The sequence below is a fragment of the Heptranchias perlo genome, chromosome 22, assembly GCF_035084215.1.
Source record: "Heptranchias perlo isolate sHepPer1 chromosome 22, sHepPer1.hap1, whole genome shotgun sequence".
Taxonomy (NCBI): domain Eukaryota; kingdom Metazoa; phylum Chordata; class Chondrichthyes; order Hexanchiformes; family Hexanchidae; genus Heptranchias; species Heptranchias perlo.
The window spans coordinates 18,340,038-18,448,254 of NC_090346.1; the positions used below are offsets into that span (position 1 = coordinate 18,340,038).

The 108,217-nt window shown below is 46.4% G+C and overlaps 2 protein-coding genes across 2 annotated transcripts; one reads left to right on the forward strand and one right to left on the reverse strand.

Moving 5' to 3' along the window:
* The first annotated feature begins 486 nt into the window (after window positions 1-486).
* gnptg (N-acetylglucosamine-1-phosphate transferase subunit gamma) lies at window positions 487-38,698 on the forward strand. Its single transcript, XM_068003087.1, has 11 exons — window positions 487-628; window positions 1,179-1,233; window positions 3,089-3,156; window positions 7,088-7,142; window positions 7,795-7,878; window positions 19,180-19,273; window positions 19,719-19,833; window positions 20,121-20,203; window positions 21,468-21,599; window positions 38,077-38,158; window positions 38,355-38,698. Exons 1-11 carry the CDS (start codon window positions 577-579, stop codon window positions 38,444-38,446), a joined length of 912 nt encoding a protein of 303 aa, XP_067859188.1. The 5' UTR covers window positions 487-576; the 3' UTR covers window positions 38,447-38,698.
* A 1,999-nt stretch (window positions 38,699-40,697) lies between these two features.
* unkl (unk like zinc finger) lies at window positions 40,698-83,882 on the reverse strand. Its single transcript, XM_068003086.1, has 14 exons — window positions 83,755-83,882; window positions 79,515-79,650; window positions 76,391-76,508; window positions 73,943-74,027; window positions 71,313-71,494; window positions 68,137-68,176; window positions 67,988-68,061; window positions 66,168-66,233; window positions 65,270-65,435; window positions 56,870-56,962; window positions 54,384-54,602; window positions 50,374-50,576; window positions 49,362-49,619; window positions 40,698-48,403 (listed from the first exon to the last, which is right to left on the reverse strand). Exons 1-14 carry the CDS (start codon window positions 83,792-83,794, stop codon window positions 48,248-48,250), a joined length of 1,836 nt encoding a protein of 611 aa, XP_067859187.1. The 5' UTR covers window positions 83,795-83,882; the 3' UTR covers window positions 40,698-48,247.
* Between the last annotated feature and the right edge of the window lie 24,335 nt (window positions 83,883-108,217).

Sequence of the window (108,217 nt, forward strand, 5' to 3'; positions counted from 1 at the left end):
ACAGGAGTGGGGGTACAGGTCGATGGGGGTACAGGAATGGGGTGTACAGGGGATGAGGGTACAGGCGTGGAGGGTACAGGGGATGGGGGTACAGGCGTGGAGGGTACAGGGGACGGGGGTACAGGGGTGGGGTGTACAGGGGATGGGGGTACAGGGGTGGGGGGTACAGGTCGAAGGGGATACGTGTTAACCTGGCGCCCGCAGCAGTGCTCTCCAACCAGCTGTTTGCCCGAGAAAGGGACACTATCCTCTGATTATCCCTTCCTGTTCCTGGCCTCTACTCAATGCCTGAATACATCCGGCCCAGGCTGGGGGCAGAATCATGGTCCTGACCCCACATCTCGCAGCCTGGAGCCTTCAGCCATTTGCCCCAAGCTACAAATGACACTTTGTTTAAATGTTAACCCCCCTGTTCACAAGATTGTGTGGAAATCCTTCTGTGAAACTAAAGGTTTATTTCATCATTTACCCAGCAACCCGCGGTGCTCCTCCACTTCCTGGTGGAGTTGCCCAGGGCTGTTTTGGAGCTGCAGATGTTGAGTGCAGCGGTGAACATCTGTGGCGGTAACTATCGCAATGTGTGGCAGCTCTGGGATTCCTTTGCTCTCCGCAGTCCTTTGTCTACAGTGTAAGTAGCCGGTGCTATTCGTGCAGTGAGTGTGTTAAAGTGGTGCCTCTGGGTGGGTTCGGTCCTCACATTCCCCGATATTCTGGGCCATAGCAGCACGAACACTTTAAATCAGGGCTCATGTTCTTCTCCTCTCCAGAAGGGGCCGGATCTTGCTGGGGTTCGGATGCCCCCTGCCCTCCAGTACCTCGCCCCAGATGCCGTTCTTCACGTGTGATCCTAGTCAGTGAGTCAACAGGCTATTTGACCAAGGGAGTATCGCAGCTGAGCCTGGTCCTGCCCTCACTCGACACTGACCCAGGGGAGACTGGACAGTGACCAGCAGCAGGACACCTTGCCTGATTTCCCCCCTCTCCCTCGGGGAGATCGGATCGAGGCTAAGATCAACTAACTCGGTACAGACCCTGGGTCTGCCTGGTTCAGTACCACACCTGGCAGAGCATTTACTCAGCGAGCACTTGGCGGCGCTGTTTTGAGTTCTTTCAGTGAATATTGCAGTTCCGGCCTTTCTTTCAGATGCTAACATATTTTATTTTTGCTTCCTTTGCAGTTCTCAGCATCTCCGCTGGTAAAATGAAAATTGTAGAAGAGCCCAACACCTACGGGTAAATAAATATAAGCACTGCTAAACTTAGAGGGACAACGGTGATGGAGTGGCTCAGGGCAGCAGCACAGAGCACTGGAACACTTCATTTGTCCCATTAATTTTCATTCCCTGACACTGTGCCCTGGTGCTCTGTCCCTGACACTGTGCCCTGGTGCTCTGCCCCTGACACTGTGCCCTGGTGCTCTGCCCATGACACTGTGCCCAGGTGCTCTGCCCCTGACACTGTGCCCCTGACACTGTGCCCCGGTGCTCTGTCCCTGACACTGTGCCCCGGTGCTCTGTCCCTGACACTGTGCCCCGGTGCTGTGCCCCAGTGCTGTGCCCCGGTGCTCTGCCCCTGACACTGTGCCCCGGTGCTCTGCCCCTGACACTGTGCCCCGGTGCTCTGTCTCTGACACTGTGCCCCTGACACTGTGCCCCGGTGCTCTGCCCCTGACACTGTGCCCCGGTGCTGTGCCCCTGACGCTGTGCCCCGGTGCTGTGCCCCTGACACTGTGCCCCGGTGCTCTGTCCCTGACACTGTGCCCCTGACACTGTGCCCCGGTGCTCTGCCCCTGACGCTGTGCCCCGGTGCTCTGCCCCTGACACTGTGCCCCGGTGCTCTGCCCCTGACACTGTGCCCCGGTGCTCTGCCCCTGACGCTGTGCCCCTGACGCTGTGCCCCGGTGCTGTGCCCCTGACACTGTGCCCCGGTGCTCTGTCCCTGACACTGTGCCCCTGACACTGTGCCCCGGTGCTGTGCCCCTGACACTGTGCCCCGGTGCTCTGCCCCTGACACTGTGCCCCTGACACTGTGCCCTGGTGCTCCGTCCCTGACACTGTGCCCTGTCCCTCTGTCCCTGTGCCCTGTCCCTCTGTCCCTGACGCTGTCCCCCGGTGCTGTGCCCCGATGCTCTGCCCCTGACGCTGTGCCCCGGTGCGCTGCCCCTGACGCTGTGCCCCTGACGCTGTGCCCCTGACACTGTGCCCTGGTGCTCCATCCCTGACACTGTGCCCTGGTGCTCTGCCCCTGACACTGTGCCCTGGTGCTCTGCCCCTGACACTGTGCCCTGGTGCTCTGCCCCTGACACTGTGCCCTGGTGCTCTGCCCCTGACACTGTGCCCTGGTGCTCTGCCCCTGACACTGTGCCCTGGTGCTCTGCCCCTGACACTGTGCCCTGGTGCTCTGCCCCTGACACTGTGCTCTATACCTGACGCGCTGACACATTTCTTGACTGAGCCACTTTTCAATATCTCTGCTTCTATTTCTTTCCTCTAAAAGGGATTATGAAACAAAACAGGTTATTTCAGCCCATATTTGGAGTGTTCACAGGACCTAGTTTTGTTTTGTTGTCTTCCTCCTCCTTCCCCCTCCCCCCATCTCACTGCGCTACCTTTTCACCCTCTCTGATAGCTCACCCAAGTGGCCATTCTTGATCTGTGAGTGTCAGTGATGATCTGACCGGTGTGGACCTCCACCGACCTCTGCACGCCTGTATTTTGGAATGATCAGTGGTGGGAACCCTGCCTTCCCCAAGCTCAGTAGCACTGAGGCCAATCGTGGGCTTGTCTGGGATTGGCTAATTGAGCACTGACCAGGGATTAGGCCGAGGACCTTTCTCGTTTGTCTCTGAGGAATGGAAACAACCTCTGATCTGATCTATGACCATGGGGAGATGGTGGGCACCAGTGGGGTGGGGAGGGAGCACTCCCCTGCCCCTAGTACTGGGTACCTGACAGGGCACCATTGGTAGAAGCCTGGGACAAGGGACCGTCGCTGCCAGGGTATATCTGGGAAATGTGAAGAGAAAAAATAGAAAGGACTGATTCTCCTCCCAAAAAACGTCAATAAATTTCAACTATTTCTGTTTCAGGCTAAATAATCCTTTCCTGTCCCAAGTAAACAGACTCCAGCCGAAAATCAGCCCCGCTGCAATTTCAGGTAAAAGAGACTAATGGGAGGCCTCTGCACATCCATGACCCCGTCCCTGTCCCGACCCCGTCCTCACCTCGTCCCCCACACTCTCCACTACCCACGGTCGGACTCGGGTTGTTGGTCATGGTTTGGCCACGCAGCAAGTTCCTGATCTCGGCTGGGCAGTCGGGTGCGGGAGGGGAGCTTGAGCATTGAGCGATTTGTTGAGGTTGGCAGGCCGGTGGATTAGGGTGTCCAGCTGGTGGTCTGGGGCGGCTAGTCAATGGTGTGGGCTCCAGGTGTGGCCCAACCGATAGTCCAATCTTCCATGTTCGGTGCTTAAAGGTATACACCTCAATGCAAGGAGTATAGTGAATAAGGCGGATGAGCTGAGGGCACAGATAGACACGTGGCAGTACAATATCTTAGTTATTACAGAAACATGGCTTAAAGAGGGGCAGGACTGACAGCTCATCGTCCTGGATACAGGATTTTCAGATGAGATAGAGAGGGGGATAAGAAAGGAGGAGGAGTGGCAATTTTGGTTAAAGAAACAATTACGGCTGTGAGGAGGGATGATATGTTATAAGGATCATCAACTGATGCCATATGGGTTGAGCTAAAGAACAAAAAAAGGGGGCAGTCACACTGCTGGGAGTGTACTATAGACCCCCATACAGTCAGAGGGAGATAGAAGAGCAAATATGTAGGCAAATTTCTGAAGTGCAAAAACAATAGGGCAGTAATAGTAGGGGATTTCAAATATCCTAATATTAACTGGGATACAATCAGTGTAAAAGGTATAGAGGACGCAGAATTCTTAAATTGCATTCAGGAGAACTTTTTTAACCAGTACGTAGCAAGCCCAACGAGAGGGGGGGACGGACAGTTCTGGATTTAGTTTTAGGGAATGAAGCTGGGCAGGTGGAAGCAGTATCAGTGGGAGAGCATTTTGGTGGTAGTGATCATAATTCAGTTAGTTTTAGCATAGTTATGGAAAAGGACAAAGATAGAACAGGAGTTACAGTTCTCAACTGGGGAAAGGCCAATTTCACTAAGCTGAGAAGTGATTTAGCAAAAGTGGACTGGAAACAGCTACTTGAAGGTAAATCAGTGTCAGAGCAGTGGGAGATTCGAGGGGTTCAGAGTAAACATGTTCCCACAAAGAAAAAGGGTGGGACTGCCTAATCTAGAGCCCCCTGGATGTCAAGAAGCATACAAGGTAAGATAAGGCAGAAAAGGAAAGCTTATGTCAGACACTGAGAGCTCAATACTACAGAAAGCTTAGAGGAGTATAAAAAGTGCAGGGGTGAAATTAAAAAGGAAATTAGGAAAGCAAAGAGAGGGTATGAAAAAATACTGACAAGTAAAATTAAGGAAAACCCAAAAATGTTTTATAAATACATTAAGAGCAAGAGGATAATTAATGAAAGAGTAGGGCCTATTAGAGACCAAAAAGGTAAACTATGTGTGGAGGTGGAAGATGTTGATATAATTCTTAATGAATACTTTGCATCTGTCTTCACAAAAGAGGGGGGCGATGCAGAGATTGAAGTTCAGGAGGAGGAGTGTGAAATATTGAGTGGGATAAACATAGTGAGAGAGGAAGTATTATGGGGTTTAGCATCTTTGAAAGTAGATAAATCACCAGGCCCAGATGAAATGTATTCCAGGCTGTTAAGAGAAGCAAGGGAGGAAATAGCGGAGGCTCTGACCAATCCTCCCCGGCTACAGGTGTGGTGCCAGAGGATTGGAGGACTGCTAACATTGTACCGTTGTTTAAAAAGGGAGAAAGAGCTAGGCAGAGTAATTACAGGCCAGTCAATCTAATGTCGGTGGTGGGCAAATTATTGGAATCAATTCTGAGAGATTGCATATACCGTCATATAGAAAGGCACTGAGTAATCAAGGACAGTCAGCACGGATTTGTGAAGGGAAGGTCGTGTCTGACTAACTTGGTTGAATTTTTTGAGCAGGTATCAAGGAGGGTTGATGAGGGTAATGCATTTGATGTAGTTTACATGGATTTTAGCAAGGCTTTTGACAAGGTCCCACATGGCAGACTGGTCAAAAAAGTAAAAGCCCATGGGATCCAAGGGAAAGTGGCAAATTGGATCCAAAATTGGCTCAGGAAGCGAAGGGTAATGGTCGACGGGTGTTTTTGCGACTGGAAGGCTGTTTCCAGTGGGGTTTGGCAAGGCTCAGTTATAGATCCCTTGATTTTTGTGGTATATATCAATGATTTGGACTTAAATGTGGGGGGGCTTGATCAAGACGTTTGCAGATGATACAAAAATTGGCCGTGTGGTTGATGGTGAGGAGGAAAGCTGTCGACTGCAGGAAGATATCAATGGACTGGTCTGGTGGGCAGAAAAGTGGCAAATGGAATTCAATCCGGAGAAGTGTGAGGTAATGCATCTGGGGAGGGCAAACAAGGCAAAGGAGTTCACAATAAATGGGAGGATTCTGAGAGGTGTAGAGAAACAGAGGATCCTTGGAGTGTATAGCCACAGATCCCTGAAGGTAGCAGGACAGGTAGATAAGGTGGTTAAAAAGGCAGACGGGATACTTTCCTTTATTAGCCAAGGCATAGAATATAAGAGCTGGGAGGTTATGCTGGAACTGTATAAAACACTAGTTAAGCCACATCTAGAGTACTGCATACAGTTCTGGTCACCACATTACAGGAAAGATGTGATTGCACCAGAGAGGGTACAGAGGTGATTTACGAGGATGTTGCCAGGGCTGGAGAATTTTAGCTATGAGGAAGGATTGGATAGGCTGGGGTTATTTTCCTTGGACCAGAGGAGGCTGTGGGGAGATTTAATTGAGGTATATAAAATATTGATGGGCCTGGATAGAGTGGATAGGGAGGACCTATTCCCTTATCAGAGGGGTCAGTGACCAGGGGGGCATAGATTTAAAGTGATAGGTAGAAGGATTAGAGGGGAGCTGAGGGTGGTGGGGGTCTGGAACTCACTGCCTGAAAGGGTGGTAGAGGCAGAAACCCTCATTGCATTCAAAAAGTACTTGGATGTGCACTTGAAGTGCCGTAACCTACAGGGCTACAGACCAAGAGCTGGAAGGTGGGAAGGTGGGATTAAGCTGCTTTGTCAGCCGGCACGGACACGATGGGTCGAATGGCCTCCTTCTGCGCCGTAACTTTCTATGATTCTATGATAAGCTTAGCCCTATTTACGTTTGTATATTTTGTTTGCTGGATTGTCCTATTTGAATTTGCTGGTAGGTTTGGAAAGGGCTGTTCCTCGTTGATGGATTAATCCTGATCAGAAACCCGAGATCTGTTAGTATCAGCAACTCAGGTTCTCTGGGAATTACTGGGAACAGTGATTGAACGTTTGTGCCCCTGAGGCCCAGAGTATTGGAGAAAAAAATCATCAGACACAAAAGGCTGAAGGGCAAACGCAAATGTTGAAGCCACAAGATCAATAATACAATTCCTTGACACAGTGCCTGACTCCGCCCAGGGGAGGGGCCGGTGAGTGCCTGACTCCGCCCAGGGGAGGGGCCGGTGAGTGCCTGACTCCGCCCAGGGGAGGGGCCAGTGAGTGCCTGACTCCGCCCAGGGGAGGGGCCGGTGAGTGCCTGACTCCGCCCAGGGGAGGGGCCGGTGAGTGCCTGACTCCGCCCAGGGGAGGGGCCGGTGAGTGCCTGACTCCGCCCAGGGGAGGGGCCGGTGAGTGCCTGACTCCGCCCAGGGGAGGGGCCGGTGAGTGCCTGACTCCGCCCAGGGGAGGGGCCGGTGAGTGCCTGACTCCGCCCAGGGGAGGGGCCGGTGAGTGCCTGACTCCGCCCAGGGGAGGGGCCGGTGAGTGCCTGACTCTGCCCAGGGGAGGGGCCGGTGAGTGCCTGACTCCGCCCAGGGGAGGGGCCGGTGAGTGATGGTGTGATGTGGTCTGCAACACAAAGACAGGATTTGCTGTGATTTTTATTTCAGGTCCTTCTCATCTGCACAGACTTGCTGGGAAATGCTTCAGTATGATCGAGTCTGCGTGAGTAGGGATTTTATTGAATTGCAGTAAATATAATTAATATAAATATAATATAATTCCATGTCGTGTGTCCGGTCCGTTTTACTGACGTTTTGTATAAAAGAATTTTAATAATCATGGAATCCATAATTTCTAGGGGAAATCCTGCATGTAAACAGTTGCTGTGACAATGTAGTTGAAGGTTCTGGGCAGTAGGCGGTGCTGTGGAGCAGAGTTCTGAAATCTCTCACCCAACTCTGTCACAATCTGAACGTAAAGAAACATCTTTAACTGAGATTGTTTCTTAGAGCAGAGAAGGTTAAGGGGAGATTTAATAGAGGTTCAAAATTAAGAGGGGTTTTGATAGAGTAAATAAGGTGAAATTGGCAGGAGAGTCGCTAACCAGAGAACACAGAATTAAGATGATATTTTTACGCAGCGAGTTGTAATGATCTGAAATGCCTTGCCTGAAAGGGCGGTGGAAGTAGATTCAATAGTAACTTTCAAAAGGGAATTGGATAAATATTTCAAAGGAAATATTTGCAGGGTTATGGAGAAAGGGCAGGGGAGTGGGACTAATTGGAAAGCTCCTTCGGCACAGCCATGATGGGCCTAATGGCCTCCTTCTGTGCTATATGATTCTATGATTTTTATATGCTGTCTTTTTTTGCAGGTACAAGTACGAGTTCTGCCCTTTCCACAACATCACACAACACGAGCAGACGTTCCGCTGGAACGCTTACAGCGGAATCCTCGGGTACGTCAATCACTGTGAATTGGGGCAGACCATTCCCCCAGGACTATCCCTTCGGATCCCCCCCAGGACTATCCCGTGGGATACACTATCCTGGGGGAATGGTCTGCCCCAATTCACAGTACTTCCCTCAGGCGACATTTGCCTGTCAATTGATGGAGGTCGAGTTTTATTCCAGCTTCAGGTTGTTCAAAAGAAAAGCAGCTCAGCAGTCTGTGAGTATCCATGCGTGTGTAGCTCTCCGTTGCCGTGGTCACCCTGTGTAGCTCTCTGTTGCCGTGGTCACCCTGTGTAAGATTGGAAAGATTGACGACCCTGGGCCTTTTCTCTCTTGAAAAGAGAAGACTGAGATGAGATATGATAGAAGCGTTTAAAATTATGAAAGGTTTGGACACATTGGATCCAATTAAGCTTTTCTGCCGTGTACAGAATTTAAGAACAAGAGGTTATACTTACAAATTAAGGACAACATAAAAAAATAGGAAAAGCAGGAGGAACTATTTTTTTTAAATAAAAGGGTGGTCAGTATGTGGAACAGATTACTGGCACGGGGGGTGGAACATAAACCATGATGGGTTTCAAGAAGGAACCAGACAAGTTAGAATCATAGAAAGGTTACAGCACGGAAGGAGGCCATTCAGCCCTTCAAGTCCACGCCGGCTCTATGCAAGAGCAATCAAGCTAGTCCCACTCCCCCGCCCTATCCCCGTAGCCCTGCAAATTTTTTCCTTTCAAGTACTTATCCAGTCCCCTTTTGAAAGCCATGATTGAATCTGCCTCCACCACCCCCATTCCAGATCCTAATCACTCGCTGTGTAAAAATGTTTTTCCTCATGTCACCTTTGGTTCTTTTGCCAATCACCTTAAATCTATGTCCTCTGGTTCTTGACCCTTCTGCCAATGGGAACAGTTTCTCTCTATCTACTCTGTCTAGACCCTTCATGATTTTGAATATCTCTATCAAATCTCCTCGCAATCTTCTCTATTCTAAGGAGAACAACCCCAGCTTCTCCATGCAACTAAAGTTCCTCATCCCTGGAATCAATCTAGCAAATCTCCTCTGCACCCTCTCTAAGGCCTTCACATCTTTCCTAAAGTGTGGTGCCCAGAACAGGACATAATACTCCAGCTGTGGCCGAACCAGTGTTTTATAAAAGTTCATCATGACTTCCTTGCTTTTGTACTCCGTGCCTCTATTTATAAAGTCCAGGATCCTGTATGCTTTTTTAATCACTTTATCAACCTGCCCTGTCACTTTCAACAATTTGTGCACATAAACCCCCAGATCTCTCTGTTCCTGCACCCGCTTTAGAATTGTACCCTTTAGTTTATATTGCCTCTCCTCATTCTTCCTACCGAAATGTATCAATTCGCATTTCTCAGTGTTAAATTTCATCTGCCACGTGTCCGCCCATTCCACCAGCCTGTCTACATAGGAACATAGGAACAGGAGTAGGCCATTCAGCCCCTCGAGCCTGCTCCGCCATTTGATAAGATCATGGCTGATCTGTGATCTAACTCCATATATCTGCCTTTGGCCCATATCCCCTAATACCTTTGGTTGCCAAAAAGCTATCTATCTCAATTTAAATTTAGCAATTGAGCTAGTATCAATTGCCATTTGCGGAAGAGAGTTCCAAACTCCTACCACCCTTTGTATGTAGAAATGTTTTCTAATCTCACTCCTGAAAGGTCTGGCTCTAATTTTTAGACTGTGCCCCCTACTCCTAGAATCCCCAACCAGCGGAAATAGTTTCTCTCTATCCACCCTATCTGTTCCCCTTAATATCTTATAAACTTTGATCAGATCACCCCTTTATCTTCTAAACTCTAGAGAATACAACCCCAATTTGTGTAATCTCTCCTCGTAACTTAACCCTTGAAGTCCGGGTATCATTCTAGTAAACCTACGCTGCACTCCCTCCAAGGCCAATATATCCTTCCGAAGGTGCGGTGCCCAGAAATGCTCACAGTACTCCAGGTGCAGTCTAACCAGGGTTTTGTACAGCTGCAGCATAACTTCTGCCCCCTTGTACTCCAGTCCTCTAGATATAAAGGCCAGCATTCCATTAGCCTTTTTGATTATTTTCTGCACCTGTTCATGACACTTCAATGATCTATGTACCTGAACCCCTAAGTCCCTTTGGACATCCACTGTTTTTAACTTTTTACCATTTAGAAAGTACCCTGTTCTATCCTTTTTTGATCCAAAGTAGATGACCTCACATTTGTCTACATTGAATTCCATTTGCCACAGTTTTGCCCATTCACCTAATCTATCAATATCGCTTTGCAATTTTATGTTTTCATCTACACTGTTTACAATGCCACCAATCTTTGTGTCATCGGCAAACTTAGATATGAGACTTTCTATGCCTTCATCTAAGTCGTTAATAAATATTGTGAATAATTGAGGCCCCAAGAGAGATCCCTGCGGGACTCCACAAGTCACATCCTGCCAATGTGAGTACCTTCCCATTATCCGTACTCTCTGTCGCCTTTCGCTCAGCCAACTTTCTAACCAAGTCCGTACTTTTCCCTCGATTTCATGGGCTTCTATCTTAGCTAACAGTCTCTTATGTGGGACCTTATCAAATGCCTTCTGGAAGTCCATATAAATAACATCAGTTGACATTCTCCTGACCACTACTTTAGTCACCTCTTCAAAAAATTCAATCAGGTTTGTCAGGCATGACCTACCTTTCACAAATCCATGCTGGCTCTCTCTGATTAACTGAAAATTCTCGAGGTGTTCAGTCGCCCTATCCTTAATTATAGACTCCAGCATTTTCCCCACAACAGATGTTAGGCTAACTGGTCTATAATTCCCTGGTTTCCCTCTCCTTTCTTAAAAAGCGGAGTGACATGTGCAATTTTCCAATCTAGAGGAATAGTTCCTGAATCTAGAGAACTTCGAAAGATTATAGTTAGGGCATCTGCAGTGTGCTCACCTACTTCCTTTAAAACCCTGGGATGGAAACCATCTGGACTTGGGGATTTGTCACTCTTTAGTGCTATTATTTTCTTCATTACTGTTGTTATACTAATGTTAATTTTATTGAGTCCCTGCCCCCGATTCAATCCTCTTGAAGTGTATCACTATCCTCCTCACTGTTTACTACACTTCCAAGTTTTGTGTCATCTGCAAACTTGGAAATTGTGCCCTGTACACCCAAGTCCAAGTCAGTAATATATATCAAGAAAAGCAGTGGTCCTAGTACCGACCCCTGGGGAACACCACTGTATACCTCCCTCCAGTCCGAAAAACAGCCGCTCACAACTACTCTGTTTCCTGTTACTTAGCCAATTCTGTATCCATGCTGCTACTGCCCTTTTTATTCCATGGGCCTCAATTTTGATGACAAGCACTTTATCAAACACCTTTTCAAAGTCCATATACACCTCATCAATTGCACTGCCCTCATCGACCCTCTCTGTTACCTCATCAAAAAACTCTATCAAGTTGGTTAAACACAATTTGTCTTTAACAAATCCGTGTTAGCTTTCCTTAATCAATCCACATTTGTCCAAGTGACTGCTATTTCTGTCCCGGATTATCGTTTCTAAAAGTTTCCCCACCACCGAGGTTAAATTGACTGGCCTGTAGTTGCTGGGTTTATCCTTACACCCTTTTTTGAACAAGGGTGTAACATTTGCAATTCTCCAGTCCTCTGGCACTACGCCCGTATCTGAGGATGTTTGGAAGATTATGGCCAATACCTCCGCAATTTCCACCCTTACTTCCCGCAGCAACCTAGGATGCATCCCATCTGGACCGGGTGACTTATCTACTTTAAGTACAGCTAGCCTTTCTAGTACCTCCTCTTTATCAATTTTTAGCCCATCCAGTATCTCAGCTACATCTTCCTTTACTGAGACTCTGGCAGCATCTTCTTTCTTGGTAAAGACAGATGCAAAGTACTCATTTAGTACCTCGGCCATGCCCTCTGCCTCCATGAGTAGATCTCCTTTTTGGTCCCTGATCGGCCCCGCTCCTCCACTGACTACCCATTTACTATTTATATGCCTATAGAAGACTTTTGGATTCCCTTTTATGTTGGCCGCCAGTCTATTCTCATACTCTCTCTTTGCCCCTCTTATCTCCTTTTTTACTTCCTCTCTGAACTTTCTATATTCAGCCTGGTTCTCACTTGTATTATCAACCTGACATTTGTCATGCGCCCCTTTTTATGTTTCATCTTACTCACGATCTCCTTCATCATCCAGAGAGCTCTGGCTTTAGTTGCCTTACCTTTCTGCCTCGTGGGACTGTACCTAGACTGTACCCGAACTATCTCCTCCTTAAAGGCCGCCCACTGTTCAATTACAGTTTTGCCTGCCAATCTTTGATTCCAAAATATCCGGGCCAGATCTGTTCTTATCCCATTGAAATTGGCCCTCCTTCAATTGAGCATTTTTACTTTAGAGTGGTCCGTGTCCTTTTCCATAGCTAATCTAAACCTTATGATACTATGATCGCTGCTCCCTAAATGTTCCCCCACTGACACCTACTCCACTTGGCCCGCCTCATTCCCCAGAACCAAGTCCAGCAATGTCTCCTTCCGCGCTGGGCTGGAAACGTACTGGTAAGAAAGTTCTCCTGAATGCACTTTAGAAATTCTTCCTCCTCTCTGCCCTTTACATTATTATTATCCCAGTCTATATTAGGATAATTGAAGTCCCCCATTATCACTACTCTACGGCTTTTGCACCTCTCTGTAACTTCCCTGCAAATTTGCTCTTCTACATCCTTCTCACTAGTTGGTGGCATATAGAATACACCCAGTAGTGTAATGACATCTCTATTGTTTCTTAACTCTAACCAAATAGATTCTGTCCTTGACCCCTCCAGGACATCCTCTCTCTCCAGCATTGCCATATTCTCCTTAATCAATACTACCATCCCCCCTCCTTTTTTTCCTTCCCTATCTTTCCTGAACACCTTGTATCCAGAAATATTTAGTACCCAATCCTGCCCTTTTTGAGCCAGGTCTCTGTTATCGCCACAACATCATATTCCCATGTGGCTATTTGCACCTGCAGATCACCAACCTTATTTATCACGCTTCGTGCATTTACACATATGCAGTGTAAACCTATCTTAGATTTTCTTGTATTCTCTCTTAGTATGATCCCACCTAATACCGTACTATTTCTTACTCTAGTGCTATCTGCCTCTCCCAATCCTTTGTGCACCTTGTTTCTCCTTTCCAATGTTACATCCTGGTGCCCACCCTCCTGCCAAATTAGTTTAACCCCCCCCCCACCCCCCGACAGGACTAGTAGAATCAGAGAACCATAGAAAAGATACAGCATAGAAGGGGGCCATTCAGCCCATCGTGTCCTCACCAGCTCGAAGAACAACCAGGTGCCCATTCTAATCCCAACTTCCAGCACCTGGTCCGTAGCCCTGCAGCTTACAGCACTTTAGGTGCAGGTCCAGGTACTTTTAAAAAGAGTTGAGGGTCCTTGCCTCTACCACCAATTCGGGCAGCGAATTCCATACACCCACCACCCTCTGGGTAAAAAAGTATTTCCTCATGTCCCCTCTAATCCTTCCGCCAATCAGCTTAAATCTATGTCCTCTAGTTCTTGAACTCTCTGCTAGGGGAAACAGGTACTTCCTGTCTACTCTACCTGGGCCCCTCATAATTTTGTACACCTCAATCAAGTCTCCCCTCAGCCTCCTCTGCTCCAAGGAAAACATCCCCAGCTTATCCAATCTGTCCTCGTAGCTGCAATTTTCAAGCCCTGGCAACATTCTTGTAACTCTTCTCTGCACTCTCTCCAGAGCAATTACTTCCTTCCTGTAATGTGGTGACCAGAACTGCGCACAATACTCCAGCTGTGGCCTTACCAGCGTTTTATACAGTTCCATCATTACATCCCTGCTTTTGTATTCTATATCTCGGCTAATAATGGAGAGCATTCCGTATGCCTTCTTCACAACCATATCTACCTGTACTGCCACCTTCAGGGACCTGTGCTCATGCACTCCAAGGTCTCTCACTTCCTCTACCCCTCTCAATATATTCCCGTTTACTGTGTATTCCCTTTTACTGTTTGCCCTCCCTAAGTGCATTACCTCACACTTCTCCGGGGTGAACTCCATTTGCCACTTTTCCGCCCACTCCACCAACCTATTGATATCTTCTTGGAGTCTACAGCTATCCTCTTCACTATCAACTACACGGCCAATTTTTGTGTCGTCTGCAAATTTGCCAATCATGCCCCCTACATTCAAGTCCATATCATTAATATATACCACAAACAGCAAGGGACCCAACACTGAGTCCAGTGGCACACCACTGGAAACGGATTTCCATTCGCAAAGACATCCATCGACTTTTACCCTTTGTTTCCTGTTACTGAGCCAATTTTGGATCCAATTCGCCACATTTCCCTGTATCCCATGGGCTTTTACCTTTCTGACCAATGTGCCATGTGGGACCTTGTCAAATGCCTTACTAAAATCCATGTAGACAACATCCACTGCACTACCCTCATCAATCCTCCTTGTCACTTCCTCAAAGAATTCAATCAGATTTGTGAGGCATGACCTTCCCTGAACAAATCCATGCTGACTATCCCAGATTAAACCATGCCTTTCTGAGTGACAGTTTATCCTATCTCTCAGTATTGATTCCAATAGTTTGCCCACCACCGAGGTAAGACTGATCGGCCTATAATTGTTCGGCCTTTCCCTTGTACCCTTTTTAAACAATGGTACTACATTTGCAGTTTTCCAGTCCTCCGGTACCTCCCCTGTATCTAGTGAGGATTGGAAAATGATCCTCAGAGCATCCGCTATTTCCTCCCTGGCTTCCTTCAATAGCCTAGGAAACAATCCATCCGGCACTAGTGAACCTCCCCACAGGATCATTGGTCTCAGCTACATTGAGGTGCAACCTGTCCGGCCTGTACAGGTCTCATCTCCCCAGAACTGGTCCCAATGCCCCCGGAATCTAAAGCCCTCCCTCCTATACCATCCCCCCAGCCACGCATTCATCTGCTCTATCCTCCTATTTCTATACTCACTAGCATGTGGCACCGGGAGCACTGTTCTCTCTAAGCTGTGCGTGTGCGCAGCTGCGGAGCAGTTTATTGTGAGCCGCGCACGTAATCACTCCGTCTGCGCGCCAAACCAGTGCTCACCGGTGGAGACTCTGCTGAGGTGACATCAGCTATCAATCACTTTGCAGCAAGGGCAGGAGTTAAAGTTAGGTTGGATGGGAGTGTTGTACTGCAGATGTCTGGTGCAGGTCAATGGTACAGCTGCTCAAAGACTGGTCTCCACAAAGAGTATACTGTCCAATGGATGGATATATATATATATTCATTGGACAAATAGTGTAAATATGTATAAATAAAATATATTAAAGAAAGTGTAACAGTTTATTTATATATATGAAATAGTGTAAAAGTTTATATATTATGTTAAAATATATACTAATTTGACAAATTGTAAAAGCTTATATATGTTTATATATACATATACATTTCCATCCCTTCATGATATAACTGATTTGCGTTTCCAATCAGAAAACTTCAGCACACGAGGATTCAGTAAAGATTCAGTGAGGAGATGCATTCAATTAAATGAAAGCTTTTCACCTCTCGTGCGAATTGTGGAGAACTGTTACTTTAGTCTAAAGGCAAACGTATTTAAGGCATTGGAAGCAAATAACATTCGAGGGAGTCTATGATTCGTTCCATTAACAGTTTTTGTCACCATCCTATTCGACGTTAGCTTCTGAAGTAAACCACAAATTAACCCAAATTACCTGGCATATTGTAATAATTGTTTATCAATTTCCATATTTCATATATACAGGTTAAATTATTCTGACACAGATCATGTGTAATATTGTTATTAAAGATCTTTCTACAATTGTGCTAAAATATACTTTCCAATCACACTGGTACATTGTAATCAAAACAATGAAGGTGATTTAAATTGTTTTATACAACCGCTATCCAAAAGCCCTCAGTTGTCCCAAGGATTGTCTCTTTTTATCTTTGTCCGTTGCCTCCCTCAGTTCAGGTTCTTCATGTCCAAACTGCTCCCTGCCTTCCATAGAGGCGGCCAAAACTAATGAGACCTGCAAGGTGTACAATTGTAATGCAATCATTTTTTAAACCCTGCTGAGGACTGAATGGGCGGGGGGGGAGCTTCAATTAAACTGTTCCTTATCCCCAAATTCACACTGACTGATTTGACAGCTGTTTTGTATTTCTGACTCAATTTAAAAATTCTGATTGCACACAATTTATTTCTGTTTGAATCAGTCATTAAGCTGATTCAACAAAAAGCTGATTTGAATCGTTCCCATTGGATAATTTTTAATAAAATATAATGAGACTGGTCTGCTCAATCCAAGTGCAACTTAAGAAACCCATTTAATAAATTATATAAATTTATCAGCCAATATAACATTAAATTGTTACAATTATCCATTATTTTGTACATTTGTTCTGTTTGTTATTTACCCTGAATAATGTTTTCGAGGAGGATGTTCTATTTAAAGTTGTGATTTTTTTTACGGTAGTGCACACAGCCTTTATATCTGTCCACAAACCCAAATTCATTCCACATATGGCCGAAAAAAATTAGAGGGAATATTGACCGGGAGTAATCTGGAGATTGCTACCTTTGAGGTCCTACTTCTCAATCTCTTTCCTAACTCCCTAAACTCTGCCTGCAGGACCTCATCCCTCTTTCAAACTATGTCGTTGGTACCGACATGGACCGCGGCCTCTGGCCGTTCACTGTCCTCCCCTCCCCCCCAGAATGTTCTGCAGCCGTTCAGTGACATCCTTGACCCTGGCACCGGGGAGGCAACGTACCATCCTGGAATCACGTCTGCGGCCGCAGAAATACCTGTCTGCTCCCCTAACCATTGAATCACCTATCACTATTGCTTTCCTGACCTTTCTCCTCTTCCTCCCCTGTACAGCTGAGGCACCCATGGTGCTGTGGTCTTGGCTCTGGCTGCACTCCCCAGGGGAACCCTCTCCCTCACCAGAACTCAGAACTGAATACTGGTTAGAGAGTGAGATGCCCTCAGGGGTCTCCTGCACTACCTGCTTTGTCCTCCTTGTCTGTCTGGCTGTCACCCAGTCCCTCTCTGCCTGCACTCTCTTAAGCTGCGTGGTGACCACCTCCTGAATCGTGCTATCCACGTAGCTCTCAGGTTCATGGGAAGCGTCCTGGAATTCCCACATGGCAGGAAGTGTGCATTTGACAGGAATGAGGTGGCCTGCCCTGCCTCGATTTATTAGATTACTAACTCAACTTAACAGAAATAAACTAAAGACTTAAAAAAAAATACACTCACCAGTTACTTACCAATCAGCTTCTTCTCTTGTGCTGACGTCACTTTAGGTGTTTTTTCACCGCTCTCCCTGCCTGCGCTCCGCTCTCTCTCTCCTCTCTCACTCCTCCTTTTATCGCCGATCCTGCGCTCCGCTCTCTCTCTCTCCTCTCACTCCTCCTTTTATCACTGATCCTGCGCTCCGCTCTCTCTCCTCTCTCGCTCCTCCTTTTATCGCCGATCCTGCGCTCCGCTCTCTCTCTCCTCTCTCACTCCTCCTTTTATCGCTGATCCTGTGCTCCGCTCTCTCTCTCCTCTCTCACTCCTCCTTTTATCGCTGATCCTGTGCTCCGCTCTCTCTCTCCTCTCTCACTCCTCCTTTTATCGCTGATCCTGTGCTCCGCTCTCTCTCTCCTCTCTCACTCCTCCTTTTATCACTGATCCTGCGCTCCGCTCTCTCTCCTCTCTCGCTCCTCCTTTTATCGCCGATCCTGCGCTCCGCTCTCTCTCTCCTCTCTCACTCCTCCTTTTATCGCTGATCCTGTGCTCCGCTCTCTCTCTCCTCTCTCGCTCCTCCTTTTATCGCCGATCCTGCGCTCCGCTCTCTCTCTCCTCTCTCACTCCTCCTTTTATCGCTGATCCTGCGCTCCGCTCTCTCTCTCCTCCTTTTATCGCCGATCCTGCGCTCCGCTCTCTCTCTCCTCTCTCGCTCCTCCTTTTATCGCTGATCCTGCGCTCCGCTCTCTCTCTCCTCCTTTTATCGCTGATCCTGTGCTCCGCTCTCTCTCCTCTCTCACTCCTCCTTTTATCACTGATCCTGCGCTCCGCTCTCTCTCTCCTCTCTCACTCCTCCTTTTATCACTGATCCTGCGCTCCGCTCTCTCTCTCCTCTCTCACTCCTCCTTTTATCACTGATCCTGCGCTCCGCTCTCTCTCTCCTCTCTCACTCCTTTTATCGCTGATCCTGTGCTCCGCTCTCTCTCTCCTCTCTCACTCCTCCTTTTATCGCTGATCCTGCGCTCCGCTCTCTCTCTCCTCTCTCACTCCTCCTTTTATCACTGATCCCGTGCTCCACTCTCTCGCTCTCCGCTCTCTCTCTCCTCTCTCACTCCTCCTTTTATCACTGATCCCGTGCTCCGCTCTCTCTCTCCTCTCTCACTCCTCCTTTTATCGCTGATCCTGTGCTCCGCTCTCTCTCTCCTCTCTCACTCCTCCTTTTATCGCCGATCCTGCGCTCTGCTCTCTCTCTCCTCTCTCACTCCTCCTTTTATCGCTGATCCTGCGCTCTGCTCTCTCTCTCCTCTCTCACTCCTCCTTTTATCGCTGATCCTGCGCTCCGCTCTCTCTCTCCTCTCTCACTCCTCCTTTTATCGCTGATCCTGCGCTCCGCTCTCTCTCTCCTCTCTCACTCCTCCTTTTATCGCTGATCCTGTGCTCCGCTCTCTCTCCTCTCTCGCTCCTCCTTTTATCACTGATCCCGTGCTCCACTCTCTCGCTCTCCGCTCTCTCTCTCCTCTCTCACTCCTCCTCTTATCACTGATCCCGTGCTCCACTCTCTCGCTCTCCGCTCTCTCTCCTCTCTCACTCTTTTATCGCTGATCCCACACTTCGCGGGATTAGTTCTTGTCAACTAACGGGATTCAGGATTATTAGAAATGGAATAGTAAGGGGACCAAGGGAATACTAGGGATAGGTGGGCTCGATGGGCCGAAGGGAATACTGGGGATAGGTAGGCTCGATGGGCTGAAGGGAATATTTTAGAAAAGACAGATCCCAATTCAAATCCTGTCTGAATGCTACTCACCGTCTGTTGGATTAGATTATCTCCTTCTACAGGCTGATAGAGTATCGATGGGGATGTGGGGTTGGGTTGGCGTAAATCCCCAGGGTGCAGACCGCACTTACTCCCAGGCTGGGGAACAATGGTGGAGTGGATCGGGAGTAAAGGTGGATGGGATGAGAATCTCTGACAGTGTTTGTTGTTGTGCAGAATATGGCAGGAATGGGAGATTGAGAACAGCACGTTTGTGGGAATGTGGATGAGGGAAGGTGATTCCTGTGCCACCAGGAACAGACAGACCAAGGTAAGTGTTTCCTGCTCCCTTTCTCAAGGCACTGACTCTCATTGTTGAACAGCCCCCCAGCCCTGACTGTATCTCCTGTGAAAGTCCGTTCTTCACCTGCAGGCCTAGATGGTGTTGTGGCAGGCGGAGGATCACAGCTGAGCCTAGTCCTGTCCTTGGTCAATGTTTACACGTGACCTTTCCAGCAGGGCTCACTGGGGAGTAATCAAGATCTGAAATCTGGGGTGATTTCCCCAACCCCCAACTAATTCGAGGTCTTCCTGCTGCCTTGCAGGCTCAGATCAGTGAACTCAACACACTCGGGAATCGAATCTGGGCTGTGTGCTGGTGCATTCAGCCACTGAGCCATTAAGAGTAAAGATTTTTCTTGGCCCCGCTCCTCACACTGCGCTCGGTGCTTCCAGTCTGGGTCGGTCTGTGTAAAACTCTGGTCTCTTTTTGACAGGTCCTTCTAACGTGTGGAGCCAGTCACAAACTTGCCCATGTGTCTGAGCCGAACACCTGCATCTACTGGCTGACCTTCGAGACTCCATTCGTCTGCCACTCCCATTCGTTACTAGGTGTGTAAGTAAAGAGCAGCCAATGCCTAAGAGAACTGGGGGGGGGTTTGGGGTGGGGTTGGTGGTTTCAGGTAAAAGAGGTGTCGCCTCTCCCAAAGGAACAGCAGTTTCTGCGCAGCTGGAGGACTCAGTGGTCGTTGCACAGTCCGGCCACACACACCAGCACCATCCTGGGCTCATCCCAACCAGGAGCAGGTGGTCACAACAGGCCTCGACTCAACCAGGGTTTTTTTTTGGGGGGGGCGTGGATGTGTACTGTACCTGCTCAGATTTATTTCTTTGTGCAGTTTACCCAACCCTGAAGAAGGAGCTGCAGAATAGATGGGACCAGGTGGAACAGTCACTCTACGATGGCCTCGTTACCCAGCAAGTAAGTCCTGTGTTTCCTGGGCCTGGGCCTGCAATAGGTGCAGCCTAACAATGAGATGGGAGGGGCAGTATCCATCTGTCTGCCTCAATTCCCTGTTTGAGTGACCATGGGATGTCCAGACACAGGCTTGATATTGAGCGACAGTTTCCTCTCCCAGGTCACATTAATGGAAATTCAGGGCCATCTGGGCCTGGAACAGCCTCAAAGTGGAGCAAAGGGCAGGGAAATCAGCCCCAATTTCTCTGCCATTCATCTACTCAAATCAGCCACCCCTGGTTTTTCCCTGACTCCTCTCCTGGATTACAGGTCCCAAGATGGCGAGTGTCAGCAGGTTATTCTACCATGGAAGGCTTCACACCCAGGCCCGATCCTGTCTTGTCCTCATCCAATGTCTAGACAGGTGCAGCAGACAGCGAGTGAAGGGCAAAGTCTCGGCTCGGTTCCAGTGCCATTCCCTGCTGTACACTCCAGACCTGTATAAACGCAGCAAGCTGGGAGATGGGATCAGGGGTGCAGCCCATCCATCACTGCACTGAAGCTGAAAGGCCTCTTGCGGACCCACTGATAGCTGCCCGGCCGAGGGGTGGCTGACCGGCCGAGGGCTTAACTGGACCAGCCATATAAATACTATGGCTACAAGAGCAGGTCAGAGGCTGGGTATTCTGTGGCAAGTGACTCATCTCCTGACTCCCCAAAGCCTTTCCACCATCTACAAGGCACAAGTCAGGAGTGTGATGGAATACTCTCCACTTGCCTGGATGAGTGCAGCTCCAACAACACTCAAGAAGCTCAACACCATCCAGGACAAAGCAGCCCACTTGATTGGCACCCCATCCACCACCCTAAACATTCACTCCCTTCACCACCGGCGCACTGTGACTGCAGTGTGTACCATCCACAGGATGCACTGCAGCAACTCGCCAAGGCTTCTTCGACAGCACCTCCCAAACCTGCGACCTCTACCACCTAGAAGGACAAGAGCAGCAGACACATGGGAACAACACCACCTGCACATTCCCCTCCAAGTCACACACCATCCTGACATGGAAATATATCGCTGTTCCTTCATCGTCGCTGGGTCAAAATCCTGGAACTCCCTTCCTAACAGCACTGTGGGAGAACCTTCACCACATGGACTGCAGCGGTTCAAGAAGGCGGCTCACCACCACCTTCTCAAGGGCAATTAGGGATGGGCAATAAATGCCGGTCTCACCAGTGACACCCACATCCCATGAATGAATAATAAAAAAATTTTGTATTTCAGGGTTACAGGAAGTGTCTGCGGGCGATATTTGAAGACGCAGGTTACCTGAAAACTGCCGGAGAAAAACAAGCTCAAAGGGAGACTGAGGAACTGAACCGGTCACAGGAGGAGACTCTGGGAAAGTGCAGCGAGGTAAAGGGGTGGAGGGGCTCGGTGTGTGATGGCGGGGGGGGCTCTGTGTACGATGGCGGGAGGGGGCTCGGTGTGTGATAGGGGGTGGCTCAGTGGAGGGGGCTCGGTGTGTGATGGGGGTGTCATAGAAATCAGAATCATAGAAAATTTATGGCACAGAAGGAGGCCATTCGGCCCATCATGTCCGCGTCGACTGAGAAACAAGCCACCCAGCCAAATACCACTTTCCCGCATTTGGTCCGTAGCCCTGCAGGTCACGGCTCTTCAGTTGCATATCCAGGTATTTTTTAAATGAGTTTTTTTTTATTCGTTCACGGGATGTGGGCGTCGCTGGCGAGGCCAGCATTTATTGCCCATCCCTAATTGCCCTCGAGAAGGTGGTGGTGAGCCGCCTTCTTGAACCGCTGCAGTCCGTGTGGTGACGGTTCTCCCACAGTGCTGTTAGGAAGGGAGTTCCAGGATTTTAACCCAGTGACAATGAAAGAACGGTGATATATTTCCAAGTCGGGATGGTGTGTGACTTAGAGGGGAACGTGCAGGTGGTGTTGTTCCCATGTGCCTGCTGCTCTTGTCCTTCTAGATGGTAGAGGTCGCGGGTTTGGGAGGTGCTGTCGAAGAAGCCTTGGCGAGTTGCTGCAGTGCATCCTGTGGATGGTACACACTGCAGCCACAGTGCGCCGGTGGTGAAGGGAGTGAATGTTTAGTGTGGTGGATGGGGTGCCAATCAAGCGGGCTGCTTTATCTTGGATGGTGTCGAGCTTCTTGAGTGTTGTTGGAGCTGCACTCATCCAAGCAAGTGGAGAGTATTCCATCACACTCCTGACTTGTGCCTTGTAGATAGTGGAAAGCCTTTGGGGAGTCAGGAGGTGAGTCACTCGCCGCAGAATACCCAGCCTCTGACCTGCTCTCGTAGCCACAGTATTTATATGGCTGGTCCAGTTAAGTTTCTGGTCAATGGTGACCCCCAGGATGTTGATGGTGGGGGATTCGGCGATGGTAATGCCGTTGAATGTCAAGGGGAGGTGGTTAGACTCTCTCTTGTTGGAGATGGTCATTGCCTGGCACTTATCTGGCGCGAATGTTACTTGCCACTTATGAGCCCAAGCCTGGATGTTGTCCAGGTCTTGCTGCATGCGGGCTCGGACTGCTTCATTATTTGAGGGGTTGCGAATGGAACTGAACACTGTGCAGTCATCAGTGAACATCCCCATTTCTGACTTTATGATGGAGGGAAGGTCATTGATGAAGCAGCTGAAGATGGTTGGGCCTAGGACACTGCCCTGAGGAACTCCTGCAGCAATGTCCTGGGGCTGAGATGATTGACCTCCAACAACCACTACCATCTTCCTTTGTGCTAGGTATGACTCCAGCCACTGGAGAGTTTTCCCGCTGATTCCCATTGACTTCAATTTTATTAGGGCTCCTTGGTGCCACACTCGGTCAAATGCTGCCTTGATGTCAAGGGCAGTCACTCTCACCTCACCTCTGGAATTCAGCTCTTTTGTCCATGTTTGGACCAAGGCTGTAATGAGGTCTGGAGCCGAGTGGTCCTGGCGGAACCCAAACTGAGCATCGGTGAGCAGGTTATTGGTGAGTAAGTGCCGCTTGATAGCACTGTCGACGACACCTTCCATCACTTTGCTGATGATTGAGAGTAGACTGATGGGGCGGTAATTGGCCGGATTGGATTTGTCCTGCTTTTCATGGACAGGACATACCTGGGCAATTTTCCACATTGTCGGGTAGATGCCAGTGTTGTAGCTGTACTGGAACAGCTTGGTTGAGGCGCAGCTAGTTCTGGAGCACAAGTTTTCAGCACTACAGCTGGGATGTTGTCGGGGCCCATAGCCTTTGCTGTATCCAGTGCACTCAGCCGTTTCTTGCTATCACGTGGAGTGAATCGAATTGGCCGAAGACTGGCTTTCGTGATGGTGGGGATATCGGGAGGAGGCCGAGATGGATTATCCACTTGGGTTGAGGGTTTCTGCTCTACCGCTCTCAGGCAGTGAGTTCCAGACCCCTACCGCCCTCTGGGTGCAAAAATTTTTCCTCATCTCCGCTCTAATCCTTCTACCAATCACTTTAAATCTATGTCCCCTGGTTATTGACCCCTCCGCTGAGGGAAATAGGTCCTTCCTATCCACTCTATCTTGGCCCCTCATAATTTTGTACACCTCAATCAAATCATCCCCCAGCCTCCTCTGTTCCACGGAAAACAACCCCAGCCTATCCAATCTTTCCTCATAGCTAAATATCTCCAGTCTTAGCTACATCCTCGTAAATCTCCTTTGTACCCTCTCTAGTGCAATTACATCCTTCCTATAATGTGGTGACCAGAACTGTGCGCAGTACTCAAGCTGTGGCCTAACTAGTGTTTTATACAGTTCCAGCATAACATCCTTGCTTTTATATTCAACACCTCGGCTAATAAAGGTAAGTATTTCATATGTCTTCTTAACCATCTTATCTACCTGTCCTGCTACCTTCAGGGATCTGTGGACGTGCGCTCCAAGGTCCCTCACTTCCTCTACACCTCTCAGTATCCTCCCATTTATTGTGTATTCCTTTGCCTTGTTTGCTGTCCCCAAATGCATTACCTCACACTTCTCCGGATTGAATTCCATTTGCCACTTTCCTGCCCATCTGACTAGTCCATTGATATCTTCCTGCAGTCTACAGCTTTCCTCCTCATTATCAACTACTCGGCCTATCTTTGTGTCATGCCCCCTACGTTTAAGTCCAAATCGTTAATGTATACCACAAAAAGCAAAGGACCTAGTACCGAGCCCTGTGGCACCCCACTGGAAACAGCCTTCCAGTCGCAAAAACACCCGTCGACCATTACCCTTTGCTCCCTGCCACTGAGCCAATTTTAGATCCAATTTCCCACATTCCCTTGGATCCCACGGGCCTTTACTTTTTTGACCAATCTGCCATGTGGGACCTTGTCAGAAGCCTTGCTAAAATCCATGTAGACTACATCAATTGCACTACCCTCATCGATCCTCCTTGTCACCTCCTCGAAAAATTCAATCAAGTTAGTCAGACACGATTTCCTCTTAACAAATCCATGCTGACTGTCCTTGATTAGTCCATGCCTTTCTAAGTGACAGTTTATCCTGCCCTCAGAATTGATTCCAATAATTTGCCCAACACCAAAGTTAGGCTGACTGGCCTGTAATTACTCGGTCTATCCTTCACTCCCTTTTTAAACAACGGTACAATGTTAGCAGTCCTCCAATCCTCTGGCACTACCCCTGTATCCAGTGAAGTTTGGAAAATGATTGTTAAAGCCTCTGCTATTTCCTCCCTGGCTTCTTTTAACAGCCTGGGATACATTTTATCCAGACCTGGTGATTTATCCACTTTCAAAGTTGCTAATCCCCTTAATACTTCCTCTCTCACTATGTTTACCCCATCCAATATTTCACACTCCTCCTCCTTAACTTCAATCCCTGCATCGTTCCTCTCCTTTGTGAAGACAGATGCAAAGTATTCATTAAGAACCATACCCACATCTTCTGCCTCCACACATAGTTTATCTTTTTGGCCTCTAATAGGCCCTACTCTTTCCTTAGTTATCCTCTTGCTCTTAATGTATTTATAAAACATCTTTGGGTTTTCTTTGATTTTACCTGATAATATTTTTTCATGCCCTCTCTTTGCTTTCCTAATTTCCTTTTTAACTTCACTCCTCTAAGCTTTCCATAGTATTGCGTTCCCGTTGTGTGATGGTGAGGGGGCTCTGTGTGTGTGATTGGGGGGGGGGGGGGCTTGGTGTGTGTGATGGCGGGGGGGGCTCTGTGTGTGTGATTGGGGGGGGGGTTCGATGTGTGTGATTGGGGGGTTTGATGTGTGTGATGGGGGGGGCTCGTTGTGTGTGATGGGGGGCTCATTGTGTGTGATTGGGGGGGTTCGATGTGTGCGATGGGGGGCTCGGTGTGTGTGATTGGGGGGGGGTTCGATGTGTGTGATTGGGGATTGGGGGGTTTGATGTGTGTGATGGGGGGGGCTCGGTGTGTGTGATTGGGGGGGCTCGGTGTGTGTGATTGGGGGGGGGCTCGGTGTGTGTGATTGGGGGGGCTCGGTGTGTGTGATTGGGGGGGCTCGGTGTGTGTGATTGGGGGGGCTCGGTGTGTGTGATTGGGGGGGCTCGGTGTGTGTGATTGGGGGGGTTTGATGTGTGTGGGGGGGGGGGGCTCGGTGTGTGATTGGGGGGGCTCGGTGTGTGATTGGGGGGTTGGGGGGGCTCGGTGTGTGTGATGGGGGGGGGCTCGGTGTGTGTGATGGGGGGGCTCGGTGTGTGTGATGGGGGGGGGCTCGGTGTGTGTGATGGGGGGGGGGCTCATTGTGTGTGATTGGGGGGGGGCGCTCGGTGTGTGTGATTGGGGTGGGGGGCTCGGTGTGTGTGATTGGGGGGGGGTCGATGTGTGTGATGGGGGGGGCTCGGTGTGTGTGATGGGGGGGGCTCGGTGTGTGTGATTGGGGGGGGGGGCTCGTTGTGTGTGATGGGGGGGGGCTCGTGTGTGTGATGGGGGGGGCTCGGTGTGTGTGATGGGGGCTCGGTGTGTGTGATGGGGGGGGGGGCTCGGTGTGTGTGATTGGGGGGGGGGCTCGGTGTGTGTGATGGGGGGGGGGCTCGGTGTGTGTGATGGGGGGGGGGGCTCGGTGTGTGTGATTGGGGGGGGGGGCTCGGTGTGTGTGATGGGGGGGGCTCGGTGTGTGTGATGGGGGGGGCTCGGTGTGTGTGATTGGGGGGGGGGCCTCGGTGTGTGTGATGGGGGCTCGGTGTGTGTGATGGGGGCTCGGTGTGTGTGATGGGGGGGGGCTCGGTGTGTGTGATGGGGGCTCGGTGTGTGTGATGGGGGGGGGGCTCGGTGTGTGTGATTGGGGGGGGGGGCTCGGTGTGTGTGATGGGGGGGGGGCTCGGTGTGTGTGATGGGGGGGGGGGCTCGGTGTGTGTGATTGGGGGGGGGGCTCGGTGTGTGTGATGGGGGGGGGGCTCGGTGTGTGTGATGGGGGGGGGGCTCGGTGTGTGTGATTTGGGGGGGGGCTCGGTGTGTGTGATTGGGGGGGGGGCTCGGTGTGTGTGATTGGGGGGGGGGCTCGGTGTGTGTGATGGGGGGGGGGCTCGGTGTGTGTGATTGGGGGGGGGGCTCGGTGTGTGTGATTGGGGGGGGGCTCGGTGTGTGTGATTGCGGGGGGGCTCGGTGTGTGTGATGGGGGGGGCTCGGTGTGTGTGATTGGGGGGGGGCTCGGTGTGTGTGATTGGGGGGGGGCTCGGTGTGTGATTGGGGGGGGCTCGGTGTGTGTGATTGGGGGGGGGCTCGGTGTGTGTGATTGGGGGGGGGCTCGGTGTGTGATTGGGGGGGGCTCGGTGTGTGTGATTGGGGGGGGGCACGGTGTGTGTGATTGGGGGGGGCTCGGTGTGTGATTGGGGGGGGCTCGGTGTGTGTGATTGGGGGGGGGGGGTCGATGTGTGTGATGGGGGGCTCGGTGTGTGTGATGGGGGGCTCGGTGTGTGTGATGGGGGGCTCGGTGTGTGTGATGGGGGGCTCGCTGTGTGTGATGGGGGGCTCGCTGTGTGTGATGGGGGGCTCGGTGTGTGTGATGGGGGGGGGGGTCGATGTGTGTGATGGGGGGGCTCGGTGTGTGTGATGGGGGGCTCGGTGTGTGTGATGGGGGGGCTCGGTGTGTGTGATTGCGGGGGGGGGGGTCGATGTGTGTGTGATTGGGGGGGGGTCGATGTGTGTGATGGGGGGGGGAGGCTCGGTGTGTGATGGGGGGCTCGGTGTGTGTGATTGGGGGGGGGGGGTCGATGTGTGTGATGGGGGCTCGGTGTGTGTGATTGGGGGGGGGTCGATGTGTGTGATTGGGGGGGGGGAGGCTCGGTGTGTGTGATGGGGGGCTCGGTGTGTGTGATTGGGGGGGAGGGTCGATGTGTGGGATGGGGGCTCGGTGTGTGTGATTGGGGGGGGTCGATGTGTGTGATGGGGGGGGAGGCTCGGTGTGTGTGATGGGGGGGCTCGGTGAGTGTGATTGGGGGGGGGGGCTCGGTGTGTGTGATGGGGGGGCTCGGTGAGTGTGATTGGGGGGGGGGGGCTCGGTGTGTGTGATGGGGGGGGGGCTTGGTGTGTGTGATGGGGGGGGGGGCTCGGTGTGTGTGATGGGGGGGGGGCTCGGTGTGTGTGATGGGGGGGGGGCTCGGTATGTGTGATGGGGGGGGCTCGGTGTGTGTGATTGGGGGGGGGGGCTCGGTGTGTGTGATTGGGGGGGGGGCTCGGTGTGTGTGATGGGGGGGGCTCGGTGTGTGTGATTGGGGGGGGGCTCGGTGTGTGTGATTGGGGGGGGCTCGGTGTGTGATTGGGGGGGGGCTCGGTGTGTGTGATTGGGGGGGGGCTCGGTGTGTGTGTGATTGGGGGGGGGGCTCGGTGTGTGTGATTGGGGGGGGGCTCGGTGTGTGATTGGGGGGGGGCTCGGTGTGTGTGATTGGGGGGGGGGCTCGGTGTGTGTGATTGGGGGGGGGCTCGGTGTGTGATGGGGGGGGCTCGGTGTGTGTGATGGGGGGGCTCGGTGTGTGTGATTGGGGGGGGGGCTCGGTGTGTGTGATTGGGGGGGGGCTCGGTGTGTGTGATTGGGGGGGGGGGCTCGGTGTGTGTGATGGGGGGGCTCGGTGTGTGTGATTGGGGGGGGCTCGGTGTGTGTGATGGGGGGGGGGCTCGGTGTGTGTGATTGGGGGGGGGGCTCGGTGTGTGTGATGGGGGGTTTGATGTGTGTGATGGGGGCTCGGTGTGTGTGATTGGGGGGGCTCGGTGTGTGTGATTGGGGGGGGGCTCGGGTGTGATTGGGGGGGGGCTCGGTGTGTGTGATTGGTGGGGGGGCTCGGTGTGTGTGATTGGGGGGGGGGCTCGGTGTGTGTGATGGGGGGGGGGCTCGGTGTGTGTGATTGGGGGAGGCTCGGTGTGTGTGATTGGGGGTGGGCTCGGTGTGTGTGATTGGGGGGGGGGCTCGGTGGTGTGATTGGGGGGGCTGGGTCGGTGTGTGTGATTGGGGGGGGCTCGGTGTGTGTGATTGGGGGGGGGGCTCGGTGTGTGATTGGGGGGGTTTGATGTGTGTGATGGGGGGCTCGGTGTGTGTGATTGGGGGGCTCGGTGTGTGTGATTGGGGGGGGCTCGGTGTGTGTGATGGGGGGGCTCGGTGTGTGATTGGGGGGGGGGGGTTCGATGTGTGTGGGGGGGGGTGCTCGGTGTGTGTGATTGGGGGGGGCCTCGGTGTGTGTGATTGGGGGGGGGTTCGATGTGTGTGATGGGGGGGTTTGATGTGTGTGGGGGGGGGCTCGGTGTGTGTGATTGGGGGGGGCTCGGTGTGTGTGATTGGGGGGGGGGTTCGATGTGTGTGGGGGGGGGGCTCGGTGTGTGTGATTGGGGGGGGTTCGGTGTGTGTGATGGGGGGCTCGGTGTGTGTGATTGGGGGGGGTCGATGTGTGTGATGGGGGGCTCGGTGTGTGTGATTGGGGGGGGGGTCGATGTGTGTGATGGGGGGGGGGTCGATGTGTTGTGATGGGGGGGGGGTCGATGTGTGTGATGGGGGGGGGGGTCGATGTGTGTGATGGGGGGGGGGTCGATTGTGTGTGATGGGGGGCTCGGTGTGTGTGATGGGGGTGGGGGTCGATGTGTGTGATCGGGGGCTCGGTGTGTGTGATTGGGGGGGGGGTCGATGTGTGTGATGGGGGATCGGTGTGTGTGATGGGGGGGGGGGCTCGGTGTGTGTGATGGGGGGGGGGCTCGGTGTGTGTGATGGGGGGGGGGGGCTCGGTGTGTGTGATGGGGGGGGCTCGGTGTGTGTGATGGGGGGGGCTCGGTGTGTGTGATGGGGGGGGCTCGGTGTGTGTGATTGGGGGGGGGGCTCGGTGTGTGTGATTGGGGGGGGGCTCGGTGTGTGATTGGGGGGGGCTCGGTGTGTGTGATTGGGGGGGGGCTCGGTGTGTGTGATGGGGGGGGGCTCGGTGTGTGATGGGGGGGGGCTCGGTGTGTGTGATTGGGGGGGGGGCTCGGTGTGTGTGATTGGGGGGGGGGCTCGGTGTGTGATGGGGGGGGGCTCGGTGTGTGTGATTGGGGGGGGGCTCGGTGTGTGTGATTGGGGGGGGCTCGGTGTGTGTGATTGGGGGGGGGCTCGGTGTGTGTGATGGCGGGGCTCGGTGTGTGTGATTGGGGGGGGGGGGCTCGGTGTGTGTGATTGGGGGGGGGGCTCGGTGTGTGTGATGGGGGGGTTTGATGTGTGTGATGGGGGCTCGGTGTGTGTGATGGGGGGGGGCTCGGTGTGTGTGATTGGGGGGGGGCTCGGTGTGTGTGATTGGGGGGGGGCTCGGTGTGTGATTGGGGGTGGGCTCGGTGTGTGTGATTGGGGGGGTTTGATGTGTGTGATTGGGGGGGGGGGGTCGATGTGTGTGATGGGGGCTCGGTGTGTGTGATTGGGGGCTCGGTGTGTGTGATTGGGGGGGGGGGGGGTCGATGTGTGTGATGGGGGGGGGAGGCTCGGTGTGTGTGATTGGGGGGGGGGTCGATGTGTGTGATGGGGGCTCGGTGTGTGTGATTGGGGGGGGGTCGATGTGTGTGATGGGGGCTCGGTGTGTGTGATTGGGGGGGGTCGATGTGTGTGATGGGGGGCTCGGTGTGTGTGATGGGGGGGGAGGCTCGGTGTGTGTGATGGGGGGGCTCGGTGAGTGTGATTGGGGGGGGGGGCTCGGTGTGTGTGATGGGGGGGGGGGCTCGGTGTGTGTGATGGGGGGGGGGCTCGGTGTGTGTGATGGGGGGGGGGCTCGGTGTGTGTGATTGGGGGGGGGGCTCGGTGTGTGTGATGGGGGGGGCTCGGTGTGTGTGATTGGGGGGGGGCTCGGTGTGTGATTGGGGGGGGCTCGGTGTGTGATTGGGGGGGGGCTCGGTGTGTGTGATTGGGGGGGGCTCGGTGTGTGTGATTGGGGGGGGGGCTCGGTGTGTGTGATTGGGGGGGGGCTCCGTGTGTGTGATTGGGGGGGGGCTCGGTGTGTGTGATTGGGGGGGGGCTCGGTGTGTGATGGGGGGGGGCTCGGTGTGTGTGATTGGGGGGGGGGCTCGGTGTGTGTGATTGGGGGGGGGCTCGGTGTGTGATTGGGGGGGGGCTCGGTGTGTGTGATTGGGGGGGGGCTCGGTGTGTGTGATTGGGGGGGGGCTCGGTGTGTGATGGGGGGGCTCGGTGTGTGTGATGGGGGGGGCTCGGTGTGTGTGATTGGGGGGCTCGGTGTGTGTGATGGGGGGGCTCGGTGTGTGTGATTGGGGGGGGGCTCGGTGTGTGTGATTGGGGGGGGCTCGGTGTGTGTGATTGGGGGGGGGCTCGGTGTGTGTGATGGGGGGGGGCTCGGTGTGTGTGATGGGGGGGGCTCGGTGTGTGTGATTGGGGGGGGCTCGGTGTGTGTGATGGGGGGGGCTCGGTGTGTGTGATGGCGGGGCTCGGTGTGTGTGATTGGGGGGGGGGGCTCGGTGTGTGTGATGGGGGGGGGCTCGGTGTGTGTGATGGCGGGGCTCGGTGTGTGTGATTGGGGGGGGGGGCTCGGTGTGTGTGATTGGGGGGGGGGCTCGGTGTGTGTGATGGGGGGTTTGATGTGTGTGATGAGGGCTCGGTGTGTGTGATTGGGGGGGGGGCTCGGTGTGTGTGATTGGGGGGGGGCTCGGTGTGTGATTGGGGGGGGCTCGGTGTGTGTGATTGGTGGGGGGGCTCGGTGTGTGTGATTGGGGGGGGGGCTCGGTGTGTGTGATTGGGGGGGGCTCGGTGTGTGTGATTGGGGGTGGGCTCGGTGTGTGTGATTGGGGGGGGGGCTCGGTGTGTGATTGGGGGGGGGGGCTCGGTGTGTGATTGGGGGGGGGGCTCGGTGTGTGATTGGGGGGGGCTCGGTGTGTGTGATTGGGGGGGGGCTCGGTGTGTGTGATTGGGGGGGGGCTCGGTGTGTGATTGGGGGGGGCTCGGTGTGTGTGATTGGGGGGGTTTGATGTGTGTGATGGGGGGCTCGGTGTGTGTGATTGGGGGGCTCGGTGTGTGTGATTGGGGGGGGGGGGGTTCGATGTGTGTGGGGGGGGGTGCTCGGTGTGTGTGATTGGGGGGGCTCGGTGTGTGTGATTGGGGGGGGGTTCGGTGTGTGTGATTGGGGGGTTTTGATGTGTGTGATTGGGGGGGTTCGATGTGTGTGATGGGGGGGTTTGATGTGTGTGATTGGGGGGGGGGGGGTCGATGTGTGTGATGGGGGCTCGGTGTGTGTGATTGGGGGGGGGGTCGATGTGTGTGATGGGGGGGGGAGGCTCGGTGTGTGTGATGGGGGGGCTCGGTGTGTGTGATTGGGGGGGGAGGGTCGATGTGTGTGATGGGGGCTCGGTGTGTGTGATGGGGGGGGTCGATGTGTGTGATGGGGGGGGAGGCTCGGTGTGTGTGATGGGGGGGGAGGCTCGGTGTGTGTGATGGGGGGGCTCGGTGAGTGTGATTGGGGGGGGGGGCTCGGTGTGTGTGATGGGGGGGGGGCTTGGTGTGTGTGATGGGGGGGGGGCTCGGTGTGTGTGATGGGGGGGGGGCTCGGTGTGTGTGATGGGGGGGGGGCTCGGTATGTGTGATGGGGGGGGCTCGGTGTGTGTGATTGGGGGGGGGGCTCGGTGTGTGTGATTGGGGGGGGGGGCTCGGTGTGTGTGATGGGGGGGGCTCGGTGTGTGTGATTGGGGGGGGGCTCGGTGTGTGTGATTGGGGGGGGCTCGGTGTGTGATTGGGGGGGGGCTCGGTGTGTGTGATTGGGGGGGGGCTCGGTGTGTGTGATTGGGGGGGGGCTCGGTGTGTGTGTGATTGGGGGGGGGCTCGGTGTGTGATTGGGGGGGGCTCGGTGTGTGTGATTGGGGGGGGGCTCGGTGTGTGTGATTGGGGGGGGGCTCGGTGTGTGATGGGGGGGGCTCGGTGTGTGTGATGGGGGGGCTCGGTGTGTGTGATTGGGGGGGGGCTCGGTGTGTGTGATTGGGGTGGGGCTCGGTGTGTGTGATGGGGGGGGGGGCTCGGTGTGTGTGATGGGGGGGCTCGGTGTGTGTGATTGGGGGGGGCTCGGTGTGTGTGATGGGGGGGGCTCGGTGTGTGTGATTGGGGGGGGGGGCTCGGTGTGTGTGATGGGGGGGTTTGATGTGTGTGATGGGGGCTCGGTGTGTGTGATTGGGGGGGGGCTCGTTGTGTGTGATTGGGGGGGGGCTCGGTGTGTGATTGGGGGGGGCTCGGTGTGTGTGATTGGTGGGGGGCTCGGTGTGTGTGATTGGGGGGGGGCTCGGTGTGTGTGATGGGGGGGGGGCTCGGTGTGTGTGATTGGGGGAGGCTCGGTGTGTGTGATTGGGGGTGGGCTCGGTGTGTGTGATTGGGGGGGGGCTCGGTGTGTGATTGGGGGGGGCTCGGTGTGTGTGATTGGGGGGGGCTCGGTGTGTGTGATTGGGGGGGGGGCTCGGTGTGTGATTGGGGGGGTTTGATGTGTGTGATGGGGGGCTCGGTGTGTGTGATTGGGGGGCTCGGTGTGTGTGATTGGGGGGGGGCTCGGTGTGTGTGATGGGGGGGCTCGGTGTGTGTGATTGGGGGGGGGGGTTCGATGTGTGTGGGGGGGGGTGCTCGGTGTGTGTGATTGGGGGGGCTCGGTGTGTGTGATTGGGGGGGGGTTCGATGTGTGTGATGGGGGGGTTTGATGTGTGTGGGGGGGGGGCTCGGTGTGTGTGATTGGGGGGGGGCTCGGTGTGTGTGATTGGGGGGGGGGGTTCGATGTGTGTGGGGGGGGGGCTCGGTGTGTGTGATTGGGGGGGGGTTCGGTGTGTGTGATGGGGGGGGGTTCGATGTGTGGGGGGGGGCTCGGGTGTGTGATTGGGGGGGGTTCGGTGTGTGTGATGGGGGGGCTCGGTGTGTGTGATTGGGGGGGGGGTCGATGTGTGTGATGGGGGGCTCGGTGTGTGTGATTGGGGGGGGGGTCGATGTGTGTGATGGGGGGGGGGTCGATGTGTGTGATGGGGGGGGTGGTCGATGTGTGTGATGGGGGGGGGGTCGATGTGTGTGATGGGGGCTCGGTGTGTGTGATGGGGGGGGGTCGATGTGTGTGATCGGGGGCTCGGTGTGTGTGATTGGGGGGGGGGTCGATGTGTGTGATGGGGGGGGAGGCTCGGTGTGTGTGATGGGGGGGGGGGCTCGGTGTGTGTGATGGGGGGGGGGGCTCGGTGTGTGTGATGGGGGGGGGGGCTCGGTGTGTGTGATGGGGGGGGGGGGGGCTCGGTGTGTGTGATGGGGGGGGGGGCTCGGTGTGTGTGATGGGGGGGGGGTCGATGTGTGTGATGGGGGGCTCGGTGTGTGTGATGGGGGGGGGGCTCGGTGTGTGTGATGGGGGGGGGGGCTCGGTGTGTGTGATGGGGGGGGGCTCGGTGTGTGTGATGGGGGGGGGGCTCGGTGTGTGTGATGGGGGGGGGGGCTCGGTGTGTGTGATGGGGGGGGGGGCTCGGTGTGTGTGATGGGGGGGGCTCGGTGTGTGTGATTGGGGGGGGGCTCGGTGTGTGTGATGGGGGGGGGCTCGGTGTGTGTGATTGGGGGGGGGCTCGGTGTGTGTGATTGGGGGGGGGCTCGGTGTGTGTGATTGGGGGGGGGCTCGGTGTGTGTGATTGGGGGGGGGCTCGGTGTGTGTGATTGGGGGGGGGGCTCGGTGTGTGTGATGGGGGGGGGCTCGGTGTGTGTGATTGGGGGGGGGCTCGGTGTGTGTGATTGGGGGGGGGGCTCGGCTGTGTGATGGGGGGGGGGCTCGGTGTGTGTGATTGAGGGGGGGGCTCGGTGTGTGTGATTGGGGGGGGGGCTCGACGGTGTGTGTGATGGGGGGGTTTGATGTGTGTGATGGGGGCTCGGTGTGTGTGATGGGGGGGCTCGGTGTGTGTGATTGGGGGGGGCTCGGTGTGTGTGATTGGGGGGGGGCTCGGTGTGTGATTGGGGGTGGGCTCGGTGTGTGTGATTGGGGGGGTTGATGTGTGTGATTGGGGGGGGGGTCGATGTGTGTGATGGGGGCTCGGTGTGTGTGATTGGGGGCTCGGTGTGTGTGATTGGGGGGGGGGGGGGTCGATGTGTGTGATGGGGGGGGAGGCTCGGTGTGTGTGATTGGGGGGGGGTCGATGTGTGTGATGGGGGCTCGGTGTGTGTGATTGGGGGGGGTCGATGTGTGTGATGGGGGCTCGGTGTGTGTGATTGGGGGGGGTCGATGTGTGTGATGGGGGGCTCGGTGTGTGTGATGGGGGGGAGGCTCGGTGTGTGTGATGGGGGGGCTCGGTGAGTGTGATTGGGGGGGGGGGCTCGGTGTGTGTGATGGGGGGGGGGCTCGGTGTGTGTGATGGGGGGGGGGCTCGGTGTGTGTGATTGGGGGGGGGCTCGGTGTGTGTGATGGGGGGGGCTCGGTGTGTGTGATTGGGGGGGCTCGGTGTGTGATTGGGGGGGGCTCGGTGTGTGATTGGGGGGGGCTCGGTGTGTGTGATTGGGGGGGCTCGGTGTGTGTGATTGGGGGGGGGCTCCGTGTGTGTGATTGGGGGGGGGCTCGGTGTGTGTGATTGGGGGGGGGCTCGGTGTGTGATGGGGGGGGGCTCGGTGTGTGTGATTGGGGGGGGCTCGGTGTGTGTGATTGGGGGGGGGCTCGGTGTGTGATTGGGGGGGGCTCGGTGTGTGTGATTGGGGGGGGCTCGGTGTGTGTGATTGGGGGGGGGCTCGGTGTGTGATGGGGGGGCTCGGTGTGTGTGATGGGGGGGCTCGGTGTGTGTGATTGGGGGGCTCGGTGTGTGTGATGGGGGGCTCGGTGTGTGTGATGGGGGAGCTCGGTGTGTGTGATTGGGGGGGGGCTCGGTGTGTGTGATTGGGGGGGGCTCGGTGTGTGTGATTGGGGGGGGGCTCGGTGTGTGTGATGGGGGGGGCTCGGTGTGTGTGATGGGGGGGGCTCGGTGTGTGTGATTGGGGGGGGCTCGGTGTGTGTGATGGGGGGGGCTCGGTGTGTGTGATGGCGGGGCTCGGTGTGTGTGATTGGGGGGGGGGGCTCGGTGTGTGTGATTGGGGGGGGGGCTCGGTGTGTGTGATGGGGGGGTTTGATGTGTGTGATGAGGGCTCGGTGTGTGTGATGGGGGGGGCTCGGTGTGTGTGATTGGGGGGGGGCTCGGTGTGTGATTGGGGGGGCTCGGTGTGTGTGATTGGTGGGGGGCTCGGTGTGTGTGATTGGGGGGGGCTCGGTGTGTGTGATTGGTGGGGGGCTCGGTGTGTGTGATTGGGGGGGGCTCGGTGTGTGTGATTGGGGGGGGGCTCGGTGTGTGTGATTGGGGGGGGCTCGGTGTGTGTGATTGGGGGTGGGCTCGGTGTGTGTGATTGGGGGGGGGCTCGGTGTGTGATTGGGGGGGGGCTCGGTGTGTGATTGGGGGGGGGGCTCGGTGTGTGATTGGGGGGGCTCGGTGTGTGTGATTGGGGGGGGCTCGGTGTGTGTGATTGGGGGGGGGCTCGGTGTGTGATTGGGGGGGGCTCGGTGTGTGTGATTGGGGGGTTTGATGTGTGTGATGGGGGGCTCGGTGTGTGTGATTGGGGGGCTCGGTGTGTGTGATTGGGGGGGGGGGTTCGATGTGTGTGGGGGGGGTGCTCGGTGTGTGTGATTGGGGGGGCTCGGTGTGTGTGATTGGGGGGGGGTTCGGTGTGTGTGATTGGGGGGTTTGATGTGTGTGATTGGGGGGTTCGATGTGTGTGATGGGGGGGTTTGATGTGTGTGATTGGGGGGGTTCGATGTGTGTGGGGGGGGGCTCGGTGTGTGTGATTGGGGGGGCTCGGTGTGTGTGATTGGGGGGGCTCGGTGTGTGTGATTGGGGGGGGCTCAGTGTGTGTGATTGGGGGGGGGGTTCGATGTGTGTGATGGGGGGGCTCGGTGTGTGTGATTGGGGGGGGGGGTTCGATGTGTGTGGGGGGGGGGCTCGGTGTGTGTGATGGGGGGCTCGGTGTGTGTGATTGGGGGGGGGGGTTCGATGTGTGTGACGGGGGGGCTCGGTGTGTGTGATTGGGGGGGGGGTTCGATGTGTGTGGGGGGGGGGCTCGGTGTGTGTGATTGGGGGGGGTTCGGTGTGTGTGATGGGGGGGGTTCGATGTGTGGGGGGGGGCTCGGTGTGTGTGATTGGGGGGGGTTCGGTGTGTGTGATTGGGGGGGCTCAGTGTGTGTGATTGGGGGGGGGGTTCGATGTGTGTGATGGGGGGGCTCGGTGCTGTGTGATTGGGGGGGGGGGTTCGATGTGTGTGGGGGGGGGGGCTCGGTGTGTGTGTGATGGGGGGCTCGGTGTGTGTGATTGGGGGGGGGGTTCGATGTGTGTGATGGGGGGCTCGGTGTGTGTGGGGGGGGGGGCTCGGTGTGTGTGGGGGGGGTTCGATGTGTGGGGGGGGGCTCGGTGTGTGTGATTGGGGGGGTTCGGTGTGTGTGATGGGGGGCTCGGTGTGTGTGATTGAGGGGGGGGGTCGATGTGTGTGATGGGGGTGGGGGGCTCGGTGTGTGTGATGGGGGGTTTGATGTGTGTGATGGGGGGGCGTTCGATGTGTGTGGGGGGGGCTCGGTGTGTGTGATGGGGGGGTTCGATGTGTGTGATGGGGGGGCGTTCGATGTGTGTGGGGGGGGGGCTCGGTGTGTGTGATTGGGGGGGCTCAGTGTGTGTGATTGAGGGGGGGTTCGATGTGTGTGATGGGGGGGGGGGCTCGGTGTGTGTGATGGGGGGCTCGGTGTGTGATTGAGGGGGGTTTGATGTGTGTGATGGGGGGGGGGCTCGGTGTGTGTGATGGGGGGCTCGGTGTGTGATTGAGGGGGGTTTGATGTGTGTGATGGGGGGCGTTCGGTGTGTGTGATTGGGGGAGGGGTTCGGTGTGTGTGATGGGGGGCTCGGTGTGTGTGATTGGTGGGGGGGTTCGGTGTGTGTGATGGGGGGCTCGGTGTGTGTGATTGGTGGGGGGCTCGGTGTGTGTGATTGGTGGGGGCTCGGTGTGTGTGATTGGTGGGGGGCTCGGTGTGTGTGATTGGTGGGGGGCTCGGTGTGTGTGATTGGTGGGGGGCTCGGTGTGTGTGATTGGGGGGGGGCTCGGTGTGTCTGATTGGTGGGGGGATGTCTGATAGAGAGCGGGGGCTTCGTGTGTGATGGTGGGGGAGGGATTATTGCATTAAATGTCAGCAGCTGCTGTTTGGTTGATTCCCTGTGGGGATGGAGGAGAATTTATTCCGAACTTTACTCCACCCATTCCGGCCCCTGGGGGGGTGGGGGGAGAGTCCGTGAGATTGCAAACTGGACACAATGGACGGAACAGGAGCTGAGTGGATTTTTCTCAATCCAGATTTCATGTCTGTAGTTTGTCTCTTATATACATTTTTCTGTTTAATGTAACTCATTCCGTTCACTGTTTTTGTCCTTTCCCAATTCAGGAGCGGAGTAAACTCTCGGCGGAGGTCCAGAGGCTGAAGGATTTACTGTCCCAACACAACATCTCCTCCACAATCCGCTCCGGTCAGTATCGTCTCTCAGCTTTGTAAAGTCTCCCCAAAAGTGCCGAATCCAGGCTGGGGTCATTTCCACAGACCGCAACGGTCCAGCGGCTCAGTGATCAAGATTTTTTTGGGGGAGGAGGGGGAGTTTCGGGGAAGGGTTTCAGTTCCTGTACAAATGTCGTTGTTAAAATGAAGTTTAATGTTTTCTCTCTCAGTGAGCGAGGAAAACCGTGCGGTGACCGGACACCAACCGCTGGGGAACAAACACCTTCGAGGAGACCTGGGGCTCCGGCACAACGTCCTGTAACCACCGACCGATGGACAGTCTGGGCATCGACTCGGGGAGTGCTGGGAATCGATGACCTGTTCGAAGCAGAAACCCCTCTCTTGCCGTGTCTGGAAACCCAGCTTATTTTAAACACGGGTTCTCCCCGTACATTTATTCTCTGAGCAGAGAGCAATGACTTATCGACTGGGGTCTTTGGAATGGATCGTGTTTCAGTGCTCGGATGTTTCCAAATTACTTACAAGCTGAATAAATGTTGAGGTTGTTTCTACATTTCTAGATGTAAAACGTTATTCCCCGATTAGATCAGTAGCTAGAAATGTAATGGGGACGAGCTGTAACATTCAGGAGTGAATTAATTCAGTATTAAAGGTGAACGAAGTAAGTTCAGGCTAGTGGAGCAGAGAATCTAAGTCTAAATTAATGAGAAGGTCGAAACAGACGGTGAAAGAACTTGTTTGTCACGGTGGGACACTGATCTACAGCTGCACAGCAGGCTGGAGGAGGGATCATGCTGGTCTGAGTTGGGACAGAAGTTATTGGTCTTCAAAGTGAAAGAAAATAGAGCTGTGATTTTGCCTCCACGCTGCAGGTCAAGGGCCTCCGACTCGGTGACAGATTGAGAGCTTAAAGTTACATCAGTGACCAGCGAGAATTACGCCAGTGTTTCGATCCGCAGTGTGCTGTCAACGGGGTTAAAACCAACATATTAAACCATAACCTCAGACCCACCTCCCTCGCCCATTCTACGGGCTACTCGTTGACAGGCTCACCCCCCTCCTGCCCCTTGCTGTAATGGGGCTCACCCCCTCCCCCCACCCCGGTGTCCCCCTCGCTGTAATGGGGCTCACACCCCCCCCCCCCAGTGTCCCCCTCCTGCCCCTCGCTGTAATGGGGCTCACACACCCCCCCCCTCGCTGTGATGGGGCTCATACTTCGTCGCTGCTCCATTCAGTTATTTAGCGGCACCCCATCCGTCAGTGAAAAACCCAGCCACCCCCGACACTGGCGCAGCTCCTGCTTTGGACTCACATTCGGCGCAGAGCCGGCATCCCCACAGCCTGCGGCTCCGCTAATGGGCCAGCGGTAAAGGGAACCGCCCAACCTGTGATTGGCAGCAGCTCCAACCAAACTCCCGGTACTATGCACACCCGCCCAACCTGTGATTGGTGGCATCTCCAGTACCAAATGCCCTCTTTAAAGCGTATGGCAGATTTGGTAATAACAGATTAACTAGGAACGCAATATTAAATTGCATTGCTGGCATATAAATCCGGGCTGAAATGTCAACCTTTATGCTGCCAGAATCAAAATCGCCACGTCAGTTACTACCAGAAATAGGCCGTTAAAATAGGTCCGTTTCATTTATAAGCATTGTGTATGGTACATTATTCCCTTCTGTGGGTGGCCGACCGACCCTCCTTTGGATAGGAAGAAATACCAACCCCTCTTCCTCAAATTTCAATTCTCTTGACTCAGGTGGTAACATTGCCACTCCCATATTGTGGGTGTTCAAGTTCCACTACACCACAATTTAAGGTAAGGCGTGGAGTAATGAACACTATCAGAGCGGTAACTGTTCAGATGAATCTAGGTCCCATCTACTAGTTTAGGTAGACGTGAAAGATCGAATGGCACTATGCAGAGAAAAGCTCTCTGTAGCCCTCAGCTAACAAACAGATCATCTGTTCATGCATCGCATTATGGGACTTTATTCTTAAAACGTTTGCACAGCGCAAACAGAACAAATTAATTATCAGATACGCTGAGGCGGTGATAAGATACTATATAAATGCATGTTCATTCTTTATACTTGCAGCCTAACGTGAGGGAGGTAGTTCCAGGCACAACTCCCTCCATTTTAGAGTAGCCATAACCCTGACCGTAACTTACTTTTTAACCCTGATATCTCACCCTCAGAAAAGCAACCTTTAATTGCACCAGGTCGAATTTTTCATACCAGCCAATCTTACGATCAGGCTGAATAAAACTGACAATTGGTGCCACGTTATGGACAATTTTTGAGTACTCTGCCACCCAATCCCCTGAATGCCAGATTTAACAACCAATATTATCATAAACGACCAGAACCATTAAAAAAAACTAAGACAGCCAGTCGAAGGCCTAAAACCCAGAATGCAGGACGCGGAGGTTTGAGGGAGCAGAAGAAGACAGGTAAATCAGAAAGTAGTGCTATGACACCAAGCTTGAGTTTTAAAAGCCTGTAGCTTGGAAGTGTGGGTAAGAGGCAAGCAATTAATATAATAGCATCTTTTGAGGATCAAAAATTATTTTAATTCCCATATTGATAATAAAAATAATTCCATGAATTCTGTAAACCACTGCATAAATGCTATAGTGTAAAAATCTTAACAAGTGTTAACAATTTAAACAATGAACTAGAGTAAAATGATTATGCATTTATAAATACCTTCTAAAAGAACATTCCATTCAGATCGCCATTCTGTGTGTACACTCACCTAGATCGCATACAACAGGCTTCCATAAATTAATACACAAAATGAAAAATTCCCATAATATTCAATTAAGGTCTTGCTTTGACCACAAAAAAATTAATATACCAAGACAATATTTCAGTAATATTTAAACACTAGTTAAGATATGAGCTATTCCACGTCAATACATAAAACACGGGAATCAGGGATATGTTACTGTTGTAATACAATGTTGCCAGTAATCTCATTGCACTCTTGCACCTCCCGTTATTTATCTTGAATGTCAAAATTCCAGGAGCACAGTGGATAAATTACTTGGAGATTCCGAAGTAACTATTCACTGGTTTAGCTGCAGGCTACCCGTGCAATGAAGTTTGAAATTGGTTGGCCTTATATGCCCTGTGATAAAATAACATTGCAATAGACCGTACACGATTATGATTGGGGTAAAACGGGCAGAGGCTTACTGGGTTTTTGTTTCAGTTGGAACTGGTGATGTGCCCAGCAACCAGCACAACTGCCTGGCTGCTGAATTATTTCAACAGCCCGTCATTCCTGTTGCCCCAGTCACAACACTATCCCCAGTGAGGTTCCTAGATAAACAGATCTATAAATGCAGCTCGACTTCCACAGAATGCTTTACAAACTCTCACTACAGATGGTTCCTTATACCCTGAGAAAGAGTTTTTCCTCCCGTTTCATTGCTCTTCCCAGCTTGAGGAACTTCCATCTAAAGAATCTGAAAGTGTGTTCAAATAGAAACCATCCCCATTACGTATTTAATATTTTCAGAAAGTTGTTTTAAGGTCTTACGGTTAAAATTATTTTTATTCTATACTTTTCCCCATTAGTGGAATTATTTATTCCAGTGCAATGATGGTTACCCTCAGACTTAGTCCCTCAGTCATCACCCAGCACACCACATCCACCATCTGACAATGAATCCAATTTCTTTCAGTGGAGAATCCTGGCAGTAAAAATTTACTAACATTGAGATAAAATAAGTACAAAACTAAAATCTTCACCATTTACTGTTGGTGCACTATCTTAAAAGTTAGATGTTGTACAGGCTCCTGTTGCTCAGCAGAGTAGAGTGTTAGGATGCAAAGCACACTACCAGGAACCTTAAATTTTTTCTACAGGGCCATTGATGAAGCTGAACATTTTAAATTTATAAACTTGATCAGATGTAACAACTTAAACTCACTCTGCAATCCCTGCAGAAGGTAGTTCAGTACTGCAAGAGTCACAGAAATTTAATACTTTATTTAACATGGCAGCAAGTTATTTCTGTAGTGAAGCATTAATTAGTGAATTACAACAAATGTGCCTTAAAGCACACTCACTGCTGGACATCATGTCACTCAGTGGGAGGATGCAGGTTTACTCATACCTCAGCTGGAGGCCATCAGCAGCAGTCCCTGAGCACAGGCAATGAATTCTCCAGGAGTGATAAACAGAGGGTGATGTTGAGCTATATTACTCTCATTCCTCATTAATGGGCAATTATATAACAGCAAAGGTCCAGGTACAAGGGAAAGACAAATGTTTATGAAGTCAAAGAAAGGGAAGGGGACGATGGGATGCATTACAAACAGGAATGGTTAACTATGCCCTCCTTTTGTCTTGCAGGTCTATTAATTGTAAACATCAATCTGCTTGCTAGTAGAAATGTCATCTGGAAAATCAAACCAGTCAACATAGATCTCGCTAAAGCTTCTGTAAATACGCATTTATATATTTTTAAAAAAAAGAGCCAAGTGGTGATGGAGACATCTCCTGAAATATCTCCAGCTGGTGCAAAATTCTGCTCCACTATGGAACCATTCACACTGAACACTGACGGGGGAAATAGTTTGTATACGAACACACCTTCAGTGACTTCACACTCCTGGGAATGATTCATTTCAATCTATCGTACAGCAAATTACAAGCTACTCACTATGGGAATTTCAGCAATTCATTCGTTACCACACTGCACGTAACCATACCTCCTTCCTGATCCTGAACAATTACATATAAAATTCTATTTGTCTGTTCATTATAAAGGACACCCAGTGATCTGCAGGTGCTTTTCCCTTTGAAATACTTTTGTAATATTGTTGGGACTGCTATTAATTTTTCTGTAAAATATGATTTGAGTATTTGGCATTTATGGTTATGAGTGATTTTTAAGGCAGTTTTGGCACTTGTATGTTACTTTCTAAATGCTCTTTGTTGGCCATTTACACTTTCCTACTGGTTTTGCACCATTAATGCTAACCATTTCCTTCATGAGTTATTTCTGTGCATATTTCACATTTAACATCTACTGGGGAGTAGGTAGGGAGAAAAACATTTAATTCATAAATTTAGGTTTCACTGTCAATATACTGTAGAAACCTCGCAAATGGAAAACATTCCAACACTGATTCACTGCATTACTTGAGAAAGAAGCAGCTGCACAAGTTGTGGCTAGATTATTATGGGATATTTAATGTGTTCCAAGATTGCCCACTGCATATTTCTGTTTAAGTGCTCTGCAATTATAAACCTTTTGCATTTTTAAAAAAGTGTTTTTTTGGGGGTGGGGGGTGGTGGTGGGCTGTTGGGTTCTTATCTATACAAAAGTTACAATGGTGCCAAACAGTGGGGTGGGCAGAAGAGCAGCGCTCCTGTGGGATGCGTGAGGCAGTAAGCTCACAGTGCAGGCCTTCACAGTCCCAGGTTATTCAATGGCTCACAGGACCATTTAAAAAAAGCAGTGATGGAGCTGCCCAGGTCCTGTCCCAATTTAGTTTTCTTTTTGTAGAGATAAAGAGAAAAACATACAAATGCTGGAAGTGCACAAGTTGAGCCAACATCCAATAGGGACGTGTTCTGCACTTCCATAATGTTTTGTGGTGAATTCTGTCCCTTTAATTCTGACCACCTGTTCCAAAGTGTATCATAAATTATAATTGTGTGAGATAGAGAGAGACAAACTCAGAGAGAGAGACAGACAGAAAGACAAACAGATAGAGAAAGAGACAAACAGAGACAGAGCGAGAGAGATGAATTCTGCCTTGTTGATTTTGGGTGCGTCTATACTGTACAGTGAACAGAGTGGGTTTCTCGAGCTCACTGTGGGTATAGAGACTATGCTTGCACTGTAAGGGATCTGCATTTTGGATTTGAAAACTCCAGCAGCTGGGATTTCCCAAAGATTCCAGTGCTGTGGAGAGTCAGACAGTGAGCGATTTGACAGCTTACACATTAAGTTTATTGCTGCAGTGAAGTAGAAGCTGTTTTGATGCGACACCAATGTTGGTGTAAACACGCCCTTAAAGAACAGAAAAATACAGGTTCAGACAGGATGACTACTACTAGTGGCTCAAACACAACTCCTCCAGACAAGTAATAGCTTTCTCACCATGAAGATTCATGCAGAATCTTAATGTCAACGTAGCCGATTCATTTGCTAGCTCAGGTTGTCTGCATAACTTTGAAGCAGGGACTCACAAAAACAGACCACTTCAGGAATTAAATATCAGCCACCTGGAGGTTTTAAAAAACTAATTCGGAGACTGACCAGGCCCATTTTGCATGAGCTATGGTCTGTTACAATACTGACCCACAATATTCAAGTGGGAGGGGGAGGAGAGCAACAAGATTGCAAACAAACTGACATTTTCGATTCAACAACAAAATATTTACAAGACTTTGGCATTGGCAGCAAAAGGAGGAGTATTTGGAGAAAGGGATTAAAAATTCATCCTCTAAAATTGAGTACTGACATGATTGATAATCTTGCCCTAATCTTTCTATGAATTCTTAACTCTAATTTACATTAGCTCTCATTTCTCCTGCCATACAATTTGCATTGGGACAATTCCTTCCAATTACTACAGCCAGGCTGAGTTGCCAGGTTTGTGAAAAGGAAGTTGGGCTGTGAATAACTTGTTCAAACGTACATTCAGTTCTGCACATCAGTCAATAATCCCACATCCCGTTCCACAACTGTGAAGATAAAATGGCATTTTTTTTCAAAACCAACTATTTTCTATCATGATGGGGGCAGAGTACAGTGCATGCAGTAACGAACGAGCTAGTTTTGTAACACAGTTCCTCTTGAATGCCAACAGTAGTGCACAAGCATTAATATGTAATAGGCTTACCATTAACGTGACAAATTTCAATACAACAAAAAAACCTACAAAATTCTTATAAGCAATTTAACTAAGCATTGATGCATATGGCCACTATTTTCTTTTAAAAAACAGAATACCAAGCAAAATTTTACTTCGCAATTATCTTGAACAGATGTAAGTAAACCTCTATTTCTGGACTGCTTTTATGTAAAGTTGGTGTTTTTCCCAATACAATGTACTTTATAACTGCAGAACTTCATACATTCCACATTCTTCTCAAAGAAATGTTAGCAGTCTGTGATCAAAGAGCATTTCATGTAATAAGCTTCATCTTTATACAAAAAAAGTGGAATCTCTTTCCCTTACCGAGAACACAATACAGAATTAAAATTTCTAATTTTGGTCACTGTTTCAGCAATTCTGCCTATAACTAGCTACTGTTCAGTATTTACATGTCTTATTAAAACTACAGATAATAAATTGCTATACAGAAAAGTTCTTTGGCAAAGACTACATGTGGGCCAGAAGTCCATTATAACACATCAGGAAAGTGTGGAATGCTCATTTTGTTTGTGTGTGCGTCTCAGCAACAGTCAACATCTCACTGTCTCTATTGTGGAGCCTGGGAGTGGTGGGGGTTTGCAAATGCAGATCACATGGTAGGGGTGCATATACACACTGAAGCAGTTTCCACTTTGTTGTGACATTAAAGTTGATGTGCAAACACAGAGTCTGATCAGCGATTTGACTTCCTAAAGCTGGGAATTTCAAACCCAAACTGCAGATCCCTGCCATGATGAAAGTACAGTCTCCATACCCACAGCAAACTACAGTGCAATTTGCTCAGTTCACTGTATGCAGTGTAAATGCATCCTTATAGCACTGGTCAACAGCAATGTGCTTGACTCTCTGAAGTTGATCCTTAACCATTGCATTAAGTTAAGTTCATTATACTAGAGCAATAGGCATTAGACTTTCGCAAGGCAATGGCCCCACCCTTTATTAGGGGGTCATAAACTTAAGACATTAAAAGTCTGAAAGAAAGCATTTAAAATAGATCTTAAATAGGAAATCGGTTCAGACTGGCTTTGGGGTTTTGACCTAGCCACATTTGTACGCTTGAAAAATTTTCAAAAAAGCATCAACTTATATCATTATGGGCTTGCTGAGAACTTCAAGTCTAACAGATCCTCCAATTAAATGTTACTATTAACACAATTTTAAAATTCTGTTCTGCTTCTGCATTAGTTTGGGCTCCTTCTAAGAGAACAAGTTGGTTGGTGCAAGTTTAAATAGTAAGGTTGGTTGTGGATGCACGGTTCATGAAAATAACAATTGATGTCTACGTTGAACAGAACTTTTTCCATTTTATGTAATGTAACACTTCAAATCTTATTGTGTGAAGATGTTCCAGCTGTGACCAGGGTTCTTCCCTATTTGCATATGGACTTTGCAATGCTCTGGATGCACTATAAACACTCATTTAAAATTCACATGGGTATGCGCACGATTGGCTATTGACGGCACGACATGATCCATTAACCATTTCATAAACCGCACAGTTCACTCCAGACACCAAACACCGTTTAGAACTCCACACCAACCAGTCTTTCATTTATTTTTAAATAAATTAGTTTCGTTGAACAGTTGGCATCTTTCAATCACTAACTGGCAGTTCCACGCTTTGATGACAATATTAATGGACTTCTGATACAGAATGACAAGTGAAGACAAATAATTTCAATTAACACAGTAATAGGTCAATTTTTCATTCTTAATTATAACCTGTACATATTATGCTGCTCAGTGAGCCGTGTAGGTAAGAAAGCACAATGGCCATCACCCTCTGGTAATAAGTATACTCAAAATCAGACACAAGAAACGGTGGCAATTTCAACATCTATGTTCAATACAAGTTCATCCTGAATTTTATGCACCTAACCTCTTTAGTTAGAGAAAGCTGGTCTGTGGATTTGCATTAATTATATATTTAAATATATACGTATATATAATCAGTGCAAAGATTTCGCATCAAAGTACCTTTGCCTGTCTGACAGAAGTTGTCGTTGCAATTTAGGTTTAGGCAAGGCAGAAGGCACTTGGTAACAGTGGCCAGAAATTAGACATTGTCATTTAAAATGCTTACAAGGCTAAGAGCTGCTCCAACAGAAGAAGAAAAACAATTCATTAAAAACTTTCATGATGCTAGCTACAAAATCTCCAACCACACGCTGGTCAATGCAGCTTGTTTCGGAGAAGAAAACAAACAAAAAGACTGGTTCATTTTATTATATAAAATAGCAAACTTCTCTTCAGACTATTGTTTGCTCAGATTAGCATATGTGCCTTTATGAAATTGCTGCTGGTTATCCTTTTAAGCATTAAAAGTTTGCACTTAATTTATAAATTGAAAAATGTAAAAATCCTAGCAAGTTGCACAATACTAATATTTATAATAGTACTTAATTAGAATAGGAAATCTAACAATATTCACTGTACTATGATTTAACAGTAAGAATCTGAATACCAAATATCTATTAACAGGTTTCACAGTACACATACAAAGCTTTATATTATCACATGTTCTGAAAAAAAAACTACAAAGCAGCTTGAAAGCAATTTATTATAACCTCTAAACAAAAAAAAACCCCAGGTTAACAAAGTGCGTTACAGGAAATTAAACCTCTTCACATAACCTAGTCTTTTTTTTCTTTTTTAATTTTATATGTAAAATACTAGAACATAAAAATGCTAAAGCTGCAGTGCTCTGCATGCAATATTCGGTGGAAATACACAGCAAGTCGATCCTACACTATGATTCGGTATTTGAAGTGCCTCGAGTTTACTTCAATTTTATTTCTGAATGCATGCGGTAAGGGACCAGTTGTAAACGCAGGACAACTACAAAAGTGATGGAAATGCAGCAACATTGTCTGTGAAGCACATCAGTCAGACTACAGCAAACTGTATGGCTAACGTGCTCAAGAGCAGAGTGAGTGAGTCACTGTGATTGACTGGTTTACCAGGATGCATGTTGTAAGTTTTCCCACGGGAAAGAGAAGAGCTTATAACTAGTTTAATTAAAAAAATAATTCAGTAAAGAAATACAGACATGAATACTGTATTTTGTAGGGTAGGATATACTCACTGCATAATTTAAAATATTTCCGACATGAGGGGGGCACTACAGCTTTGAATTGTTAGGATAGTGTAGTCGTTCTTCAAAAGGCTAGTCCCATGTACCTAGAATATATTCATCACCAATTCATAACTTTAGTTTTGCAATAGGGACATTCAATTTTGTTAGGTGCACAGTGCTCACAGAGGACATAATGCTGGCAAGGCTGGAGTAATATAGAACGGTCCCGCTCCTGGCATACAATGCATTTCTTCGACTGGAGCTGATAAATTACCTGTTTTGAATGGAAACATAAAATGTGATCTGCATCTAGTATTTCCCTTGGTAAGTTTATATAACATTGCAAATATTTTATACACAAGTACAATTTAAAAAAATGAAGCAGACTGAACTTTATAAAAAAGTTACAATTAAGTTTTTGTTCAGCATGTGTAGAAGGCTACCTCTGATTAATAGTCTGGTCCATTACAAACTCATTTTTTCTTAACCCCACTCCCCTTCCTCCCCCACCCCCTGCCAAATCAAAGAGAATACCATTCCCTTACTATCCATGGGACCTGCTATCCTGAAGATCTGGTCAAGTAACAGCTGATTTCTATTAGTCTCTTAAAAGAATCAGTCATTTTTTTCTTTTACTTCAGAATGACTTTGCTTCCTTCTCTTCAGGTTCCACTCTGCTCAAGGGGAGAAGTGGGTAACCAATTTCCAGTCTTTGGGCAGTGGCAGACTGCTGGTCTCAAGTTCCCCCATTTCTTCCGAGGCACCAACTCTCACTGTGGTGCAGCTCTACAGGCACCGACCATCATTTAGTACTTTACTGCCAAGGCTGCTTTCCACGTGCAAGCCAAGACAGCAAGTGGTGATGTGTTATTCTACCATAGATGGCATCATTGCCAGCATGTATACACACACATACACTTTCCATTCACAGGATAGTAGTCAGGAGTGGGACCCCAGGCTGCTTTCCTTCTCCACCCCAGGGATGAGGTGATCAATTGTAGTGCTATTCTGCTGAGATCAGCCAATTCAGCACAGACCAGCAATGAAACTGGGATTTTCCTGGTATGTACGGGGTCAGTTATACATACTATTATACACTACAGTTATACACGGAGCTGAAGAATGTAACATGTTTTAAAATAAGGTGGAGGGTGATGATGGGGACAATAGTTATGTTTTTTTTGTGCTCTATGTCTCTAACTTCCTACATACTAACAGAAGTTCCAACTCACCCCATCTACAAGGTCCAAATCTGCACGCAATTGACTTTGTATAGAATGAAGCTTTGGTAAAGGAAGCTTGTCTATATCCCCATAATTTCTTAGAAGGGGAAAATTTGGAGATCGGCATAAAGCATCAAAGTCCTCCTGAAGCTTTTTAAGCTGTTTTTCCACTTCTTCCTTCTGTTGTAATACTACTTGCCGGTCAGTATCTGCCACTTTTGCCCTTTCTTTGGCCTCCTGAGCTTCCTTCTGCCATGCATCACATGCCTGGTAACAGAAACATCATCGTAAAACAAGCACTGGGAGAACCACAGAGGCACACTGCTCTTATGGACATGAATTCATTCCCAGAACTGGCCACATACAACGGCATCACTGAGAAATGTTGTATCTGCAACCCAGCACGCACTCCTGCTGTTTCCAATCAATCTGGGATACGAAAAATTGCATGTATACAGAATCTTGGCTAATGCAAAGTGATCACAAGGCGAGGACCTCAATAAGACACATGAAAATGTTACGAACGTGAAGCCTATTTCTTTTGTTACTATAAAGCCAGTGGGAATGGCTTTTGTTTAACCCTTCGTCCTTTTTTTGACATCAATTGTTAGTAGATGAATGGCAATGTGCCACATGAAATTTGTGTAATAGGATCAGTACACATCCAAAATCAACTGATGATCAGCAACTTAACATAAAATACAGAATGAGAAGAGGCCACTCGTTCCATCAAGTTCATGTACGACTACCTCAATTGTGGGCCAACCCACTCCACCCAAGATCTTTATACTCTTGCCAAATTCCATGTGAATCAAACAGATCTATTAACACGTCTACAACCTCAATCCTCTTTTTTGATCAGTACTGATACAATTCCTTTGCAAAAGCATCAACAGACCCAGAATTTACAACTTTTTCCAGTAATCTGTTCCATATATCCACTATCCTGGGGGGAGGGAGTGAGAGAAAGAAATAGTTACCTCCAAGTTATTAAAGCTGCACGTACATCTCTCACACCTACCTGCTTCACTTGCTGCCAAGAGTCTTCCCACTGTTTGATCTTCCGCTTAGCCTCCTCAAGTTCTCTTCGTACTCTAGCGAGCTCACTACTGCTGGAGCCAGTGGTGGTGGTTGTGGCACTACTACTGAAAACAGGAGAGGGACTGGGAGAGAAATTCCCACTAACAAAGTGATCCCAGATGCTTCCAGAAACACCATTCAAACCTAATGAAAGGAAAACAGATTACAGCAGTGCACAGTTCAGAAGGAAAGAGGGGCATCAAAATGACATACAACGTCTCATATTAGTGCCCCAACATCTCTCAAAATCTGGCTCCAAAAGCAAATCAGAAAGGCAGTGGCAGCAGCTTTTAGCATTTCTGTCTCTGCTTTCCTACATTGTCCGTTCACCTAAATTCTTTCCCTCATTTCTTCCCATTCAGGGCGCTGCGCTTTTTTGTCCCATTTCCTTACTCATGTTTTCTCCGTTTCTTTCTATTTCTTTTCAAAAATAATTTTTCATTCATTTTGACTTGGGAGAGATGAAGTGTGGGTGACTCACTAAGAAACACTGTCCTTTTCTTAAGTCTCCTTGCTCACAGCCTTGACCAGTGCAGCTGAGAATGGATCATAAGCTTTGTACAAGTTGTGCCAGGCAACACACTTCTCTCTGGGAGTGCTCGAGCCCCTTCTGCACTTTCTAACAGCAGTACGGCTCAAACTGGTAACAGGCACAAACCATAAGTCAGCAAGCTTGAGCTCAATACAGTGTCACAATGACCTGCGTGCACTATTCTCCCCCTTCTCACTGGGTATCTGGCCCTGTTCATTCGCATTTCCTTGGTTTCTTTTTCTCCTATTTCTCATTACTGTTACTGAGCTCAGCATTCTCTGATTTTTTTCTGTGAATGTTGTGCTCTACATGAGGGATGCTATCACTGGGAAGAGAACATTTCCTCACTTCAAACATGTGGTGCCAGCTGGGAGGATTTCCCAACATTGAGAGTCAGCCCCAAACTCAAAATCATCCCTTATTGGAACATTTTTCCATTTTCTACATCAATCGTCCTCGTGACCTCTCCCAGACATTAACGGCTTGTTTTAGCTAACCCACAATCACCTAGGCCAGCCACCACCTTTTCACCACCTACCCTGGCCATACTAAATGGGGAATGCTGGACCAAACTATTGGCTAACAAAATTTATACACTGAATAAAAGAGCAGCATTTCTCTTCATTAGCAAATTAAAAAAATTGTTTATCTTGAAAACTATGAATGTGTACAATGTAATTTCAAAAATATATATCCCAAGACCACTGGCTGTGGATATTTTAATATATTTGATTTTAAGACCCACTTATATTCACACGTACTTTGTCAAGAAAGGTGGAAAAACCACCCCAAATGGGGTGAAAACATTGGCACAGTGGGCAAGGTTATCAAGGGACATAAGTCCTCAATGACTGATCTTACAATTTGCAGCACACTGACACAGCAGCTGAGGGCTAACTGAGCAATTACAGAAATTATACATATCGTAAAGAAATCAAAAACATAAACACTCAACCACATAAAGAACAAATAAAATACAGGACTAAGTGGAAATATTTAATGTATGATTGTGTTTCTGTATCATGTTGAATACTTGAGCCAATAAGCCTCTTGTACGATACTTTGGAACATTCATCACGTCAAGCTGCTCCACCAGCAGACAACCCTGCAGTCCCCAGTCCTTCACCTCCCGCCATGTGGTTCAAGGTGCTATTTCCAGATGCAAGCCAAGTTTGAAAGGACAATGGGAATTTTTCACCAATATAACAGAGATTTCACATATCTATTATGATAACAACAACTTGCATTTATATAGCAGCTCTAATGTAGTAAAATGTTCCAAGGAGCTTCACAGGACCATTATCAAACATTTGACACCAAGCCACATAAGGAGATATTAGGACAGGTGATCAAAAGCTTGGTCAAAGAAATAGATTTTAAGGAGCATCTTAAAGGAGGAGAGAGATAGAGAGGCGGAGAGGTTTAGAGGGAATTCCAGAGCTTAGGGCCTAGGCAGCTGAAGGCAAGGCCGCCAATATTGGAGCAATGAAAATCAAGATGTGGAGATGCCGGTGATGGACTGGGGTGGACAAATGTAAGGAACCGTACAACACCAGGTTATAGTCCAACAGTTTTATTTGAAAATCACAAGCTTTCGGAGGCTTTCTCCTTCGTCAGGTGAGTGTGGGATTCCATGAAGGTTACCGCATATATAGTCAGAGAACAATGCCTGGTGATTACAGATAATCTTTCCAACTGCCCGTTGTCAAGGCAATCAGACAGAGAGACATTGCATACAGGACTACTGAATATACAATGTCTCTCTGTCTGATTGCCTTGACAACAGGCAGTTGGAAAGATTATCTGTAATCACCAGGCATTGTTCTCTGACTATATATGCAGTAACCTTCATGGAATCCCACACTCACCTGACGAAGGAGAAATTCTCTGAAAGCTTGTGATTTTCAAATAAAAATGAAAATCAAGGATGCACAAGAGGCAAGAATTGGAGGAGCGCAAAGATCTGAGGTTTGTAGGCCTGGAGTAGGTTACAGAAATAGGGAAGGGTGAGGATATGGAGGGATTTAAAAACAAGGATGGGAATTTTAAAATCGAGACGTTCCCAGACTGGGAGCCAATGTAGATCAGCGAGCACAGGGGTGATGGGTGAGTGGGACTTGGTGCGAGTTAGGATATGGATAGTAGAGTTTTGGGAGAGCTCAAGTTAATAGAGGGTTGAAGATGGGAGGCTGGCCAGGAGAGCATTGGAACAGTCGAGTCTAGAGGTAACAAAGGCATGGATGAGGGTTTCAGCAGATGAGCTGAGGCAGGGACAAAGACGGGAGATGTTATGGTAGTGGAAGTAGGTGGTTTTGGTGATGGAGTGGATATGTGGTCAGAAGTTCATCTCAGGGTCAAATAGGACGCCAAGGCTGCGAACGGTCTGGTTCAGCCTCAGACAGTGGCCAGGGAGAGGGATGGAGTCGGTGGCTAGGAAACAGAGTTTCGGTCTTCCCTGTATTTAGTTGGAGGAAATTTTTGCCCATCCAGTTCTGGATGTTGGACAAGCAATGTGACAAATGATACACAGTGGAGGCGCGAGGGAGGTGGTGGTGAGGTAGAGCTGATTGTGGAACCTGACACAGTGTGTTCGGATGATGTCTCTGAGGGGCAGCATGTAGATGAGAAATAGGAGGGGGCCGAGGATAGATCCTTGGAGGACTCGAGGTAAAAGTGAGGGAGCAGGAAGAGAAGCCATTGCAGGTGACTCTCTGGCTATGACTGGATAGATAAGAACGGAACCAGGCGAGCGCGGTCCCACCCAGGTGGACAACGGATGAGAGGCATTGGAGGAGGATGGTGTGGTCAACCGAGTCCAAGGCTGCGGTCGAGAACAAGAATGAGGAGTGATAGTCTACCATGGTCACAATCACAAAGGACGTCATTTGTGACTTTGATAAAGGCCGTTTCAGTACTGTGGCAAGGGTGGAAACCTGATTGGAGGGATTCAAACATGGAAAGATGGGCATGGATTTGGGAAGATGACAACACGTTGAAGGACTTTGGAAAGGAAAGGGAGGTTGGAGATGAGGCAGTAGTTTGCTTGGACAGGGGTCAAGGGTGTTTTTTTAAGGGGGTGATGACTGCAGATTTGAAGGGAGGGGGACAGTACTTGGAGAGAGAACCATTAACAAATAACACTTAACAGATAAGACTTAAGGAGTGACACTATCAATACCTAACACCTAAACGCATGCTGATTTGTGTGTTGACGTTCCCGTGGTTTCCTCATTACAAGCTGTTCAGTGTGTTACACAAGACCGCATATTTAATAGCCCTCAAAAGACTGAGTAAAATTACAGAACTATTATGGCACAATATAAGGTTCATTCTCAATTTGCAGACTTTCTAAAAATTAAATTTAGAACGACTTAAGTCAAAATACGTAACACAAATCTGGGAAAGGCTAGGTGACTTACCCAAGGAACTGTGAGAGGAAGCTGAAGTACCCAGGAGAGCATGCTCAGACTTTGATGGCTGCTGAGACTGCTGTTGTGGAGCCATGCTGGATGAAAGGAAAGACTGGGAAAGGGAACCGAGTGGTGAGGCGGATAACGAGGAAGAAGAATGCAAGGATGAAGACCGAGCAAGTGATCCTGGAATATTTACAGGAGCCGAACTGCCCAATAACCTCTGACCTGTAAAAAGAAAATAAATTGAAAAAAATATTGAAAAAGACCCCTCTCCCCCGGCCAGAAAGATACAATGCATCACAAAGGTCTATGCTTCTAATGAAAATTTTTATTTGGTGCTGGGGCACAAGCAGCTTGGTGTTCAGTTGAAGACCTGAAACTTGTGAGCATTACTCTCCCCTTCATTATGTACTGTGTTACTGCTCTCAATCCGATCTGTTAGAACACAAAGACGTTAGGTTTCCCACTGCCGCCCACAGCTGCTCTTCAGATTCACAAAAAATCGTGTGCTGGACAGCAACGGCATGGCATTGGCCTTCTTTATATTGCTGTGGTGCAGCTAGCAACGGGAGTATTGTGTACCTCGTATCAATGGCACATCAATAGAAAAATGCCTACAGATAAGCAAGGCAACCACAGCATTTGGCTTCTATCTGCAGGATTGCAGGTTAACATCCCAGTATCCACTCATATTGGAATGTGCTTGCACCGATCACACCACTTATTTTGCAGTTACAAGCATTGGAAGGAAACTGGCAGTACAGTTCACAGAAACACTCTTATCAGCCAGTCACACAGTAACATTCACCATGGGTCACAGGAAAAAATGTGTGGCTGAGATAGCTGCTGGAAGAAGCAGGACATACACCAGTGGAAGACCAGAGAAAGGAAAAGGCTGCTGAAAATGCATTCAAGGAGAATCGAAGAAAAAAGCTACGTGATTTCATAATCTGTCTAGAGATAATCTGGCGACTTCCCGACCCTGGCGATTGACACAGACGGCCCTGCCCGCAGCGGACACCCAGACGGCCCCTTCAGCCAACGAGCCTAGTTGCTGCTGCTGCTACTGGAATTGGTATTTCTGGTCACACGAGGTTTAAATTCTGAACGTTAAGACTAACACCATGTTTAAAGAGACCGTGTCCTTGTGTTTAATCCCCAGCCCTTGACCATGGAGCTGAATGGTTGTAATGACGGCCTGTTTAACGAGTTGTGATTTCTTGTTTGTGCCAAACTTGTCCTTGTCTGCATTTAGCCAGTTTAAAGACAAAGAAACATTAAAACCACATTCAGAATGACTGCATTTGGCAAATTCTGTCCACCATATACATGGTGACACTCATTTAAAAAAAGCCTTTCCCCTTTCTTTTCACCCATTCCCAGATTCTATGGATGTCAGGCCCCAAGTGCCTGCTCCCTACACAGGCTGTCAGTGAGGGACCAGCCCCCAGCACCAAACCTGGCCACATTTCCAATTCTATTTGTTGGACAGTGATTAGGTAGCAAGCTGCTTCCAATTTCTCTCTCACTAACCCAAGAGTGCGGAGGCCAAAGTTAGCACCCCATCTGCCAGCGAATGAAAGCAAGACTGGGGAGGAAACTTCCCCCTCTCCCCGGGGCTGATTCAAACTCCAAACCCGTATCTTATTTTCTCGCTATTTCCATTTACTCGCTGCGACTTGCCCTCTCCTTCCCAATTACTCACTCACTCAATTTAAAACAGAAATAGACAGTTTCCTAGAAGTAAAGGGAATTAGGGGTTACGGGGAGCGGGCAGGAAATTGGACATGAATTTAAATTTGAGGTTAGGATCAGATCAGCCATGATCTTATTGAATGGCGGAGCAGGCTCGAGGGGCCGATTGGCCTACTCCTGCTCCTATTTCTTATGTTCTTATGTAGATTTGAGCATATAAACCGGGCTGCACCATTGGAGGGGCAGTACCGAGGGAGGGCTGCACTGTTGTAATTCATTGCTGGGAAGCACTTTGGGATTTCCTGAATACAGGAAATGTGCTATATAAATACAAGTTCTTTCTTAAAAGCTCTTTGTTAGGGATTTAAATTTTTAGTTAAAATCTATTAGTTTAAGTCTCCCTGAACTTATCAAACAGGTGGCAGTGTGGGTGCTACAATTGGTCTTTGCATCCCTGTGCTGGGGCAGGGCTGAGGAACATTTTCCCAGGTCCCTGCTGTTCATTATTAGCCAATGAGCCCTGCTGTAAGAGCTGGATATCTGGTGAGATACGAGGAGGCCAAGCTATCATCTCCCCTACAGTCAGTCAAATAACTTGCCACGTGTCACTGCCTGGGCTCACAGATGAATTTAGGCTAAGTAAAAGGGCAGCTGCACCTGTGAAACCCAATACCAACATGAGGCATCAAGAGAGAACATTGGAGAGAGGTGCAGGCAGTGCATGAGCAGTGAGCTTTAGTCCTGGAATGAGGTTAAATTCTGCTGAATTCCTGAATGGGGCCATGTTGCTGGATTACCTTTTAATCCTATGTCACCAGTATCTTGATCCTCTAATTCTTTATCAAGAGATGCAACATTTACGTCACTAAAATGAAGATCTAAAGCAGAACCTAGGGTGGGAAAAGAAACTTCATTATTCAGTCAAAGCAAAATCATGTGAAAAGCTTGAATTAAAGAAACCGTTGTGGGAGTGGGGGTGGGAGTGCCCAGCGTGTTGGGGCCCCATATTCTAAGCTCCGGAGTGACAGGGCATTGACCCTCCACGCGATGAGTTACTAATCTCAGCCATGCTATTATGGGGAAGCACCAAGTGAAAGGCAAGTATCCTCAGTAATGGAAGAGTCGTTTGCTAAGTCCTGTGCACCTCCAAGTGGCTGGTTTTAGAAGGCACTACTGGTACTAAGTTGGGAGTTTACTGCTCACCCAATTCCACTGCCAGGACTGTGACACAGCAAGATCGGGAAATGTAGAATTTTAAGCAACAGACGTAACCTCAGAAAAAAAGTGTCCACCTCCTTTAATGTAAACATAGCTAAGAGCCACAGAAAAGGGATCAGGTTAACATTTTAGCAGCACATCAGGCACCAGTGTGTTCTGTAACTCAATGCAGGAGTTTCAGTTCACACGGAAGTAACGATTGGAAAAACTGCCACACTCAATAAGATGCCACCTTGTACTGTTGATGCTAAGAAACTAATTTTGCAGATCAATTATTGTCATTAAATGTAAAAACTATTGCTTTTATTTAGTAGCCACTTGTACTGCAGTTGATGGTTTCAATCTGTACTGTAAATGGATATTCAGGGGAACAGACAGAAAACTTCCTCAGGGGTGAGAAGGGTAGAGACACAGGGTTATAGTAGGCTCCCCATATGCTCTAAATCTGCAACATTAAGCCACACAGACCAGATCCCATTCACTGTCTGTACCAACTTACCTGACCTCAGTCAGGATGACAGATGGGGCTGCTACAATTGGCCTGAATCAGTTCCTGATCACTAGCCAGTGACCCGTCTGCACAAATGGATAGTGGGAGAAGATAAGACTGAGCTCAGCTACGATGGCATCCCTGGTCAAAAAGTCTACAGATACGCACCATGGGCTCAGGTATGAAGAATGGTGACTTCAGCAAAGTACTGGAAACACAGCCCAGAAACAGTCAATGCCTTCAGGAGGAGAAATTGGAGGGAGGGGGTCACACAAGCGCAGCAAACAGTATATAAAAAAATACAACTCTGCATCCACACCAATCTTCATAAACTTCCGTCTCTTGTTGCCAAGTTGGCCAATTCTGCCTCTTTTATGAAGGTAGTGGCTCCTTGTTGAGGTACAATTCCACAGATCCTGTTAACAACCCAGGATCTTGCCCGTACGCATGTGAGCCTTGACAGTGAGTTCTGCCTTCATCTGGCACCCACCAATAAGCATTTTCAGCAGGGGTTATTATACAATGAATCAGGAGCAGGAAACCCAGTTGCTTACCCCTTCCTAGCCCAGGGTACTGAGGCCAGCTGTATGAACCTATCACTTTCCTGACTGAGATCAATGAACTCAGCATAGAACAAGAACAGAACCAGCATCTTCATACTTTAAAAAACAAACAATCAGCTCAGGAAACATTAAGCTGTCGCAATGGAAATCAAAAACTTTTAAAAAAAATTTTGAACATTCTTACAGGTTGAGAGGAAAACTTAATTGAAAAATTAGGTGCTTTCACTGCTACCAACATAAAACAAGTTAGGCTTCAACTACCAACAGCATCAAATTACAGTTTATTAGTCTACTCCACAAACTGACGGTACAGGTTAAAGTGCATTGCTATAGCAGTGGTTATCAAAGGGCACAGCTGGTAGCCATCATGGTCCCTTACCAGGTGCTTTATAAACAAGGAACACACCAAGCCAATTAGTGCAATTCAAGTAGGTGAGGAGAGGTACACCGAAGGACCCAGTTATTTTTACCTGTGCATTTTCTTGGTTATAAATGGAACAAGATCAAGAACACAACCCTGAATGTTACATGAAGGATTGACTGAACATTACTTTTGAAGTTATATTGGAGGGTTACACTGAAGCACGATATCTAGTACAACAATAAACTGCCATTGCTAAGTAATTGTGAGTAATCTGGGGGCTGTTGAAAATCAATTTTCAAAAGTATTGTAGACTATTTCCACCCATCCTCTCCTGAAGGCATCATTGGGTACAGTTGCAAGGGCGTTGGCCCTCCAGTACCATGCCCATGTGGCCATTATTCGTACGTGACTGTCGCAGGCCATCGCCTGCCATTCACAAATACACTTCCAGCACAGGCTGTTGCACAGTGACCAGGGCTGGGACTTTCCCATCCCCCAACCTTAGGAACACTCAGATTAGCTGACAATACAGACAGGGACTTTACTCCCAAACCTTCGGGGAAGCTGCAGACTCAAAAGCAAAACATATTTTTAGGCTTTAACATGAAACTTTATATCTTCCAACCCCTTCATAAAATACTTTTTTTTTTAAACGTCAATACTACTACAGGTACATGTCTATATGATAAACTGAACTAACACCTTTCTATATTTAAAGGCTACACTGAACATAAGTGGGCTTGTAGCACACTGTTCTAAGTATAAACCACATATTACAGAACAGGTTACATTCCTCCTCCAATCAAGGCACCAATGCTCTGATCTTTCAAGCTCAGATACTGTCACCAGCTAACAAACCAAGGAATTCATACCAACTAGTAATTATGTTCCTCATTGAGAGTTTTCTTTCATTACCCGTACAGCTCATCAGAAAATCATACACAGCATCACTGTCATTATAATGGAACCTTATTGCTACACAGAGCTTAGCAGAAAAAGAGAGAACATTGCAAGTTGTGAATTCTCACAGTAAATATGTCCTCACCTTGGCAGAGTGAGCTCTGCGTTTCAGGATTCAAGTGCTGGCCTTCTAACTGCTGAGTCACTCTGCACCAGCCTCTGTTCCACACCCATTTCCAGTCGGACCCCCCCCTCCCTCCTTCACAAACTGACTAATCACAGCAATTTGCATCACGTGTTCTCAGCAGCCTAACCGCACTGCCAAAGCAATCAGACACCTCACATGAGGAAGCTGGCTGGGTTAGTCATGCAATTTCATTTAACGCTAGAATCACCAATGTCTCTGCAGATATCAAAGCTGCTCAATACTTCAGCATCAATAGGATCCAGTGTGTGTTGGTTCTACATGCCCTGATACCTCCTGAAGAACAAGAGTTCAGTGTATCAGCTTAATTTGGAGTGCAGGGCAAAAATATAAAGTAAGTTGAAGTGCCTCCTACTATTAAGCAAATCCAGAAGAAGAATTTCACATAGAATCATGGAATTTTATAGTAGAGAATGAGGCCGGTCAGCCCATCCCACCTGTGCCTGCTGTCTGAAAGAACTGTCCACTTAATCCTAGTTCCCTGACTTTTCTCCATACCCTTTTAAATTTTTGTCTACGAAACAAAATATCAAATTTGAATTCTTTCCTCCTGACGCCAATAAATCTGATGTAGCCAAGGAAGAAAAACTAAACTGTAGGGTTCCAACAGTGAACCATGTGCCCTGAGTACTTCAATAAAAACAGATCAGTGAGCAAAAAAGGTCACAACCAGACTGTCTGGTTTTGATTTGACCACCTGGCAATTCTAAGAAACAAAAACCAGCAGCAGTCTGGTGTTCTAAATCTTGATGTGCAGGAATGGGTGGGGCAATTCTTTCTTTAAATAAATGTCCCAAATAATGTTTTTGGATGGGGTAAAAATATGGAGGGTGGCAGTGTACTGTCTCACAACCTTTATTTTACACCAAAACAAATTCTACCAGGAATGAATATTCCTCCTCTGAACACAGGCTTTGCAAGCAGTTCATTGAAGCAAACATGCTCCACTACTAGGTGCATTCAAGTACTGCATAGATAGGAGTCTCAATACACAACTGACATCTTTTCTGCTATAATCTGCTCCCCGTTGCGCTCATCACAGCATGTTTGGAACCTGCTCCTAAGCCTTGGCTTACGTTTCTTGTACTCTGGTGGGGGGGGGGGGGGGATTTGCCCAGGTATCTCTCCCGTTCTGCTGACTTATGCTGGGATACAGATATCTCCTCCATCCTGCTGACTTATGCTGGGATACAGTTCCACAGGTGGCAGCAGCAGCCCTCCACTATATTGTTCAAGTGAACATTTTACACAAGTGAGCCTGGACTGTGAGTGCGAGCAGACTGGAGCGGGAGGGGGAAGAGGAGAAAGAAAAAGATCACAGCCAAGCTGATCATATCCTCACTGAACAACCTTGCAACTAGGAGCAGGAACCCTAGCTTATTTCCTTCCCCCTCACTGTAGGTCAGAGGCCAATTATAGTGCCCCTACTGGGACCCTAAATAGTACATTTTTGCTCAATATATAAGCTGCCAGATGATTTCTAAACATAACACATCACTACTAAAAAAAAAATCTAATTTACTTGATGACGAAGACCACAAAAAGCTAGAAGACTACTTCCTCGGTCACATCTATGTGAAATCTGTATCGCTGTTGCACCTGCCAACCTCAAAAGGAATAATTTATTATGGTTCAATTCTACTGAATCTCTGCACAAAAAAAACCCATGTAAAAACATGAAATGTCTGGCACACACCCAGGAGAGGACACTTCCCAGAGGCGTGCCAGATTCCTCACATGGAGCTAGCGCAGAGGAGCTTACAAACAGACCAGAAAAATATCACCAACCTCTGGGTGTCTAACTCTGCGTGTGGAAATCTGGCACAAGACAGCAAACATGGAGCACACAAAAAGGTCCAATTACTATGGAAAACTCTTGATGCCATTGCTTGGAATAATCAAACAACTTGAGGTGACACTTCATGACCAGAATACACACTGGCTCAGTTGCTTCAGTGCTAATGAGCTTTACTATTAAAAGCAAAAGCTAAATCACTAATTGCGGTGAAAGACAAGCATTTCCACAGGATTTTCAGCCCTCGAGGCTTTAAACAGTCACAAATCAACAAGATGCGCTTGATTGCTTGACCAAAAGCTCAAGTGGCTAATGATCATCTCTCTACTTCCCCATCTCCCCACACATGTCTGTCATTTAATGCGAGAAACTCAAGGGGAGAGAAACAAACCAGCTGTGGCATCTAGTTCCAAACAAATAGTTTAACAAAGAGGGATGGGGAGGGGGAAACTTGAATTTTCCCCATAAATTTAAAAAGAACATTTTCTTCTTACAACTTCGTTTCTTGTCTTTTCCCTGCATCGCTCCTCTGACGAGTCTAAGCTGGCAACCTATTCCCATTCTTCTTTGAAAAAATTTGTTCATGGGATGTGGGCATCGCTGGCAAGGCCAGCATTTATTGCCCATCCCTAATTGCCCTTGAGAAGGTGGTGGTGAGCCGCCTTCTTGAACCGCTGCAGTCCGTGTGGTGAAGGTTCTCCCATGGTGCAGTTAGGTAGGGAGTTCCAGGATTTTGACCCAGCGACGATGAAGGAACGGCGATATATTTCCAAGTTGGGATGGTGTGTGACTTGGAGGGGAATGTGCAGGTGGTGTTGTTCCCATGTGCCTGCTGCCCTTGTCCTTCTGGGTGGTAGAGATCGCAGGATTGGGAGGTGCTGTCGATGAAGCCTTGGCAAGTTGCTGCAGTGCATCCTGTGGATGGTACACACTGCAGCCACGGTGGTGAAGGGAATGTATGAGGTCCCAATCAAGCGGGCTGCTTTGTCCTGGATGGTGTTGAGCTTCTTGAGTGTTGTTGGAGCTGCACTCATCCAGGCAAGTGGAGAGTATTTCATCACACTCCTGACTTGTGCCTTGTCGATGGTGGAAAGGCTTTGGGGAGTCAGGAAGTGAGTCACTCGCCGCAGAATACCTAGCCTCTGACCTGCTCTTGTAGCCACAGTATTTATGTGGCTGGTCCAGTTAAGTTTCTGATCAATGGTGACCCCCAGGATGTTGATGGTGGAGGATTTGGCGATGGTAATGCCATTGGATGGCAAGGGGAGCTGATTAGACTCTGTTGTTGAAGATGGTCATTGCCTAGCACTTGTCTGGCGCGAATGTTACTTGCCACTTATCAGTCCAAGCCTGGATGTTGTCCAGGTCTTGCTACATGCGGGCACAGACTGCTTCATTATCTGAGGGGTAGTGAATGGAACTGAACACACTGCAATTGTCAGGGAACATCCCCACTTCTGACCTTATGATGGAGGGAAGGTCATTGATGAAGCAGCTGAAGATGGTTGGGCCTAGGTCAATGCCCTGAGGAACTCTTGCAGCAATGCCCTGGGGGCCGAGATAATTGGCCTCCAACAACCACTACCATCTTCCTTTGTGCTAGGTATGACTCCAGCCACTGGAGAGTTTTCCCCGATTCCCACTGACTTCAATTTTACTAGGAATCCTTGGTGCCACACTTGGTTAAATGCTGCCGATGTCAAGGGCAGTCACTCTCGCCTCACCTCTGGAATTCAGCTCTTTTGTCCATGTTTGGACCAAGGCTGTAATGAGGTATGGAGCCGAGTGGTTCTGGCAGAACCCAAACTGAGCATCAGTGAGCAGGTTATTGGTAAGTGCCGCTTGATAGCACTGTCGACGACACCTTCCATCTGGCTGATGATTGACAGTAGACTGGTGGGGTGGTAATTGGCCAGATTAGATCTGTCCTGCTTTTTGTGGACAGGACATATCTGGGCAATTTTCCACATTGTCGGGTAGATGCCAGTGTTGTAGCTGTACTGGAACAGTTTGGCTAGAGGCATGGCTAGTTCTGGAGCACAAGTCTTCAGCACTACAGCCAGGATGTTGTCGGGGCCCATAGCCTTTGTTGTATACAATGCACTTAGCCGTTTCTTGATATCACATGGAGTGAATTGAGTTGGCTGAAGACAGGCTTCTGTGATGTTGGGAATATCGGGAGGAGGCCAAGATGGATCATCTACTCGGCACTTCTGGCTGAAGATGGTTGCAAACGCTTCAGCCTTGTCTTTTGCAATCATGTGTTGGACTCTGCCATCATGAGGATGGGGATGTTTACAGAGCCTCCTCCTCCCGTTAGTTGTTTAATTGTCCGCCATCATTCATGACTGGACGAGGCAAGACTGCAGAGCTTTGATCTGATATGTTGGTTGTGGAATCGCTTAGCTCTGTCTATAGCATGTTTAGCATGCATGTAGTCCTATATTGTACTTCACCAGGTTGGCACCTCATTTTTAGGTACGCCTGGTGCTGCTCCTGGCATGCTCTTCTACACTCCTCTTCAAACAGCCATGTGAAGGTGTACTATAAGTGCTGTTGGTGGGCAAACCCTTAGATTTACGACCATCAGTAAGTTTTGAGCTCCTCGCACTCATCTGTACCACTGAAAAGATGCAAAACATTATGCTCAACACAGCATTATTTCCCTTAAATTTCTTCCCAGCATCCCCCTTCTCTGGAAGGCACTGACTCATGTGCAGATATAGTTCCATGGACAGTAGTGACTCTCAACCAACAAGCATTCTCTGTGAGTGATAATGGATATCACTTATACAACCACACTCCTGAGTATGCCTGATCTAGTCTGATCTCTAAAGTTAAGCAGTACTTGGATGGAACTCCATCCACATTAGAATATTTGACCATGGGGGACCATCAAAGCCAAACCTGACAGGGTGCTCAACCAACATCCACACACAGTCACTTCCAGCAGAGCCACCAGGAAGAGGAATCACTAGCTACAGAAGGTGAGGTCCAACATAGCACCTTACTGCCACCTTGGCTAAGAGCTGTTAAGTCAACACAGGCAATGTTTTAAACCAGGAATCTTTCTGGTCCAGATTAGCACTACACCACACAGTGCATGTACGCACTGACCCACTGCAGGTGGCATGTTGGATACATTATTTAAACTAAGAAGAGTAATGACACCAGTTGTTGTCCCAACTTTGTTGCTGTGGAACAACGAACCTTGGAGATTCCATTCATTGTTTAGGTAGAAACAGCTGGCAGGGGAAAGGAGTGTAACAAGGAAAATACAACTGGGGTTAGAAGAAAGGCTCAAAGCCGAGGCAGCTGCAGGCTGTCGGTTCCTATGCACCATCTTCTAGCCAAGAGTAGGATAGAATGTTTGACAGTAGGAATCTATCACAGCCAAACCACTACTGTCCTCAGTCAACATTCACCTCCAGCAGGGCTTGCTGTACATGAACTCTCTGCTTTGGTGTTGAGACCACTTCTGAAGTCCAGTCAACACTATGCCATGATCTAGCAGGAATGTACAATTCAAGCAGTGTAATCAGGATGAAGACTGCTCTGTTGTCAAGATAGTACATCCTGATCACCAGGGATCATTTTCTGAAATCCAAAAACACGAGCTCCAGTAGCGTCCAAATAGGTCACTAAATTAAATTAGCACTTACCAATTACTGATTCTACTGTATTGCTAGCAGGGTAAAATGGAACTGCTTTGGCATTCATTGTTGACAAAGTGGAGGGAGATGAAGTATCAGATCCAATACTAGACGCCAAACTAGATGTTATACTGGAGGCTAGTGGATTTACCACTGAAAACACATTTAAAAGGTTCTGCAGGGGACAGAAGGGATCTGATTAGAACAAGGGTATAAATATACTTGCCAACACAAATGTTAACTTTTTACAGCATTTATTAAGTATTACACCAATCACAGTAAAACTCCATTATGTGAAAAGTTGATCAAATCTACTTATATTCAATTTTTTCCAAATACAATTACAAATGATTTTTTCCCTGTTGAAATACAAGTACTGTGCATACAAATATTTCATTTAGTCACGATTACTCAGGATCTAATTCACCTTTAATTAAGGAACTAATGCTCAAATGTACTGTGTTGCAAGATAAGCACAACATGCTTTTGCATCACTACTGTCTAAAAGAAAAATCAGCGTAATTGTTCCCAGAGGATCCTGTGTAAATATTCATACTCAGAATACATATCAAAGACCCAAAAGGTTAAACCCCTGGATTAATGCAAATAATCAAATATTTTATAAAGAGAGAATATTTTTGATGAAGTCCAGTTAGAGTCTTAGACAATAACTATTACACTGGATAAGCAAACTCCTCCACATCAAACTGTATACTGAGCACACTTCAAATGCTCAGGTAATTGTGAAAAAAAGTCATTTTTATGCACCACTGTCTGCCAATACAGAGTAGTGGTAGTGGTAATGGGGCCCAGCTCCCCAGCACACTCAGCCAAGGAAGGCAGGAAAGTCACAAAGTGGTAACACCATTACAATCAAAATCATTTTAAAATTTCTCCTTTCACTCACCTGTTTACTATCGTGTTCGTTTAATTTCTGGTTATTCTCTAGTGTTTGGTTCTTATGTTGTTTTGCCTGCAAGTAATCAAACAGCTGTAAGCATTTCAGTTTCAATCCAAATATCTCACCCACTCTAATCACAATAATTTCCACCTTCATGAGTACTCAATTCTCGCTTCCCACCCCGTGTCGAGAAGAATGAAAAAGTTCAAGCAGTAATTGCACATATGCTCACAATCTTTAGAAGAGGCAGTTGGGTAGCAATCTTGTCAGAACAGCAGGTGGAAAATATCTGCACAACCAGTTCACAACATGGCGACCAGCAAGCGTCTGAAAATACTGCACCAATCTTACCACATCCACTCACGCACACAATTAACTCAACAAATGCAAAGGGGCAGAGGGTAAGTTGCCAGCTCCTTTCATACTTTCTGGATGTGACTACAGGTACAAACATATTTGGCTCAAATTGCCAGAAGAATGAAACTTGACCTTCACCATTGTCCAATTGGCCTCCTTAAGTGCCCTTGAACAGAGTATGTGTGAGCTCTTGCTTTTTGCTGCAGGGTGTAATATCCAGTGGTATCAGATCGGTCTCCATTACTGTCCACATAGCCCAACCCACGCTCGTGCACAGATTAAAGCAAGACAATATTCTTAGACACTGTCTCTCTTTCCTCGGATATGGCCAGGAGATTGACAACATTAGCACATCAGATGACAGGATGCAAGTTTGTGGTGGTCACTCCCTTTCTCTAAATTCCTAATATCATGTAAGAAATACATTGAAGTTACAAGACGGAAACAGGCCATTTGCCCAACCAGTCGGTGTTATACCCTCCACGCGAGCAAATTGTCCTAATCACGTTTACCCACCCTGTTCCCATATCACTTCAACCCCTTTTCCTTCATCCAGCTATCCAATCTAATTGTGAATGTTGTCAGTTTCTGCCTCAACCACTAACCCTGGAAGTGAATTCCATGGCCTCAACTCTGAAATTTTTCCCGCCCTCTATTCCAAATCACTTACATTTAATCTTGTATCTATGGCTCCTCGTTCTAGACCCTCAACTACTGGAAACAGCTGGCTTCTATCGACCCTGTCCCATCCAGTCAGAATATGAAACACTCCAATCATATCACCCTGTAATCTTTCTTGTTCTAAGTCCGGGAAGGTGCTAACCCAAGGCACAGTGCTTCCACTAATGGAATCTAACCGACGTGGGGGAGCAACAAAGCATCAGTCTGACCTGTTATGCACTGGGACAGACCTCAGCGCAGGTCAACCTGCTGCTCACATGAGAAACATGCATTACTCATGGGAAGATTGTTAAAGCCAGCAAATAGTTTGGGGAAGAAGAACAGAAGAGCATTATTGTCCTTCCAAAATGCTCAAAAATATAACAAACTTGAAGCCCTTCTTGATCTTCATCAAATGGTGCTCTGAAAATGTCTCTCGTTTCAGGTCTGAGATGAACTCACCTGCACTGACTTAGAAAAACAATTCCACGATCTTAGAACCCTTAACCCGCAGACACATTACACCTGAGTCCATGCATCAGAGACGTCAATTAGCAAAAGCTGACACACCTAAAACAAAAGTGGTCAAAATGGCTCCAAACTGCCAGATCACATTAGTGTACACACAGAACTTTACCATTGCATAGAAGAACCCCAAGTTACAAACACTGGAATACACAGCATAAAGTATAGGAGCAGAATAGGCTTTGGAGCCCAAGACTGCAAACAGATTGGGGAAAATATATATTTAGAAAGAGAAACTATCCTCTAGCCCCAGTTATAATGCAGATTTTTTGTGTGAGAGTTACCTGATCTTCTCGTTCAAACCCTGGTGCTTTTGGATATGTAGATGTCGGTGATGAAACACTTGACGTCGCAGGATCTGAACATAAACTACCGTTAGTGAAAGATTTGGGCCTACTTAATGGTCCAATTGGAGACAATGAACTGTTACTACCTGAACTTGATGTAACCGTTGGGCTGCTAGATGATGAAACCTGGAATAGAAAAGCATTTAAAGAAGTGAAATCAAACAAATGCTCACAATTAAAAGTCACAGGGCAACAAATTGACAGTCATCCAACTATAAGCATTTACACTGTACTAAACCCATAATACAATTTAAGTGCAATACTCAACAGGTAAATAGCCTTTCTTTTAAAAAAAAGAATGCCTCTGTTTCTCTTGCTGGGACATATGAACTCTGGTGGTTTGCTGAGCTGACCATTCTTCAGGGAGCCTAGACAGTGACTATTTGCCTCGAGCCTGCTCTGCCATTTGATCCATGGCTGATCTGATTGTGACCTCAACACGACTTTCCCATCTACCTTCTATAACCTTTGACTCCCTTGCTAATCAGGAATCTATTTAACTCAGCCTTAAAAGTATTCAATGACCCTGCCTCCACCACTCTCTGGGGAAGGGAGTTCCACAGACTCACGATCCTCATAGAAATTTCTCCTCATCTCAGTCTTAATGGGAAACCACTTATTTTTAAACTGTGGCCCCTAGTTCTAGTCTCTCCCACAAGGGGAAACACCCCCTCAGCATCTACCCCTTCTAGTTCCCTCAGGATCTTATTTGTTTCAATAAGATCACATCTCACTCTTCTAAACTCCAGTGTGTACAGGCCCAACTTGTCCAACCTTTCCTCATAAGATAACCCCCTCATCCCAGGAATCAGTCGAGTGAACCTTCTCTGAACTGCCTTCAAAGCAATTATGTCCTTTCTTAAATAAGGAGATCAAAACTGCACACAGTATTCTAGATGTGGTCTCACCAATGCCCTGTACAACTGTAGTAAAACATCTCTACTTTTATATTCCATTCCCTTTGCTATAAATGGCAACATTCCATTTGCCTTCCTAATCACTTGCTGTACCTGCATACTAACTTTTTGTGATTCATGTACTAGGACACCCAGATCCCTCTATACCTCAGAGTTCTGAAATCTCTCTCCATTTAAATAATATACTGCTTTTCTATTCCTCCTGCCAAAGTGGACAAGTTCACATTTTCCCACATTATACTCCATCTGCCAAATTTTTGCCCACTCACTTAACCTATCTATATCCCTTTGCAGACTCCTTATGTCCTCTTCACAACTTACTTTCCTACCTACCTTTGTGTCATCAGCAAATTTAGCAACCATATATCCAGTCCCTTCATCCAAGTCATTGATATAGATTGTAAATAGTTGAGGCTCAAGCACTGATCCCTGTGGCACTCCACTCGTTACATTTTGCCAACCTGAAAACGACCCATTTATGCCTATTCTCTGTTTCCTGTTAGCTAACCAATCATTTAACCATGCTAATATGTTACCCCCTACACCACAAGCTCTTATTTTGTGTAGTAGCCTTTGATGTGGTACCTTGTCAAATGCCATCTGGAAATCCAAGTACACCACATCCACAGGATCCCCTTTATCCACGTTGCTTGTTACTTCCTCAAAGAACTCTTAATAAATTAGTCAAACATGATTTCCCTTTCACAAAGCAGTGTTGACTCTGCCTGATTGCATTGAGATTTTCTAAGTGCCCTGCTATAACCTCCTTAATAATAGATTCTAGCATTTTCCCTATGACAGATGTTAAGCTAATTAGCCTGTAGTTGCCTGCTTTCTGTCTCCCTCCTTTCTTGAATAGAGGAGTTACGTTCCTCTATTTTCCAATCTGATGGGACCCTTCCAGAATCTAGGGAATTTTGGAAAATTAATACCAATGCATCCACTATCTCTGCAGCCACTTTTTTTTTTAAGACCCAAGGATGAAGTCTGTCAGGACCTGGGAACTTGTCAGCTTTTAGTTCTAAAATGTTTTCAGAACCCTTTCCCTGGTGATTGTAAATGTTTTAAGTTCCTCCCTCCCTTTCACCTCTTGATTCACAATTATTTCTGGCATGTTATTTGTATACTCTACAGTGAAGACGGACACAAAATATCTGTTCAATTCATCCGCCATTTCCTTATTCTCCATTATTAATTCCCCAGGCTCTCTCTCCAGAGGACTAACGCTCACTTTACTTACTCTTTTTTTTTTAAATACTTGTAGAAACTCTTACTATCTGTTTTTATATTTCTAGTTAGCTTTCTCTCATACTTTAATTTCTCTCTCCTTATGGAGGGTGGAAGATGGGAGGCTGGAAGATGGGAGGCTGGCCAGAAGAGCAGTGGAATAGTCCCATCTGGAGGTAACAAAGGCATGGATGAGGGTTTCAGTTGCAGATGAGCTGAGGCGGGGTGAAGACAGGCGATGTTACGGAGGTAGAAGTAGGCAGTCTTAGTGATGGAGCAGATATGTAGTTGGAAGTTCATCTCGGGGTCAAAGGTTGGGGATGGTCTGCCTCAGACAGTGGCCAGAGAGAGAAATGGAGTCGGTGGCCATGGAACGGAGTTTGCAGCAGGGACCAAAAGACAAGGGTCTTCCCAATATTGAGTTGGCAGAAATTTTTACTCATCCAGTACTGAATGTCGGACAAGCAGTGTGACAAATGAGAGACAATGGAGAGTGGTGGTGGTGGTGGTGGAGATAGAGCTGGGTGTCCTCAGCGTACAGGTGGAACCTGATGTGTCACAAACTGCTTCCTCATGAATGAGACTCTCTCACTACCTCTCTCCATCTATACAAAAAATTCAGTTGGACAGTCTCTCTGGATCTCTTTCACACTTCAAAGCAATATGGGTAGGTGCAAGGCAGCAGGTCATTTGCCCACTAGTAGTCTGGCAATGGTACAAATAGAGCGAGGCTGATTTTAAAAAAATGAAGTTTCTAAAAATATGCATCTATTTTTTAAGGAGCTAAAACAAGAAAAAAAAATTAAGGATTTATACACAGGTCAGGATACAAGTGCCAATGTGCTTGTGGGATTAGTCCCAAATCTCTCAGCCATTCACATCTCAACAAGATGCGAAAACAGCAAAGTGATCACATTCAGGTTATTTGTGGATGCCAGAGTCTTGTACTTAAAATATTTATAAATTAAAACATTGACAGAAAAATTAGATAATACTATAGGAATAGATAAGAGTTTTGAGTTCTATCGTGGGGTAGTCAGGATATAAGTATTCCAACGATAAGCAGGTTTGAAGGCACTGAAATACCAACATGTAACACCATTAAGAGGTATACTCACGTTTCCTATCTGTCCATTATTGCTGGCTGAGTTAATACTCGTGCCCCAGTCATTTGTAGATCCGAGACTTTCTGTAGAATAAAGCCGAGCACTTTGCTTGGGCTGAGCACCCGCCACAGCTCCTGCCTGCATCATGGAGGCTACCTGATTCATAATTTGGACTTCCTCAGTGGAAGGAATCCCTATAAAGAAGAAAAAATTCAAAATTCGGAACAGAAAACTCTTGTCCTGCTCAATAAAAGAGTTCTGCTTAATTAGCAAAACAAATAGTAACCAGTTATTTAAGAGTTAAGATTTCAAGAGTCTAGGAACAACTTAATTTGTAAATGATGGAAAATAGAAGCACGTCACTTTTTAGAGCTTAGCAGCTCACAGCATCACGTGCTTGATTGTACACACACACGACTGCAAAACAGCTATCCTGTCACTCAAAGATTGCAGCAATATATTTAAAGACTGTACAACACTTGCTTCATCTCTTTATAATCATTAACTGCGTGGTCCAGGATACCAAATCTAGGAGATCATTCAGACTCTTGTTTAATCTTCAGGTGTGCAACCATTGAACGGAAAGGAGACAAAGTTAAAGGAAGAGTTGGTGCAGTACTGACATTGTCACTGGATTTCTTCAGCATAAAGCCATGGAAGATTACAGCACAGGTGGTTGCCTTTTACCCATCATGTCTGTGCCGGCTCTTGGCTAGAATAAGCCAAAACAATCCCACTGCCTTGCTCTTTCCCCGCAGCCCTGAATTTTCCTCCGCTTTAAATATTCATCCAATTTTCCCTTAAAAGGTGCAATGGTGTCTGCCTCATCCACTCCCTGTGGCAAAGCATTCTGTGCTCCAACAACCCTCTGCATAAGAAATTTCTCCTAACCTCTCCCATACTCTGACAATTTTACATCGATGGCTCTTGGTAACTGACTTCCCAAACAAAGGACACAGTCTTTTCCTACTCAACCTGTGAGAAAATTTGACCATTTTAATCATCTCTTATTAAATTTCCTCTTTGCCTTCTCTTGCTTCAATGAAAACTGACCCACTACCTCAAGTCTCTCAAATATAGTTTTCATCCCTGGCATCATCCTGGTTAATCTACACTATGTCTTTAATGTTCTATGATGGGGTACCCAAAACTGCACACAGTACTCTAACTGTGGCCTAACCATTATCTTTAAAAATGATTACTTCTTTACTATTTATACAACCTAAAATGCTACAATGCTAAAAAAAAAACACTATCTACCTGCACACTCACTCTGAGAATTATGTATTTGGATCCAGGTCTCTCTGCTCATCTACCCTTCAGCATTTTTTCATTGAGTGTACTCCCATTTCTTGTTTTTCCTCCAAAATGCATTACATCATACTTATCCATGTTAAATTGTATCTGCCCACCTCTCTGCCCATTCTGCTAACTTGTGCTATGTCTTCAATGTCTTTTACAGTCCTCTTCACTGTTTTCTAAACCCCTCAATCAGAAAATTCCAATACTGCTCCCTATCCCCATGTCCAAATCATTTGTATGTATTGAGAACAGAAATGGAGCCAGCACTGGCCCCTGGGGTGTATCATTTCCAACCCATCTCCAATCCAAACTACCCCCCGACCTCGTTAACCCTAACCCTATGCAACACTGATTCAGCACAGTGTAGCAGTAGGGCACTTCGTGCATAAAATGTTCATGTTTACTGCACATTTTACAAATGATGGAAGAAAGAATTGTGTACTTGACGAGACGTGGAACAATTGTCGATAGAATTGGTTAGTCCAACCAACTTTCGATCCTTGCTGCCGCAGTTCCTCTTGTATGTCTGAAAGGCCCCATAACCGAAGACCTTGTTGAATTCCTCCCAAAAACCGTTATACAACACATCTACTGCATTCCCTTCATTTATCTTCAGAAAACTCAAATTTATCAAATACAACTTGCATTTAACAGATCCATGCTGGCTGTCCTTATTTAAACCATTTCTAAATTCTCACTAATTCAATCTCAAATTATGGATTCGAAGAGTTTATCCACAACTATTGTTGAACAAATACTTCCAGTTACCCCATTGAATCTTCCTTGAGAGATATTACATTGGCTACCCTCGGACTTCCCCACAATTTGCATATCTGAGGATTGAAAGATTGTGGTCAGCACCTCTGCTATCTCCTTCAATTTGCTCAAAAAAAAGTAATTATACTTCGAATGCGGGATTGGATGGGTACTGTCGAAGAGCAGAGGAATTTGGGGGTTCAGGTTTACAAGACATTAAAATCAGCACACCAAGTGGATAAGGCCATTAAAAAAAAAGTAGTGGAATACTGGGTTTTTGATAAGTTTATGACTCTCTTCCCCTGCAGTTCTCCAAACATTATTGTGGAAAAGAAAAAGATGGAACAAGAGTACAAACAAATTGTAATGGGAGGGGAAAATTGTAAACACGAGCGTTACAAACGTGAATTGGCAGAGAACGGCGACAGAAGTGCTCCCCCCTCCATTCTCTACATTTCTGTTTCTGATCAAAAGTAGTTATGTTTCAACTTGATAATCCTGTACCCGTCTGTCAACAACAAACCCAAGGCAGAACCAATAAACATCCCTCGATGCGTACAGAATGCCAACAAATAGCCACTTACGTTCAACATGTGCAAATGCACAGAAAGGCCCGCGAGGGCAGTATCCCGTCTGCCGCATATCATTGCATTTTGTAGACTTGTAGATCTAGAGGGGAAGACAAAGCTTAATGCAAAGAAAAATATCCTCTATCTCATCTAGATGCTGAAACTCTCATTAATGCCTTTGTCACCTTCAGACTCAAATAATCCAATGATCTCCTAACAGACTCCCATCCTCATGCCTCTGCAGACTTCAGCTCATCCAAAACTCTGCTGCCCATATCCTATCCCGCACCAAATCCCACTCAGCCATCAATCTCATTCTTGCTGACCTACATTGGCTCCTGGTCCTCTGACACCTCTTATTAAAATTCTCATGTTCAAATCCCTTCATGGCCTCACCCCTCCCTGTCACAGTAACTTTTTCCAGCCCTACAATGCCCCCAGAACTCTCCATCCCTCCCACTCCAGCCTTTTGTGCATCACTCCCTTCGCCCCACCATTCACTGTCATGCCTTCAGCAACCTAGGCCCTACCTCAAGGAATTCCCCCTCTAAATCTCTTCACCTCTCCACATCCCTCTTCTTCATTAGAACCCTCCTTAAGACCCACCACTTTGGTTAACCCACTTAATATCTCCTTCATTGGCTCATCATTTATTTTTGTCCGACTACACCTGAAGCACCTTGGGATGTTTTTCTACATTGAAAGAGCTGTACAAATGCAAGTTTTTATTTATATACAAGTAAAAAAATGTAAAATCGCCTATCGGTTTAGAGGCAAGTGTGTGTAAACCTGGCCAATTTGATACATCAACCCTCCTCTCACACATCTTGGCCAGAGTGGGGTGGTCATCTTAAATGAGAGTATATCCAGTAAGGGAGCTCCAGAGAAAGGGGAGGGGGGAAAAAATAGCAGGAATAAAAGTGAAAGCACCATGCATCTGGATTATAGGCAGTAGGTGCTCAGTAGACTTTTTGAAAAGCTTTACAATTCAATAATAGAATTTAAGTTAAATTTAAACTGCGCAAATGCAACAAAGGAATCCCATAGCATGTATCCGAGTCAGCCAATTTTCTGACTAATAGCTGGTATTACTGGTCAAGTCACAGAACATTCTGTATATACAGGCAATCTGACCAATAATGAAACAGCGGGAATGCCAAATGACCTTTCTCAACTGCATCTAACATCTGTGTACAATTAAAAAAAGGGGTGGGTTACAAATTGACAGAATATACCAAGTCCTTCAATACTTCAAATTACCTAAAGGCTCTTTGTTTTCCTTCAGTTTTATTTCTAAATTATAAATGTGCACGTCATATTTTTGTTGTCCTCCATTTTTGTTATGAATAAAGTTCAAACATCTCATACCATAATAATGGAGTACATTCACAGAACCATCAAGAAGCATCTGGTGATATACCATTCATTTTTAGACCACTCGGTGGGTGGGGAGGAAGAGAAGAGGAAGAATTGGCGATACTGGTGGTCCTTGTTCATGAGCCAATGGACCCTCAAGCCCTGTCACAGTTTGGATCACAGATACAAGAATGCACAGGCAATCCTTCACCTAATGAGGTGCACAGTGAGGTGCCTAGTGTAGGCCAGGCACCCTTCGAAAGTGAGGGAAAGTTTGTGGGGGGGGCGGGGAAAAAGAGGGGAAAAAAAATCACCCGAGTGTTCCCTCGCACTATCTAATTTTAAAGGATTCAGTTGGCAAATAGATTGCATACTAACTAGAAAGGTCTCAGGTTTGATTCTTAGTCTGTGCTGAGGTAGCTTCTTAGTCCAAGAATTTGCAGGGACTCCACAATTAGTCCAAGTGCTGCTAATTTAATAAGGAAAGTCAGTTAAGGCCCTGTCTAGCGATTCCTGCTGGAATTGTGGATCAAGCTTGGATCTGATGGAAGGAAGGAGAATGTGCATTTATATAGCTCCTTTCACGTTTTCAGGCCATCCCAAAGCACTATACAGCCAACAAATTATTTTTGAAGTGTAGTCACCATTGTTTTGTACGGAAAAGCGGCAGTCAATTTGCACACAGCAACATCCCACAGACAGCAATGAGATAATGAGCAGATAATCTGTTCTTTTGGTGGTGTTGGTTGAGGAATAAACGTTGGCCAGGACAGCAGAAGAGCTTTGCTGCTCTTCTTCGAGTAGTGCTATGGGATTTTTTACATCCACCCGAGGGGGCAGACAGAACCCATGTGTCAACTGAAAGAGGGCATCTGTGATGATGCAGTGCTCCCTCAGTACTGCAATAAAGTTATTCAGCCAAATAACTTTCTGAATACAGTTATATGTGAAGAATGGTCATTACCATGTCCATGTATAAGTAACTGTACCTGAATTTTAGGCAATGAAGCTATCTCAAGTCCAAGTCATCATTTAACCCCCTTAATCAGATTACTGTACTAGTATTCACTTACAGCTTTTCATCAATTTTGCTTTTTAAAGCCTTACCTCCGGATGAAACTGCTGCTCGGTGCGAGAGTGACAGTATTGACAGTTATCTCCACTCTCACATTTTGTGGGCTCCCCCCATTCATCCCCATGTTTGACATTAGGACAAGGAGTTGATCTACAAAATAAAACAAAGGGGGAGATTATTCTGGAGAGTAATTCAGCCCATCCTAAAGAGGGAATGGAGATATTGTAACCTGTGCATATGTACAACTTTCAGTGCATTAATAGATCCCTCAGTTTATGAGGGATTGACGCTAAGAATCAGCACCTTACCCACAAAGTGATTTGCTGAAGTTGGGACTAGTTGGGCACACCAGTATTTGTCACATTTCTAAGCAGCGCCACACAGCCATATTACACAATACCAAATACCGTGACATCAATTCCTGCTTTGGCCAGAGATGGTACATAAGTAGGGAGATCGCCCCAAACATTTTCAATGCACGTAATATTTTAGTATCAAACCATGAGCTATTGTGCATTGAGAAGTGATGTTTAAGCAGTTTATACCAATAAAATGTAACTGTGACAATGTAAGATAATTAAGATAGCTCCACCACTTTGTTTTAGGGAGGGAGAGAAAGATCTTATGCCACCCACTACAAACAAGCAGAGAATGCCACCAGACTGAACTTATGGCCTCATCCGTCCCTATCCCTGAGGCTCCTCCAGCCTTACAATCACCCTCTCTTCCCCGGCCCCCTCCCATCAAACAACGTTCCTCTGACTCTGGCCTCAACCCCCACCCCCTCCTCGTCTCACCCTCTGCCCCTCCACCTCTCTCTCCTAATTTAAAGCATTTCTTAAAACCCACCTCTTTGACCAAGTTTTTGGTCACTGTTACAAGTTCAAGTCAGGTTAAGTGGCGTCAGTCACTCTCACACCTTACTTTAGTATGACTTGACATATTACAGTGAATCTGCTTGTATGATAGTGACACCCAGGGGGTGTAATAGCACCCCCTTGTGATCTGAATCAGGCATTTGTGATTTTTATACATGGACACTACCTAACAGCACTATGGGAGTGCCTTCACCACACAGACTGCAACGGTTGAAGGCAGCGGCCCACCACCACCTTCTCAGGGATACCACAGATGGGCAATAAATGCTGGCCTTGCCAGCGACACCCACATCCAGAGAATTAATACATTTTTAAAAAACTGCTTAAAAAACCCATATTGAAAGTAATTCTTATTTTCAAATCCTTGGAAAAATGGTTAAAATAATTCTGAAACATGACAGACACCCCTCCTAATCTTTCCTTCTTTAGTTCAACATCCATCTTCTTCCTTATGCCTCTATGAAGTGCCAAGACACATTTTTCAACATTCAGGGCACATTATAAATGCAAACTGTTGTTTAGCACTAGATTTTACAAAACTGCAGTCCAGCTGCTATACTAAACGTTAACTATGAATGCTAAGGAACTACTCAGTATTCAAGTGAGCTGGAGCCAAAGTGGGATCACAGATTTCAACACTACAACTGTGTCAATGATGGGGAGGGCATAGAAACATAGAAAATAGGAGCAGCATTCACGGCTGCTCCGCCATTCAATATGATCATGGCTGATCCTCTACCTCAATACCATATTCCCGCTCTCTCCCCATACCCCTTGATGCCTTGTGTCTAGAAATCTATCTAGCTCCTTCTTAAATATATTCAGTGACTTGGCCTCCACAGCCTTCTGTGGTAGAGAATTCCACAGGTTCACCACCCTCTGAGTGAAGAAAGTTCTCCTCATTTCAGTCCTAAATGTCCTACCCCTATCCTGAGACTGTGACCCCTCAGCCAGGAGAAACATCCTCCCTGCATCCAGTCTGTCTAGCCCTGTCAGAATTTATACGTTTCAATGCGATTGATAGCATCATCATTTGAAGATTGTTGCTAGTTTCGGAGAAATTTCAGGAGCATGGAATGCCATGTCACCAGAAACCACTGCATTTTTTAAATGGAAAATTGCCTAACTATTTGAAGTGCAGGTAAATACAGCGCTACGGGGAGAGAAAAAGGCAGTGGAATTAGCTCTGGATTGCTCTATTCAAGAGCCAGCAGACACAATAGGCCTCCATATGTGCTGTAAACTTCTATGATTCTACAACCTCAAAGTAAATCAATGTTCCCTCCACTGCACAGCAAAGTGCTGCATTGTCCACAACACACAAACATTTTTTAATGTGTTATTTTAACAAAAGTTCCTCATAATCTGGCCTCCAAATACAGCACAATATAAATTTAGATTTGAACTGAGCCAATTGTTAATTTGATAATGCGGGGGGAACATTATTGCCCAGTCTAATGAAGTGTTTGTCTCAGTCACATTACTGAAGAGAAGCTCCCACAAGTGAGGGGAAAAATGATCGCTGCTGCTTTTCCATGCCTTCGATAAGATGAGGTCTTGGGTGGGAGGGGAGGGGGTGGCTTGCACCAAAAAGGGGAGGAAAAGCAGGGAAGGGTGGGATCAGGCATCATTGTACTCTCTCTCAATCTAATCCATTCTTTATAAGGACAAAAACTAATTAATGTCTTATTGCTTTCAGTCTTTCCTTTCCTCTATGATCTACAGACTATTAAATCCCAACTTGGAATCACAACTTCTTGAGTTAGCTCATCTTCCATCCTACTCTTTGCAACCTTGGTGGCATCCTGCACTTTGGGGTTGGCCTCTTATCTCATACTCTTGAGATTAGCAGAGTGTTGTAATTGCTACTTCATGTCAGCATCAACCAGGAGCTTTTCCACTAATGTTTTAAGCCTGGGGAGTGACAAAAGGACTAGAAAAATAACAGTAGCTCAACAGTCACTGAATGTGACAATTTAGTTAAACTGTATTGGAGAACATGAGGATATACAATAAAACATTCCCAATCTGCCATTTTATCCTGACCAAGTTCTCTATCTGTTTGTACGGTACTTGCAGTTGTGCTCGATTTGAATGTATAATTACAATTTGAAGTGGAACGTCAAACATTCTATACACAACCCATGCACCAATTTTTACAAGTGTACATATCCGATGGAGTGGGGGGCGGGGGGGGGAACAAACTTGCTAAATGTCAGGTGTAAATCAATGTTACATAAAAACAAACAGTCCTGCATGAATAGAATAGTTTCTTTACCTATATTTAAATTTTCTAGGGTTCCTTCTTCTGTCCCGGCTGTTATGATAATGAGGGCAAGCATAGCCTTGACGACAGAGTCTAGGTGGTTTATTACATTGCTCAGTCTTGTAATTTGCTAGCACAAAGTTTGTTTCTGCAAAGTAAACAAATTTATGTCAAGAGTAAATTGTTCAATACGTCCACAGCAGCGTATTTTGTACTTCTGAAAATGGAATTTGCAGAGAAACACACTTAGTCATTGCCCCCCTCATGCATGGACCCCCGCCCCTCACATGCACAGGGACCCACCCTCTCACTAACAGCCCAGACACTTTGTTGTTTGAAGCATGGGACCATATGCCTTGATGATTCTCCCCCACCACCCCATCACAATCAATTTCCATCAATGTAACATTTGTCCACACAGTTTGAACACAACAGTGTAACAGATCGTATGAGTAGAGTTGACTATAAGCGTGTATACGGGATGTTATCCCACTTTGTTCATTAATCAGAACCATAAAGATTTTTTGGCATATATTTAAATCTAAGCAGACAGCACAATACATTTATATATTGATAGCATAACGTCACGCTGGCACACTATTAACACGAAGGAGCAAACTCCACCCCTCCCCGCCAATATATGAATTTCCCTATAATGCACAAGCAACCAGAGGCAGCTTGAAGAGAGAAAAACTGGGCCAGCATTGCTTTGTGGGCCGAAGTCTCCACTCAAGCACTGCCCCCCGGCACCAAACAGACATAAAAATGGCCCTCGCAGCTATTACTTTCAGAGCAAACATCCAGCATTTCCTTTCATCAGCTATTTTGACAATTACATCTTCCACCTAAGAATCACAAAACAAAAATGTCATTCAATAATCTGATAAAAGGATAGCAGTAGAAATATTACCCTCCTTTCTTTAAAGGAAAATACAAGCGCAGAAGCAGTTTTAACTAATTTACAGAAGCTTTAAATTGCAAGAATAAAGCACACATTCTATAGAATCTGTGTATTGCGGCAACCTGCTTGAAAGTTTTTAAACAGCATCTTCTTACAATTTAAACCTTAGGGTTTTTATGACCCATGAGCTGGGAGGAGGAAGTGCAGATGGAGATTTTACTAACCAGCAACAATCAAGGATGTGATTTCTATATCATCATGACCAACACACACAAACTGCATAGAAATACCAGTAATTATAGATAGCTTTCAATGCACTTTCATTCTGTACATGTTTTGCAACACAGCACATTACTGTCTGTAGCACAAGGAACAAATGACAGAATCCTTAAACATTTAATGTAAAAATGACATGTATAATTATTTATCCTCTGTACTTTATAGAAAACTAAACCAATATACAGGCCCAGCAACTGGTGAAGCTCTTAATATAAAGCCCAGTTAAATTATAAACAATGGAGGGGGAAGCAAAAGTGTCACTCTCCACTTATAAAAAAGGGGGAACCGCAGATAGCAAGCCTTGAAAAAAGCAATTTGAAAGCAGGGTGCATGACATACAAACTTACATGGGAAAGGACAGACTGCAACATTTCACAGCAAGAAGTGCCTTACCACCACTGCTTCTTCATTTAGTTTGTGTAACATTAAGTGCCCAAATGACAGTGCCCCACACTTGCACTGCTAAATTCAGCTCTCACATCCTCACTGCAGAATTCTAAACCTACTTCTTTGTGGCCTTATGATTCTGCCACTGGGGTAAGAGCTAGATTCAGTGTAAGGGAGCCAGTCTCCATGGATCCTATCTCAGCAAGTGCAAGTGTGCCTAAAATTCCCCTTTTATGGAGGAATTAAGTGGATCTTGTTGAATCAATACCGTCAGGAACATTAATTCCCTACAGTGAACTCTAGTAACGGATTGCAATTCGGGTTGAAAGCAAATCAGCATTAAAGAGCCTTGGAGTTATGCTTAGATCCCAGGCTAATAATTTCAATTAGAAGTGTGCTCTTTTATTTACTGTTTAGTGATGGTTATAAATTACTTCCCACTTGCTACCTTGTAAGTAATTGTTTTTTGCCCTTCACTGTCTTGTGCCAATATCCCTCTGCCTTAGGCACACAACATCCAAATTCCATGTCTGTGAGGGTGGCAATCTGTTCCACAAGCCTTTTCGTGACAGCATTTTGGGGGCGACTTGTCTGTCCACTCCAAACAGTATTGTTGGGATTGCCAAGTTCACGAATGGAATTTCTTCCCCTGTAGGTGCCGACGCTGGCTAGAGTATGGGCTACACGCTCACGCAATGTCCAGCAGAGATCAATTAACGGACAACTATTGGGATAGGGAACCCGAGCTCATTTCCTCTCCGCAGCTCAGGAAGCACAGAGGCCAATTGTTGAGGTGCCGAGATCAGTGAACTCACCACAGGCTGGGAGTCAAACCTGGGAGCTTCTGGTGCTGGACAGGTCAGTTCCACACTTCCTCTATCAACTGATTCATCAAGAGAGCTGAACTGAATCATGAGCATAAATCCATGCTGTACCACTTGGATATCACACGTCATTACACCAATCTCCCACGATGTCAAGACTACCATCCAGTCTACTGTTCCAACTGATGCATAGCAGTTGCAAATAACATTGAAAAGGAATAAAGTTTGTTCACCATTACGGAATTGTCCCCATTTAATTGCGTTAACATTCTTGCTGAACTGGACTATCCAGCAGATGGCAGTGTTTACTGATTGCACCTTTAAACACAAAGATGGAGCCACAAACTACTTCATCTCTCTTCAGTCTCACCGATTATTGCAAGGAGCAAGTCTGGAATATTTTACCCTAAAGAGATGTTCTAAATATGCGATGAATTCCCAAGTGATCTAGTTGTCTTCCTGAAAAATTATTTTTCTTTCCCTAACCAATTTTTCTTCCTCCTCTCCTGAAAGTGACAGCTCCTTGCTGCATGGTTCCATGGTACTAGCTCCCTCTGCTATCTCCCAAAATTCACCTGTGTACTTCAACAGCAAGCAATGAGGCTGTTCAACTGCAGGCATATCACAACTGGTCCTCATCCTTTCCTAACGACACCCACATGCGTGCACTTCCAGTAAGAGGTAAGGGAGTTATAATTGGCCTCAGCTCCCCACCCCCATTGTTCCAGCAGTGATCAAGTAACTCAGCACAGACCAGGAATCAAACCTGGCACTTTCAGTCTCAGCTGCTTTTTGCTTAGCTCCAAGCCATCAGAATAGCCCAAGATCTAGCTCCAACATTGCAAGTCTTCCTGGATGGATCCATCTGACACCTTGTAGATTCTAAGAGACCAAAAAGCTGCTGATCCCCAATTTAGCACCAATTCATTCCAGACTGCTTCAGTGAAGGAGTAATTAACTCTTTAGTTTCAAATTAAGAGATTTTCCTACTCCTGTTAAATTGTTAATCTCGCTGTGTGCAAAGTATGGCTCCAAGAAACAGATTTTTAAAAATATTGCTATTACAATGTGATTTGCCTAACCATTGAAGCATATTAAGCCATTCAAGATTTTCTGATTCTGAATTTTAAAAAAATTACGAGAGATTTTGACAGTAACCTTTGCTTGTCAAATTGATGTGGGCAGGAAACATTTGGAAGTATCTGTTACTGCCTTCATGCAGTACAAAAATATTTTTTTCATTCTCAGGACATGGGCATTGCCAGCAAGGCCAGCATTTATGGCCCATCACTTGTTGCCCTGAGGAGGTGGTGATACAACTGAGTGGTTTGCTAGGCCACTTCAGAGGGCAATTAAGAGCCATCCCCTGGTGTGGGACTGGAGTCACCTACAGGCCAGGCTGGGTAGGGCAACAGGGTTCCTTTTCTAAAGGACATTAATGAACTAGTTAGGTTTGTATGACAATCAGATAGCTTCACTGTCACTTTTACTGATAAGAATGTGTTTATAAAAACTGAATTCAAATACTCAAACTGCCACAGTAGGATTTAAACTCACATTCTCTGGATTATCAATCCAGGTCTCTGGACTACTCATCCAGTAACATAACCAGTACACCACCATACCCATATTGTGTGAAGTGCTTGGAAATATTTTGATGTGATAAGACACTATACAAATGGAAGTGTTACGTTGTTGTTGCACAAGAAGCTGAACAGTTGAATAAACAAACAAAGCTACTGAATTAATGGAATGCAATGAGAAAAAAACCACAGCATTCGGTGATTAAAAACTTTGAATTTAAAGTGACATTTCATAAATACTCCCATCCCAACACAGATGGTTCATTCTCTTTCCTTACCCTGCCATCTCGGATCTTCAGACAGTGTTTTTTCTATCATAGCTTGACTAGCCAGCACGCCTGGCTGCAGGTCAGGAAGTCCCTCTCCTGCCCCGAGCTGTCCATTCTGTAATGCTTCCTGCGCTTGGAGTTCCCTACAAAAGGAAATAGTTCTTTAAACAACAAGTTGAGAGATTGTAAGAAGGTCCCGACACACATCAGCCACTGGACTGATCTCAACTGGAACATATCTAGTCTATGCAGACTTCATTTTAATGAGAAAAAGAACAGCAGACACAAAATACGACAATTACAAATGAAATGCTGCCATCTTAAGTGAGGCGTATTGGAATTCTCTCCCCTCCCCCAAAATACTTAAAATTCCAGTACAGTAATCTGTCTGACATGAAACTGAATGACTGCTCCAGCAAGTAGAACTCCAACTAGAAGCAAAGAATGATCTTACAACTTACAAAATGCATCATTTAAAAATTAAATCAAACTATGGGTTGGCTTTCAAACTTTTCTTGTCTAAACTCTACTTTGCCCTTCAATTTTTTCACCATCCACATACCATTTCCCAATCAAGATAATGGGCACAGGACTTGCTGCTGGACTCCTACCAACAAGCTGCTAGGAGCTGCAGGCAAGTGACCTGATTTGACAGCTCACTGATCATCTTGCATTTTGGGCAAATACCTTGATTTCATTTAGTCTCTTCTTTAACAACATCACACCAGCAACACCTGGAAGAACTGTGATCAGAAACTTACTAAATAGGCAGCTGTGGACATGAACCCCCCCATCTTAGCACTCCATGTACCTGTGTTTTACCCAACAATCAGTAGTTGTTTTTTTAGTAGGACAATATCACTCTCCATCTGCTGCAGCAGTGCAAGTGTGTAACCTTTTGTCAAGGACTCAGTCCCAAGCAACGTAATGATCAAGGCAACTCAGCAATGTCTCCAACAGCCTGCAGCAACAGACTGCAATTATCCACACACTGAGCTCCTGACGTTCAGGGTACCAAGCTTGACAGGTGACTATTAGAGACCAAGCACAAACAGGAAACAAACTACAGAATCAATAGCTCATTTAAACTATAGGTCTCAGTTTTCGTTAAGTCAGTGAATAATGCGTATGCACAGATCTATTTACTCTATTGGTTGCTGAGACAACCTCACTTCCTATGTAAGGAATCTTACAACACCAGGTTATAGTCCAACAGTTTTATTTGAAAATCACAAGCTCTCGGAGCTTACCTCCTTCGTCAGGTGAGTCACTCACCCGACGAAGGAGGTAAGCTCCGAGAGCTTGTGATTTTCAAATAAAACTGTTGGACTATAACCTGGTGTTGTAAGATTCCTTACATTTGTCCACCCCAGTCCATCATTGGCATCTCCACATCATCACTTCCTATTAGCATTCCTTTGTTTTCTGTCACTAGACAGCAAAAGATAAAAGGGAACAGTGCTGCATATCAACTCTGGCCATGTTCAACAGTGAGCGGAGCCAGAGAGCCTCAGCCATGCAGTGGATCACAGGGAAAAGGCGAGCTGATCACACGCGGCCCCGAGCCGTGTACCACCGTTCTGCAGGAAAGTCAGCTTCTTTTTAAAAAAAAAGACACCAAATTCATTTGTTCTGACTGGATAGCTCTTTCAATTAAGTGTTAGGATCCTAGTCAGTAAGACTGCATACACTCTGCAGCAGCCCTGCAATACAGAAAGTGCTTACTCCTGCAACATATCTCATCTGAGAAATATGTGGAACAAATACCACAGATGATTACACAATAATTGCCTTTCTCTGCCAGAGTGCACTGATCATTGTGGGAATTAAAAACTTGGGCAAAGTGGATTCCAAAAGGACATACTTCGTGTTGTACAGCTGTATTTCTCCTACAATCCTGACATGCAAACCACAAAATAGCTTACAGTTAAGAATCTTTATTTCACCAACTTTTAAAAAATAAATATTGTACAGGAGATAGCAATGAACACAGTTATTAGCTGCATGTCAGTACAGACAAGTGTCAACAATCTCCCAGATTGTCCGCGAGTCTCCAGGAATGGAGGTCTGATCTCCCAGGCACTGCTGCTAGCACCCAGGAGAAAAGTACTTCACATTTGGGGTTTGCACCTATACGCCAGCTTGCTTTCACTTCTCGCAGGTAGGAGGCGGACCCAAACTGCAATCAGGGAACTTACAGTAATAATTCAATTTATTGAAAAATTCCAAATAAAATGAAAATAAATTAAAACAATTTCAATTTTAAAACCTCAAGTTTACCAAAGCACGAGCAGGACGGTCGGTAGCTGTGACGTTATACATGGTTTCTGCTATCCAGTGTACCCAGTGTGGTGCCGGGCTCCGGGGCTCTCAGGTTTCTATTTATTGTGTTACGGGCTCCGCCTTGGACTTCCTGCTCCAAACAGGACTCTCCCCAGCCATGACCATAGTATCCCATTCGTAATTCTGGGGTTAATGGTGGGTGTCCCTACCCAGGATGCAGTGCTCTAGAAAATGCTCTATCCATTTTTGAGGAAACCAGTGGGCAGTTGCAGAAGGGGCTCTTTGGTATCAACTGGTGAATTTAGTAACTCATTCTAAATTTTCCTGTAATGGAGGCAAAGAGCTGTGTTCTGATTTGACATTAATATTTCTTGCTATCAAAATTCAAATTTGCAGGAGGCAAAATTAGAAGGCAATTTGTACTCTGGAAACTGGGGAGAAAATTAGTTCTTCTGAAAGTTTAAACTCGCTTCTAGAAATAATCAAGGACAGCAAAAGGGCTAATACAGCTGATTCGACTACAGTCCACTGGAGATAGGCTCTTCCTCACTCCTGCAACTGGACTAGACTGGTTGTATCCACAAATACAGCTGGGAGTTTGCGTGCAGAATGAAGCTGGTACTCTCTACGGTGATATGATCCTACACACATTGGCTGGCTTGATCTGTTTAAATCACATTTTATATATATATTTTTTAATATATTATATATATATTTTAAAAAAAACATAATTTGGCTTTGGTTTTACTTGCTAAACAAGTTAGAAGAGTGAAAATGGATCAACTACCTGTCACCCAGTTATCAGGAAGATCCAGGCATAGTTCCAATGCTTTTAGGAAGTTGTTTTGTTTGAAAAGAGAAAGCTCCTTCCACACAACTGTTTACAAAAGGTATGGGAAATGAATATTTAATGCAAGTTGCATCTTGAAAGCCGGAAATGATTGAGCTATCAGATAGTTCCCACGAGAAATTCTCTTAATAGATATGTTTTTCAATTAACATTATTGTTTAAACAAGTCTTCAGAAGTTTAATGCTTCACTGGATATATTAACATGAAATGAGCATTAGATTTAAAAAGGGTTGTTTTAATGGATCGGAGTGGGGGCCCCAGAATGTTCTTGGTGCTCAAGGCCCCAAGAATTCTTAACAGGGTTCTGTTGGTAAGTGCGCACTGAAAAGGCTGACAGTGGGCAGAGATTTCTGTTAATTGCTGAGCCAAGTGTCAGACATGGAAAAACAGAGTTCAGGGGTTTCCTCTCAAATGGAAGTTAGATGAAAGTGTTTACCTAAGCAATAACATTTGCAAACTGTGGACAAGTGCCATGTGCTCAAACCTCCAGCAATATGTCCAGCCAGAGTTGGCAACCCTAGTACAGACCCTCGGAACACTAGATGATTCTTCTCCTCCTTAGCTCGGAAACACTGAAGCCAATTGTAATGTCCCAACTGCTGTCCTGGGTGAGATCAATTAATACAACATAGATCAGCGATTGAACATTGGATCTTCCTGTGAGAATGGCTCAGTATTATAGCAGCTGCATTTATCCAGAGCATTTGGAGGAGAGGGAGGAACCCTTGTATGTCATTTTGATTTGTTTGCACATCTTCACAGAAATTCCTATGGCTTCTTAAAGAAATGTACTTCATAAGTTAACTTAGTCCATTTTACCCAACATTCAAGGTAGAGAGCAATTCATTTTTATATATAAATTTTGTAATTTCACAATTTGCAGAGTAGGACTTCACAGGAAATAGCAGTGAACAAAAAAAATAACAGGTCACATCTTTAATAAAGAAACACAACACAATGGTCTACCTTGACAGCTCAGCTCAGCTGCTTCAGTTAATCAATTGTAAAGTACCACAGACCAGGAAGGTCCCACGTTCAATACCTGATCTGTGCCAAGTGACTATTCTCAATCATTATGTGAGTTAACTCACATGTAATACTTAAGTATTAGCTAATCGCAGCCACGCAGTCAGGGTGCTACAGGTGGCCTCAACAACTCTGGATTAGGGAGGGTAAAATCAGCCAGCATTCCGACTCTTTTCCAGGGACCAGTGCACACGTGAATGTCAGGCGAAGAAAGAATCGGGCCTGGCCACGATCACCAAAATATACACGCGTAAACATACCACCCCCTGCACTCAACAGCTAAAGACGCATCCCTAAATATCCAAGGCAATGAAAAGAGTAGAAAGGATGGCATCCTCTATAACCTAACTATTCTTTCCAAAAGCAAAGAATAGGAAGTATAGAAGAGGTAAGACAACCCAGCACCACTCTGGAGAACTCAAATCTGAATCAAGAGAAGTAACTTTTTAAATTTTTCTCTGGATCTGACCATCACTGAAAAGGAGGTAGTAGCAGGACATTTGGAGACTCGTAATACAATCAAGGAGAGTCAACATGGTTTTATGAAGGGGAAATAGTGTCTGACAAATTTATTAAGAGTTCTTTGAGGAAGTAACGGCCAGGGTGGATAAAGGGGAACCAATGGATGCAGTATATTTGGATTTCCAAAAGGCATTCGATAAGGTGCCACATAAAAGATTACAGCAGAAGATAAGAGCTCATGGTGTTGGGGGTAATATACTGGCATGGATAGAGGATTGGCTAACTAACAGAAAACAAAGAGTCGGGATAAAAGGGTCATTTTCAAAATGGCAATCTGTAACTAGTGGGGTGCTGCAGGGATCAGTGCTGGGGCCTCAACTATTTACAATATATATCAATGACTTGGATGAAGGAAGAGTGTGTCTTGTGGCCAGATTTGCTGATGATACAAAGATAGGTGGAAAAGCAAATTGCGATGAGGACACAGTGTCTGCAAAGGGATATTGACAGGTTAAGCGAATGGACATAAATTTGGCAGATGGAATATAATGTGGGAAAATGTGAAGTCATCCACTTTGGGAGGAAAAATAAAAAAGGAAAATATTATTTGAATGGAGAAATACTACGGTACAGAGGGAGCTGGGTGTCCTCGTACATGAAACACAAAAAGTCAACATACAGGTGCATCAGGTAATCCAGAAGGCAAACGGAATATTGGCCTTTATTTCTAGGGGGATGGAGTATAAAAGCAGGGAAGTCATGCTACAACTGTACAGGGTGTTCGTGAGACCACACCAGGAGTACTGCGTACAGTTCTGGTGCCCTTATTTAAGGAAGGACATACTTGCATTGGAGGCAGTTCAGAGAAGGTTCACTAGGTTGATTCCGGGTATGGAAGGGTTGTCTTGTGAGGAAAGATTGAACAGGTTGGGTCTATACTCATTGGAGTTTAGAAGAATGAGAGGAGATCTTATTGAAACATACAAGATTCTGAGGGGACTTGATAGGGTAGATGCTGAGAGGATGTTACCCCTCATGGGGAACCTAAAACTAGGGGGCATAGTCTCAAAATAAGGGGTCGCCCGTTTAAGATGGAAATGAGGAGGAATTTCTTCTCCCAGAGGGTCGTGAATCTTTACCCCAAAAAGCTGTGGAGGCTGAGTCATTGAATACATTCAAGGCTGAGTTAGAAAATTTTTGATCAGCAAGGGAGTCAAAGGATACGGGGAAAAGGCGGGAAAGTGGAGTTGAGGTAAAAATCAGATCAGCCATGATCTCAATGAATGGTGGAGCAGGGTCGAGGGGCTGAATGGCTGACTCCTGCTCCTATCTCTTATGGCATTTATCGCCCATCCCTAGTTGCTCGAGAAAGTGGTGGTGGGCCGTCTTCTTGAACCGCTGCAGTCCATGTGGCGAGGGTGCTCTCACAATGCTACTTGGTAGGAAGTTCCAGGATTTTGACCCAGCGACAATGAAGGAACGGTGATGAAGGAACGGTGATAAACGTCCAAGTGAGGATGGAGTTGGCAAAAAACTGGAGAAAAATGTTTTCATCGTGCCCAATTAAGAGATTGACAGTTCTCCATCTTGGGGGAGAAGCGAGAGAAAGTTGTTGGATCCTGGTGAAGCATTTCCTCAGAAGAATGTGTCACCATTGCTGACCAGTGTTGGGATGTTGTTTGGAAGATCAACTTGCATAATTCACATGCAATGATTCTGGAGCAGCAGGTTTCCCTTGGGACGACTGATGTGGAAATTAAAAAAAACAAACATTCTAGAAAGCAGGCTTGCAAGAAAGTCTGGTGAAAAACACCCTGGTTATTAATGAGGATTGTCTGTAGGAAGTTAATAACTAGATTCCATGCTGCATGGTTGGTTTGTTGAGGCACACATTGACTGCCACTGGATAATTATCAATTCAGTCAAAACTTCACAGAACTCTTCAGAATCTGGTGGTTTTCCATCTCAGACTGCCATTGCATATTTGTCGATTCCATAGTCTGCAACCAGTTCCATACCTTAACACAAACTTGGTATAGTCTCAAGAGCAAAATAGGGACTAATCTGAAGATAATATAATGTAACGCCTAATGAATGCATATTTGTAAGAAAAACCTCAGGACAATTAATTTAATCCTTACAGCAGGACGGTGCCATTTTTCAGATGAGTCATTAAACCAACGTCTCACCTGCCTCCTCAGGTGGATGCAAAAGATTCCATGGCACTATTCAAAGAGCAGGATGTTCTCCTGGGGTCCTAACCAACATTTCTCCCTTAACCACCACCAAACGATTATTTGCTCATTCAATCACTGTTTGGGGGACATTTGTAATGCACAAATTGGCTGCTGCGTTTGTCTACATAACAATAGTTACTGCATTTTCAAAGTTGTGAAGCACTTTAGGACACCTTGAGAAAGTGGTGAATTGCTAAATAAATGCAATCCCTTTCCTTCATTTCAAGTACGAATCACTGCGCTCACCATTTCAAACAGCTTAGGTGAATAAATTTTCACCTGCCTCACGATGATCTGAAATTCCAATGATCTAAAAGTTATTGCACCTGCCTCAAACTAGCTCTTCCATTCTTTCCACTGGAGTCTCACTACGAGTTTGAACTGACTAAACTAACTCCATATCACTACAAAGTTTAAGTGAAGTCATTTTTAGAACTAATCTTTTCTCAATTTGTTGGCACTTTTAACCCCAGTCCTACCCCAAACTATTAGGATGGACAATTTGCTGCAAGTCATTTGTCAATGACACTCAGTATGCACAAGGACAGCCTACTTAAAGTATGGCTCCATTTATCCCTGCAAGAAAGCAGCTTGCCTTTGCTACCCAACTCCAAGTATAAACAATTTTACAACACCAAGTTATAGTCCAGCAATTTTATTTTAAATTCACAAGCTTTCGGAGAAAATCTCCGAAAGCTTGTGAATTTAAAATAAAATTGCTGGACTATAACTTGGTGTTGTAAAATTGTTTACAATTGTCAACCCCAGTCCATCACCGGCATCTCCACATCACAACTCCAAGTAAGCAAGCAGTAGAGGAAACCAAAGCCAAATGATACCATATTAAGTTTCCATGTCTAGCTTTTGAAACAAGATGATGGAAGATGATAGAAATATAGGAATGCAGTTGTTAAAGGGGATTCAATAGTCAGGGGGGCAGACAGGCGTTTCTGCAAGCACTGAAGTAAGCCTTCATGGTGTGTTGCCTCCCTGGTGCCAGGGTAAAAGACATCACAGAGGGTGCAGGACATTTTGTGGAGGGGGGAGGGAAATAGCCACAAGTCATGGTCCATGTGGGAACCAATGACATAGAAAGGGAAAGGGTCGAGGTCCTGCAGTCAAGAGCTTCAGGAGCTAGGGAGTTAAAAAGCAGGACTTCAAAAAGGTAGTAATTTCGATTACTCCCAGTGCTATACGCTAGTGAGTGTAGGAACAGTAGGATAAGACAGGTTAACAAATGGCTAGATAAACAGTGCAGGAGGGAGGGCTTCACATTCCTGGGTTATTGGGACCAGTTCTGGGGAAGGGGGGTGGATCTGTTCAAGATGTATGGGTTGCACCTTAACAGAGCTGGGACCAATGTCCTCGCAGGGAGGTCAACAAGTGCTGTGGGGGATGGGCACTGGCACCAGGATGAAACATTAGAGAGGAGATTCAAGGTACACAGAAGGCTGGGAGACAACAACAGCACTAGAATAAAGAACAGTTCAGAAATAGGAGGGATCAGACAGGGGGCAAATGCAAAGCAGTCTAAAATGAGTTTGGAGTGCTTTTGCATAAATGCATGGAGCGTGGTAAATAAGGTTGGTGATTTGCAGGCACACGTCGCCATTGGGGACTGTGATTTAGTGGTAATAACAGAGACCTGGCTCAAAAAATGTAAGGAATCTTACAACACCAGGTTATAGTCCAACAGTTTTATTTGAAAATCACAAGCTTTCGGAGATTATCTCCTTCGTCAGGTGAGTGAATGAAAGAAGTTCTCAAATCGCATATCTTATATTAGGCTGGGACACCATCACACCAATCAAAGGTGTCGTTGGTGTTCAGACAGGTTAGCCACGGAAAACAGTAGGTCCCAGTATACTGAATACACAATGGATCAAATTACACAGACAAGAGAGAGAAAGAGACCCGAAAGGCAGAGAGAGAGAGAGAGAGAGAGAGAGAGAGAGAGAGAGAGAGAGAGAGAGAGAGAGAGAGGGAGGGAGGATGTCCAGTTGTATTAAAAACAGAACTTTTTTTTCTGCTGGTGGGGTTACGTGTAGCGTGACATGAACCCAAGATCCCGGTTGAGGCCATCCTCACGGGTGCGGAACTTGGCTATCAATTTCTGCTCGACGATTTTGCGTTGTCGTGTGTCTCAAAGGCCGCCTTGGAGAACACTTACCCGAAGATCGGTGGCCAAATGTCCTTGACTGCTAAAGTTTTCCTCGACTGGGAGGGAACCCTCCAGTCTGGCGATTGTTGCGCGGTGTCCGTTCATCCGTTGTTGCAGTGTCTGCATGGTCTCGCCAATGTACCATGCTCCGGGGCATCCTTTCCTGCAACGTATGAGGTAGACAACGTTGGCCGAGTCACAGGAGTATGAACCACATACCTGGTGGGTGGTGTCCTCTCGTGTGATGGCGGTATCTGTGTCGATGATCTGGCATGTCTTGCAGAGGTTGCCGTGACAGGGTTGTGTGGTGTCGTGGATGCTGTTCTCCTGAAAGCTGGGTAATTTGCTGCGAACGATGGTCTGTTTGAGGTTGGGTGGCTGTTTGAAGGCGAGTAGTAGAGGCATGGGGGTGGCCTTAGCGAGGTGTTCGTCGTCATCGATGACATGTTGAAGGATGCGGAGAACATGGCGTAGTTTCTCCGCTCCGGGGAAGTACTGGACGACGATGGGTACTCTGTTGGTTGCGTCCCGTGTTTGTCTTCTGAGGAGGTCAATGCGATTCTTCGCTGTGGCCCGTCGGAACTGTCGATCGACAAGTCGAGCGTCATATCCCGATCTTACGAGGGCGTCTTTCAGCGTCTGTAGGTGTCCATCGCGTTCCTCCTCGTAGGGCCTGTCCGTAGGGGATGGCCTCTTTGACGTGGTTAGGGTGGAAGCTGGAAAAGTGGAGCATCGTGAGGTTGTCCATGGGTTTGCGGTAGAGTGAGGCGCTGAGGTGCCCGTCTTTGATGGAGATTTGTGTGTCCAAGAAAGAAACCGATTCTGAGGAGTAGTCCATGGTGAGTTTGATGGTGGGATGGAACTTGTTGATATTATCGTGTTATCTCGTAAGAACGAGATATGACGCTCGACTCATCGATCGACAGTTCCGACGGGCCACAGTGAAGAATCGCATAGACCTCCTCAGAAGACAAACACGGGACACAACCAACAGAGTACCCATCGTTGTCCAGTACTTCCCCGGAGCGGAGAAACTACGCCATGTTCTCCGCAGCCTTCAACATGTCATCGATGACGACGAACACCTCGCTAAGGCCATCCCCATGCCTCCACTACTCGCCTTCAAACAGCCACCCAACCTCAAACAGACCATTGTTCGCAGCAAATTACCCAGCTTTCAGGAGAACAGCGTCCACGACACCACACAACCCTGCCACGGCAACCTCTGCAAGACATGCCAGATCATCGACACAGACACCACCATCACACGAGAGGACACCACCCACCAGGTACATGGTTCATACTCCTGTGACTCGGCCAACGTTGTCTACCTCATACGTTGCAGGAAAGGATGCCCCGGAGCATGGTACATTGGCGAGACCATGCAGACACTGCGACAACGGATGAACGGACACCGCGCAACAATCGCCAGACAGGAGGGTTCCCTCCCAGTCGGGGAACACTTCAGCAGTCAAGGACATTCAGCCATCGATCTTCGGGTAAGCGTTCTCCAAGGCGGCCTTCGAGACACACGACAACGCAAAATCGTCGAGCAGAAATTGATAGCCAAGTTCTACACCCATGAGGACGGCCTCAACCAGGATCTTGGGTTCATGTCACGCTACACGTAACCCCACCAGCAGAAAAAAAAGTTATCCGTTTTTAATACAACTGGACATTCGCTCTCTCTCTGCCTTTCGGGTCTCTTTCTCTCTGTCTGTGTAACTTGACCCATTGTGTATTCAGTATACTGGGACCTACTGTTTTCCGTGGCTAACCTGTCTGAACACCAACGACACCTTTGATTGGTGTGATGGTGTCCCAGCCTAAGATATGCGATTTGAGAACCTCTCATTCACTCACTCACCTGACGAAGGAGATAATCTCCGAAAGCTTGCGATTTTCAAATAAAACTGTTGGACTATAACCTGGTGTTGTAAGATTCCTTACATTTGTCCACCCCAGTTCATCACCGGCATCTCCACATCATGGCTCAAAGAAGGGGAGGGTTGGGTACTCAATATTCCTGGCTACAAGGTATTCAGGAAAGATGGGGAAGGAAAGAAAGGGGGCGGGGGTGGGTGGTTGGCAGTACTGATCAAAGAAACTACTGTAGCACTGGAAAGGGATGATGTAGCTTACAGGTCAAAGACAGAATCTATCTGGTCAGAATTAAGGAACAGAGGACCTATTATGCTATTGTGTGTATACTACAGGCCAAACAGTGGGAAAGAGATAAGGGATAAATTTGCAGGCAAATTGCAGAAAGATGCAAGAACGATAAAGTAGTGATAATGGGGTCTTCAATTATCCCAATATAGACTGGGATAGTAACAGTGTAAAGGGCAAAGAGAGGAGGAATTCCAGAAATGTGCACAAGAGAACTTCCTTGATCAGTGTGTTTCCAACACGAGGGGAAAAAAGTGCTGGATCTAGTTCTGGGGAATGAAGTGGGGCAAGTTTCAGTGAGGGAGCATTTGGGGAACAGTGATCATATCATTAGGTTTAGAATAGTTAGGGAAAAGGGCAAGGAACAATCAAGGATAAAAATACTTAACTGGAGGAGGACTAATTTCAGTGAGTTTAAAAAGGGATCTTGCCCAGGTGGATTGTAATCAAAAATCAGTAGGCAAAACAGTAATTGAACGACAGGAGGCCTTCAAGGGGGAGATGGTTTGGGTACAGAGTAGATACATTCCCACAAGGGGCTAGTAGCAATATTGAATAGGATAAAAATAGATGAAGAGGAGGTACTTAAAAGATTGGCAGTACTCAAAGTAGAAAAGTCATTTGGCCGAGATGGGATGCATCCTTGGTTACTGAGGGAAGTACGGGTGGAAATTGTAGAGGCTCTGGTTACAATCTTCCAAGCCTCCTTAGATATGGGGGCAGTGCCAGAGGACTGAAAGACTGCAAATGTTACACCCCTGTTCAAAAAAGGAGAGAGGGTTAAACCCAGCAATTACAGGCCAGTCAGCCTAGCGTCGGTGGTGGGGAAACTTTTAGAGACAATAATCCAGGACAATATTAATTGGCAGTTGGAAAAGTATGGGTTAATAAATGAAAGTCAGCACAGATTTATTAAATGAAAATAGTCATTTGACAAACTTGATTGAGTTCTTTGACAAAATAATGGAGAGGGTTGATGAGGGTAGTGCGGTTGATGTGTATATGGACTTTCAAAAGGCAGTGATAAAGTACCACATAATAGACTTGTAAGCAAAATTAAAGTCCATGGGATTAAAGGGACAGGGGCAGCGTGGATACAAAATTGGCTAAGAGACAGAAAGTAGAGTAGTGGTGAACGGCTGTTTTTCAGACTGGAGCGAAGTATACAGTGGTGTTCCCCAGGGGTCGGTATTAGGACCATTGCTCTTTTTGATATATATTAATGACCTGGATTTGGGTATAGAGGGTATAATGTGCAGATGACACGAAACTCGGAAATGTAGTAAATGATGTGGAGGATCCTAAGAGGCTTCAGGACGACATAGACAGACTGGTGAAACGGGCAAGCACATGGCAGATGAAATTTAATGCAGAGAAGTGTGAAGTGGTACATTTTGGTAGGAAGAATGAGGAGAGGCAATATAAATTAAATGGTACAGTTTTAAAGAGAGTGCAGGAACAGACACACTTGGTGAAGGTGGCAGGACAAGTTGAGACAGCTGTTAAAAAAAGCATACGGGATCCTTGACTTTATTAATAGAGGCATAGAATGCAAAAGCAAAGAAGTTATGCTAAACCTTTATAAAATACTGGTTGGGCCTCAGCTGGAGTATTATATTCAATTCTGGGCACCACACTTCAGGAAGGATGTCAAGACCTCAAGAGAGGGTGCAGAAGAGATTTACTAGAATGGTTCCAAGGATGAAGGACTTCAGTTATGTGGAGAGATTGTAAAAGCTGGGGTTGTTCTCCTTAGAGCAGAGAAGGTTAAGAGGAGATTTTATAGAGGTGTTCAAAACCGTTCATGATTTTGATGGAATAAATAAGGAGAAACTGTTTCCAGTGGCAGAAGGGTTGGTAACCAGAGGACACAGATTTAAGGTGATTGGCAAAAGAACCAGAGGTGACATGAGGAAACTTTTTTTAAAACGCAGTCATGATGATCCGGAATGCACTGCCTAATAGGGTGGTGGTAGCAGATTCAATTGTAACTTTCAAAAGGGAATTGGATAAATACTTGAAGGGAAAAATTTTAACAGGGCTATGGGGAACCAGCAGGGGAATGGGACTAATTGGAAAGCTCTTTCGAAGAGCCGGCACAGGCATGATGGGCCAAATGGCCTCCTCCTGTGCACTACCATACTATGATACCTCTGGTCCAAAACTCGCCACTTTGTGGCATGTTCAAAACTTTTTAAAAATAACATTTTTCACATGGATATTCAAAAATAAGACCACTGTGGTGACTTACTCCAGAGCATTCCTTGAAGTTTTGCAAATACCATCAGTAAAATATAATGATAATTTGCTGAGAGTTAATTAAATACCCATACCACAATTAGTTCACATTCAGGCTGCTATCAGCTTTATAAATTGCTAGTCAATTAACTTCTGCCCAATAGAGATCAAATGTAACAAGATCTGTGCTGTGCTTTGCCAAGCATTTGCCTACAGGTATATACGAAAGAGAATGCTATCCATGACAACCTGTCTGAATGTGATTTAAACATGTTCTCTGCTTCCCATAGAGGTTCATGTGGTTTCAGTAATATCATACTTGGCATTTGACTTCCCTTTCTACAAGACTACAGGAAAGATGGCAGGAGAGCACACTTTGTCTAACAGTGCCACAGAACAGGTGGATGGATTTGCACCGGCACAGAACAGGTCTGGCTTTTCAAGGGGAATGAAAGTCTAGAGGGACTGCACACGCCTCTCAATTATCTTAAAAGAAAATTTAAATATTCTTTAACTTATTTGAAAACATTAAATTTCTTGCCACAGACCCACACGAATGCTGCTTGCCTCCAGGCCATTTCATTGTAATAGTAGCTGCAACTTCATATCAGCCCCAGAGGCCAATCTAAAACTGCCGATCTTGCTGTGCACAAATTGGTTACTGCGTTTGCCAATATATCAACAATGATTACACCAAAAACTAACTGATTGCCTGTGATGTGAGATGTTCTGAGGATGTGAAAAGCGCTTTATAAATGCAAGTACTTTTTTTTTCCCCAGACGGGGAGTTTTCCAAATGCTCTGGAGCTGCACCATTAAAAATCATGACTGCTGACCAGCCAGACTGGCAATCCAGAGCTTCAAGACTCCAGGAAACTGCAGTAGACTTTAGATGCAGCATATCAGAGGTGAAGAGTCACCGTACAAAGGGGGAAAAGTAAACAAGACTATGAGGTAGAGAAATGTAAAAATCTAATTGAGCATGAGTTATTACCGTCACTGGCACCAGCTGCAACGTTCAATTATTTACCACCTATTTTCACACATTTTCCATCTACAAATCCCTCCAGGGCCTTTCCCCACCCAATCTCTGCAATATCCTCTTCCTCTTGAATATATCTCCTGCTGAACGCTCTAATTCTCAGCCTCCAAGCTTCCATACATCCCCATCTCCCTCCACCCCACCACTGGTGGCAGAATATTCAGCCACTTCAGTCCTACTCACGACCCAAGCCTTGCCACCTTTCTAAACCTCAAAACCCATCTCTCTGACCAAGCTTATGGTCACTCCTCCTTTTCTCCTTCCCTGGCTTGGAGTCCATTTTTCTTGCACCAATCTATGAAAGAACTTGGGACGTTCTTTTAATGCACTATATAAGTGCAAGTTGCTGTTATTGTTACCAGTCAATACTTCTATACTTCTAAAATAAATATTCTCCGCAGTAAGTGGGTCCCTTCCAGGAATTTAACTAAAGCAGGCAATGAGAATTAAAAGTGCAAGTTACTCATTGGAAAAAAAGTGGTTGGTAGAATGAATTCCTTTGACTGGCAAATTGTAAAGATGACTTCACTTTCTCAGCGTTTTTGGGAGGTGGGGGCAGAGGGGGGGGGGGGGGGGAAAGGAGAAGAAAAACAAATTATGACCCATTGAAAGAACAATTACTCCTCACTCCAGATGAAAAAAAACTTGTTCCAAGTTTGAGCGTAACCACAAAATTGGAGGAAGGAGAAAAAAATGACTTGAAATATGAAATGCATAGACCCCGCCCCTCCACAGGAAGAAGTCTGCAGGGTAGATTTATCACCACCACCTGGGCAGTAATTTGACAAAGCAGATCGCCCATTGTTTTAGACCCTGACCAATCATCATTCCAACTGGGCAGACTCTACAGTGGCCATGCAATCCACTCCACCAGATTACGGCACAAGTGGTGAAGATGAAAATCTAACCCTACTTTGGGATTGCTTTAAAAGGAGACCAGTACGGAAAAACAGCACAGCTCCAACATGCTGCACCAAAATGATTCGTACACACAATTCCTCACACATTACATTCCTGATCCCAACCACAAAGAGGTGGGAGGTGCCAAAAGAAAGCCTGATAGAAATCAAGCGGAGAGCCACCTCCAAGCAGCAATTCTCCCGTCTACCTCAATATATTGCTTGGGAAGATCAGAAACTGGGAGAAAGACTTTCCAAAGTTCATATTTGTTTTTCCAGATACATTTCCATGTCTTCCAACATAAGACAAGAAATTTTAATGAGAATACTTTCATATTGTCTTTTTGAACAATAAAGGAACCATAAACCTTTGATTGTGCCACCCTGATTCACAAACATTTCAAATGGGTAACCATTGGTCCCAATATTAGATGATATATCACAGGTATGGTTTTCCTTATTTGAAAGTAGTTCAATCTTTAAATACAAATGAATACTTAGTCAAGGATGCAGAAAAATACTTGGGATCTTAAAGCAGCCATCATAATCAAGTGAGAACCCTCCCCACACCCATACATAGAGGCCTTGTTTTTCGACCCAAAAGGTGCATCAAAGAACCACGGGAACACAGTACACTAAGCTACAATACACGCACCCAGTCAAACAAGGGAGATTGTATTTAGATGTTGAATTACTTGCAACAAAACAAGTTGGCAGTCTAGCATTCTTGCGTACCGCTCAACCTTCTCATTCAATACAATTCATTGTATTGAAGTTGGACAAACTGAGGTGGGAAACCTTATGATCCAATGGTAACACCAGCCTTCGCACAGCAGTGCCAAAGCATTCAGCAGTGTGAACCGGCTTCAGGCTTGTTAGTGTGTGTTCAGGCACACAAAAAAACATCTGATCTGAATATCAAAAGGCAGATCTGGAAGTGTGCATCCCCCTCAGGAGACAAGCAGTCAAATGAAAGCTTGGAGAAGCACTTGTCACATCTATTCCCCAAAAGCAAAAGCTGACTGTACAATGTTCTCTTAATTCAATACCATGCAATTCTAATTATCTGTAAATTCACTTTTTTTGGGGCACTAAATTTCCTACTTTGCTGTGTTATTTTCATTGTTTAATTGAAATGACTGGATAATTCAGTTTTTTTAAGCACAAAAAATGACTGAATTATCAGGAATGGGCTGCATGGGATATAATAGGTCAACTGGTGCTCAGAGTGAGAAGCAATGTAGAAGCTGTGCTGATGGGAGGTTTGACATGGAATGAAAACAGAAAATGCTGGAAATACACAAGTCAGTCAGTATCTGTGAAGAGAATGGACATTTTGGGTGTGTATCCCAGATAGACCTGGATGATCTGATGACATAGATGCAACTAGTCTTTATATTTCTACCATCTAAGTGGCTGATAAACTGACCCTTAGAACCAGTTTTTGGCCAGCGGTTATGTAAAAGTTGCCCCCACCTCCAAAATGGACTTTAGGAGCAAAAGTTGGGGGGGGGGGGGGGGGGGGGGGAAGGGGAAAAAATGAAAGTTCTGAAATCTACAAACTGATTAAAATGTTAAATCTAAATACATTTCCTGACTACAAAACTTAACTTCCTCTTATTTTTGTCTCACTTGTGTGTCAACTTTTACCATGCAATTGCTATGTTCACATTTATAATAAAAATCACCTGTGTAAACTTATGCTGTAATTACACCCTCCTGCCAGCAGTGATGCCATAGCACATCAGTTCCTCATATATATCTCACATGTGCGCCCTGGTCCAATTATCCTCATCTCTCTAACCTCCCTCCACCTAAAGACTACACTTGGTTGTGACTTCCTTTGTGCAACACCATGTAAGATTTCAGTAGTTTACAATTAAAATTACAATATATTCCTAATATTCAAATACTATTACAATTAATTAGTATTCATTCAGGGTTAGCTCGAGAGATATAAAACCTGGCAGCAGTCTAAAGGCCAAAGCATATTCTCAGTTTGGGAATTCACTTTACACAGTCTGGAGTATAGAGGTGAACAGAGCAAGTATTCAATGCCTTGACATAATGCAGCAATACTGTGAACATGAAATATCAGCACTTGTCATACTAGTCATGCAATTAAACATTGTATTCCTGGTTTCATTCATTTCACACAAGAAATTTATAGCCCTTTCTGATTCAACATAGTTCTACACATTCATTGGACGTCTCAAACATATTTCAAAAAACTTGACCCATGCTAAGTGCAAGGTTGGCCTTGCAGGGAAAAGACAGAAATGTTACTCTCAAAGTTGTCAGCCACCAATACAAGTTTCACATAACTGTTGAAATCTCCACAAGAATTTCTCCTGAAGCAATATTTGTTGGTTTGCTGTCACTTGCACAGGATATCAAATGTACTCTGCCTCATGGCAAACAAGATTCTAAAACTTACTTCACAACTAATTTTCAAAATTGGGGGAAAATTATGAAACATATCAACACTTACTAGAAAGAGAACAAAACACACGAGTCAACAGTATTGTAACAATGGCACAAGACGGGCGCATAGTTCCGGGGGGGGGGGGGGGGGTAAGAACAGAAGAGGGGTTGACCAGGTCTTTACATCTCCCACTCCACCAGGTGATTCTTTCGCAGTTAAAAGTATGTTAAACCCATAGCATAAATTGTTTCAAGATAACTTATCCTCTGATCCTATTGAGATACTTTCACCATTGAGAGTTGATTTTGAATCCAATACAAGCCAATGGGATGAAAGACTTGTCTCTTTAAAGGTCATGCATAAAATGAGCGAAGTTTCAACCTAGTCCCTTCTGGGCACAGATCCACAGCACAGGATGGCAATTTAATTCAGCAAAAGTCAGAAACCAAACTCAGAATGGAAACATCACACTGGTGCAGCAGTGGGAGGTACTTGGAATTAAGGCACATGGCTGGGCAGATTATAGGGAGCTCTACCCTGAATACAGCTGGTGCTATTTATGACCTGGGAGTGCTCAACATAGATAATGATTGCAAAAAACCCCAATGCCAACATTCCTCGCTTTGATGAGCATAACATAAATAATAGGAGCAGTGGTCCATACAGACCCTCGAACCTGCTCCATCATTCAATCAGATCATGGCTGGTCTTCAACTTCAACTCCACTTTCTTGCCCGATCCCCATAGCCCTCGATTCCCCTAAAATCCAAAAATCTATCTATCTATCTATCTCAGCAGTGAATATACTCAACGACTCAGCATCCACAGCCCTCTGGGGTGGGGAATTCTAAAGATTCACAACCCTCAATGAAGAAATTCCTCCTCATCTCAGTCTTAAATGGCCAATCCCATATCCTACGGCTAGGCCCCCTAGTTCTAGACTCTCCAGCCATGGGAAGCTCCCTCCATCCTGTCAAGCTCCCTCAATCTTTTATGTATAAATTAGGTCGCCTCTCATTCTTCTAAACTCAAGAGTATAGGCCCATTCCACTCAACCTCGCTTCATAGGACAACCCACTTATCCCAGGAATTAATCTAATGAACCTTCGTTGCACCGCCTCTAAGGCAAGTATATCCTTCCTTAGATAAGGAGACCAAAACTGTATGCAGTACTCCAGGTGAGGTCTCACCAAAGCCCTGTACAATTGTAGTAAGACTTCCTTACACTTTTACTCCAACCACCTTGCAATAAAGGCCAACATTCCATTTGCTTTCCTAATTGCTTGCTGTACCTGCATGCTAACTTTTTGTGTTTCTTCTACCAGGACACCCAAGTCTCTGAGCACTAAAATTTAATAGTTTCTCATCATTTAAAAAAATATTTTGTTTTTCTATTCTTCCTACCAAAGTGAAAAACCTCACATTTCCCCACATTATACTCCATCTGCCATCCTCTTAACCTGTCTGTATCCATTTGCAGACACTGTGTCGTCCTCACAGCTTACTTTTCCACCTAGCTTTGTATCGTCAGCAAACTTGGGTACATTACGCTCGGCCCCTTCATCTAAGTCATTAATATAGATTGTAAATAGCTGAGGCCCAAGCGCCGATCCTTGCGGTATCCCACTATTTACATCCTGCCAACCAGAAAATGACCCGTTTTTCCTACTCTGTTTTCTGTCCATTAAGCAATCCTCTATCCATGCTAATATGTTACCCCCAATCTTGTGTAACAACCTTACGTGGCATTTTATTGAATGCCTTTTGAAAATTCAAATTACATCCACTGGTTCCCCTTTATCTACCCTGCTAGTTACATCCTCAAAAAACTCTAATAAATTTGTCAAACATGATTTCCCTTTCATAAAACCACATAGAAAATCATAATAGGCAGAGTCAAAGTGCCCTATTACCACTACTTCAATAATGGATTCCAGCATCTTCCCGACGACTAACAGTCAGGCTAACTGGCCTGTAATGCCCTGTTTCCTCTCCCTGCTTTCTTGAATAGTGGGGGTCACATTTGCTACCTTCCAATCCGCTGGGACTGTTCTATAATCTGGAAAATTTTGGAAGATCATAACCAATGCGTTCACTATCTCTGCAGCCACCTCTTTTAAAACCCTCGGGTGTAGGCCATCAGGTCCAGGGGATTTATCAGCTTTTAGACCCATTAATTTCTCAAGTACTTTTTCCTCTACTGATATTAATTACTTTAAGTTCCTCACTCTCATTAGATCCTTGGCTCCCCACTATTTCTGGTGTGTTGTTTGTGTCTTCTACTGTGAAGACAGATGCAAAATATTTGTTTAACGCATCTGCCATTTCCCATTATAATTTCTCCTGTCTCAGCCTCAAAGGAACCAACGTTTACTTTTGCTACTCTCTTCCTTTTTACATACTTGTAGAAGCTCTTACAATCCATTTTTATATTTCTTGCTAGTTTACTTTCATATTCTATTTTCTCTCATCAATTTTTTGGTCGTCCTTTGCTGGTTTCTAAAATTCTCCCAAACCTTAGGCTTACTACTCTTCTTGGCAACATTATAGGCCTCTTCTTTGAATCTAAAACTATCCTTAACTTCTTTAGCTAGCCATTGGTGGATCACTTTTCCCGTGGAGTTTTTATTTCTCAATGGAATGTATATTTGTTGAGACTATTGACATATTTCTTCAAATGTTTGCCATTGTTTTTCAACTGTCATACCCTTTAATTTGATTTTCCAATATACCTTAGCCAACTCGTCCCTCATTCCTATGTAATTGGTTTTAGGTTTATGACTTTAGTACGTCACTCTCAAACTCAATGTGAAATTCTATCATATGATCACTCTTCCCCAGAGGATCTTTACTGTGAGATTACTAATTAACCCTGTCTTATTACATAATACAAGATCTAAAATAGCCCGTTCCCTGGTTGGTTCCATGACATGTTGCTCTAGGAAACAAAGAGTCATGAATGCATTCCATGAATTCATCCTCAAAACTACCTTTGCCAATTTGATTTGCCCAGTCTATATGAAGATTACCTTTGTTACAAGCTCCTATTATTTCATGATTAATACTCTGTCCAACGGTATTGCAACTATTAGGGGGCCTATAAAACTACCCCCGCAAGTATTTTCCCTCCCTTGTTTATTTCTTATTTCCACCCATACTGATTCTACTTCCTGACCTTTCGAGCCAAGATTCTTTCTCACCACTGTTCTTATATCATCCTTTATTATTAGAGCTACACCCCCCCTCCTTTTCCATTCTGTCTTTTCTAAACATCATATACCCTGGAATATTTACTTCCCAACTTTGATCACTTTGCAACCATGTCTCTGTAATGGCTACCAGATAAAACCCATTTATCCCTACTTGTGCAACTAATTCATCTATATTGTTACGAATGCTCCGTGCAATCAGATAAAGAGCCTTTAATTTTGACCATCTCAGTCTTAAATGGCCGGCCCCTTTTCCTGCGACTATGCCCTCTAGTTCTAGACCCTCCAGCCAGCCTCCACCTTGTCAAGCCCCCTCAGAATCTTACATGTTTCAATGAGATCACCCTTTTTTCTTCTAAACTCCAGACAGTATAGACCCATTCTACTCAACCTCTCCACATAGTACAACCGACTCATCCCAGGAATTAATCTAGTGAACCTTCATGGTACCGCCTGCAAGGCAAGTATATCCTTCCTTAGTTAAGGAGGCCAATACTGTACGCAGTACTCCAGGTATGGTCTCACCAAAGCCCTGTACGACTGTAGTAACACTTTGTTACTCTTGTACTCCAAACCCCTTGTAATAAAGGCCAATATGCCATTTGCCTTCTGAACTGCTTGCTGCACCTGCATGCTAACTCTGTTTTTTGTACCTGGACACCCAAGTTTCTCTGGACACCAACATTTAATAGTTTCTCATCATTTAACAAATATTCTGTTTTTCTATTCTTCCTACCAGTGAATAACCTCACATTTCCCCACATTATACTCCCTCTGCCACCTTCTTGCCCACTCACCTAACCTGTGAGCACATATGTAAGAAACAAGTGGATGCTGCTCAAGGCAGGGGTGCTGTAGGGTCCTTCCTGATGCCTTAACAGAGATAGACCAAATGGCCTACCATTTATCTTGTGACGATCCATTTAAAAAAATTTAAATTTTAAATCAGTTGTGTCAATGTTCTCACTGTTGAGACTTACAAGTGGCCACAGAAAGGCAAGGAAATTCAGAAAAAGAATCAAAGTCAATTTGGATCCTTTGATTGCCCAATTAAAACCATACCAGTACAGTGGGTTATTGGACACACGAGTAAAGCTAACACAACTTGACAATATAATTGGTCAAGTATTTCAGCTTGAATGTACAAAACACACTTCACTCCTAAGATGGTTGGTGCAGAACTACTTGTAGCCTGATCACTGCAATGGAATCCACATGCAGTCAATAAGCACGATAATGTTTTTTCACGCACACAATATAGTGCTGCATATAAAAACCTACAACTCCTGCACATTTGCTAATATTTGCACAGATCCAACACGTGCTACATTGAAAACATTCTACTTGGAGTCGTAGCGGTGCAGCCTACTGATGTGTCCACATACTATATAGCATAGTGAGACAAAGGCTCAGTGAGACCATGCATTCCCAGGAGAAAGACAATAATGCTGCAATGTCATTCAGGAACCACCAAGCAGTCAGATATAAAAAAGCAGGACAGTCCAAGAGCAATGTGGCTAAAATAAGAGCTTCATTTGGAGAATGGGTGGAAATAGAGAAAAGCAGCACCTGCTAGAGACAGTTTGGAAAATAAATTAAAAGCAGCACAAGAACAAGAGGGTTAACAGGCAGTCTGAAAATAATGTAAAACATGTTATAATAACAAACCAAGAGTACCTTATGTCATACACTGGAGGGCGAAGATCATGTGGACCGTGAGCAAACGCACAGTGAAGACCATTTTTCACACAGTGCCCACGAGCATCTGTTTCATGGATGCATGTACCAGTCTTATAATAACGTAGATGATACTTTCTTTCTGTATCCCCAGTTGTTCGATGGAGATATGGACAACTACAAAAGAAACAAAGTTTGTTTATATCATTAACTGCAGTTCTCCCACACACTGTTCAATACAGATTTGAAACAAGAGATCTATTTGACATACTATGTGGTGAAAATTGTGTTTCATTTTTTCCTGACGCTTTAAAATGATAGAAACTCTTTAGTTTCCAGTGCCATTTATTAGGAATGACAATTTCATGTTCATGTGGAAGGATATAGGGAGTTCATGATCTCGGTTCGACTGTTAATGACAGAGGCTTCCCCAGTTGGTTGGATGTTTGGGTGAATGAGAAGCTATATAAAAAAAAATTAAACCAGGGGGTCATTCAACTGAAACCACAGATGCAAAGCATCAAGAGGGCTGGGAACAGGATGCCTATTTGGCCTCTTGGGAAACTGCATCATGGAAGAAAAAAGTTAACCTAAAAAGAACAAACAATACAATTGCTGTTTGTGGACAGAAGGAAAATTACATTATAGTGGTCATTATTAAGCAGAGTGCACTCACATATACCCACACCCAGGCTCTAATCCCATTTAAAGTGAAGTCGGTCTTTCAAGGTCAGGCCACGAGCTTCCCTCTTCATGCAAGGGCATTCATAAGGTATTGGATTAGGTTAGGCTGATTGGTGAAAATGCAAATTTACAAGGACTGAGCTCTTTGGGGATAACCAACATGATATACAGGCTTCCAATGGCAATGAAAAGGTGCAGCTCTGACAATGAACTATTTTTAGGGGTGCCTTGGAAAGACCATAAAATTAATATGTAAATTGAAGTGTTATACATTAATGCAAAGTTGCAAAAGTGCAGACAAAATATTCCTTCTGGTCACTTTGGCATCTCAAAAAGTTATGTCTTATGGCACTCAATGGCTAAAATACTTTTTCATCATCCTAATCAATACTTATGGAAACAAGATAAAATGGGGAGCAAGCTTGTGATCAACAGCTCTCCATGATGGTATGGCTAAGTTGAGAAGTTCAATGTTTTTGATAATCCCCAAAGTACTTTCCATTTTCTCCCCCCAAGCTACACATATCAGCTGTGGTCAAATTGCTCCAGGATTCCAATACTATCTAAGGCATTCCTCCAAGTTTTTCCTCTTCACTGTAGAGGAAGGAAAGGTAGAAATCAAATACTTGCTTGGTGCCATAGCACTACACATTGGCAGTCCAACAGTATGTACTGCTGGTTTTGACAAGACAGATATTAACTGGAGAAACTTAATACTTCAGAAAGTGTTGAATACATAGTCCACGTAGATGAGGAGCTAAAAGGCAGGGTACAGAGGATCACAAGCAACAGGGAACCCACCACACTGCTCACAATTTAATTAGCAAGTTCTTTCTTCAAGTCCAGAGTTGGAAACAGCTAGTTGGGAGAACTGAGCTTTCCAGTGCACTTGACAATAAGATTTCTCAGTTGATTACAAATGTAAATCCACAGGCAATCAAGTTTTTCTGACAAATGTATCAGAAAAACTGTACCATGCACATTTGTTTAAAAAAGTTGTTCTCTACTACAACCCTTCTGTATCATCCCTTGTATTAACAGCATCACTGATTAGGAGGGAAACTTGTGATCACAAAAATTGAGCTCTTCAAACACAATATCTCAAGAGA

Coding starts and splice junctions, on each gene's coding strand:
- unkl (XM_068003086.1), bottom strand. CDS start 83,794: ATGATAGAAAAAACACTGTCTGAAGATCCGAGATGGCAGG. Junction 65,436..66,167: donor ACGAACACGATAGTAAACAG/GTGAGTGAAAGG, acceptor TGTCCCCTGCAG/AACCTTTTAAATGTGTTTTC. Junction 49,620..50,373: donor CTTGGCAGCAAGTGAAGCAG/GTAGGTGTGAGA, acceptor TTCTGTTACCAG/GCATGTGATGCATGGCAGAA.
- gnptg (XM_068003087.1), top strand. CDS start 577: ATGTGTGGCAGCTCTGGGATTCCTTTGCTCTCCGCAGTCCTTTGTCTA. Junction 19,274..19,718: donor CCAGGAACAGACAGACCAAG/GTAAGTGTTTCC, acceptor TCTTTTTGACAG/GTCCTTCTAACGTGTGGAGC. Junction 19,834..20,120: donor CCACTCCCATTCGTTACTAG/GTGTGTAAGTAA, acceptor TTCTTTGTGCAG/TTTACCCAACCCTGAAGAAG.